Source organism: Mytilus californianus, unplaced genomic scaffold, assembly GCF_021869535.1.
Source record: "Mytilus californianus isolate M0D057914Y unplaced genomic scaffold, xbMytCali1.0.p SCAF_15, whole genome shotgun sequence".
NCBI lineage: Eukaryota > Metazoa > Mollusca > Bivalvia > Mytilida > Mytilidae > Mytilus > Mytilus californianus.
In genome coordinates this window covers 4,064,595-4,208,773 of record NW_026262637.1, presented here as the reverse complement: position 1 = coordinate 4,208,773, position 144,179 = coordinate 4,064,595, and the positions used below count along the sequence as shown (strand labels likewise).

General features: G+C 32.7%; 1 protein-coding gene across 1 annotated transcript; it reads left to right on the top strand.

Moving 5' to 3' along the window:
• Nucleotides 1-58,313: 58,313 nt before the first annotated feature.
• Nucleotides 58,314-133,610, top strand: LOC127725944 (uncharacterized). Its single transcript, XM_052233248.1, has 14 exons — nt 58,314-59,007; nt 62,688-62,837; nt 63,542-63,778; nt 64,571-64,756; nt 65,867-66,085; nt 97,003-97,155; nt 97,568-97,804; nt 99,579-99,764; nt 100,225-100,431; nt 101,332-101,445; nt 102,669-102,692; nt 125,341-125,421; nt 130,508-130,625; nt 133,532-133,610. Exons 1-14 carry the CDS (start codon nt 58,371-58,373, stop codon nt 133,608-133,610), a joined length of 2,628 nt encoding a protein of 875 aa, XP_052089208.1. The 5' UTR covers nt 58,314-58,370.
• The last annotated feature ends 10,569 nt before the right edge of the window (nt 133,611-144,179 follow it).

Here is a 144,179-nt window from a genome sequence, read left to right as displayed (position 1 = left end):
TACAAATAGTAAATAGTCTAATTCGGTAGGTCATATTCGTGAAAAGGGAAGGGTATCGTAGTTACGACATAAGGAACATATCCGATATCATCTGTGAAACGGTTATTCTATAACGGTCAGCCAACTCGTGATGGCGTCCGTAAAATTTACGAAGGGATGATTTCAACTTCACCATTTGGAACTCTTGGTTTAATAGCTTCCTTGTAAGCAGCAATCCTCTATCAAAGAAATCATGATAGAAAATACAAGCCCGGGAATATCGTATCAATTGGGAGATATATACTCCGTATGCAGGCGCTGCTGGAATGTTGCTACATAGAAATGGAAGTTCACAATTGGGAAGCTGAAATCATCTCTTTTGTCGTAAAGTTTTGTTTTCAACCGACCCTCATTGCCAATTTCTAGATGTAAGTCAAGATATGAGGCAGACTTAACTGTATCTGTAGTATCCTTTATCTCTAGTTCAATGGGATAGATTCGTTCAACATAGTCACCAAATTTTGTATTATTTAGTGAGAGAACATAATCTATATAGCGGAACGTAAAGTTAAAGGATATTGCTAACTTCTTATCTTTCTTCCTAAGAAGTTCCTGTATGAAGTCAGCCTATAATAGACAGAGAGAAACTTTAAAACACATAAAAAAACAATTATAAGATATAGGAAAAAGTCAACATGGCTAAAATAGTCAGTCGACTTCTTATAGGAGTAGTTGCCCTTAAATGACAATTGCTATTAATGTTTGGTGTGAATGCCTATTATTTTGAAACTATAACGGATAGAGAGAAACCTTAAATAAAAAAAAAAGATTCACAAGAGAAGATCTACAGATTAGTTGAACTGCTGAAATCGTTGGTCAACCCTTCATAGGAGTTAGTGCCCTTAAAAGACAATTTTTGCCAATTTAGGGCGTTTTTGCCTATCATCTGGACAAATATAATAGATAGAATAAAACTTTTAAACGTACTTACGATCAGCAAGAAAAGATCTGCAAATATGTCAGCATCGATGAAAGATTCAGTTATCTTATTATAGAAGTTAGTTCCCCTAAATGACAATTTTTACCAATTGTTCCGTTTTTTTCCCATCTTTTTAAAAACAAAAATAGATTTATAGAAACTTTAAATAGCAAAAGTTATCAGCAAGACAAGATCTACAAATGTCAGTATAGTCTATGATATATAAGATTGTCAGATGTTTTTTCTACAGTAGTAATGTCGTAATTTTGTCAATGCCACCGAGTTAAAAGAAATATAGTCAAGAGAAGTGCTAGGTCTTTTCTTTTTCTAAATGCCGATACAGATATTGGCATATGACGAGAGATATATCTTCATTGCTGTTCCGTTAACATGGACATAGTGCTCACTATTGAGAATAAACTTATTGCATTTTCATTTTTGTAAACAAGGAGGTTTCAACTAAGCTTTATGGCAATTTTCGTTAAAGTTTGGTGAAGTCGTTATATAGAGAGAATACACTCAGAGAAAAGATCTTGTATCTAGTCTGACCTCGCCATATATTCATGTGCCTGTCGTAAATAAGGAAGCTCGTCGGTGGTTGTATTATGTGATCAGGTTTTTGTTATTTGGAAAATATCATTTTGATGGAAGTTTTCTGTTAAATGTATTCACATTTTCTTAATTTATGACGATTAATTAGCTTGATATATTGTATATAAACCTATTGTTTACCTATATGCTACCTTTTGTGTGTGGTTGTTGTGTTTTTGACGTATACCCTACATCTCCTTTAGGATATAAATCAGGATAGTCTGGAAGTGGAGGAGAGTTGAAGGGTTCTAAATAAATCATTTAAAAAATCGGCGTTATTTATTTATGTATAAGTCTATTTACGTGACCTTAAATGAAATTTGTATATTCAGACATCTTTTAACTCTGTTAGGAAATTGTAGCGATTACTGATTGACTGGCATTATTTACATTCTTAATTTTGAACTTATATAATCACGATTTCAAGCTCTTTGGGCAAAGGTTTATTTTACTTTTTTAGTAATATCGTGGCTGAAATAAGATGCTTTGCTGCAAACCAACTGGGTAGCTCAGAAAAATAGGTCTTAACAAGTTTGTTGGTTTTAGAGGTTGCAAAAAGCAAAACTATCAAATTCTTGATAATACTATTACGAGATTCATTTTTGCATAAACCTTTATGTCCCTTTGGTATCTTTCGCCTCTCGTTGATCGTCCGGGAAACCATAAATCTGACAGACAAATATCTTCTAAATGATGTTTTTTTATGAATTTATAATACAATTTGCTTCTCGAATTGAAGGAACTATAATAAAGTGACCTTTTCGTTCATTCCCCTATGTCACGACAATTACATATACTGTACAGATACTAAAATATAAATGTTTAATATATTTGTTGTACCATACACTATAATTAGACAGCAAATTGATGTGTAGTTAGAATGATGACATAAATCCATATTTCTCTGCTAAGCGTTACATTCCTTTCTTAACTATGCTAAGAATAAAGTGTTTACTTGATATATTTCAGACACAACATTTGGGGTTTCTATGAGCGTTTCTCCATGTTTAGAAGGAGCACATACCTGTCATGTCAACGCCAAGTATGTCTACTTTGACACAGCCGCCTGTTGCGAATGTATAACACCGTTCTACGGGAATGGAATTCGATGTTTGAAGACAGGTTAGTTAATTGACTAAGTGTAAAATAGTATAGCAAATCAAACATGCCATTTTTTATCTCCGCATTTAAAATTATTAAACTGTTGTCAGATCTAATTTGTGAACATCTAAAGTGTTTACAAAATTCCTAAATGACTGTTGTTTTCACCATGAACATTGTAAAAAGTAAAATAACAAAAATAACTTCAAGGAAAATTCAAAACGGAAAGTCCCTTATCAAATGGCAAAATCAAAAGCTCAAATCCATCATATTCCTGACTTGGTACAGGCATTTCCTTATGTAGAAAATTGTGGATTAAGTTGCTTAACTCTCTCAAGGTAAGCAATGCACAACTGATATGTAATTCATAATTTTATATAATATTTTTGAGATATCTTGAATAGAATTAACCTTTTTCAAATACTTTATCCACTTAATTTGAAGATCATGGTATTTTTTTGTGCATTTTTTAATCCAAGAGTAATGAGGAGAATTTGAAAAGAAATATCCTTATAAGCACTATGATTTTTATGCTACTGACTAACGATGAATTGAAACATTTTGTCTTTACATAAATAGGGAAAAGACTAATACTGAGAGGTAAAGTTAATGGTGTCTTGAACAACAAAGCCATAGAGAATGTGGACTTACTTATATGAGGATTAAACAAAACACTGTGAAAACAATGATGAAAATATTGCAGCCGATCGGTGACATCATTGGATGGATGTTTGCTGTTCCACAGGGGAAGAAGGCTAAAAAATGGCTTCATGATGACAGGTAAGTACACTATGAGATGTAGCTTACTTTATAGGAATACATTAAAATTTGAAATATCAGACTGTGATTGTCTGTATTGCAAAAGTAACACTGCACCTTCCAACAATGGAACAGAAGAAGATACTTTAATGTGCATATGCATTTATATTGGTTAACGTTTTTGTCACTTTACTCAATCGTTGCCTTTTTGTGCAATGTTCTAATGACTACTGTCTTTTTCATGTGAATGTGGTGCCTGCTATCATTTGATTTTATGACAATAGAAGCTGTGTTTGTATCTTCCAACCGTTTTTAGTTTGTTACCCGGATTTGTTGTTGCTTAATCGAATTATGACTATTAAACAGCGGTATACTACTGTTGCCTTTATTCATCAAAACGTTTTTAAAAAATCAAAGTTTGTGTAAAAATCAGGAACTGCAAACCGTTCAAAACCACCATTAGTTTAGATTTGGTACATGTTATTCAACCTTCAGTATTCATTTTAGAGCCTTGTGGACTTTGTCTAAACGTCGTTTTGTTTCTTGAGCAATCCCAGTTTCCCTAACCTATGTATTTATGTATACTATGTCTACCTTTAGATTTTTCGTTTTCATACTTTTACAGATATGAATGCATGTGCATCCGATCCATGTGTCAACGGAGGTAGCTGTACAGATGAAATGAGTGGATATAGATGTACATGTAAAATTCCGTTTATCGGAGTTAATTGTGAAATAGGTAAGAACTCTGTGTGTGTGTGTGTGTGTGTGTGTGTGTGTGTGTGATAATTCATGTTGCTGAATAATTTGATGTATAAATATATATAATAGATGAATACAATATCTGTTTTCAGTCGTGTATCACCAGATAGATCTGTCGTAGGGTTGTCACTTGTTTAGACGTACTTATATAACAGATGTTATATATTTTACATAATCTATTGACAATTTAACTAAAAGATATGAAAGTCGTACAATTATTTTATATGTATAGACATCTAGCTGTATTAGCATAATAAGAAAGAGCAATAAAATGTCACACAGAATATAACCTGCTAGAGATATAAGAATTATTTTACAATGGAGGGAGAATAAAAAATTAAGAATTCTATTCGACATTGCACAATGTTGTACGGAGTATACAAATTAATAACAATGACACTTGTACGGGCCAAACAACAAGTTCACCAATCGAACCTGGAAGACCATTGGAACCAGAGAGCAAATTATCTTTTCCAGAAAGTTGGTATATCCTGTTCCAAATTCAAAGCTGGAAGGATAGGGTTAGTCGCAAATTATCTGAAGGACGAACAACTTTGGATTGATATCGCTGAAAAATTATGCTTTACATACCTGATGATCAAGTAATTAATGATGACGACCTTAGTGTTATAAACTTAATATGATTGTTTTATTTCTGTGACAGTGGTTAAGTTCTTTCTAGGAGGTATTTGCAATGAAATTAATATATTTAGAGACGAATGAACTGTGGTTTGCATAATTAGAGATACTCTAATAGAAGATTTTAGGTAATTTTCATTACGACAATAACCCGACGATATAAAATATAAATGACATCACGGATATTATATCATGACTTTTTTAAAAGAGAAGCGGACGATACCAACAGGATATTCAAACTCATAAGTCGTAGAAAAACGGACAACACCTCGGCTAAAACCTGAAAACCGCCAAAGACACAAGACTTAGCAACACAAACATCACAAAACGGGAGTTATTTCAGGTGCTCCGAAATGACAGCCAATTCCACATGTGGCACATTGTTTAGTCATGCCCAGATAATTTTGAGCCAGTTGTTTTTTTTTTCGTGTGTTTTATTTGCCTACATTGTATCCAGTTAATTTCCCTTAAACTCTTTGGCCGATTTTCTTACTATTTTATCGTATTTAGAGTTTGTAAATCTCTTAAACCATTGCCGTGACGTAATCCTTTACTTTTACCGTGGATTCTTTTTCTAGAATCAACGCTTCCGAAATCGACACATCAAATGATATTGAATTGTTTCCTTTGTGTGCCACATTTCATTAAGTTTGAATTGGCTGATTTACTGATTTATGTTCACTAATGGAATTAATTTAAAAACTTACCTTTAGCTTTTGTAATTTTCCTAGCCTTCACTGGGAATCGAACCACTCCTTGACATCTGTAATGTGTGGCTTGACATCAGCACATCGATGAAACCTCTAGGCTATCAATAGGTTGCATTTTAGGTGTCTATTTCACATATATAAATGAACATATAATACACATCGGTACAACGGACACACATGGTGTGTACCTTTATATATACATAATAGACAATCGTATAGTATAAGTTTGTAGCCTTGAGGTTAAGATCCATGCGTTATAGAGTCAAGTCAAAAGTAGAGACTTGTTGGTTTAGGTTCGAATCTCTGTTTTCTCTTTGTTGTTCCAATTCTTTAGTTTTCCGATTCTTATTTTGTATGTTATTGTGGTTTGTTTTGTAATAAAAACGGGTTTTCCTGTTTATTTTTGGATTCTTATTGGCCAATTGACATATTTGAAAGAAAAAAAATATTACTTTCAATTTGACCATTTTTGTTTTATAAATATAGAATGATTTTATCTGTTTTACTACATTTCCTTACAAATGTTTATTTGCAAATACCTTTTCGGGTACATTGTGATGTGTCTAGAATTAGTTTTCTTCCTAGAAATTACGATAACATACTTATATATTTAAAAATAAGTTCGAATATGTATTATTTTGTAAATTACGGATAATATTCAGATGCATAATAATTTAAAATACCTGTACCAAGTCAGGAATATGACAGTTGTTATCTTTTCGTTTGATGTGTTTGAGATTTTGATTTTGCCCTTTGTTTAGGGACTTTCCTTTTTGAATTAAACTCGGAGTTCAGTATTTTTGTGATTTTACATTTTTAAGACAGACGTGTCATTTTATATTTGTATTTCTCTAACCAATTATATGTTAACTTTGATTTATTAATGCATCGTTGAACATTAAAACATTGTTATTATACTCACTTGCAATACCTTCTAATTAACATGATAAAGTAAAGGCTTTAATTTTGAAAAGACATCAACACAATAGTTTAAGTAATAGTTACAATGGATAAGCGTTGATTCATGAAAAACAAACCATTCGCCCTGTGGGCTCATGGTTTCTTTTTCACGAATCAACGCATATTCATTGTATCTATAATAAATAGTTTGTCGGCTTTAAATGAGCTCTGAGCAAGCTGGAATTTAAGATGATTTTGCATTTTTAATTTAATTTTTTTTTCAATTTTGATTGGATTAATTTCACTGTTGCTTTATGTGTTTGGTTGGTACAAATTACAAACAATACAAACGTTAACCTTATTTATTTAGCACAAAAGCAACAGAAAAACATATATGAAAGTGGTAATAGATCTTACTGAAATGTAGCATGGAGTAAATCAACTATTAAATATTCTATAAACAAACATATCATCAATTTATCGAGTATATTTAATGACTCTACCATTCAAAACTTTATACCTCACTATTTTGGTAACACAGAACCACCAATTATTTTGTACACATACAAAAAAAAACAAGCAGAAAACTAATTTTCAATTATACGTCAGTAAAATCAGACGTCAGTGTAGCCATATTATACGAGAAAAAAAAAGCCGTCTAAGTAGTTCATCTACAGTTTAACTATCCTGTCAACACTGAGGTTTGGAGTTCGAAACCTGCACGTGACAGGCGATTCCAACTCCGATTTTGACTATGATTACTATGATTACCATTTTTTTTTCTGCTGAAGGTCGTTGATTTTCTCCAAGCACTCTAGCTTCTACCACCAATGAAAAACGATTTCGAAAAGCGTGCTGAAAGTGGCGTTAAATACCAACAATCAATCATTCAATCACCTTATTTTGATCTAATAAGTTAAATTTAAGGAAAAACATAAAACGGAAGAACTTTTTTTCGCTGGTATTTCTATGGTTTCTATATAAACTTTTGTCTGAAATAAGGGAGATAATTTGCTACATCCGGTTCAGAAAATGCAGCTTCCAGTCTCAGATGATAGCTGATTCTTAAAATAAATGGTTTCTATATATTTTTGTTGGATATAAGGGAGATAATTGACAACTTCCGGTTTAGAAAATATCAATTCCGGCCTCATATGATAGCTGTTATTTCACTGATTCCAACAATATATGATTTCTATATACTTTTGTCTGTAATGAGGGATATAATTAGCCACTTAAGGTCTCACATAATAGGTATATAATTGCATATTTAAAAATAAATAGTTTCTAGAAACTTTTCAATGAAATAAGAGCAACAAAATGGCTGCTTCCGGTTTACATCGGGTCACTTCCGGTTAACGTTTTTCAAAGTCACATATCATCCAACATTTTGCAAAAAACACAATGGCTTTGTCATGTATCAAGTTGAAGTAATAATCAATTCACATTTTATTAAAACATTTCAGGGGCAATAACTCCCGTAAGATGTCTTTGGATTGTTTCAAACTAAATGTATCATATCTTCATCACAATAAATCAAATATTTTGCACTTATTCTTTTTATCTTCAATAGTGCATTATTCTCCCCAGGCCCTTAAAACACCACGCACGGACCCGCGGTCGTATAATTTCCGAGTGTGATCCTATCAGTTCTCGTACGGTCCTATATTTTTGTTTCATGGAGCTATTATTCTCGGTAAAATTGTGACTTGTTAAATCTTATCTGTGTGGTATAGAATAACATGTGAAATTTAACCAGCACATTGATAGTTACTTTGTTATACATCTTTAAAAGTGTCAAAGGAGATCATAAAACAAAGAAGAGTCAAAATTGAGAACTTTTGACCTGGACCTCAAATTCATTTTTCTGAACCAAGGACCTCAAATCAAAATACTTAAAGTCTCTATCACTTACCATTGATGCAATACATCACTATATCACTTAGTTACAGACGGGGAAATAACTGTCATATGGCGTCCTCGTATTGCTTTGGTCAAAATTGCACAAAATATCCTGAGGATATAACGAGAAATTTGGTAAAATAAATTTGTCGTTTTCCTTTACGGTTATTGAGAAGATGGGTGTTTGGGGAGATAAATGTAACTCTTAAAAAGAAAAGTATTCGGTTAAGCAGGTTCATTTTCAAAGGCGCATAAACTGTGCGACATCATTTTGGACATATGAGTTTGAATGTCCCTCTGGTATCTTTCGACCCTCTTTTTCTCATATGCCAAACATCAAAGCGACATCTTGCGAAACAAAATTTTCCACGCAAGAAATAAAAGTGGCGGAAGAAGAAAAACAAATCAGAAAAATCAGAAAAAAATCAATAGGTCTTTCTACAAAACAGTGGAAAGACCTTATAAAAACATTCCAAAATAAAATTATGCGATGAAAAGCTGGATATTTATGCCTTGCCTCTTTCCTTTATAAAGAGAGAATCGTGCTCACATGGTGTCAACTAGAATAATATCAAAAATATTTAAAACATTTGTAACATTTCAATAATGATATCCAAGAATACGGGATTGGTTGCAATGAAGAAATTGCTCTTCCTAAAATTACATATAACAAGGACAGGTACCGCCTGTTTACATCCAACTCACATGTTGGTTACTAAATTTAAAATGTATAGATTACTTTACTCAAAAAGAGTTTGAATTACAGGCAACAAATTATATTGCTTCACTGTAGCTATAGGTAGGCGTCAGTCGAGAAAAGATTTGTTCAGAGAAATTATTCCGACAGAATATATACATTCAGTTTACATTGCTGGTGAAGACATGTTCAAATTTCCGTAGGCAAAATGTGGAAGTATGTATCGTGTATAATTAACAAAAATGCATCTTATAGCTATTCTTTTAAAAACAGCTGTTTTTTTCGTATAGATTACCCCTCACAAATTAGTATATACTTTTAACATATTTTATTGTCATCACAAGAAAATTACTATTGATAAGACAAAGTTTCTAATTTACGAGGTTTTCTCAAATACATAATAATCATTACAGTAAACAATAAATGACATTTGACAATTGTCACAAATACATATAATATTTGAAAAGAAAAACAAATGACACAACATGGCACAACACGCGTGTGGTGAATGGGAACATGCTGTTTGTCTTAAAGAGTGCTGATTTAGACAATCGATTAGTTGAAATCATATACATGTGTACTGCTCTAAATGACATGCAGTTGATGTCAAACTCCACGTCAGAACATCAAAAGTGAATATTTTTAATGCTGAAATCGTCCAAGAGATTGTTCGTGGTTATTTTAATATATATTTCATAGTATTATGTTTTGTGTTAATTGAAAAAGGAAAATAGATATAACGGTGGCCAATTCTTTTACTTTTATTGGTAATTGTATCTTGAACGCACCCAGAAAAAAACAAACAATTGTCAGCTTTAATGTTTATAATAGGATACCTGAGATTCATGGTTCAAAGGTTAATGTCATTAAAAGAGACTCATAGCTATTGATTTTTTATTTATAACAAGATTTATAGAGTAAATATGATTCCTCTTTTTTTTTTCTTTGAAAATAGTGTTTTTCTATACCCTATCCAGACATTTGTGTTCGCAGCTAATGTTTCCTCTTAATTATCATAAAGGGACTACATGGTGTACAAAATTTATGTTTTAATCTTTAATGTACTTGTCGTGACATAAATGTATTTCTTTGATTTGTGTCTTGTTTGATTTCTTTGCCAGATTTATTTTATTGATATTGCTCCATGGTTTTGTTTCTCAATACACAATAGTTTGCAAAGATTTCTGCTCAAACCAGTGCTAGGGGGCCGTCTTATATTTACAATGAGGTGAGTTTTTGGCTCCATCTTGAAATCGTCACTGTGACTTTGAGATGAAGTATAGCAATAAAAATGCTGTCCCTTTGCTTTTCGTGTTTTATGCTGTGCACATACTGATTTAGTGTCATGGATGGATGGCCCATATCCTATCTTTTATATTGCAATAACATGGTAAACTTATCTGATGATAAGGACATTTTTATGTATATTGTTTGGCGATTGGTGCGTGTATATCAAGAGATGCCAACCCTTATAACTCATCTATAAGCTGTCTTCGATATCAAAAGGGGAAGGGTCCAAATATAAAAACCCGTCAAATTTTCATGTGTCTGCCCTAAGTTAGAACCCTAAATTTTTGGGATTTAAGAATAATAATTTTAAATTTAGCCATTCGACAAAATTGTTTTTGCTCGTTCGCTGATCTTTTTGACGTCATAAAAGATTAAACTAGCGATTATTATGTGTTACACGGAGTTATCAATGATCTCATGCGGGTTTGATTAGACATTACCAAGTTTGACAGACTTTGTGATGTTGATGAGCTTTAAAATGTTTTTAAATGTAGCTATATTTTTCAACAATATGTATGAACAATAACTTCAAAAATTGAATTACTAAAAATGGAAAAAAGCGGAAAAAGCTTTATACTTGCTAAATGGTCCATTTTGAGACTTATTAAGATTATGATGCTGTTATGTTGTTCATAAGTTGCTTTCTAGTTATTTTAGAATTATCTCCCCTGTTGGCAAAATCTGAAGGCGTTGGTTATGATGATAGAGTCCTTAACTGTAAGTAGCCAATCTTTATATAGAAGTAAAGCTTATAAACAGAATAGGCACAACAACAAAAAACAACATATAATACAGATAGTAATGAGTAGAAAGAACGTTTAACTATCATAAAAAAATAAAAAGTAGAAAATCAGTGGAGAATGTACAAACAAGACTAGATTTTTATCTTTTTTTGCTTCAAAAAAAGTTTTCAGATTCCAATCAGAATGCAAAATGCTTTTGCCAAAAGTTGTCTCACTTAAATAAAAGAATAAGTAGATTCTGGAAATAAAAATTGAATAATTTGAAAGTTATTCTTTTAAGGCACAATAAGTATGTTTAAATTGTTTCTGTGAATGTTATATGTGTGAATGCGATCACCACGATCAGCTTATAATATCAAAGAACAGACTATAACCATTAGATCCTCCTTTTTTCTGAATACGATGGACACAATAACAAATCATGTAAAAATAGGTCGCTAACACTCAGGAAATATAATGTGTATTAATGAAAACATGGAGTGTTGTCTCATTGGCACTCATACCACATCTTCTTATATCTATTTACACAGAAATGCCGAAATTCTGATATAAACATGAATCTATCAGTCCTTGTACTGATTTAGAAACATAAAACAGGCCAACAGCAGTAACTAAGGAAAAGTAATATTCAAAAAGGTACAGATGCCTCAAGTTCAGGAATAATCACAGCGCAATTATGGAGTGAAATTTGAATTGATGCAAACGACATTACTTAACCGATACTAAGAATTCAAAGATATCTAGAGGTCAAGATACTTCATACTGAACCTTCTTCAGAAAGTATTTTTCCTTTTATAGTTGTCGTGTTTCCCTCCAATTTAGTTTATAACCCGGGTTTGTTTTCTCTTAATCGATTAATGACTTTTGAACAGTTGCCTTTATTTACTGCTTATAATGCAACTATTGAACCAAGGGTCCGAAAAGTTAAAGTTATCCATGCAAAAGCCACCATTATTTGGCTCATCTATTTATAGTTTTCTGACGATTTCTGTCATTTTACCTTTTTGTAGATCTTATCTTAATGATCATTTTGCAATTTTCAGTTTTTCATTTTCATCAAAGTTTCAACAATATTACCGAAAAACCCTATAATATGTAATTATCGTCATTTAAGATCAAATATATCCTGTAAGGAATCTATGGATTTTGCTGTATCATAACGGTTTTTGAGATAATGGACAATCCTTGCATTTTACCCCTGTGTACTATTTTAGAAATGGCTGCCATTTGAGTTGGCTTCTGGGTTCATCGGACACAAATGTTAAACTGGATACTTTTACGGAAAATGGTAGCCAAGTTGGTGTCAACTGACTTGATGGTTTTAAAAGATAAGATTTGTAAAAAATTACAAAAGATGAGCCAAAACGCACACCTGAAAACGTAAAATAACAACACGTTTAAAAAGTCACACCGACAAAGTAAAAAGGATTGAATTAACCAAAATGCTCGCTGATAAAGACAATCTTTCTATTTTTGTGACTTGGAAAATTGTTGTAGATCGAGATGACATCCTTGAAAAATCATTTAAAAAAACATAGGTTCCGTGCTTGTTTTTGAGAACAATGAAGCTCAAAATGTGATTGTTGTAATATTTCAATGAAATTTTATAATAACTTAATTATTCAACTAGTGAGTTAGGCAATGACATAGCCGATTTGAATTTATTCAAACGACCTGATAAATATACATTAGGAAAAGTTACATGTAATCAGTACTGTTTCATTTTCGTATTGCATGCCAGAATATGTAAAATAGAGCCGACCTTTATTGAAATGTTTGACATTGTTTTTGTATTGTCATTTTTTGTAATAGTTTTATATGAGTTATCTGTCATTGTGCATTTTGAAATAGATACATGAATATAATGTGTTACCGTGCTTATTTTAGAGAAAATTCTAAAATTGTTCTTGAAATCGTGTTTCCTAAATTGTCGGCTCATATCTTGCGGGAATCACTTTCCAACGTTCGGAACAGCCCTACGACGTCTCCCAAATTCACAGTTAAGTTTAAAAAAGGAAATAAGTCTGACAATTACCCATACGTGTCCACAGTTTCATTGGAGAACGACAAACCATTTCTTATGTAACTCTTCAACGGGTACTGGGGCGATTAGCTTTATTTTTTTCAAATTCTCTGTTCTGTGATTTGATTACTTTTTTAAGACAGTTTAAAAGGCAGAATTTGTTTTAAAACCATAATTTAATCTAGTAACTTTAATTTTACTATAGTAATTTTACTATGAAGTATTTTCGTAATAGTAAAAGCTCAATGATAAGTTAATATTGATATTAAAAGACCTTCGAACAAGAAGGGATTAAAACAGCCCTTTTTGTGAAGAGGTCTTTTAATGTCAATATTAACTTAATCATTGAACTTTTACTGACTTACAAACCGTCAAAAACATAAGAAAGTACACACAAAAACACTTGCAGATTCCTAATTCCCCTGTATTGGACGAGCCTAAATATATTCAACTTAAACGATAGTTAAACAGTACTCAGACTGATATGGACAAATAACAGTTACCCAATTGCATGAAAACGGATCGATTAAATGGCATTACATCATTTAAATATTTATTAATTATAATTTTTTTTAGCATTAAAATAAGACTATAGGATAGTTTTATAAAATTCAAGGGTAAATTTATATTTTTGAATTCAAACTTTTCAATATAACGATTTTCTATTTTATAAATGAGGAAATCAAAACCCTATACAGACCTCATTTACAACTGACAATGAATGTTCTTCACCAAAACTTCTTGTTATAGATATTTGATGTTTTTAATCTGTCAGTAATCGTGAAATAGATTCGTAAAGACCAGACCAAAAACAGTAAGTAAACTCTTCCAACAATTAGCTATTTAAACAGCTTGTTTCACAACTTCTAATCGAACAGACCTAGATTCATTATGTTCTTCACAGTATTCAGGTAAATGTTCATTTTGGTTTTGTTTCTATAATTTTCCTACATACGTTACATGCAAATGCAAAAATAATAAGTGTTGTCTGATCAGTCCAATTAATTAATAAATCGTGTTTTGTATGTTTTTTTTTTAAAGAAAAACTATGCATGTAAACTCCAATGAATACAATCGAATTAAATAGCTTAAATGTAACATCTTTAGCATCAAATGGTTTTTTTATTAGTTGTTATTGGCTTTAAACTAGCTGTCAGTAACTGCGAGAACTCTCAGATCTGTACTTAGTGTCTTTTTGTTGTTGGGATGTACAAGTAACCGTCCACGTTCACTTTGTTTCTTCACGGTGGGTAAGGTTGTCCTGCGAGAGAACTTTCTGTGCTGGTGATTTGGTCCTGACTGGTGCTGGTGGGACCTGATTCTGTGCAGGTGGGTTTGTTTACATTGCATCAGAACGACAATAAAACAACCATTCTATTTTTTTAGTTTTTCACTAACGCGATAAACGTACCTCGCGAGGTATAATACAACGATTTTTTTATGCAAAAGTCGTGCAAATTGGCAAAACGAAATTGTATTGATGATGTGCTGGTGATTAGAAAAAATGTCCTGGTTCTGTGCACTTATATCCTGGTTCTGTGCTCTTTATATTGGAAGAAAAAGTGGCAAATATTCAAGATCATTGAGCCAGAAAATGTGTGTAATAGGTAGAACAGACACCAAGCATATATTTGGGGGGTAGAAGTTGTCATTATAATTAGAAGCTTAGGATGCTAATCTATCACTAATGATAAAATTATATATAATCGATAAAAATAGATAGTATATCCCCCGTCTTAATGCATGTTTATTAGTTCTCTACCGCCAAAGCCGAAGGGGACTCAAGGTTTGCCGTTCGTCCGTCAGTCTGTCTGTCTGTCTGTCTGTCTATCTGTTTCTGTCTGTCTGTCTGTCTGTCTGTCTGTCTGTCTGTCTGTCTGTCTTTCTGTCCGTCCGTTCGTCTGTTCGTCCGTTAGTCCGGCATATCAGTTTTCCACACTTTTTTCCGTCGTGCTTGAAGATATTGATTTTAAATCTTAAATAAGTTGAAAGTAAATAATTTGATGCAGATGATTGTGAACAAATTTTGATTACGTCAGATAATAATTTTACCCTGAAAACATTTTCCTAGCAACCCCACCTCACTGAAAAAAAGCTTACAAGTTTTTCTCTTGTATTGTTTCTATTTAATCATCTTGAAATCTCTTCATTTATTTATTTTATTTTACCAGCCTTAACAATGGAAGCACATTTTGAATGTACTAAGGTCCATTAGCTTCCACGTTGCCTGTCTCTGGATGCTAGTATTTTTTGTCAGAAATTGCAAGATTTCAGAGTAGTCTTTGTCGCATAGTAGATACAGAACCGCTGTAGGAATATTATCATCATGTTCGAGTCCCATATCATGTTGTTCACGATCTGTAGTTATGTCGGAAATGCCTGCAGACTGTAATTCCCGCCCTTGAAGTTTTGTTTCCAATGCTTCCTTGAATACGTTTATCGGCATATCAGTTCAGATTTCTTCATAGCAATTCTGGAAAATTCTGGAAAATTCCGCTTACATAAATTGATCCACGAGTAATCTTTGCATTATATGAGGTCTTATTCATAACTGACACTTCCAAATGCTTACACGCGTCATCAAATGTTCTTACGACACATGGCAGTTTGCCTACTTCTAAATATGGTCTTACCAAATCATTCGCTGCGAGTTTGCAAACTTTTTTCCATGTGTTTTTTTCCCTTTTTTGAAGCAGAGTTAACGATGAACCGTCTTTACCGTCGATCGCTAGTTTAATGAATTGTCCATCGAAAGCCTCAACTTAAACATTTATATTGTAAGACAACAATTCTCTTCTCAGATAGTCGAGCATATTCCTAACCGTGTCAACTTTCAGTGTTTTGAGCTGTATCCATGTGCAACAGGATATACATATGGTTTTTGTGGATCCAATGTTCTCTCAAGGTCGCTGCGCATAAAAACTATAATATCACTTGGTCTCTCTGTGTCTAGCTTAAAATGCTCCTTTATGAGACGCTCAGTTTCTTTAGCATATAGTTGTACCTCACGCAGATCAATGTTCGACCTGATTTGAAAGTTCATTGTATGAGAATAGTACATTCCAGAACTTATTTCATGATTTTTTGCATTGCATTGTCTGGCCTTTAATGACTTGAATTCCTTAAAAAACGAAACATTTTTCGACAAGAATGAAGTTATTTTCTCTTTAATTACCGTAGACTCTGTTCTCTTCTTCATAGGTCGTGTTTTATTAGAATGTCCTTATAAATCTTCTACTTCTCTCTCAATCATAAAAGACCATCAAATTTAACATAAAATGCTGTAATAGATTCCATCGACCAAGATACGACAAAGATTCTTTAACATGATATCCTAGAGTTTCATTTGAAGTACCCATTTGACAAAGTATTTGAGAAACATAGCATTCAGGTATTTTGTAATGCACATTTTGTAATGTAGTGCAATGTTGGTTTTCGTTGCACTTATTGCATATGCGTACTTTGACTGCTTCCAGTCCGAAAACCCCTCTTTTTCTGCTTTGTTCTTTAATTTAGTAAGCCCTTGCCAAGTAAGCACAGACGCATAATAACTGCATTGTTTCCAGAAGTTTAGTCTTCAGATCTTTACTGAAATGTTTATTTTCTCTGACGAAAACAAGAGTGTCAGTGCCTAATTCATACAATACTTGTGTTTTTTTCAACAATTCTTTAACAACTGCAATATCATGTTCCACATCGGCCTGTTTTTTTGTCTTTGTAGGTTTGTCTTCGTGTCCCCATAAATCGACTGAGGAAGACTCCAGGCCTCTACTTCCATTGATTTTCTTTAGGTCTACACACACTTTCCATGTCTTATCTCCGGCATGTTCGATTTTTGATATGAACTCAATCATACTGGTGATAACACCTGGATGGATTTTGTTTGGAACACCATTTGACAAAGGAATTAAATTTTTTTTACTCGAGACAGCAAAATTCAGCTTAGCAATTTCTGGTTTCAGATGACCTATCACGTCAATGTTATCTCTCACTAGTGTCTGATTGTCTACTCCTTTCATAAAAATCAAAAATTTGCTATGGAAAAGTCTAAACCCAAGTCTCCAGAAGTGTTTGCTTACGTCGTTATATCGCATAGATGCAACGTTTTTTTCAGAAAACCATTTAGCAACATCAAGAAAAAGAATGAAGGCTATATCATCCGATGGAAATTTTTCGTATAAAACTAGCTGGAGAAAAAGCTCAAAGTTTTCACTTTGGTTTTAAACATTTGGCATTTTGGCCAAAATATCAAATAAGTTGAAAGTATTTGTGATCCCATTCTTTCTTGTCCAGTATCGTTATTGAAATTGTACCTATCCTCGTTCTCGTTTTTGTCATTCACAGAATTGATACGTTTGAAAATCTTTATGTTAGATGTTTCAGCCGATATCCATATATGTTTTCCCTCTGCTTTAACGGCATTTGGTACCATAAAGTAATGCTTAGCTACTGATCCACATTTCCCATTAACTCCTTTGACCTTTTCTTCAATTGAGAGACATGCATCTCCATGGCATCCAATTGAATGGCCAATGGCTTCAAAAGCATACTGGTCTCGACATCACAGTAGTAGCATCCAAAGCCTTTATTTTCCATGCCTGCAAAATAATAAAATCTGTCTCACGAGTTGATCAAATTTATTGAAAAAATTGAATTAAAGAAGAGCAAAAAATCAATGTCGTTTGAAGTGTTGCTTTAAATGTATTTGGATACCTTTTAAACAGTTAGTAGGCAGCTTCCAATGTTAATTGAAATAAACATGTTAAAGGTATTTAATAGTTTTAATAAAATACTAGAATTAAAATTGCTTTCATCTGATATTGAACTAAAGATTTTGTCCTTAAAAGTAATATTTTGTTGCAATTATTTTAAAACGCTAATACTTCAATCAAAAGACATGTCCAAGGTTAAAATATGTGTCATAAATAAGTTATAGCACAAGTCTGTACAACAGACAGTCGATTAAGCAATGTTTGAATCATAATAATTTTAACATCTTGTGACAAATCACCAGCACGGTATCAGAACCTACCAGCACAATGTGAGGACCCACCAGCACAGAATCAGGACATAAATAATCTATAAAAATGGGCAATTTTAAGAGAGTGTTACAGTTTTTTACAAAATTATTATGCCAAGCAGTTCTGAGTAAAGTAAACGGACTTGTTTATCATACAGTAGTGTAGACTGCTAATGTTTTGGTTGCTTGCTTTTGAACCAATAAGAAACACATTTGAAACATCTTACCTATTTATTTTCATCTGTTATTCAATAAATCGTCAAAAATCATCATTTTCGTCTTTGTTTACATTTTTGAACGATCACCAGCAACGATCATGACCGAATTACCAGCACAGAACGTTCTCTCGCAGGACAACCTTACCCACCGTGGTTTTTTTTAGATGTATTTCTATTTGTGTCCATTTGATGAGTTAAGCCTTTTTCAACTGATTTTTATAGTTTGTTCATATGTTGTACTGTTAAACCACTGTCCCAGGTTAGGGGGAGGGTTTGGCGCCATCTAACTAGTTTAACCCCGCCACATTCTGTATGTACCTGTCCTTATTCAGTGGTTGTCATTTGTTGCTGTGTTACATATTTGTTTTTCGTTCATTATTTTGTACACAAATTAGGCCGTTAGCTATAGTTTTCTCGTTTGAATTGTTTAAAGACCTTTTACAGCTGACTATGTGGTATGGGCTTTGCTCATTTTTTTCAGGTCGTACGGTGACCTATAGTTGTTATTTCTGTGTCATTTGGTCTATTGTGGAGGTTGTCTCAGTGGCAATCATACCACATCTTTTTTTATATGCAGGTTTGAGTGGCTCGATCAAAACATGTATAGATGAGATATTTTTGCAAGGTTGATCGTCATTCTTAAATTGAAATACAATGTATTATATGAAAACATTCATTATTTTAGTCTTCCGTCATTCCCTTTTCACGTCTAAATGTAGCATATAAACAAACACCTTGAAAAAAAAAGTTGTACCTTTCTTAGTTTTATAATCGCCTGACAAAATCATATATCATAAATCGCAATAAAACCGTAGATAAGAACCATATTAAAATATTTTTTTTATAAGTATTCAGTTATTCAGTAAATTGCAAAACCATAAAAAAGTTTGCACTGCTATTTAGTGATTTAAATAGAAATTTTACATTATAGCATTTTACAAGATCTTGTCTTCGTGTACTATGTACATGGAATAATTTATGGAGTTGATTGATTGTTGTTTGATTTACGTCCAGTGGCAAATATTCCATGTATGTTCATGACGAGAACACATAAATTATTAATACAATAGGAAGGTCTTGCAATAGGAGGTCGACAGTGAGGCAGGACGTGAAAATTGGATTACCACTGGAAACTGAGGGTATATTGAATAAGCCATAAGGACAGAAATTAAGCCTTGCAACAGCTGGCCACATCCGGCCACATCCACACCCCTGAAATAATTGGTGCAAGAGTATCTAATTTGCAGAGATCTATTCTGAAGTCGGCCATCCATATTTACGTGTAGTTTCTAATATAATTTAACACATCTAAATAGGTTATTTTAGATACTTTTAGCTCGCTTTAGTAACTGTGAAATTTTTGTGAAACTGTATTTATTGTACATTAGTTTTTGGTATGTTATTCTGTACTACCGCTGTCATGGTTTGTTTCGTGGATGTGTTCGCCTCGAGAGCGGGAGGTCGTTGGTTCGAATCCAGACCGGGTCAAGCAAAGACGTTAACATTGGTATTTGCTGTTTCAAAGCTAAACTAGCGGCATTTAAGAGTAAGAGCACAGACTTGTCAGCTCGTAGTCAGAAATGTTTCCGGGTAGGGTGACTATTTTCCCTCCGAACTGATATCTTGTAAACTTACGCATAAAAAAAACCGACTCAGCGTGTCGGTCTAGTAAAAAGCAGGTTTAATACTCATATTATATTAACATGTAATCGTCCTGCATATTCATTTAATATGCCGCTGGACGTCATTCATTATCAGCATTTCTTTTACCGTTATACTATACAGTGAAGTATTTTTCTTCTACTGGTTTATATTACACATTCTTTAATTTCCACGTGCACCAATCGGAATAAAAAAAGGCAGGTGATATTTTTTAACCAAACACTTGTGCCTGTTGGGATATCTTTAACGGTAAATATTGTTAAATTAACTCCGTATTTTTAAGTCATGGGACGGTTTTGAGATTATTATTCTGTATACGCATTTTTCTATATCAAAAAAATGTATGTTGACTCTTAATATTTTGATTTGTCTGTGTCGTTGGGTTGCTGCCGCATTAATGTATACCTTTATCTCATTTTATTCAAAACCAAAGGATTGACTTGGGTATAGAAAAATTGACATCTCTTGACCTCTCCCGTCCGACAGTTAACACTTGCTAAAGGGGTGCGCCAGTTTGGCTGTTTGGATGTATAAATACGCAGCTCCGTCTGGTCGAAAAAGAAATGTCGTATTTTCGATACTTGGCGTAGTGAGAGTTTCACGCTATCTATATATTAAAAAACCATTTGAATAACTCTTTGAGGGGGGAATACGATCTGCGCACAAGTACATTAATTGAATCTGTAAACAACAACAGAGGTCGGCTAAGTTTTCAAATAATTCGCATGGCTGATTTTAACACATTGTTTGCGACTTTTGCTAAGGCAATCGTAGATGAAAAAAATTTAAATAACAAAACCGATCAGTAAGACTATATCAAAAAAATAAATGAAACGGTCAAAATAAGTATAATCCTTATATAAACTGTTGCCAACACTTTTTTTTTTATCCATTTTTGCTTTTATAACAACTATTATTACCAGATATAAAAAAAAACTTGAAACAGCAAGTTTTGTCACCTAGACGAGACTGCCGTCGTTGTACGCCTTAATATATGAGTTATTGTCACTCAAAGATTTTTTTCTGTTCTACTCCCCTCCTTCTAGTTTGTTTGGATAGGATACAATGTAACCCCTAATGTGGACTACGTTATTTAATGTTAAAAAAAAAGATTAAATGCAAAGAGAAAAATCAGGAAAGAAATGCTAAAATTTACGCTTATGAAATCAAATATGAATAAAAATCAATATATAAAAATTGGAAACTGCCTGAGATAATTATCAACTGAAGGCTAATGATTATTCATCACTAAATGGTGCTGATTAATTAATTGCCCCCTTTATGTCCAGTGGCAGATATGTCATGCATATTCACGACGAGATGTAAAGTGGATCAACCTGAAGCAAATGATAACAACTTTAGAGGGACACTTTCATTAGATAGAGCGTTGACTAGAGGTAAAACGTATGCCGTAATAGAATAAAGTTTAACCATGATAAAAATAGTAAGTTAAGCTATTACCCCCCTCCCACTTTTTTCCCACGGTAGACGAATGCCAAAAACAAATGACATGAATTTACAATCAATAACGGCCACTATAAGTATATGAGATATGGACTTATTTTGTAAATAAATTCCTATTGCAGCCAGCATTTCCCGGTTTCGGACATGATTGTTTTTCCACTCATATACTGTTTGATTATTGACCGGAGATATTAAATCAACCAAAAGCATTTTGATTCTCTGAAATTGTAAATTATGGCATTTCGTTGGCTGTTTCCCGATCCTATTTTGGACCTCCTGATTCTAAGAGGGCGTGTCTAATTAGTCATGCCCGATTAACTTTTAGTAAATTGAACCTCAACTTAAAGACCTACACCGGGTTAATAAGTTCGAGGTATAAATAAACAAAAGAGATCCTACCAGGTATCTTTGATCATTATTTTGCTTTGAATAACGATCAATAACAATGAAAAATGGGTAAGAGTTCCATATGGCTCCCCCACCATACTAAAAGAACACAATAATGTATTAGCTTATTCCGTGGGGGTGCCATATGGAACTCTTTCCGAAAAATGCACGAACAGGTTTGTAATATAGGAAAATATATTGTTGTAAACAAAGTAATAACAAAATATTGCGTTCTTGTGACATTGATTTCCATATACCAGGGAGCTAAATTGTAATTTAAAAAGTCTCATTCAAAAAAGGATTATAAAATGTGTGAAATAAATATAATATTTCAGGGTTAGGATTAATGCATTTGTGAAATGTTTATATTAACTTTTACATTGAACACCAACTTTAGGACATTTTCAAAGTGGAAATATCATCTATAGTGGAAGCTTATGGAAAAATTTTATAAATTGCAAAATTTGAAATAATGAACTGCCTGTTAAATTTGGACAACCATATATCTAACATGTCTAAGTATTTAATAGTAAATTAAAAGTCCTTGAAATACAATTCCAAATAAAACAACAAGAACAATAAATGAAATAAAATGTCTTTGATGTATGTTTACACAGTTTTGACTGCTGAATCCCAATTATTGTCACATTAACCTATTGTGTCTGTGGTTTCTCAATCAATTTGTTTTTATGGGCTTTTCATTTTTGAATTTACTTTTGAGTTCGGCATTTTGGTTATACCTTAAAAGTAAACCAAAATAAAAATTTTCAATTTCAATTACAATTACAAAATGAAACTCTAAAGGGAATAAGATGGGTAAGTAAAACAAAGATTTTTTTCTGCTACAAAAAGAAAAAGGCAAAAAAAAAAAGACTCAGAATTTCGATTATAGTTGCAAATAGAAATTAAAATATCGGAATTAAAAGCAGTAGAGAAAAGGGATTTAATTCCGCATGAGTTTTATTCAGCAGAAACAAAATTTGATATTAGTAAAATTATCAAGTTTTTTCCAAAATTTTGACACATATTTTTGTTTGGCATTTGGAGAAATTTGGCTAAAACCAAATTTATAGACAATAAAAATAAGGAGATATGGAATGATTGCCGATGCGACAACTATTAAACAATTTGAGTTATCATTGTATATTTGGACACGGTCTGAAAAGGTGTACATGAAATAAAATACAATACATAATACATTATACAAAATGCGAAATACGAGCAAGAATGATATACTTTAATAAACACAATATGTGAGAACAAATATACTATATAATGCAATTACATTCTAAGTGTTTCTGCTCATTTTAAAAATATCCCTAAGTTATTTAATTCTTTAATATTTTTGACAGATAACAACTTGATAAGTTTGTATGCAGATGGATTTCTCCCATGATACTTTTTATATACTGTTCTCGAATTTGACTATATTTTTGACATTCAAGTATGAAAGATACTTTCTTTGCATAAAATTGAGAATGGAAATGGGGAATATGTCAAAGAGACAACAACCCGACCAAAGTGCAGATAACAGCCGAAGGCCACCAATGGGTCTTCAACGCAGCGAGAAAAACCCGCACCCGGAGGTGGTCCTCAGCTGGCCCCTAAATAAAATTGTGTACTGGTTCAGTGAAAATGGACGTCACACTAAACTCCAAAACATATAAAGGAACTAAAATTTAAAAAAAACATACAAGACTAACAAAGGCCAGAGGCTCCTGACTTGGGACAGGCGTAAAAATGCGGCGGGGTTAAACATATTTTGTGAGATCTCAACCCTCCCCCTATACCTCTCATGCCAACAACTGGTTTTAGGATAAATGTGTTTATTTCCGATGCAAAGACCCTATGAGTGAATCAATATTAATACCAAAATATGCAATCCTTAATGACCTGATTGACAAGGGAACGTCACCATCTAAAAATGGATAATTAACAATAGGAAATGAAAAATCATCTCTTTTATCATTAATTTTGGTATCAAGCTTCCCGTTAAAGATATAGATATCAAGATCCAGGAAAGGTCAGTGTTCATTGTTAGTATTAGCTTTATTTAAAGTCAGTTCGGCAGGATAAATCTCTTTAGTGTACATACTGAAGTCGTCATTATTGAGAGCCTATATATATTCCAAATATCTAAAAGTGTTATTAAATTTTTGAATCAGATGTTGTTTCGATGGGTCTTTGCTGATTTTAGTCATAAATTGTAACTCATAACAATACAGAAACAGGTCCGCAATAAGTGGTGCACAGTTCGTTCCCATGGGAATTCCGATAACCTGACGATATACGGAATCTCCATAGCGAACAAAATTGTTATCTAGTAAAAATTCAAGGGCAGTTAAAGTATCAAAGCAAGTCCAGTTTACATAGTTCTTTTGTTTGTTGTTACTAAAAAATGACATAAAAGAGTTCGAACATAAATATTCGCATTCCGACTTTTTAAATGCCCATTTAATCAGGTGTGTGAATTTTTTCTTAATAAGATTATGAGACAAAGTGGTATATAGGGTAGAAAAATAAAAGCTTTGAACAGATTCAAAATCACCAATATAAGCATGCAATTTATCAAGTACTTCTAACGAATTTTTGACACTCCAAAAGTAATTAATTCCAATATTTTCAAAGGCCTTATTTGAACAATTTACTACCAGGATTTTGATTGTACCAAGTGTACTAGTAAGTAGAATAGATAGTTTAGTAGTGGAAAAATGGCTTGAAGACAAAATAAATCTATATTTGTAAGGAGTTTTGTGCAGCTTCGGAAGCCAGTACATAGATGGAACTTTCATTGTATTTGGTTCTGCTTGTAAAGAGGTAGCTTAAAGTTTATGTTTGTTACAGATGTCATTTTCCGAAAATGGAGTCAGTTGGAATGTTGGTGAATTCGTGATTTCCTTTTTTTTTGAACCTCAATGTAAAATTTACGTCAAACAATAATGATATTGTTAGCAGCCTTATCAGCCGGGACAACAACAAATTCCTTGGCGAGTTCTTTTAGCTTATGTTTGATACGTGAAATTGGGCTATTATTGTTGTTGTTTATAATATGATCATAAAGACCAAGATTGTTCTCAGTTTATAAACACATACAAATAAAATTGAGAATGGAAATGGGGAATGTGTCAAAGAGACAACAACCCGACCATAGAGCAAAGAACAGCCGACGGCCACCAATGGGTCTTCAATGCAGCGAGAAACTCCTGCACCCAGAGGCGTCCTTCAGCTGGCCCCTAAACAAATATGTTTACTAGTTCAGTGATAATGGACGTCATACTAAACTCCAAATTATACACAAGAAACTAAAATTAAAAATGATACAAGACTAACAAAGGCCAGAGGCTCCTGACTTGGGACAGGCGCAAAAATGCGGCGGGGTTAAACATGTTTTTTGATATCTCAACCCTCCCCCTATACCTCTAGCCAATGTAGAAAAAAAACCCAGTAAAACTCAGTTTAAGAGAAGTCCGAGTCCGATGTCAGAATAGGAAACAAAAGAAAATAAACAAAATGACAATAATACACAAATAACAACAAACTACTAGCAGTTACTGACATGCCAGCGCCAGACCTCAATTAAACTGATTGAAAGATTATGTCTTCATCATATGAATATCAGGCACAATCCCTCTTGTTAGGGGTTTAGTATTATACCATCATAAAATATATGAGAAGAACATAACCCGTGCCATGCCAACAACTGGTTTTAGAATAAATATGTTTAATTCCGATGCAAAGACCCTATAAGTGAATCAATATTAAAGCCAAAATATGCAATCTTTAATGACCTGACAACAGTATCGTAACTATATCCCTTCTTAATAAGTCTGTTTAAAGGTTTTGTTAGCTTTTGAGGTGAATACTGACATTTTTTTGCTTTGTAAAGTGTATATACATGTAAGTAGAACCAACTCCTTAAAGAATAAGAAAACAAGATCTTGAATTAGTTGTACTTATCAGAGAGCCTTACCTGATATCGAAGCTGGAAAGTCGCCATTCATTATTATAAAAGGAATGGTCTACTGATAATGTTGATGAGAAAATAGAGACCGTTTGAAGTTTTACCTGAAAATGAATTAGATGTGGTTTATCGAATTGCTGTGTCTTAAATTACAGAAAAGAGGTTATATGTTCAACTCATGATTCTCCTAATGCTGCTGATCACTTAAGGGTAGCCAAAATTCATGACAAATTATAAAAAATTTTTATTGGCATAACATTTTGTATACGGCTCTGTAATATCATTATTTGTTTTCAGTACCAGCACCCGTGTATGACAAGACATATTGGAATACATTGAAGATATATGGAAATGATCCGTCTTCAAGCACGAGTGACTATCCTGAAATGGTCTTAGGCAAATGTATTGTCAATTTAGATAAAAGAAAGATCAGTTTTTAACCTTAAAGATTGCTATGATTGCTCCTAACGTATCGGATTTAGGTCTAGACTCCCATTTGTATAGACAAATATTTTTTTTATATTTCGGATCTTGTTTATGTTTCCTGTGAAGCTTTCACAACTTAATATAGACTATTTAAACGCAATTTCTGTGGTTTCATTTATTTTCGTGTGTACCAATTTTTATGGACTGATGAAAAATTGCAGTTTCGGGGATATTTGATTTCGCCGTTTTCAAGAAGTCACCACACAAACTTTGAAGAAAAAAGTTTACCTATAGCAACGAAATCCACGACATGTACAGACCCTGTTAAAGCATTCGTTATTTTTTCTATTGTCTGAGAGTGCATTTGAGTTTAAAAGTAATGTAGAATTATTAATGATGATGAAATTCTTATAAGCATATTATTTTAACAACTGGAATTCTGATATTATTTACCTTAGAAACTACTTTTATACTTTTATTTGTACATTGTTTTTTGGTTACTCTGATATTGTAACAGAAATGTAATTTTAAAACAGAGAAATAAGATTTAACAATTGCAAAATAGTCAATTTGATATATGATTATGCCATACAACTAGATACAATAACGGTTTAATCAGTCGTGTGTCCAGTTACTTGTATATCATAATACTATATTGGTAGACCATACATGTATAATTTGTTTCCTCGTGCATTTTAGCAATAGTTCTGACATGTTTGCACAGTACATGAAAAATATAATAAAAAGTACTTTTATCTTAACTGATCCTTACTGAATATTTCTGGACGTGAGTCAAGATGTGAGTCAGACTTAACTGTTTCTGTGGTATTCTTTATTTCAAGTTCGACTAGATAACTGTGCTCAACATAGTCATCTAAGTTCTATATACATAAAGGAGAAAGTCGACAGGAAGAGGAGAACAGTTGATTCAAAGATCTCGTTTAAAAAAAAGTAAAATAACAAAAATACCGAACTCCGAGAAAAATTCAAAACGGAAAGTCCCTTTTCAAATGGCAAAATCAAAAGCTCAAACTCATCAAACAAATGGATAACAACTGCCTCTGCTGGTGGACTGATAGTCCCCGAGGGTATCACCAGCCCAGTAGCCAGTACTTCGGAACTGGCATGAAAATACGGATCTAGTGTTATTGAAATTTCCTGTTACAAAATGTTTGAAATTATTTAAAATTAAGGAATGTATCTCCCTCGTGCAAAGCTCTGATTCCCTGCCCGGCTTTGGCTATACTTTTTTGTCCTTTTTGGCTAATAGCTCTGAATTTTTTTAATAAGCTTTGGATTTTCAAATATTTTGACTTTGAGCATCACTGAAGAGACATTGATTGTCGAAATGCGCATCTGGTGCAGAAATATTTGTACCGTTTATGTTATTACTACCACTGGGTCGATGCCTCTGCTGGTGGACTGATTGTCCCCGAGGGTATCACCAGCCCAGTAGCCAGTACTTCGGTACTGGCATGAAAATACGGAACTAGTGTTATTGAAATTTCCTGTTACAAAATGTTTGAAATTATTTAAAATTAAGGAATGTATCTCCCTCGTGCAAAGCTCTGATTCCCTGCCCGGCTTTGGCTATACTTTTTTGTCCTTTTTGGCTAATAGCTCTTCATTTTTTTAATAAGCTTTGGATTTTCAAATATTTTGACTTTGAGCATCACTGAAGAGACATTGATTGTCGAAATGCGCATCTGGTGCAGAAAAATTGGTACCGTTTATGTTATTCCTGACTTGGTACAGGTATTTTCTTATGTAGAAAATGGTGGATTGAACCTGGTTTTATAGCTAGCTAAACCTCTCACTTGTATGACAGTTTAAGGGAGGGATAAAACCAGTCTGAGTTAATCAAAATTGTCTGAAACTGATATATCAGGAAGCTTAATTTCTTGATTGACAACTAATTTAAAACGTTTTGAGGAAATATTTTTTAATCAACAATCGGTTTTTCTTTTGGACAGGTGATTGTCTTAACGTCGTTTTGTTTCTTTAAGTAGTCTTGTTTTCCTTTACCCATGTGTATATTCCAAACTTAATTTTTTCTTCTTATTATTTGATACTTGACCTTTGTTGGAAGATACTATGTCGAGCTTTAGATCTTTTGTTTTCATATTTTTACAGCTATAAATGAATGTGCATCTGGTCCATGTGAACACGGAGGTAGCTGTACAGATAATGTGAATGGATATAAATGTACATGTGAAACCGGATATCGCGGATTTAGTTGTAAATACGGTAAGAAAATGTGTGTGTGTGTGCATGTGTGTGTGTGTGAGAGAGATGTTTAAGAATATTAGATACTCAAAATTGATCGATCAACCTTAAGACATGGAGGAGGAGTTTGCGTTTCTTTTTATTGAAACATAAGATAAAATAGAAAAAATAGTTTCCATGCATAGAAATTCAGCTGTGTCAGCATGTAACGCTCATGAAATAAAATACCCTATCCAATGAGTGACAATTATTGAACTGAGTAGACTGGTGTACGGACTAATAAAGGTACCCATACGATAAGCGAACACAGAAGACAGCTGATACGTTCTCCCATTTAACCTCGAAATACATCTAGCTGATTAAGAAGGGTAGTTATATTCCGTTCTGAATGTTATCACATTCATGTGCATGATTATTGAAAAACAAAAAAAATATAACATCTTGATTCACATCGTATTTGGAATCTATGGATGTCCATTTTTTGTGTTACATGTACATTACAATTTTCCGCTCTCTTCGTACCAGTTTGTGACTTTTTTACATTTATATATACCTTTTACAAATCACAAAATTTTCTTATTCTCTATAGGGACAGCCACGTAATTTGATGATGGGGGAGGGACTATAATATTCTATATACATATATGCAGTTATTTCCCTTTAGAACATTATGTCTTTCTTTTAAAGAAACAACCCAGACGATTACAAGTTTCAAAGAAATGTGCTTAAAAGCATGAAATAATGACCCATGAAAGATCTATTTTACCAGATTTCAATGCGCACTACAGTTTATTAAAATATGTAATTCATTTGACAGGAATCGTTTGTTGTTGCAAACTATGTTTTTACTGTACAATTTTTCATTTTTAATATTCTTTTACTGTTTAAGGCAGAAACAATCTTTTTCTCCATCTATTATATTATTTAAACACTAGTACCATAATACGTTTTAACGCACAGTTTAACTTTCGACACAAATAACGTGAAGTTTTGTTGATTTATTGCTACAATAAATGGACATTGATATTATGAAAATCATAAAAACAATGGTTTAGAAGATTTGCAAAGGAATTGAGACAAGATCTTGGTGGGTTACAAAGAGGGGTCGAATGTATTGAAATTGATGTACAATCTTCAGAGGTAGATAAGTTGGAGTCATTGTGGCACAGTCTAGAAACAGAAATGAGAAAATCTGTTATTGTTTGAAAACATGACCGAAAGTACAATGTGCTAGTGAACTGCAAAACCGTGATAAAAACATCTCGGGGTACCTCGTAACTTTATGATCAACTATAGTACTAGAAAATATAAAAACCTACATTTCTCCATTGGCAAATACACCCAGAATACAAGCTAGACATAATCCAGAACAAACAAAAGCCAAAACCTGATTTTATTTGTCAGATATGTGCATTAGGCTGATAAACAATTTTTATTATCTCATGCTTCTAATCTAGAAGGAAAAAATATCCGAAGGTTCGTTGGTTTGCCTCCATGCATGAAAGAAGCTCAAAAGGAACTTACCCAAATTTCCGTAAAGATTAGGTCAGATGAAGGACGTAAAACGCGTATTTGCCATTTAAAAGTCCCTCTAATCCTCGAAGCACACATACGTTCAAGAGATAAGTGCGTGGCAGGTTTGCAAGGAATTTGCTGTTGCTATCTTGCACAGAGCCTTCCTATATTTAGTCACATATTGTAACATTTGAATTGTTTACAAAAACTGCCATATATATTCGAAGTAAATATATGTATGTATGTGCTAGTTTTCGTTAACATTACTAATATATTCTGTTATCTCTGTGCGATAGATACAAGTTTAAATTGAACAGCCTTAACTCCTAGTAAATACATCACAAACACATCTTATAACTTCTGACTTCAATTTATAAATGAGTGAAAAATAATTCCAGGAATGAAGTAAATACTTCCATATTTGTGGTCAACTTACCATTTTACTATTTCGCAAACAAATTTGTATGAAGATATTTTAAGTTCTGAAACATACTTATCTTCATAATGTAACATCATCACACGACACAATGTTACTGCTTTATAGATACATAACGACGGAGAATAGTTTTTGTCTCTGGTTTGAACCCCGGGATGTATCTTTTTCTTTTTGCTTTGCTTTCGAGCTTTATTGTTATGGTATGTTTTAATTTACTTTCGGTAAAATTTGGTTTATACTGTTGTATTAAGCATTCTTCCTTTGCGATACGAAAAGCGTCATTGTAAATAAGTATTTGAAAACAACGGAAATATTCGAAAATATCCCTTTCCTCAACAGTCAATTTCTCACTGCATGGCGGTTTTTTTTACGGACGTATCTCGTAAACGTTGCTTATACATTAAAATATGATATCTTTCACTCATTCCAAAGATATATAGTTTAAGGTACTTTCTATGCAATGATAGATTTAGTCAGCCGCGTCCAGTATACTCAGAGTCACGTCCGGTGTCAAATAATAGGTAGCTTTCCACTGATTTCGAATATTTATGTTTTCTATACACTTTTTCTTGAAATGAGGGAAATGCATTACTGCTATTTCCGGTTTACAAATGTTACTTCTGCTTTCAACTGATACATTTCTTCTCACTGATTCCAAAAATATATAGTTTTAGATCCTTTTACATGAAATTCGTTTAAAAAATTGCTACTTCCAATGGACATAAAGTCACTTCCGATTTATCCTTTTCAAGGTCATATTTCTTCAAACCAATGCAAAAACCCCATGACATAATCATGTACCTATATGAAGCATGAGCAAAGACCAAATATAGTTTTTCAAATTAAGCTATGAACTTGACCTCAATTTCAAGTTCAGAAAGCATTGACTTCATATTAAAAGACCCAAGGTCTCTACCATATATGGTCAGTGAGTTATTTTACCATTCAGTTATTATTAAACATTAGATTGGGAAAAACTACCATTTAGTATCAACGTTCCCTTTCAATCAAAATATATGAAACGACATATCTAAAATTTAGTAAAAATATTTGGCGATATCTTAAACAGTTATTGAGAAGTATAGATAATAAGCAAAAGTCAAAATTAAGAACATGACCTTAACCTTTGAACGTTACTTCATTTTCTTTTTGGTAGATCAAGGACCTCAAATCAAAAGACCTTAGGTATCTATCACTTACAGTTCACCAGTTACAAACACACATCACATATATTAAATTCATAAAGGGAAATAATTCTCATATGGAGTCTCCGGATCGATTCCGTCAAAATTATTCACGACATAGAAAAGTGTTTGGTTAAATGATGTCAGTTTCAAAAGCGTACCCACTATTCAATACCATGAACCAAATATCTAATGAAACCAAAAACAGTAGCGCAAGTAAGAATTTGGCGGAAGAAAACAATAATTAGAATTATAATTCTAAACTAATTGTTCAGAGAACACTTTAAGGTCTTTCCACCATTGAATTTCTCTATCATTGATAAGAAGTCACTTCCGGTTTACTCTAAGATATTGGTTTTAGTCTTGTTATTGACTGCTCCATAGGCTTTTATAGTGTGTCTTTCTATGTTGTGATGTTACACTATTGTTTCAGATAAGGGTGAAGGTTTGATACCATTAAAACGTTTAAATCCGCTGCAATTGTTTGCACCTGTCCTAAGTCAGGGATCTGATGTTCAGTAGTTGTCGTTTGTTGATGTGGTTCATAAGTGTTTCTTGTTTCTTGTTTTTTATATAGATAAGACCGTTGGTTTGCCCGTTTGAATGGTTTTTCACTAGTAATTTTTGGGGTCCTTTATAGCTTGCTGTTCGGTGGGAGCCAAGGCTCCGTGTTGAAGACCGTACTTTGACCTATAATGGTTTACTTTTATAAATTTTGACTTGGATGGAGAGTTGTCTCATTGGCACTCATACCACATCTTCTTATATCTATAAACAGCTGATCTTTGAAATTTTTTTAAAATAAAATGCTACATAGAATTTTTTTTTCATGTGCATAGCATGTATGTACTTATGTGAAATTGTGATTTGATCGAAAAAAAAGTGGGTCATGCCACAAAGAATAAAAAATTATGTAACCCTGAAGTCAAAACTAATTTTTTTCTACTTTCTGTTTGCTGTTTTTACTAGGCCGCACCACTTCCAGTAAACATGATATTCTTCCACTTTCCTGAATTGATATCCCCGAAAAAAATTCAGAAAAAAATGGACTACTTTATTTCACTCCATGTTTTGACATGCACCGGAAACTGGAATTTAAATACAATAGATATAAGAAGATGTGGTATGAGTGCCAATGAGACAACTCTCCTCTTAAGTCACAATTTGTAAAAGTAAACTATTATAGGTCAAAGTACGGTCTTCAACACGGAGTCTTGGCTCACACCGAACAGCAAGCTATAAAGGGCCCCAAAAATGACTAGTGTAAAACCATTCAAACAGGAAAACCAACGGCCTAAGCTATATAAAAAAAAAAACGAGAAACGAGAAACACTTATGAACCACATCAACAAACGACAACCACTGAACATTAGGTTCCTGACTTAGGACAGGTGCAAACAAATGCATCGGGTTTAAACGTTTTAATTGGTACCAACCTTCACCCTTACCTGAAACAATAGTGCAATAACACAACATAGAAAGACACACTATAAAATATCAATCGAAATGGCTTAACTCAATCAAAAGACATATTAACAAAAAACAGGTGAACATACACTGAACGAATAAATTTGATCTATGACACAATGTAAGTTTAACAAGACTGGTACTTATTACTGACGTCAAATCATTGTTTTTTTTTTTTATTCCAAAAATATATGGTTCCTTTGTACTTTGTACGGTAAAAAACTATTAAAAGGGACAGTACTTTTTCGACCAAAATTTAAAAGTAACGACCTGTCGTAACGAACAATTTTGGTGAAAAAGATGTCATTACTTATAACGGTTTGTGAACAAAAGCGAAAAAAATCAAAAGTTAGAATTTAAATCATAACCTTGATCTTGCCCTTTGACCCTGACCTCAAATTTTCCTTTGTTCTCTATAACTAAAAGTTCTCGAGTAACATTTATATATCACTATGTCAAATACAGATAGGGGAAAAAACTCTGATATGGAGTCTCCGTATTTTGACTATCTTTGGTCAGAATCTCAGAGAACATCCTTAGGATATAAAGACCAACTTGGAATAATAAATTTGTCGATTTCTTTTACGGATGCGAAGGAGTTAACATATAAAAAATTATTACATAGGAAACAGTGGACAGTAACACCGGTTCAAGAGAGAGAAAGAGAGACAAAAGACACCAAAGGGACACTCAAACTCATAAGTCGAAAATAAACTGACAAGGCCAACTGCGAAAGCGTATTCAATGTAAGATCTAGAAATGTTGTTATAGACGATTGCAAGAATGATATTCTGAGGTTTAGCTCAACCAATCAAATTAAACCTATGGGTAAATATTTTTTGTATTTTTAAATTAGTGTATCATATATACTAAAGATATATCTTCTTGTATAGAATTTCACAATAACAATAAGGGGAAAATAATTTTTGGGAGACACAAATTAAGAATGTTTTGTTATTACATAACAGTATTTGAATTTGCTGTATAAACTTTGTAAATCATTTGAAATTAAGGAATTTGTCTCTCTCATGGACAGCTCCGATTCCTTGTCCGATGGTGGCAATACTTAAGGTGCGTTTCGATTTGATCAGCTCTTCAAAAAATGAAATCAACTAATTATCAATTTCATCAGAAACGTCAAGGCCGAATGTTTGAAAGCCAAGGTTGTATAAGAACCGAAACAGTTGAAGAGCTGTATGACCAAAAAGGACATTAAGAAATAGCCAAATCCATCTAAGGTCAACTTTGCCTGAGTGAGTTTAACGATTGCACTACGGTTTCTGTTTTCAAATATGTTGGCCTCGATCATCACTCAAAAGACATCATTTAGAGAAATGCGCATCTTATGCAGTAAAGTTGGTACCGTTTAATGTTATTACTGCCAGTTGGTCAATACCTGTGTGGGTGGACAGTTTTACCCGATGGTAACACCGGCCCAGTAGCTTATTTCTTCGGTACTTATATAGAAATACGGCTATTGCTATGTTGAAAGTTGCTATGGTATAATTTAGGAAATCGTTTGAAACAAAGGCATGTAGCTCTCTCGTGCATAGATCTGGTTCTTGACCGGGTTTGGCAATACAGCCTTAAAAAGGTTTTCCTTTTCACAGATTTTATTTCGTCATCATCTAAAATGTAATTGAAATATATCAGGAAAAAGACATCACATATCAATAGAACAAAAAAGCAAAACAAAAAAACTGAAACAAAACGACGGACGAGGCAAAAAATTTGTGGATACAAAATAATCATCCACAAAATTGTGACCACTGTCATCCAAACTGGTACAGGAGTCGTCTTGTTTGCATGGAGTAACTGCTACGTCATTAAAATTGTTATGTGATTCAATTTTCCATCTATGATCTGTATTTTTGAAAAAAACAAAATAACATTAAAACTATTCCTGGAAAACGAACTGCATTGCTAAATAAGAAGCCACAGTAGCATGGAATTAGCTTTCCACAATTGTCTATAAGATGAGGTTAGAAGAAAGACTCAAAACTCGTTATCGCTATTCAGGAGTCATTTTGATCCTCGAAACACGCATGAATTGAGGAGAACATTGGCTGTTTCTGAAGAATTTCGTTGTTGCTTACTTGTATAGATTTATAGATTTCCCTTTATTTGTCTTCGTGCTATTATCATGATTATATTTCTTTTAGGCGTATGACTTGGCCTTGACTTTGGGCGTTACTGGTGCATTTGGGTCCTGAGGTGCGATTCTGATGCAAGAGGATTTTACAGTGTTGTTTCTATTTTGTTCCCCTTGTATTTATATTTTATTTAATTTGTTATTTATTGAGAAAGTGTATACTATACGGTACGTACAATCAACTACAAAAACTTTTTTGTTAGCGTTTGAATCAAATTTACTATCAACTACATCAACCGTTTTGTTGGCGTCTTTTTAGATATATTTTAATGTTTGTTTGGATTTTTTAGTAAGTTGCGTTGAATGTCGGGTGTATGTTTACACAGTTTTTGCATCTGGATCCTTATTATTGTCATAAATAACCGATGTCTGTTTGGGATGCTCACCCAATTTTGTGAATATAACGGAACTACAAACAACTGTCATATAAGTAGGAGGTTTAGCTAGCTATAAATCCAGGTTTAATCCACTTTTTTCTTCTGAACATTACTGTACCAAGTCAGGAATATGACAGTTTTTTTTCACTCATTCCGTTGGTTGATAACGTTTTATTTGGTTAGTTTTCATTAGTTTAGTTTAAACATATTTTATTGTTCAGAAACTAAACAAATGGATTAGACACAGGTTTTACAACTAAGTAATGTCTTCTCCAAAAGTTAGTTTTTATTGACTTTACTCTTTTGCATTCACCATGTAATTTGGTATTTTTGTTATACATTTTTAGTCACATACTGTTATATGTATACTGTTACAGAAACTGCTATAATACACTTCTTGTATTTGGTTTTTTATTTCAGCAAAATACAATATAAAATGCTATATTTTTTGTACATATTTACTTTTTATATTCCTAGAGTATTTATTCTATTCTTAGTCATGCTAGATTACGAATATAGCTGTAAGAATATATATGTTTGTACACGTGCTTTTATGAGCTAGTACTCATAAATTCTATTGCTGAAAGCTTTTCGTCGATAATTGCTATATGTTGAAAGATCTGTCCGGTAGATTCAAGCCTACAGTTAACAACCTTAACTCTTAATAACCACATTACAAACACACGGGAAATCTCATTTATATTACGTCTGACTATTTGAAAAAATGAAAAACTAGTTCAGCAATAAAGAAGTTAGTAACAGATTTGTATTCAACATACAATTTCTGCCCTTATTTCGAAAATATTTAAGGATAACCATAATTGAAGTTCTGAACATACAATTAAGGATAACCATAATTGAAGTTCTGAAACATACATGCATTCAGAATGTAACATCTTCAGAAGCCGCAATGTTGTTACTCTTTCATAAATAAATGTCTAATATGGAAGCATAATTTTGCGCTTTGAGTTGAAGCTCATTATGTATCTATTCCTTATTGCTTTGATTTGCTTAAAATGCTTTATTGTTATGGCATTTTTTTTTATTGCATATATATATATGCATTAAGATGAAAATGCATTCTATTTTAGTTACCCATTTGATTTTCTTGTTGTTCTGTTTATTTTCTCCACTTGTTTTGTCATTGTAGTCCATTTTATACCTATAGGTTGCACTTTGTAAATACAGCTGTTTCACAAGCCACGCCTCTTTTGGGGAGATATATATAATTCATAGATATGTTAATTTGTTAACGTACTGGTTCCCAGATATGATCTCTGTGTTTCATCTCATAGAGACATAACTTGAGAATGTTACCAGTATAGAAAAAAAAAATGGTAGCGCCTAAAATTTAATTATTAGGAGGTCCAAAAGTGGAGGTAGGGGTAGTATAGAAATTTAGTATAAGTTTAAACTCTTAGAAGTTCGGGGCATATAAATGTTGAAAATATGCCGCACAGCACTATGTTTTGACCTTTGAATAAAATAGTAGTGCATATCAACTTTCCGTTCTGGGATATAATTTTTCACGAAATTTCCTAGTAAAAGTGGCACAGTTTTAGCCGCAAAGGAAGTTCCTATGGGAAATTGCATTGTCTATATTTACAGAATTGCAACCTTTTGTTAGAATGCAGGCATTTTGTATTGTCATAATATATGTCCCCACTTTGGTTATGAGACAGATGTAAAAAAGTATATAAAAAAAAAAAACGAACTCTTACATTGTCTAACGTAAATTAAAAAAAAGGGAAAAAGTCCATAAAAACTGACAAAATCAAAGGGTCAAATGTGTTACTTATTCCTTATTCCTTATTCGTTACCATTTCGTTACTCATTCCTTATTCCTTATTCGTTACCTATTCGTTACTTATTGTTATTTATCATTCGTTACCTATTCATTACTTATTCCTTATTCTTTATTCGTTACTTATTCGTTCCTTATTCCCTTTTAATATGTTGTCCGCTTTTAATGCTATCTTTTCTTTTCTTTTCTTAACTCTGGTGTAAGATATTGGTTCGAGGAGGTAAAAATACCCTGTTAGTGCGTATGTACCCGTTTCCGCGCTCTACTGATACACTGTTACTTATTCGTTCCTTATTCGCTTTTAATATGTTGTCCCCTTTGAATGCTTTTTTGATTTTTTTTTTATCTCTGATGTTATTTATTGGATCGTAGATGTGAAATTACCCTACACGCGTGTATGTACCCGTTTCTGCGCTCGACTTATACCCTGTTACTTATCCTTATTCCACAGTCTCTTTTAAATTGTTTCTTTTAAATTCTTTTTATGTCTCTGGTGGTAGTTCTTGTTTCGATGGGAAAAATAACCACATTAGCGTATATGTACCAGTTTCTGTGCTAGACTGATACCCTGTTACTTATTCGCTACTTATGCGTTCTTTTTTGCTAATCAATAGAGGTTTCCTGATTTGCTACCGTACTAACCGTAGTACGAACTGGGAGCAGTCATTGAAATTTTGAAAAGAATTCATATCTACCTTAATGTAAACGTTTGTTTTAGGTTGCACTTTGTTAATACAGCTGTTTCACAAGCCACGCCTCTTTTGGGGAGATATAAAATATTCATAGATATTTAATATTTTTTACGTTCTGGTTCCCAGATATGATCTCTATGTTTCATCTCATAGAGAAATAATTTGGGAATGTTACCAATATAAAAACAGATGGTAGCGGCGATAATTGAATTCTGACGGACACCCAAAGTGGAGGTAGGGATAGTACAGATTTTTAGTATAAGTTTTAACTCTTAGAAGTTCGGGGCATATAAATGTTGAAAATATGCCGCACAGCCCTATGTTTTGACCTTTGAATAAAATAGTAGTGCATATCAAGTTTCCGTTCTAGAATATAATTTTTTACGAAACTTCATAGTAAAGGGAGTTCCTATGGGAAATTGCATTGTCTATATTTACAGAAGTGCAACCTATATTTGGTGAAAAAAGAGAACATATAGAATTTCACCAAATCTGGTTTATCTCAGAGATTTTAATGAAATTAACTCAAACATAAAGTTTTATTAATATTTCATGAAGATTGAGAAAATCCTGGGCCTCAATTATGATAACTCAGCATAAACTCACAGTTTACAGAATGCATAGTGTACTCAAAGCCCTGAATGCAAAATAAATTCATAATATATGCATATTTGTAATTTAAAATGTTTAGAAGTGCTTAAATTTACTCTTCGCAGTCATTGAAACTCATAGATCCTTGATGAATATTGTTGGTGGGGTGTTTTTGTCCTGTCGATAACCCAAATGTAAGCTGAAACGCCTGAATTTGCTTTTTTGTGACCGCGGCAAAAAAATACAAGCTAGAAATACAAAAATACCTCAATAAAACTAACAATAGTGTGTTCTATCCTAAATATGTACTAAATATTCCATATTCACAGCAACAGCAGAATAATTTAGCAAATTTGAGGCCCCAGTGGCAAAAAACAGAGAAAAATGCCTACCCCTGGGTCATAAAACAGATAATTTAACCTGTAAATGCTATGATTTTATTATTTTAAAGGTTTTTTGTATAGATAAAAATAACTGTGCTTGGAAGTTATGCAAAAAACAGATGTTAGCAGTCAGTTCTATAAAACTTTTAGTGAATTCATACATCAGACTGGTAACTTCATACATACAACTTTTGCAAATATGGCTTTGTTTAAACACTTCTAGTTTATATATTAGTTTAATTATGTTAGATATATGGTTAGAGATGATATTGGTGTGACAAGATTTCTAAACTGACAATTTGAGGCAGAAATTGTGAACTTTTATTGCCAAATAGGCATACAATAAGATGTGGACTGGACACAGAGGCAGGATTGGATACTTTATATAATCTTGAATGTTGGAATGATTAACTACTTAACTTTACATTTATAGTATTCTGAAATGCTTTCAATTTGTTATTAGAATAATTTCAAACAGGTTCTAGCCTTGTCATTTCAGCAAACATGCACATAGGGAAAGCTGACAATAATTGAAGTCTTGTTTTCAAATTCTTTAAAAATTGAAACAGGAGTAGGGTATAAAATGTACTGTTAAAGAAATGTTAGAGTATATGCAGTGATTTCTTTTAGGCTATAATTCTGATAAATAGGTATTGTTGTGAGAAAACGTTTTCTATTTGAATAAATGTTTGTATAGGTTGCACTTTGTAAATACAGCTGTTTCACAAGCCACGCCTCTTTTGGGGAGATATATAATATTCATAGATATTTAATTTTGTTTACGTTCTGGTTCCCAGATATGATCTCTATGTTTCATCTCATAGAGAAATAACTTGGGAATGGTACCAAGATATTTGAATCTGCGTTTGACTTTCTTTCTATGAAACAATGTTAGACTAATTATTTCAATCTGTCTTGAAATTTCGGATTGGAGTTACTGGTATAAAAGGGAAAAGAGATGCTATTTTTTTATATCCACATTTGATTCACGCCGACCCTACAGTAGGTAGAATTACAGTATCTCTGAAGCTGCAATTTGATTGGTGACAAAATACATGAATGAAGAGTCTTTGTAACAACAAGTGCGAACACAGGACGGGTAACATGTAAAACAGGCATAATATCCAGAGGTAAAACTTCAGTTCGAAATACAAAATATAGTGGCATATGCAATTAGGTAAACAGAATGGTTACCCGGGCTGCTTGAAGCACACAGAAAAATACATCATTAAATAAAAAGTGTTGTACGTACAGTTACACAAATAACACAGAACCAATCGAGAAAATCGTGCGGTCGCAACAATGTCAAACGTTGTAAACAGTGGCTAAAATATTCACACAATATAGGCAGCATCATGCTTATCATATTGTTGAACCACGTTCAAACAACATACAGACCCCATCAGAGATATATTGTAAAAACACTTCACGATCAGAAACAATGTAGTAAATAGTGTGACCTCCATGGCCACATCCACACAAAATATTATACACTCGTACAATCACCGGACAAACTTGGTTAATAGTCTGGAAAAACATTGTTGATGCATTTGATAAAATTCAGATTTGAACTTTGTTTAGCTTTCAGTAACTGAGAGTAGTATTCTGTCGGTAATATGTGTCTTTGTTTATATTTGCTGGTTGTTTTGTTCTTAGTACCGGTCTGATGAGTCAAACCCATTCCAATTGATTTTTTAGAATGTGTTCTTATATTTTGCAGTTTCACAACTACATTTTTGTATTTCAGGTTAATGGCAGTATTGGCAGGCCAAAAACACGATTAACCACGCAACGCCTCAAAATGCCTGTAGCAAGTCAGATGTTTCTAATCCAGTGGTTGCCATATATTGCTGACTGCCATAATTCTCATTTGAGAATTATCTACGGTAACTTTCAATTTTGCATAATTTATATTTATTTACTTATTGCAGTGGATGTACAAAAAAAATGTGAAGGCACAAATGAGTCCTTATCCTTTTCACCCTGTAGGAAAGATACTCTGACAATGAGCACGATGTCGCCAACTGCAGCTAATAATAATATGATATAAATTTTGTTCTGGAACTAAAAGATTTAAAAGATTTATTAAATATTTGGATAACATTCAAACATCAAGTAGAAATATAGTGAGTACACTTACAATTATGCATACAGAGACGTGGATTGCATGTATTCTAAAAGATCTTTGGATTTTGCATACACAGTATGCAAAGTTCGTGCTATATTGCTTCAAAGCTATAACCGATATTGTCTTAAGCCGCATATGATTCTTAAATCTTATTTTGGAAAGTAGTTTTTGTTAGACAAACAAACTGCGCTCCTGTTTTGAGAAAGTGTGACAATTTCCGTGTCATTTTGTCTCTGGTGGAAAGTTGTCTCATTGGCAATCATACGACATCTTCTTTTATATATTGTATGACAAGCTGAGGACCGGTCTCGGTACTTTTGAAGTTCATTCGATTCCCTCAGTATTTACTGTTTCTTTACTTAATTTGTCTCTCCCCTAATGAATTAAAATATTTGAAGATCGGTAAACTACTGTCGCCTTCATTAAAAGAACATGTTTTTCCACACTGCGCCTTTATCTCATTTTAAAAGAACAAAAGGAAAAACGAAATTATGAACAGTTAAAACAGTCCTTGTTTACAGGAAACTTTTATGAAAACAAATTTGTGATGGTTTTTCTCATTCATGGTGTTCGTCAGTTTGCCATAAATACATTGTGTAGGTGCAGCCAAAAACCAGGAACTAGTATAGAATTAAGACAAATACGGTTGTGATAACTATAAAACCCGATATTCGTAGTTAAAATCAAATTTACGTAATGGTATGTTTATAATTACTATCATTAATGTATATTCTTCCATTTTGTCCGAGCATACATTAAAAAGTTGTAAACAAAGGAAATCATTTACTATACTGTTCTACATATCACCTAAGAAGTATAGATTTAAGGAACAGTAGTTTACCGATGTTTGAATCTCATAAATTTATAAAATAATAAATTCAAGTAAACGAACAATAACTGAGGTAATAACATGAGCTCCAAACGTAGTTAGACCGGGTTCGGCAATAGGATAAGCCACTTTTGCTATGTATTCATAATTTGCCTTGTCAAGATGTCATAATCGAAAATAGAACACCATAATACAACCGTACATCGATAAAATGTCTCAAAAACTTTCGAAAAAGCAATTTAAAAAAAATAAACATAGTCGTGCTCCACATCAAAAGTTAATTACAAAAAAATAGTATGTCATAGGTTCTCTAAATGATCAAGAAGACGATCATGTAAAGTAAATCACATCTGATGTTTGCCTCTGTAAAAATTGTAATGTTTAACAATGATGTAGTTGCTTAAGAGAGGCGACAGATACCGAAGGGACATTCACACTCATAATTCGAAAATAAACTGACAACGCCATGGCTAAAAAAAGAAAAAGACAAACAGACAAATAATAGTAAACAAAACACATCATTGAAAACTAAAGACTGAGCAGCACGAACCCCACTCAAAACTGGGTGCGATCTCAAGTGCTACGGAAGGGTAAGCAGATCCTGCTCCACATGTGGCACCCGTCGTGTTGCTCATATTGGTACAATCTTGTCTTTTTAGTATCGTACTTTCATTTGACAGGAAACGTCACTGAGGAAACACATATAACAAAAAGGGCACCTGAAAATGGTTCTCTCCAGAGGAGATCAGTGTTGATATGGAATATTGGTTGCTTTATTATGTCGGTGTTGTCTTTATCTGTTTGAAGATGGTTGATCAATAGAACACATATATAGTATCAGGAAGAAAAACATTTGCTTTAACTATATTTAATTTATTTTCGCCTCAAATAAATAAAATAGATAAAAGGTCCCAAAATTGATTGTATATCTTTGATTTTTAAAGAATTATGCTATAATGAATTGATTATGAAAATCAACAAGATGAATACTGTGGATTATATAATTTTTGTTTTCATTTTAATAATGTCCGTGGAGCATTCATTTATGGATTTTGGGGACAAATGACTATTCAGATATCCGTTGATGAATTATACATATTTCTATTTACTGGTGGATATATAAAATAATGAGAGGATGTCTGAATGCCAAAAAGACAGTTATAGATCACCGTACGACCTTCAAATATGAGCAATAACCATACCGCATAGTCAGATGTAAAGTTCCCACTTATGACGAACACAAAATAACAGAAATCAACCAACAATGTTTCTAATTCTTGCCATTGTGTTGTCTCTTGTTTTTATACAGTTTTTTGTTTTATATACCTTAGTATTATTGAGTACAATCCACAAAAAGAAATAATACTTGGACACTTTCCAGTTGGGGTCAAGTGCTGAGGGAGGGAAAAGTTTTAATAGGGACCATATTGGAATTATAATAGTTTATGAATAAAGGCACCAGTATTATACCGGTGTTCAAAAGTCTAAATCGAAAAGAGAAAACCATTTCGGGTTACAAACTAAAACCGATGGAAACACATCAATTATAAGAGGAAAACAAAGGAACAACAGGAACACTGAAGTTCAACAAAAATAAACGCCAACATACATAGAAACGAACTATTTTAATAACAACTGCCATATTCCTGACTTGGTACAGGAAATTTTAAGAAAATCCTTATTTTAAAACAAACAAATGAAAGTCATCATAATGATTTGCCTGATGGAATTGCACACAAAATCAATGAGAAACAAACAAACCGCATACTCGGCTTTAAAAGGCCCCGACATACAAAATATGAAGCAACTCAAGTGAGCAAACTAAAAGCCTAATTTATAACAAAACAATTTACGAAAAGCAAATATCATAGATATGGACCAAATACAACAATTGAACTACAGGCGCATGACTTGGGACAGGCACAAAGATATGGACCAAATAGAACAACTTAACTACAGGCGCATGATTTGAGACAGGCACAAAAAGAATGTGGCGGTATTAAACATGTTTGTTTAACTTTATTACTGGATATTTTATAAATGTATGTTGCTAATTATGTTATGGGTCATATCAACGGCAAAGCACTGAATACTATGAATATGATACCAACGGGAACTATTGCTAGTATATTAAAATAACACATAAAATTTAAAGCTTCCGAATCGTTTTTTTTTTCTGGATTCATACCAAGGAGCCGAATCATTGTTTCAATTAAATTGTTTTTTTATTCTTATTTAAAACAATAAATGCTCTTCAACTACGTATTTGAGTTCGTTCACGATTTGGTTGATTCTGATGACACTGCTCAAACAATGTAAAAAGAATTCAAAACACTAAGGTGTGTGCTTACCTATCTAAGGATGACCTAAGCCAAATAAGCCTCAACGTTTTTGAAAGTTTGGTTTACAATTCTGTCCGACTTCCTAATTAATTTTTGGTTTCTGGGTTGTTTTGATTCAAGTGCCATTGGTGAGTCTGGAGTAGACAATACGCGCGTCTGATTTTAGATATAAACCTAGCATCTTTGATAAGCTGTTAACAAATATACAAAAATGGAAAAATATTTTGTTTTAGAGGGGTGCAAAAGCTTTGATCATACGCATATGAATGTATTTTATGAAGCTCTGACTAGGGTATGCAAATTGCGCTTCGGCAGACTATTTTATATCACAATAAAACAAAACAAAACAATGAAACAATTATTTCCGATATATACACGAGCGATAATGTGAGTGTGAAATTTGTACACTTTACGTTCAAACTCCTCCACTTTTACTTAACATAGCAAACAAAACAAGGGGCCTCGGTGGTCAAGTGGTCTAAGTAGTTCTACTATTGTAGTCACTAGCCAGTCAACACTGAGGTTGTGAGTTCGAACCCCGCCGGTGCGGGTGCACTCGACTCAAATCTTAATTACCTAGGATTGTCAGTTTTCCTATCGAAGGTCTGTGGCTTCCTCCACCAATAAAAACTGGCCGCCACGAAATAGCCCAAAAGTGGCGCTTAAAAGTGGCGTTAAAACACCAACAATCAATCATAAAAAACATGCTGATAAAAATTTAGCAAAAAGGTTACTTTAATGGCTTGTTGTTCTTACTTATGTGTTCATACTCTAATATTATCAATAGCCTCTAACAAGTTTACTTTAATGGCTTGTTGTTCTTCCTTATGTGTTCATACTCTAATGTTATCAGTAGCCTCTAACATGGTTACTTTAATGGCTTGTTGTTCTTCCTTATGTGTTCATACTCTAATATTATCAGTAGCCTCTAACATGGTTACTTTAATGGCTTGTTGTTCTTCCTTATGTGTTCATACTCTAATATTATTAGAAGCCTCTAACATGGTAACTTTAATGGCTTGTTGTTCTTCCTTATGTGTTTAACTTTAATATTATCAGTAGCCTCTAACATGGTTACTTTAATGGCTTGTTGTTCTTCCTCATGTGTTCATACTCTAATATTATCAGTAGCCTCTAACATGGTTACTTAAATGGCTTGTTGTTCTTCCTTATGTGTTTAACTTTAATATTATCAGTAGCCTCTAACATGGTTACTTTAATGGCTTGTTGTTCTTCCTTATGTGTTTAACTTTTATATTATCAATAGCTTCTAACAAGTTTACTTTAATGGCTTGTTGTTCTTCCTTATGTGTTCATACTCTAATATTATCAGTAGCCTCTAAAACGGTTACTTTAATGGCTTGTTGTTCTTCCTTATGTGTTCATACTCTAATATTATCAGTAGCCTCTAACAAGTTTACTTTAATGGCTTGTTGTTCTTCCTTATGTGTTCATACTCTAATAATATCAGTAGCCTCTAGCATGGTTACTTTAATGGCTTGTTGTTCTTCCTTAGATGTTCATACTCTAATATTATCAGTAGCCTCTAACATGGTTACTTTAATGGCTTGTTGTTCTTCCTTATGTGTTCATACTCTTATATTATCAGTAGCCTCTAATATGGTAACTTTAATGGCTTGTTGTTCTGCCTTATGTATTTAACTCTAATATTATCAGTAGCCTCTAAAACGGTTACTTTAATGGCTTGTTGTTCTTCTTTATGTGTTTAACTTTAATATTATCAGTAGCCTCTAAAACGGTTACTTTAATGGTTAATTGTTCTTTCTAATGTGTTCATACTCTAATATTATCAGTAGCCTCTAACATGGTTACTTTAATGGCTTGTTGTTCTTCCTTATGTGTTCATACTCTAATATTATCAGTAGCCTCTAACATGGTTACTTTAATGGCTTGTTGTTCTTCCTTATGTGTTTAACTTTAATATTATCAGTAGCCTCTAACGTGGTTACTTTAATGGCTTGGTGTTCTTCCTTAGATGTTCATACTCTAATATAATCAGTAGCCCATAACATGGTTACTTTAATGGCTTGTTGTTCTTCCGTAGATGTTCATACTCTAATATTATCAGTAGCCTCTAACAAGTTTACTTTAATGGCTTGTTGTTCTTCCTTATGTGTTCATACTCTAATATTATCAGTAGCCTCTAACGTGGTTACTTTAATGGCTTGTTTTTCTTCCTTAGATGTTCATACTCTAATATTATCAGTAGCCTCTAACATGGTTACTTTAATGGCTTGTTGTTCTTCCTTATGTGTTCATACTCTAATATTATCAGTAGCCTCTAACAAGTTTACTTTAATGGCTTGTTGTTCTTCCTTATGTGTTCATACTCTAATATTATCAGTAGCCTCTAACGTGGTTACTTTAATGGCTTGTTGTTCTTCCTTAGATGTTCATACTCTAATATTATCAGTAGCCTCTAACATGGTTACTTTAATGGCTTGTTGTTCTTCCTTATGTGTTCATACTCTAATATTATCAGTAGCCTCTAACAAGTTTACTTTAATGGCTTGTTGTTCTTCCTTATGTGTTCATACTCTAATATTATCAGTAGCCTCTAACGTGGTTACTTTAATGGCTTGTTGTTCTTCCTTATGTGTTCATACTCTAATATTATCAGTAGCCTATAACATGGTTACTTTAATGGCTTGTTGTTCTTCCTTAGATGTTCCTACTCTAATATTATCAGTTGCCTCTAACAAGGTTACTTTAATGGCTTGTTGTTCTTCCGTAGATGTTCATACTCTAATATTATCAGTAGCCTCTAACAAGTTTACTTTAATGGCTTGTTGATCTTCCTTATGTGTTCATACTCTAATATTATCAGTAGCCTCTTACGTGGTTACTTTAATGGCTTGTTGTTCTTCCTTGGATGTTCATACTCTAATATTATCAGTAGCCTCTAACGTGGTTACTTTAATGGCTTGTTGTTCTTCCTTATGTGTTCATACTCTAATATTATCAGTAGCCTCTAACAAGTTTACTTTAATGGCTTGTTGTTCTTCCTTATGTGTTCATACTCTAATATTATCAGTAGCCTCTAACAAGTTTACTTTAATGGCTTGTTGTTCTTCCTTATGTGTTCATACTCTAATATTATCAGTAGCCTCTAACGTGGTTACTTTAATGGCTTGTTGTTCTTCCTTATGTGTTCATACTCTTATATTATCAGTAGCCTATAACATGGTTACTTTAATGGCTTGTTGTTCTTCCTTAGATGTTCCTACTCTAATATTATCAGTAGCCTCTAACAAGTTTACTTTAATGGCTTGTTGTTCTTCCTTATGTGTTCATACTCTAATATTATCAGTAGCCTCTAACGTGGTTACTTTAATGGCTTGTTGTTCTTCCGTAGATGTTTATACTCTAATATTATCAGTAGCCTCTAACATGGTTACTTTAATGGCTTGTTGTTCTTCCTTATGTGTTTAACTTTAATATTATCAGTAGCCTCTAACATGGTTACTTTAATGGCTTGTTGTTCTTCCTTGTGTGTTCATACTCTAATATTATCAGTAGCCTCTAACATGGTTACTTTAATGGCTTGTTGTTCTTCCTTATGTGTTCATACTCTAATATTTTCAGTAGCCTCTAACAAGTTTACTGTAATGGCTTGTTGTTCTTCCTTATGTGTTTAACTTTAATATTATCAGTAGCCTCTAACATGGTTACTTTAATGGCTTGTTGTTCTTCCTTATGTGTTCATACTCTAATATTATCAGTAGCCTCTAAAACGGTTACTTTAATGGCTTGTTGTTCTTCCTTATGTTTTCATACTCTAATATTATCAGTAGCCTCTAACATGGTTACTTTAATGGCTTGTTGTTCTTCCTTAGGTGTTCATACTCTAATATTATCAGTAGCCTCTAACGTGGTTACTTTAATGGCTTGTTGTTCTTCCTTATGTGTTCATACTCTAATATTATCAGTAGCCTATAACATGGTTACTTTAATGGCTTGTTGTTCTTCCTTAGATGTTCCTACTCTAATATTATCAGTAGCCTCTAACAAGTTTACTTTAATGGCTTGTTGTTCTTCCTTATGTGTTCATACTCTAATATAATCAGTAGCCTCTAACGTGGTTACTTTAATGGCTTGTTGTTCTTCCGTAGATGTTTATACTCTAATATTATCAGTAGCCTCTAACATGGTTACTTTAATGGCTTGTTGTTCTCCCTTATGTGTTTAACTTTAATATTATCAGTAGCCTCTAACATGGTTACTTTAATGGCTTGTTGTTCTTCCTTATGTGTTCATACTCTAATATTATCAGTAGCCTCTAACATGGTTACTTTAATGGCTTGTTGTTCTTCCTTATGTGTTCATACTCTAATATTTTCAGTAGCCTCTAACAAGTTTACTGTAATGGCTTGTTGTTCTTCCTTATGTGTTTAACTTTAATATTATCAGTAGCCTCTAACATGGTTACTTTAATGGCTTGTTGTTCTTCCTTATGTGTTCATACTCTAATATTATCAGTAGCCTCTAAAACGGTTACTTTAATGGCTTGTTGTTCTTCCTTATGTTTTCATACTCTAATATTATCAGTAGCCTCTAACATGGTTACTTTAATGGCTTGTTGTTCTTCCTTAGGTGTTCATACTCTAATATTATCAGTAGCCTCTAACATTGTTACTTTAATGGCTTGTTGTTCTTCCTTATGTGTTTAACTTTTATATTATCAATAGCCTCTAACAAGTTTACTTAAATGGCTTGTTGTTCTTCCTTATGTGTTCATACTCTAATATTATTAGTAGCCTCTAACATGGTTACTTTAATGGCTTGATCTTCTCCCTTATGTGTTTAACTTTAATATTATCAGTAGCCTCTAACATGGTTACTTTAATGGCTTGTTGTTCTTACTTATGTGTTCATACTCTAATATTATCAGTAGCCTCTAACATGGTTACTTTAATGGCTTGTTATTCTTTCTTATGTGTTCGTACTCTAATATTATCAGTAGCCTCTAACATGGTTACTTTAATGGCTTGTTGTTCTTCCTTGTGTGTTTAACTCTAATATCATCAGTAGCCTCTAACAAATCCAGAAAACTGCTCTGGACGCATTAAATAAATAACGTATTGTTTTCATTTTTTATAATGCTCTTTACTCAAAGGGCTAGATGGACCAGTAGACTTTACCTGTAAATTTTGCAAACACATCAAAAAAGCGCTTTCCCAAAGAAGGTTGTTTTAAAATAAAAACACTTGTTTGTGCTTATATATCCAAACATTTATTATATTTTGACTGTAAAGAATGATAGAGATCCAATAAACACTGAAAATATATGTTTTAAGTAACAACATGATTATTTTACGAAAAAAGCATTGACTGGCTTACTTTCCCTTTAGCTCAGATACTTAACTCATCATCGATACCAGTATTAAAATTTTGTAAGCCATACGCGCGTTTCGTCTACAAATTGAAAGACTCAGCAGTGCCGCTCGATTAAAAAAAAAAGTATATGCCAAAAAAAAAGTACGAAGTTAAAGAGCATTGAGGACAAAAAAATATAATAGTGCATCAGATGATCGTTATTATCCTGCCATTTGTTTCATCATATAATCCCCAAAACACGAGGAAATTTTCAACCATATTTTCCGAAACTTATCTGTTATAAATCAAGATGATGGTAACAAAATTGATAATACAAAAAACTCCAATTTGATGCTGTAAACGTAATTTCAGGATTGACCATGACAAATCGGAACTATCATAAAGCAATTGAATTGTTGAGAAATCGCTATGGCCAACCACACAAAATCATTATTGAGAGACTTTAACTATATTTTTATTTCATTTTGTGACGCAATTGATAAGAAAAAATTAATTATCTTTGTGACTTCGCGTTATTGTGATTTATTATATACTTAGTAGTAAATACATGTAAATTGTATTTGTAATATGGTCAACAGCAATCGTGCTGTATCAGCCATCCGTGATGATATCGATATCAGTCACGGTTGCAAAGGCTTTATCACACCTTTAATCTATAAGACGTCACGACTTCGATATCAGTCACTGTTGCAAAGGCTTTATCAAAACCCTAATCTTTATAACGTCATATCACACAAAAACATCTACTTGAGGTTTATAATAAAGTTTATATGATATGGCTTTTTCAATATCACACACCGTATCACCCCTCAACCAATAATTATATAATCCCTCGAGTAGAGCTCTTGGGATTATATTGGTATTTTGGATTGATACGGATGCGATATTGAAAAAGCCATAGGATATTCTCTTTGTAAGATTATGATTATATAATAGAAAGTTGAAATGGTTGACGTATTCATAACTATAACGCCTTAGTCAAGATTACGATCACGATTAACAATACACAACGCAACCCATTAATCTACAGACACGATTAGTCAAACGTGTGGGTCTTAAAACGCTGTTCTCATGTGGTTATCAAAGAATATATCTCCTAACTCCTTTCCGATTACAGATGTTTAAAAAGGTTATTTAGCACACGCATACGAAACGCATTTTCACAAATGTATTTTCGTGCATGTGCATACTGCGTTATTTTTATCAATTCTGCATACAATGAATAACAGATTTTACAGAAATTTGTGCTTTGTTGTACAATCAAATTTGTGGTTCAGCTATAGCAGCGATATCAAAGGGAACTAATACCCAACGAATAAAGATGAACTCACAGTATACACAGCTATATGACTGAGATACAAGTCGAATAATTAAATACGCCAGACAAGCTTTTTGTCTATATATAGGACTCATCAATCACGCTTAATTCATGGTGTTTCGAAAGATCTTTCTCATTTCACGAACAGTATTTAAAATTACAGAACGAAATATAAAGACAAAAATGTCACCCTTGCAAACACCCTTACAAACTATTCGATGCTTGACATGTGGCCGAAAAGACGTTTTTGATTATAAATTTGCACTGAAAACGTTCTTGTAAAGAGTGACATTACAATTATTTTTTGAAAGTTGTTATACAAAAACATCCAGAAGACCTCAAATATATGTACAAAAATCGCAAATATCTGTGATGGTCGTATACTGACGTTATCTCGGGTTGGATATAATTTCAAAACCAGAACTCAACAAAATATGTCATAGGCAAATAAAGGCAACAGTAGTATACCGAAGTTCATAAATCGATTGAGAAAAAAACAAATCCTGGTTACAAACTAAAACTGAGGGGAAAACATCAAATATAAGAGGAGAACTACGACACAACAGAAACACAACATTAAAAAGAAACACACCTTTCATAGGACCGGTAAAAAGCAGACCTGTCTAAATGTTTGGTCATGATCAGACCTTACCTTAGGACCGGGCAAAAGGAAACATGTCAACAGAGTTGAACCAGTCCTAAAAAAGAAGACTAAGATCTGGTCTGTCACAGATCGAGTTAACTTGATTGTCAACTCCAGGTATATTAAGTTAATTTAGAAATTATCAATGAGGGTCGGTTGAGAACATATATTTACGATAAAAGAGACGATGTCGGCTTCCAAATTGTGAAAGTTCCATTTCTATGTAGCAACATTCCAGCAATACCTGCATAGAGAGTCGATATCCTCCAGTTGATACGATATTCCAGGGCTTGCATTTCTTATCATGGTTTCCCTGTTACTACTCACAAGGAAGCTATTAAACCAAGAGTTCCGAATGGTGAAGTTGAAATCATTGTATTTTGTTTTTGCCATGACGTTGTAAGTTTATTTTCGACTTATGGGTTTGAATGTCCTTTGGTATGTTTCACTCTCTTTTAGAATGAGGCCAACATTTCTGCTTGTCCATGCTATTACTGCACTCATCTGTACTTCATCTGTAATGCGTATCTCTTCCTGTGCAAAGAAACACATTCCTGATTTTTTTTAGTTTTTCTTTCCCATCCAACGTTTCTTGTAAAAAGCAATGGTGAATTAAATATAAGGTTTTTTTCCTGATGTCGAATCATTGTTGTCTCAAATTACCAACAACCAACACCTCCTTTTATTCATATTGAATATCCATTTATTATTCCAACTGGTAATACAACGACAGTGTGTCTTTGTATTTAAATTTATTCTTCTGTCGTAGGATTATTAACTCAAATGAGGCCAAACCTACATCTTCCTTATAATATTGTAATATTGATCCCCCAGTGAATGTCTTTGTTTAATAGCACAATTACTGTGTAAGAGTATTTTTGTTATATTGTTAACTTGTCTTTCTGGTGTCAATTGAATAGTTTATTATTCGTTTTTGCCAGTTTCATAGTGATATAACCCATCATTGATTAAATGCGCAGTGATTTTTTTGGTTGTACTTTAAATGACAGTTGCCGTGCCCAGTAATGTTTTTCACAGCGTATACTGTTGTGTTGTGTCGTTAGCATGGTCTTCATAATTTGCATGACATGTGCTTCAGTCGTACCAAATTTTAAGCCTGGTATCTATGATGAGTTTAGATATAATACATACTTTTTAGGGGTGAGAGGAGGGCAATAGAAAAAAGCAGGATCTTACTGGCTCGACTCATGAAAAGGTCTGTAATTTTTTTGGAGAACACACACATACACACATGGATAATATTCTAGCAATTAAATGAAAGTTTTGTTTTATCTTGCCATCACCTAAACTATTCTGCATATAGACACGCTAATTCTTGTTAAGAGTTGAAGTTGCACTTTGAAATATTCTTTTGGTGTTAACTGGTTAATTAAGTCCTACTCAGAAATATTGATTGCAGATAATCTAGTATTGATAGTAATTCTTTCAGACAATTCACGAGTTTGGTGTGTTGTAAAAGTAAACAACAATCACTGAACAGTCTGAATATAAATTATACACAAAATTGACATATAAGCGAATATTCCTCACAGTACTGAATTTACCGCAGAGCATAAACCTGAAAATCAACTGAAAGACTAAATATGAGTTAATAATTTGTTTGTTCATTCTTTTTAGAGCAGTTGAAATATTCCGTGACTAACAGTGCCATCATCATCATCCTTTAATCAAAGATATGCTTCTCCACTTACACGAAAGTTTCACTCTACTTTCAGGAAATTAATTTGATAGTTATATTTCAAATCCAGATATTTCTATATTATGCATAACCCATTATATTCCAATACTTTACATTCATTTTTTTTTATAAATTAAATGGAATTTGCTATCATTGTCCTATCTAGAAATCATCGTGTATTATATATATTGAGTTCTATCGACACAGAAAACAGACGCCCAAAATATGGGTCTGCAATTTCCAAATCGCGGTACAAAAGTTAAATTGCATCTTCATCCATATAAAATTGAACGTATTCGTTACGTTACCAAAAGTAAGAATGCAGACCTGAAATGCATTCACATTTGAAGTTTACCCGATTTATATTCGTGTTGGTGGTTTTCTCGTTTATTTCTCTTAATTAAAATTTTAACAAGCAAATGTCTTAATCTATGTTTCTTTATATACCTTAATTTATAAGTATATAAGAACGACACAAAGGTGAACAAAGGTGATTAAATTTCTAAACAATTTCATGATGCCTATCAGTTAATAGTTTTCCTTTCATTATGAACAATTATTTGTTTTTGTTTCATTTTCCTTTCATTTGTTTCTGTGTTTTTTTTTTATTATTATTGATTTATTTATATGCATATGTATACTTAATTGTAACACAGTCAACCATGTTCGTCACAGTTTCATATGACTACTCGTCAAAATGTAATCTTAAAAATGAATTAATGAATTAGCGTAAATCAATCATATCTAAGGCGCAATTACTAAAGAAGTATTATACATAAACCAATAACACAAATAATTAATTAAAAAACAGTCAGTCTTATATCATTCTTTTGTGATCTGAACGTTTTTTTTTCTTTTGTAACAAATTATTTGGCCACCATTTTCCATTTTTCAGCTTTGTGTATTTTTTCGTTTTCGTGTTTTATTTCTCATATTGACTATTATTAAGTGACAAAACATTTGTCCCTTATTTCCAGTTTTTGTATTTTATACTTATCAACATTTATTAACAGTTTGTTGACGTTCAGATAAAGATTCTATCTGTTAAAATTTATAATACAAATTCTGTTTATATACTAGAACAAATGTCATTGTTATAATGATTGTCATTAATTATTGATACCTTTTCTATTTTCATAATTACCAATGTTTAATTTACTGGTAGTTTCAACAGTCTGGATGTTCATATTTGATTTCAGATTTGCTCTCCGATTCTATTACACCACTTCTGTCCTCGTTGATTACGTGTGGCCATCTCAGCGTCCTTGCAAATTGCACAGAGAAAAATAAGAATGTCCATATATAAGTGATGCATATGTGTCGGTCCATTACAAAATCGATAGGTTTGAATCAAGATAGGAATGACGCATTAAAATTTCGAATGCAGATTTGCACCCTTATTTCTCTTTCTGTATAAACCGCCATTTTTTTTTATTTTTTCAGATCACGTGGGGAAAACTGTGATTTTTGTTGTTGATGTGTTGTTTGACTGTTGTATCTAGGCTGATTCTTTGTTCTCGTTAGTTTATCTCATAGATATCTAGAGTGTGTTCATTTCACTCTTGCAAGACATTTTAGACTTTCTGAGCATAGTCATTTCAAGGCAATATATAACTACAGAAGTTCAAAAAAGCATGTCGACACCAACAAGTATAACGCCCAACCACCATATAATAAGTAATCAGTATACATGTTGCATAGCAAATTCTCAATAAGAAAAAAAGAACAGTAAAGAAATCATACCCCTCCTTGTTAAAGAAAAAGTAAAAATACTAGGTTAGAATAGTCAAAAAGATATGGGGCTGGCTACAGTCCTTTTGCCATTACTAATCACTCTTTCGTATTACATGTTGTTTTTTGTTCTTGGTCACATGTGATTCTTTTAACGACATTTATCAACGTCGTTGAATCTTATTGTTTTTTTATAACTCGAATGATGATCAGTTTTGCAGATTTCTCTTATATATCAATGACAATGGCAAGATTTAAAGAAAATATGCTATATACGATCATTGGACGACACAAAAAGCAAAAAGGAGTGAAAAATCCGACAAGTGTTTTTGGAATAATAACCTTTAGCAGGTAACCTCATGACCAAACATTTGAACAGCCTAACATATACATATTTGAGGACGAAAAATACGTAATATTTTTATCAAGCTAAACCGACAGTGCGAACTGTATCCATCGATATACAAGGTCTTCCAAAAAAAAATATTGACTTCGTGGCATTGACAGCCTATGATACTGGTATGGAATTTGTTTCTCTGATGATTTGAAGACGATACCTAAACAAGTTCATCCTTACTTTTCAAAGATTTCCAGAAAGTTGTGTTCTTTATATGTGATCAGGCATGGTCGCCTTTTGTATAACGTCACAATAGAAAATTCAGAAAAAATCAAGAAAATTTGACCTCATAATTGAAATTTCGACCAATTATTTAACCGATAACAGTAATTTCACATGTGAGGAGAATTTTGGTTTCACAATCGGTTGGGAAATGTAAATTTGGAAAAAAAAGAGAAACAAATATTCTTTGATAGTCACCAAACTTGGAATGGCAGCCGTAAAATTTTCGAAGGGATGATATGGTCTGATTTTTTCATAAGTTATCAGAAACTTTTCAATATGAAAAAAAATCCTCCTTTTCTGCAAGCTAAAATCCCACTAAACCCCCAAATAGTAATTACCTTGGGATGAAACATAACTAAGACGAAATGATTGTAAAGAAGGCAAACAAAAGGACGCCCTGTTAAAACTTGATAAATCCAACCTTGGTGTATTGGTATAACAATTAGTTTTGGGGATGGGCTTTCTATACTTATTTAGTAACCAACTCTGGTTGGGTTTTTTATCGACTCTTTCAATTGGGGAGAATTTCCCATTGAGACATGTATATCAAGTTCCTGTACACAACGTAACATAAAAATTATTTGGAAGGATAGTGTTTTTAAGACTATTGTAAAGGATGTTTGGTGCAAGGAAATAGTTTGAAAAAGTAATATCTGATACCACAGCTCTCAGCCACATATTTGTATATTCCCCCTTTTTAGTCAAATGAAGATAATATCGTGCTGTTTTCAAAATTATAATGAAAAGTATGGGTTATCGGCCTTTTGTCATGCTACAGGTTGTAGACAATTTATATATTTTGTTTAGATTCCACAGGAAAAGGGCGTATTGAGTATTTGATAAGAAAAAACTAAATGGCTGAATTTATGAAATAAATATGAGGAGATAGCCCTCGGAAAATAAATAGACAAAACGGGACAATTTTGTTTACTCATTTACGTTTTACCTTTTATGGTTATGGACTCCATTGGTGTTTGCACATATCCGGATTTATTTCTTGCATAAACAATATGTTTGTTTTAATACCTGCCTCGTGTGATTCTCCTAATATGATTAGTGGTTGTTCAGTAGGAAACATACTGACGATTTAATCTTTCATTCGCTGTATCATATTGCCTTCTTTTAATTGATAAATGCATTTTGAGACTTTTAACTAGTTTTCCGATATTTTGCACTATGTAATTGGGCATTCTTGACGCATCTTGTTTGTATTTTTTGTCCATTGATCGAGTTTAACAAGAGGAGTGTTGATATCTCAACCTCGTCTTATAGTCAAGTGCCTCGTAAGGAACATCATCGGTGGGGGTCCTATGTTATATACATTTTTAATTGGATAATTTGATGTGGATGGCAGATCTTTGAGAGTTTCTATCCATATAAAAATAAGAAGATGTGGACTTTTGACAATGAAAGATTAATCAATACAGACCAAAGGAAAAAGCTGTGAACAGGCTAACGCACGGCTTTTATCAATGGACAAAACCCATCCCTTCTAGTAAGCTATAAAAGGTCCCAGTTATTAATGTATTTATAATTTTCATTTACAAGGGACGATTAAGAACTTGACCTAAAATAGAGTGATATGTCTATTGTTCAAGACTGTAAAATGCCCTCTTAATAGTGAGATTAAGAACTTGACATATAGTATAGTGATATGTCTATTGTTAATGACTGTATAACACCCTCTTACTAGGTACGATTAAGAACTTAACATATAGTATAGTGATATGTCTATTCTTAATTTTTGTATAACGCCCTCTTACTAGGGACGTTTTAGAACTTGACATATGGTATAGTGATATGTCTATTGTTAATGACTTTATAACACCCTCTTACTAGGGACGATTAAGAACTTGACATATAGTATAGTAATATATCTATTGTTAAAGACTGTATAGTGCCCTCTTACTATGGACAATTAAGAACTTGACATATAGTATAGTAATGTGTCTAATCTTTATTTTTGTATAACGACCTCTTACTAAGGACGTTTTAGAACTTTACATATAGTATAGTGATATGTCTATTCTTAATTTTTGTATAACGCCCTCTTACTAGGGACGTTTTAGAACTTGACATATGTTATAGTGATATGTCTATTCTTAAGTTTTGTATAACGCCCTCTTACTAGGAACGTTTTAGAACTTGACATATGGTGTAGTGATATGTCTATTGTTATAGACTGTATAATGCCTCTTACTCGCTTTTGGTTATTGTTCGCCTTTGATTGCTGTCGTATTCACGAATCTGTTAAATCTCAATTTAATATTCATATCAACTATATTCACCCAAGGAGTCTTTAATCGGTGTAAAGAATCAAATAGACAATTATATGATTTGGTAGATTTCTAAGAAATATGTAAAATAAAAACCACACATAGCTATCTCTGAGTTTTCAACATTTAACTTCAAACGGTGATATTTGTATTGCACCTACAATAATAAACTAAGTTGCTCTTTATTATCAATTATAATATAAATGTCATTTTCAATAAGGAATTATTATTCATGTTGTACCATTATATCCTGCTTGATTAATTTTACAAAACAGATAAATAGAAATGCTAACTTTTCAAACAATATAAATGTTAGTGCGCACTACAACAGATACAAGTGTGTGTCTCTTCTGGTAGAATCATTTCCAACGAAATGCTACAAAAATGAAAGGGTTTCTTTTAAAGTTGTACAGTATTTTTATGTTGATTCTACAAACAATTGGCTTCATTTTACCATACCAGACCGAATTTCATAGTATAAAAGATGTTTGCATCAATGATATATTCAGCTTTGATTTTATGACTCGTAGGAGCAGTGCCCTGTTAGTGCACTTAGAGTCCGACAATAGCAAACAACATCAATTTACTGTAACTATTGAAGATGGTGATTTGGTATTCACTTATCGTGTCAATAGTAAAACAAGATCTTCTATACTACCCTATGACACAGAAAGGGTCAAGAAGTGGAACGACAACCGCTGGCATAAGTTGATAGTAGAACGGATTTTAGATGAAGGAACGTATCTTTCAGTAACAGTACTTTTAAATGAACAGATTCATAGGTTTGATTCTGTAATGGAAGTGAAGGGGCATGTTCTGGGATCAAATGATGTTTACTTTGGTAAAACCCCTTATGCTGATGTTAAAAATGTCATTTACATGAACTGTTTTTGTGAAAAAATGCATTTGAAAATCGGAGAAGACAGAAAAGAAGTCGACAAATGTTGCCAAGAGATTAATAGGAAAAACAGAGAGACTCAAACATGCGGTAGATTTCGCGGAAAGATCAAATGCAGAAATCGTAAGTATTTAATTATGTCTTTGAATATATATAGTAAAACTCAAAGGCCAATATTTCAAAGCGCATTTGTTTTTAATCCGCAGTACTATTCGTCAGCAATACAAAAACGTACAAAAATTAAACGTATCGCCATCTTCATCAAACACAGATATCCTTTCTTTAAACAATTATTATGCAGTTGTTTTCTTCAGAAAAAGCTTGTACAAAATCAGGAATATGACAGTTGTTTTCCATTCGTTCCGTTAGTTGATCAAGTTTAACTTTTGATTTTGTCACTTTTTATGGACTTCCCCCTTTTTGAATTTTTATTGGAGCTCGGTATTTTCGTTAATGCATTTATACATAATATAGTATAGAATTTCGAATGTACGAAAAGTATAATAATTTGAGGGATTTGTCAAATTTAATAAGGTCTTAATCATTTATATTGATAAGAATTAGTATTCAAAACCTTGAAAGAGAAATAAAAAAATGCGTCTAGAAAATAGTCACAGAACTGTCTTAGAGACGCTATTTGGGTCGTCTAGCAGGTACAAACATAAATACCATATACAATATATAGAAGCTATATTTAAAAAGCAAATCAGCACTCAGCAGCGTGTCTTTTAGAACTAGGCTGCACAGAAATCACATGGATGGCACGTGAACGATCATGAATACTGTAAATTCAGAAATTATTGCGTTCATTTATTATTGCGATTTACATAGAATAGAAAAAAATGCGAGATTAATTATTGCGATTTCAAGAAAATCTGCATACAGATATATGTATCAGATACAGAATGCGAGTTGTTATTATTGCGATGATCACCAAGTCGCATTATTCGCATTAATACAAACCTCGCATTAATTTCTGAATTTACAGTAGTTCAGAGTGTTCCTCAACTATAATAGACAGATAGAAACTTTAAAACACAAAAAAATTATAATAATACTTTATTTCCGTAAGCAAATACAGACTATTGAATTTACACAATATGCATATCCAACAGAAAATATACAGCATAATACACAAATTATACAAATCAATGCAATAATTTAGTGGGGTAGGACATATAGACATACATGTATTCAACTAACAAAAAACATTTGAATAATTAACAATTACGAGCCTTTTCTAAATATAAATAGTTTTCCAGGTTGTTTAGCTCTTTGACATTTCTCACAGATCACAGTTGCACTAATTTAAAAGTCGATGGTCTCTCATAGTAACAACTCTTTATATATATTTATTTCTGATATCGTTATATTTATCACATTCTAAATGAAAAATGATACTCATCTTCAATAGCGTTTGTATTAGCCGTACAAGATATAAAAATAAGTAAATATGGCTGAAAGAGTGCGTCGACTCCTTGTATTGAGTAGTTTCCCTTATATGACAATTGTTATTTATGTTTGGTGTGAATGCCCATTATTTTAAAATAAAACAGATAGAAAGAAACTTTAAAAAGAAAAAAATTGATTCACAAGACAAGATCTACAAATAGGTCAAATTGTTGAAAAGGTTGATCAACCCTTTATTTATAGGAGTTAGTGCCCTTAAAAGGACAATTTGTGCCAATTTAGGCGTTTTGCCTATTATCTTAAAAACTATAATAGATAAATATAAACTTTTAAAAGTACAAATGATCAGCAAGACAAGATCTGCAAATATGTCAGCATAGATAAATGAGTCAGTTGTCTTCTTATAGGAGTTAGAGCCCTTAAATAACAATTTTACTAATTTTTTAAAAACAATAATGGATTTATAGAAACTTAAAATAGCAAAAGTCATCAGCAAGACAAAATCTAAAAATGTCAGCATAGTCTAGGATATATGAAATTGTCAGTTGTTTTTCTACACGAGTAATGGATCTTGAATGACGCTTTTTGCCGTTTTCTGTGTTTTGACAAAAATCTTTAGAAGAGAAACTATAAAGAGAGAACCTGTGCACAAAGAAAATGATCAGCAATAAAAGAGATCTACCATGAGAGAGAGTGTCCATTGCCGAAGATGTATAGTTCTAGGTGAACGACACAGGATCTACAGAGTCTCTAGTTTGTTGTAAAAGTTATCTCGACCGAAGATGTTATGTCTTTTTTGCTATAGCCTCGTTTGATGAAATTTATAATACGCTCCTGTAATCGTTTATTCGAGTTATCTTTTATTTATTGGACAAATTTGCAGAATTATAAAGGAAAGTTTCAATTACAGTGTTCTTGTTTAGGATGATAGCCCGATGAACATATACTGTATGTCTATGTACTTGCAATACAAAATCAGTTAACATGGTAAAATTCTTTAATTGGGAGACAAAGCTTTTATAAGTATATGTTATTTAGGGAATGACGATGAGTTGATGGCATGGTCAATAATATTATTATATCGTTTTCACTTCAACATCGTCAATGCCACCGAGCCAAAAGAAATATATTCAACAGAACTGTTGGGTCTTTGCCTTTTTTAAATGCCCCTATAGATATTGGCATATGACGGAAGATATATCTTCATTGCTATTCCGTCAACATGGAAATAGTGCTCACTATTGAACATAAACCTATTATTGTTTTTAAACGAAGAGAACTTCCATTAATCTTTATGACAATCTTCATTACAGCTTGAGGAAGTCGGTATATATAGAGAATACGGTCAGAGAAAAAACTTGAAACTAGTCTGACCCCGCCATATATATACATGTACCTGTCGTAAATAAGGAAGCTCGTCGGTGGTTGTATAATGTGGTAATTTTTGGTGAAAGTTTTCTGTTAAATTTATTCACATATTCTTAATTTAGTACGATTAAAAGCTTGATATATTGTATATAAACCTATTGTTGAAGACTGTATGCTATCTTTTGTGTGTGGTTGTTGTGTTTTTCGAGGTATACCCTTCATCTCCTTTAGTATACAAATCAGGATAGTGGACAGTGGAGGAGAATTGAAGGGTCCTAAATAAATCATTCAAATATCAGGCGGTATTTATTTATGTATAATTCTATTTACGTGTGACCTTAAATGAAATCTTTAAATTCAGACATCTTTTATCTCGGTTAAGAGTTTGTAGTGTTCGGCATTATTTACATTTTTTTATGTTGAACTTATAGGAAAGCCAAAACTTCGAGACGTATTATGGTATACCGTTGTCAGTACTGGTATTCGTATATAATCTCGCTTGCAAGCTCTTTGGACAACGTTTTTTTTTTTAATTATTTTTAGTGATATGTTGGCTGAAATAAGATGCTTTCCTTCAGACCGACTCAGGTCAGAGAAATAGGTCTAAAAAGGTTTGCTGGTTTTAGGGGTTGCAAAAAGCAAAAGTATCAAATTCATGATAATACTATTACGAGATTCATTTTTGCATAACCTTTTATTCCTCTGGAAAACCAGAAATCTGACAGACAAATAACTTTTGAACGATGTTCTATGAATTTATAACACGTTTTGATTTTCGAATTTAAGAGACTATAATAAAGTGGCGTTTTTGTTCATTCCCCTATGTCATGACAATTACATATAATGTACAGATAATAAAACATAAATGTATAATATAGTCATTGTACCATATACTGCAATTTGACAGCAAATGCATGTGTTGTTAAAAGTATGACATAAATGCTGTAATCACTTTTTTCCCTGCTAAGCGTTACATTCCTTTCTAAACTATTCTAAGTACAAAGTGTGTCCTTGATATATTTCAGACACAACATCTGGGGTTTCTAAGACTGTTGTTGCATGTTTAAGAGCAGATACCTGTCATGTCAACGCCAAGTATGTGTACTTTGACACAGGCGCCTGTTGCAAATGTAAAACGCCGTTCTACGGGAATGGAATTCGATGTTTGAAAACAGGTTAGTGAATTGATTAAGTGTAAAATAGTATAGCAAATCAAACATGATATTTTCTATCTCCGTATTTAAAATTGTTTAACTATTGTCAGATCTAGTTTGTGAACATTTAATTGTTTACAAAATTCCTAAATGACTGTTGTTTCAACAATGAATATTGTAAAAAGTAAAATAACAAAAATGCCGAACTTCAAAGAAAATTCAAAACGGAAAGTCCCTTATCAAATGGCAAAATAAAAAGCTCAAACCCATCAAACGAATGTAAACAAACTGTCATATTCCTGACTTGGTACAGGCATTTCCTTATGTAGAAAATGGTGGTAGTTGTTATCTATTCGTTTGATGTGTTTGAGCTTTTGATTTTGCCATTTGATTTGGGACTTTTCGTTTTGAATTTTCCTCGGAGTTCGATATTTTTGTTATTTTACTTTTTAAGTTGCTTAACTCTCTTAAGGTAAGCACTGCACAACTGATATGTAATTCATAATTTTGTGTAATATTTTTACGGTTACTTGAATATAATTAACCTTTTTCAAGTATTTGTCTGTCCACTAATTTTGAAAATCATGGTATTTTTGTTGTCTTTTTAATCCAAGAGAAGTGACGAGAATTGAAACTAATATATTCCTATTAGCAGTAAGATTACTTTGCTACGTCAATCTTCGTGACAAAAGATGAAATAAAATCTTTTGTCTTCACATGAACAGGAAAAAGATTAATACTGAGAGGTAAAGTTAATGGTGTATTAAACAACAAAGCCATAGTGAATATGGACTTACTTTCTCACGTATATACAACCAATGGACGAATAGAAACACATATAGGAAGTAGACAAAACACTGTGAGAACAATGATGAACATATTGCAGCCAATCGGTGACATCATTGGATGGCTGTTTGCTGTTCCACAGGAGAAGAAGGCTAAAAATGGCTTCATGATGACAGGTGTGTACACTATGAGATGTAGTATTCATTTTAGAGGAATATATTTAAGTTCGGAATATCAGACTATATTAGGGACGTTACTTTTTGAATTTTCCTCGGAGTTCAGTATTTTTGTGATTTTACTTTTGTCTGTAGTGTAAAGGTAACACTGCGCATTCGAACACTGCAACAGAACAAAGTACTGTGTTGGGCATATGCATTTATATTGGTTAACGTTTTAGTTACTTTACTCAATAGCCGCCTTTCTGTGCAATGTTCTAATGCCTACTGTCTTTTTTATTTGAATTAAGTTCTGGCTTTCATTTGATTTACGTCAATGAATGGCTCTTTTAGTATCTACCAACCGTTTTCATCGAATATGTAATTTTTGTTATTATGAGTAAGATTAGTTCATAGATATTTTTCAAACAGACACATGACACTAGTACAAGACCAAATTATAAAAATATAAGCGCCAATTTTCAGGATGCAAGCTTTATTAAATATTGCATTTCTCGTATGTCAATCATATGAAAATGAAAATGTACCTTGTTAAACTTAAAATACAAATTTCAAATTTTGACAGCCACTTTCCACCCAAATACCTATGTCGCATAATATAAAGCGAGCGTTCAATCAACAATGTAATTGTCCCTATATTGTGGTATTATGATAAGAGAGGTTTTATATTATTCAAAATATGTATAGAATTATATGCACGTTCATATTTTCGCAACTGAGATATATCAGTCGATAAATAAAAGTAAGACAAAATAAACAAAACAATGTATGATGAACCAATTTTCTGTTTAGGTGGAGAACTGAACAGAACTGCTTTAATAAAGTATGCAAGCGGCGAGATAGTCTTAATTAGACAAGAATTCTTTACCTTTTCGTCAGAGTTCATAGTTCAGACACTTGTACATGGGACAGTCCCGGATTATCTGGAAAGTATATCATTTGATGAGTTCACGGAACAGTTCACAAGCGTTTCCAGAGGTATTCTAATTTAACTGAAAATATATGCCAAATGTATTAAATTGTATAATTTTTATAAACTTTTGTGTTGCCCATACATACATATTTATTGTAAATAACGAAAATCTTAAATTACTACATAACTATCGAGACAACAGATAAGAAAAGTCGAAATCAAACAAGCCTTCTATATCATAGTAAATTGACAATATAATTTACAGTCTCCCTTTCATTTCCATCGTAAAGCGTAAAAGATTTTTTATTGATTAGACATCAGTCATTAAAATAATGTACAATTCTTAAGTTTTTAAAACTATTCAGTATAAATACATACATTGTAACATACAATACACCAGAAAAACACCTACCAATCAGTATTGAAATCAAAACAAAAATCCAAAATATTATGGAACAAAGCAAAGCTAGCAAGACAGGAAGACATATATATGAACGGGGAAAAAAATATCATATGACTTTTTCAATATCACACCTGTATCAACCCGAGAAACCAATATTATTCCAAGAGCTCTGCTCGAGGGATTATATTGGTTGAGGGTTGATACGGTGTGTGATATTGAAAAAGCCATATCATATACACTTCATTATATACACTTTCCTCAAATACAACTAATCTCTCTTATGTATTTATTCATGACAAATGACGAAATACATATAAAGGGTAGATAAAAGCAACAGAAGTATACCGCTGTTCAAAAGTCATAAATCGATTGAGAGAAAACAAATCCGGGTTAAAAAGAGAAAGCTTTTGTAACTGTTACTGTTATTGATTATGTGACGTCATACAGATCAGGGGTGTGATAAAGCCTTTGCAATCGTGACTGATATCGATATCATCACGGATGGCTGATACAGCACGATTGTCATCAACTGTATTAATACATTCTACCTGTATTTACTACTTAGTATATAATAAAGACTTTTATACAATATGATCAAATGCAATACATTTGTTTTATACCAAGAAAGAAATACTCGTATTTTTTTTTTATTGTTGTTGTGTCTTTCTCTTAGCGGGAATCAGTGACGACAAGGAATTATGTAATGTTAATTTTGGTGAAGATCTCTAGAAGCATGATATAGTTCTTATAATTTTTGACTCTTATTTCATAGGCGTTATTAAATCGTGTTCAACAAGAAAATATTCAATGAATGGGTTCGCATCCAGATTTACAATGGACCAGACTATCACGTTTAATGAATGCCAACACAGTCCATTCAGACAAAGTTTCAACAGTATGAGACAGTTTGTTACCAGAAATTCAGTTATGAATGATAGAATTAGTGATTTTTTCCGATTTTCATCGACCAATCTAATCGGAGCTCTTGGTGGTAAATTTTATTATGCATTATAAAAAGACTATACTAGGGCAAAAATGCCACACATGTGTAACTCATGTACCTAAAAACGCATGTGTCACAGGTGTGTCACATGCGTAATACACATGTTTCTTGCCACGCATGGGAATCATGCGTGGTACACATGCGTTCACTTGCGCAACACACGCATGTGAATCGCATGTGTCATAAAAACACCTGTGTCACGCATGTCTTGGAAAATGCATGTGACACATGCGATATTTGACACATGTATAGTAAAACGCGTGTGTAACGCATGTGTTACACAGGCAAATTTTGTTCACGTGAATTTCACGTGAATCTCATTTTACGTGAAATTCACGTTAAATGTTTCACGTGAATTTATTTCATGTGAGTTTCACGTTAAATTTTTCACATGAAAAAATATTAATTGTGTCCAAGTTGAAAAAAAAATTGACCCAAACTTAAAACTTGTGTTAACGGCTAATACCTTGTATTACATGTATCATATATTCCATTGAAAATCTTAATTTACTTTAAAAAAAATCATTTTTCACGTGAAATTCACGTGAATATTTCATGTTAAATTCACGTGAAAATGTTCATGTTAAATTCGCATGAAAAATTTCATGCTAAATTCACGTGAACAATTTCACATTAAATTAACATGAATCAAAGTTCATGTGAAAAATTTATATTTAATTTTATCTGAATTAAACATGGAATTCATAAAAGAAATTTAACATTCTTGAGTTGAATTTTTGTAACATGAGATACAAATTCGACTGAATTTTACACATATCCATATTTATTCCATTTTCACATATAATCATCAAATGATTAATATTTATCTTTTTATTTCGCATGAATTATCTCCCTTGATAGTGGATCAGATGCAACTACATAAAATTGTTGGTATTGAATTACATTTTCTATTACTGTTTCTATTTATCTCTAGTAGAGTAATAAGTTTGTATATATATATGCGTATCTTTGATTTCAAATTCCTAGATACCTAGATTATGTTGATGGACTAATATTGATTTATCAGTAATATTTCTATTATCATTAATTAGTAAATTTAATTACTTTCACACATTTTATGTTTTCTTTATTTTTGTACTCTTATAAAATATGGGAGGTAACTCCAGCTTATGAAATAGATTACTGTTACTGTAATAGATCCTTAACTACTTTCCATAATTGCAAAGAAAAAAATGGATAATGAATATCATTTACTTCTAAATCTGAGTTATCTCCCTTTTTTTCTGTGCATTAAACTTTTCCTCAAACTTATAAGTCAAGTAAAACTGTGAGCTTTGAATCACACATAAGTTTAACATTAGGACATATTAAAAAAAAAGTAAGTATGCAGAAAAGAATTTTATACTATGCCAAATTTTGTCAATAAATGTAAACTTGAATGCTTATCAAAGTTTATTGGAAGTGCAGTATAAAACTGCTATGCTTTCAGAAATATGAAAAATGTTTGATTTAACATGCAGTACAAAAGTGGTAAAAGTTAACAACTCCCTCATCCTAAAAACAGGAAGAAAAAAGAAAATATCTTCTCTCGGGGATTGCATGTGTATCAACTGAATAGCCATTTATTTGTTGGTACACTTTACAATATTTCATAATGCTTTTTATAATGTACAAGATTTCTCAATTTTTCCTTTTGAGTTGATGAGTTGTCAGGGTTTGTCAATCAATGGGGAAAAATTAAACTAGATAGCTATATCTTTATCTAATTTTATAGTTTTAGTATTAAGTATTTTTCAAGTAGTTTATTTAGGATTGTCCTTAACTCTGAAACAGGTTAAAGTAAAATTCTGATTGTCACCATAATAATTGGTATTTTATCCAATCAGCGTAGGAAAATAAGGCAAAGTAAATAAAGTTGCAATAATTGTCAGATATGGGTCCAGGATCCTGAAAAAGAGTGAGAAGACTTGTAAAAAGTCTTTCTCTCTCTAAATATATATATATATATATACCATCTTTTCCGCAAGTTTATTGTTTTCTGTTTGGTATTAAATTAGTATAATTAAGATCCATTGTGTTACATCTGTGATCCGTTAATTTGGCAATCGCCATGGCAGTCAGCAGGGTTAAAGAACATCCGTTGTTCGACCTGCTAGTCAAATGCGTTTTGTTAAAATATACTTTTTCACTTTTTTGGTCTTTTGGAAAATGTTGTTTGTGCTGTAATTAGACCCCTGTACAAAGAAATTTGTTTTGCATGCACATGTATAAAAATTGCGGTTTTTATCCAACGCAATCATAGGTTTGAACGTTGTTTTCAATTTAGACTTGTTTATATTTTTTCGTTTGGGCTTGTATTATATTTGCCTTCGGGTTTATATGATCCGTTCATCCTATTTCGACTCTTCAAAATTCAGGAGTCAATCCCAAATTGAGGTAAATTATATGGCCTTCCAAATACCGTTTCGATTCCTAACATCACTGAAGAGACATTAATTGTCGAAATCCGGATATGGTGTACAAATTTTTGCACCTCATGTTTGCGGTATACCATCTTTTCCGCAAGTTTATTGTTTTCTGTTTGGTATTAAATTAGTATAATTAAGATCCATTGTGTTACATCTGTGATCCGTTAATTTGGCAATCGCCATGGCAGTCAGCAGGGTTTAAGAACATCCGTTGTTCGACCTGCTAGTCAAATGCGTTTTGTTAAAATATACTTTTTCACTTTTTTGGTCTTTTGGAAAATGTTGTTTGTGCTGTATTTAGACCCCTGTACAAAGAAATTTGTTTTGCATGCACACGTATAAAAATTGCGGTTTTTATCCAACGCAATCATAGGTTTGAACGTTGTTTTCAATTTAGACTTGTTTATATTTTTTCGTTTGGGCTTGCATTATATTTGCTTTCGGGTTTATATGATCCGTTCATCCTATTTCGACTCTTCAAAATTCAGGAGTCAATCCCAAATTGAGGTAAATTATATGGCCTTCCAAATACCGTTTCGATTCCTTACATCACTGAAGAGACATTAATTGTCGAAATCCGGATATGGTGTACAAATTTTTGCACCTCATGTTTGCGGTATACCATCTTTTCCGCAAGTTTATTGTTTTCTGTTTGGTATTAAATTAGTATAATTAAGATCCATTGTGTTACATCTGTGATCCGTTAATTTGGCAATCGCCATGGCAGTCAGCAGGGTTTAAGAACATCCGTTGTTCGACCTGCTAGTCAAATGCGTTTTGTTAAAATATACTTTTTCACTTTTTTGGTCTTTTGGAAAATGTTGTTTGTGCTGTAATTAGACCCCTGTACAAAGAAATTTGTTTTGCATGCACATATATAAAAATTGCGGTTTTTATCCAACGCAATCATAGGTTTGAACGTTGTTTTCAATTTAGACTTGTTTATATTTTTTCGTTTGGGCTTGTATTATATTTGCCTTCGGGTTTATATGATCCGTTCATCCTATTTCGACTCTTCAAAATTCAGGAGTCAATCCCAAATTGAGGTAAATTATATGGCCTTCCAAATACCGTTTCGATTCCTAACATCACTGAAGAGACATTAATTGTCGAAATCCGGATATGGTGTACAAATTTTTGCACCTCATGTTTGCGGTATACCATCTTTTCCGCAAGTTTATTGTTTTCTGTTTGGTATTAAATTAGTATAATTAAGATCCATTGTGTTACATCTGTGATCCGTTAATTTGGCAATCGCCATGGCAGTCAGCAGGGTTTAAGAACATCCGTTGTTCGACCTGCTAGTCAAATGCGTTTTGTTAAAATATACTTTTTCACTTTTTTGGTCTTTTGGAAAATGTTGTTTGTGCTGTATTTAGACCCCTGTACAAAGAAATTTGTTTTGCATGCCCACGTATAAAAATTGCGGTTTTTATCCAACGCAATCATAGGTTTGAACGTTGTTTTCAATTTAGACTTGTTTATATTTTTTCGTTTGGGCTTGTATTATATTTGCCTTCGGGTTTATATGATCCGTTCATCCTATTTCGACTCTTCAAAATTCAGGAGTCAATCCCAAATTGAGGTAAATTATATGGCCTTCCAAATACCGTTTCGATTCCCTACATCACTGAAGAGACATTAATTGTCGAAATCCGGATATGGTGTACAAATTTTTGCACCCCATGTTTGCGGTATACCATCTTTTCCGCAAGTTTATTGTTTTCTGTTTGGTATTAAATTAGTATTATTAAGATCCATTGTGTTACATCTGTGATCCGTTAATTTGGCAATCGCCATGGCAGTCAGCAGGGTTTAAGAACATCCGTTGTTCGACCTGCTAGTCAAATGCGTTTTGTTAAAATATACTTTTTCACTTTTTTGGTCTTTTGGAAAATGTTGTTTGTGCTGTATTTAGACCCCTGTACAAAGAAATTTGTTTTCCATGCACATGTATAAAAATTGCGGTTTTTATCCAACGCAATCATAGGTTTGAACGTTGTTTTCAATTTAGACTTGTTTATATTTTTTTGTTTGGGCTTGTATTATATTTGCCTTCGGGTTTATATGATCCGTTCATCCTATTTCGACTCTTCAAAATTCAGGAGTCAATCCCAAATTGAGGTAAATTATATGGCTTCCAAATACCGTTTCGATTCCTAACATCACTGAAGAGACATTAATTGTCGAAATCCGGATATGGTGTACAAATGTTTGCACCTCATGTTTGCGGTATACCATCTTTTCCGCAAGTTTATTGTTTTCTGTTTGGTATTAAATTAGTATAATTAAGATCCATTGTGTTACATCTGTGATCCGTTAATTTGGCAATCGCCATGGCAGTCAGTAGGGTTTAAGAACATCCGTTGTTCGACCTGCTAGTCAAATGCGTTTTGTTAAAATATACTTTTTCACTTTTATGGTCTTTTGGAAAATGTTGTTTGTGCTGTATTTAGACCCCTGTACAAAGAAATTTGTTTTCCATGCACATGTAAAAAAATTGCGGTTTTTATCCAACGCAATCATAGGTTTGAACGTTGTTTTCAATTTAGACTTGTTTATATTTTTTTGTTCGGGCTTGTATTATATTTGCCTTCGGGTTTATATGATCCGTTCATCCTATTTCGACTCTTCAAAATTCAGGAGTCAATCCCAAATTGAGGTAAATTATATGGCTTCCAAATACCGTTTCGATTCCTAACATCACTGAAGAGACATTTATTGTCGAAATCCGGATATGGTGTACAAATGTTTGCACCTCATGTTTGCGGTATACCATCTTTTCCGCAAGTTTATTGTTTTCTGTTTGGTATTAAATTAGTATAATTAAGATCCATTGTGTTACATCTGTGATCCGTTAATTTGGCAATCGCCATGGCAGTCAGTAGGGTTTAAGAACATCCGTTGTTCGACCTGCTAGTCAAATGCGTTTTGTTAAAATATACTTTTTCACTTTTTTGGTCTTTTGGAAAATGTTGTTTGTGCTGTATTTAGACCCCTGTACAAAGAAATTTGTTTTGCATGCACACGTATAAAAATTGCGGTTTTTATCCAACGCAATCATAGGTTTGAACGTTGTTTTCAATTTAGACTTGTTTATATTTTTTCGTTTGGGCTTGTATTATATTTGCCTTCGGGTTTATATGATCCGTTCATCCTATTTCGACTCTTCAAAATTCAGGAGTCAATCCCAAATTGAGGTAAATTATATGGCCTTCCAATTACCGTTTCGATTCCTAACATCACTGAAGAGACATTAATTGTCGAAATCCGGATATGGTGTACAAATGTTTGCACCTCATGTTTGCGGTATACCATCTTTTCCGCAAGTTTATTGTTTTCTGTTTGGTATTAAATTAGTATAATTAGGATCCATTGTGTTACATCTGTGATCCGTTAATTTGGCAATCGCCATGGCAGTCAGCAGGGTATAAGAACATCCGTTGTTCGACCTGCTAGTCAAATGCGTTTTGTTAAAATATACTTTTTCACTTTTTTGGTCTTTTGGAAAATGTTGTTTGTGCTGTATTTAGACCCCTCTACAAAGAAATTTGTTTTGCATGCACACGTATAAAAATTGCGGTTTTTATCCAACGCAATCATAGGTTTGAACGTTGTTTTCAATTTAGACTTGTTTATATTTTTGCGTTTGGGCTTGTATTATATTTGCCTTCGGGTTTATATGATCCGTTCATCCTATTTCGACTCTTCAAAATTCAGGAGTCAATCCCAAATTGAGGTAAATTATATGGCCTTCCAAATACCGTTTCGATTCCTAACATCACTGAAGAGACATTAATTGTCGAAATCCGGATATAGTGTACAAATTTTTGCACCTCATGTTTGCGGTATACCATCTTTTCCGCAAGTTTATTGTTTTCTGTTTGGTATTAAATTATTATAATTAGGATCCATTGTGTTACATCTGTGATCCGTTAATTTGGCAATCGCCATGGCAGTCAGCAGTGTTTAAGAACATCCGTTGTTCGACCTGCTAGTCAAATGCGTTTTGTTAAAATATACTTTTTCACTTTTTTGGTCTTTTGGAAAATGTTGTATGTGCTGTATTTAGACCCCTCTACAAAGAAATTTGTTTTGCATGCACACGTATAAAAATTGCAGTTTTTATCCAACGCAATCATAGGTTTGAACGTTGTTTTCAATTTAGACTTGTTTATATTTTTGCGTTTAGGCTTGTATTATATTTGCCTTCGGGTTTATATGATCCGTTCATCCTATTTCGACTCTTCAAAATTCAGGAGTCAATCCCAAATTGAGGTAAATTATATGGCCTTCCAAATACCGTTTCGATTCCTTACATCACTGAAGAGACATTAATTGTCGAAATCCGGATATGGTGTACAAATTTTTGCACCTCATGTTTGCGGTATACCATCTTTTCCGCAAGTTTATTGTTTTCTGTTTGGTATTAAATTAGTATAATTAAGATCCATTGTGTTACATCTGTGATCCGTTAATTTGGCAATCGCCATGGCAGTCAGCAGGGTTTAAGAACATCCGTTGTTCGACCTGCTAGTCAAATGCGTTTTGTTAAAATATACTTTTTCACTTTTTTGGTCTTTTGGAAAATGTTGTTTGTGCTGTATTTAGACCCCTGTACAAAGAAATTTGTTTTGCATGCACATGTATAAAAATTGCGGTTTTTATCCAACGCAATCATAGGTTTGAACGTTGTTTTCAATTTAGACTTGTTTATATTTTTTCGTTTGGGCTTGTATTATATTTGCCTTCGGGTTTATATGATCCGTTCATCCTATTTCGACTCTTCAAAATTCAGGAGTCAATCCCAAATTGAGGTAAATTATATGGCCTTCCAAATACCGTTTCGATTCATTACATGACTGAAGAGACATTAATTGTCGAAATCCGGATATGGTGTACAAATTTTTGCACCTCATGTTTGCGGTATACCATCTTTTCCGCAAGTTTATTGTTTTCTGTTTGGTATTAAATTAGTATAATTAGGATCCATTGTGTTACATCTGTGATCCGTTAATTTGGCAATCGCCATGGCAGTCAGCAGGGTTTAAGAACATCCGTTGTTCGACCTGCTAGTCAAATGCGTTTTGTTAAAATATACTTTTTCACTTTTATGGTCTTTTGGAAAATGTTGTTTGTGCTGTATTTAGACCCCTCTACAAAGAAATTTGTTTTGCATGCACACGTATAAAAATTGCGGTTTTTATCCAACGCAATTATAGGTTTGAACGTTGTTTTCAATTTAGACTTGTTTATATTTTTGCGTTTGGGCTTGTATTATATTTGCCTTCGGGTTTATATGATCCGTTCATCCTATTTCGACTCTTCAAAATTCAGGAGTCAATCCCAAATTGAGGTAAATTATATGGCCTTCCAAATACCGTTTCGATTCCTTACATCACTGAAGAGACATTAATTGTCGAAATCCGGATATGGTGTACAAATTTTTGCACCTCATGTTTGCGGTATACCATCTTTTCCGCAAATTTATTGTTTTCTGTTTGGTATTAAATTAGTATAATTAAGATCCATTGTGTTACATCTGTGATCCGTTAATTTGGCAATCGCCATGGCAGTCAGCAGGGTTTAAGAACATCCGTTGTTCGACCTGCTAGTCAAATGCGTTTTGTTAAAATATACTTTTTCACTTTTTTGGTCTTTTGGAAAATGTTGTTTGTGCTGTATTTAGACCCCTGTACAAAGAAATTTGTTTTGCATGCACATGTATACAAATTGCGGTTTTTATCCAACGCAATCATAGGTTTGAACGTTGTTTTCAATTTAGACTTGTTTATATTTTTTCGTTTGGGCTTGTATTATATTTGCCTTCGGGTTTATATGATCCGTTCATCCTATTTCGACTCTTCAAAATTCAGGAGTCAATCCCAAATTGAGGTAAATTATATGGCCTTCCAAATACCGTTTCGATTCCTTACATGACTGAAGAGACATTAATTGTCGAAATCCGGATATGGTGTACAAATTTTTGCACCTCATGTTTGCGGTATACCATCTTTTCCGCAAGTTTATTGTTTTCTGTTTGGTATTAAATTAGTATAATTAGGATCCATTGTGTTACATCTGTGATCCGTTAATTTGGCAATCGCCATGGCAGTCAGCAGGGTTTAAGAACATCCGTTGTTCGACCTGCTAGTCAAATGCGTTTTGTTAAAATATCCTTTTTCACTTTTATGGTCTTTTGGAAAATGTTGTTTGTGCTGTATTTAGACCCCTCTACAAAGAAATTAGTTTTGCATGCACACGTATAAAAATTGCGGTTTTTATCCAACGCAATCATAGGTTTGAACGTTGTTTTCAATTTAGACTTGTTTATATTTTTGCGTTTGGGCTTGTATTATATTTGCCTTCGGGTTTATATGATCCGTTCATCCTATTTCGATTCTTCAAAATTCAGGAGTCAATCCCAAATTGAGGTAAATTATATGGCCTTCCAAATACCGTTTCGATTCCTAACATCACTGAAGAGACATTAATTGTCGAAATCCGGATATGGTGTACAAATTTTTGCACCTCATGTTTGCGGTATACCATCTTTTCCGCAAGTTTATTGTTTTCTGTTTGGTATTAAATTAGTATAATTAAGATCCATTGTGTTACATCTGTGATCCGTTAATTTGGCAATCGCCATGGCAGTCAGCAGGGTTTAAGAACATCCGTTGTTCGACCTGCAAGTCAAATGCGTTTTGTTAAAATATACTTTTTCACTTTTTTGGTCTTTTGGAAAATGTTGTTTGTGCTGTATTTAGACCCCTGTACAAAGAAATTTGTTTTGCATGCACACGTATAAAAATTGCAGTTTTTATCCAACGCAATCATAGGTTTGAACGTTGTTTTCAATTTAGACTTGTTTATATTTTTTCGTTTGGGCTTGTATTATATTTGCCTTCGGGTTTATATGATCCGTTCATCCTATTTCGACTCTTCAAAATTCAGGAGTCAATCCCAAATTGAGGTAAATTATATTGCCTTCCAAATACCGTTTCGATTCCTTACATCACTGAAGAGACATTAATTGTCGAAATCCGGATATGGTGTACAAATTTTTGCACCTCATGTTTGCGGTATACCATCTTTTCCGCAAGTTTATTGTTTTCTGTTTGGTATTAAATTAGTATAATTAAGATCCATTGTGTTACATCTGTGATCCGTTAATTTGGCAATCGCCATGGCAGTCAGCAGGGTTTAAGAACATCCGTTGTTCGACCTGCTAGTCAAATGCGTTTTGTTAAAATATACTTTTTCACTTTTATGGTCTTTTGGAAAATGTTGTTTGTGCTGTATTTAGACCCCTGTACAAAGAAATTTGTTTTGCATGCACACGTATAAAAATTGCGGTTTTTATCCAACGCAATCATAGGTTTGAACGTTGTTATCAATTTAGACTTGTTTATATTTTTTCGTTTGAGCTTGTATTATATTTGCCTTCGGGTTTATATGATCCGTTCATCCTATTTCGACTCTTCAAAATTCAGGAGTCAATCCCAAATTGAGGTAAATTATATGGCCTTCCAAATACCGTTTCGATTCCTTACATCACTGAAGAGACATTAATTGTCGAAATCCGGATATGGTGTACAAATTTTTGCACCTCATGTTTGCGGTATACCATCTTTTCCGCAAGTTTATTGTTTTCTGTTTGGTATTAAATTAGTATAATTAAGATCCATTGTGTTACATCTGTGATCCGTTAATTTGGCAATCGCCATGGCAGTCAGCAGGGTTTAAGAACATCCGTTGTTCGACCTGCTAGTCAAATGCGTTTTGTTAAAATATACTTTTTCACTTTTTTGGTCTTTTGGAAAATGTTGTTTGTGCTGTAATTAGACCCCTGTACAAAGAAATTTGTTTTGCATGCACATGTATAAAAATTGCGGTTTTTATCCAACGCAATCATAGGTTTGAACGTTGTTTTCAATTTAGACTTGTTTATATTTTTTCGTTTGGGCTTGTATTATATTTGCCTTCGGGTTTATATGATCCGTTCATCCTATTTCGACGAATCAAAATTCAGGAGTCAATCCCAAATTGAGGTAAATTATATGGCTTCCAAATACCGTTTCGATTCCTTACATCACTGAAGAGACATTAATTGTCGAAATCCGGATATGGTGTACAAATTTTTGCACCTCATGTTTGCGGTATACCATCTTTTCCGCAAGTTTATTGTTTTCTGTTTGGTATTAAATTAGTATAATTAAGATCCATTGTGTTACATCTGTGATCCGTTAATTTGGCAATCGCCATGGCAGTCAGCAGGGTTTAAGAACATCCGTTGTTCGACCTGCTAGTCAAATGCGTTTTGTTAAAATATACTTTTTCACTTTTTTGGTCTTTTAGAAAATGTTGTTTGTGCTGTATTTAGACCCCTGTACAAAGAAATTTGTTTTCCATGCACCCGTATAAAAATTGCGGTTTTTATCCAACGCAATCATAGGTTTGAACGTTGTTTTCAATTTAGACTTGTTTATATTTTTTCGTTTGGGCTTGTATTATATTTGCCTTCGGGTTTATATGATCCGTTCATCCTATTTCGACTCTTCAAAATTCAGGAGTCAATCCCAAATTGAGGTAAATTATATGGCCTTCCAAATACCGTTTCGATTCCCTACATCACTGAAGAGACATTAATTGTCGAAATCCGGATATGGTGTACAAATTTTTGCACCCCATGTTTGCGGTATACCATCTTTTCCGCAAGTTTATTGTTTTCTGTTTGGTATTAAATTAGTATAATTAAGATCCATTGTGTTACATCTGTGATCCGGTAATTTGGCAATCGCCATGGCAGTCAGCAGGGTTTAAGAACATCCGTTGTTCGACCTGCTAGTCAAATGCGTTTTGTTAAAATATACTTTTTCACTTTTTTGGTCTTTTGGAAAATGTTGTTTGTGCTGTATTTAGACCCTTCTACAAAGAAATTTGTTTTGCATGCACACGTATAAAAATTGCGGTTTTTATCCAACGCAATCATAGGTTTGAACGTTGTTTTCAATTTAGACTTGTTTATATTTTTTCGTTTGGGCTTGTATTATATTTGCCTTCGGGTTTATATGATCCGTTCATCCTATTTCGACTCTTCAAAATTCAGGAGTCAATCCCAAATTGAGGTAAATTATATGGCTTTCCAAATACCGTTTCGATTCCTTACATCACTGAAGAGACATTAATTGTCGAAATCCGGATATGGTGTACAAATTTTTGCACCTCATGTTTGCGGTATACCATCTTTTCCGCAAGTTTATTGTTTTCTGTTTGGTATTAAATTAGTATAATTAAGATCCATTGTGTTACATCTGTGATCCGTTAATTTGGCAATCGCCATGGCAGTCAGCAGGGTTTAAGAACATCCGTTGTTCGACCTGCTAGTCAAATGCGTTTTGTTAAAATATACTTTTTCACTTGTTTGGTCTTTTGGAAAATGTTGTTTGTGCTGTATTTAGACTCTTCTACAAAGAAATTTGTTTTGCATGCACACGTATAAAAATTGCGGTTTTTATCCAACGCAATCATAGGTTTGAACGTTGTTTTCAATTTAGACTTGTTTATATTTTTGCGTTTGGGCTTGTATTATATTTGCCTTCGGGTTTATATGATCCGTTCATCCTATTTCGACTCTTCAAAATTCAGGAGTCAATCCCAAATTGAGGTAAATTATATGGCCTTCCAAATACCGTTTCGATTCCTAACATCACTGAAGAGACATTAATTGTCGAAATCCGGATATGGTGTACAAATTTTTGCACCTCATGTTTGCGGTATACCATCTTTTCCGCAAGTTTATTGTTTTCTGTTTGGTATTAAATTAGTATAATTAAGATCCATTGTGTTACATCTGTGATCCGTTAATTTGGCAATCGCCATGGCAGTCAGCAGGGTTTAAGAACATCCGTTGTTCGACCTGCTAGTCAAATGCGTTTTGTTAAAATATACTTTTTCACTTTTTTGGTCTTTTGGAAAATGTTGTTTGTGCTGTATTTAGACCCCTGTACAAAGAAATTTGTTTTGCATGCACACGTATAAAAATTGCGGTTTTTATCCAACGCAATCATAGGTTTGAACGTTGTTTTCAATTTAGACTTGTTTATATTTTTTCGTTTGGGCTTGTATTATATTTGCCTTCGGGTTTATATGATCCGTTCATCCTATTTCGACTCTTCAAAATTCAGGAGTCAATCCCAAATTGAGGTAAATTATATGGCCTTCCAAATACCGTTTCGGTTCCTAACATCACTGAAGAGACATTAATTGTCGAAATCCGGATATGGTGTACAAATTTTTGCACCTCATGTTTGCGGTATACCATCTTTTCCGCAAGTTTATTGTTTTCTGTTTGGTATTAAATTAGTATAATTAAGATCCATTGTGTTACATCTGTGATCCGTTAATTTGGCAATCGCCATGGCAGTCAGCAGGGTTTAAGAACATCCGTTGTTCGACCTGCTAGTCAAATGCGTTTTGTTAAAATATACTTTTTCACTTTTTTGGTCTTTTGGAAAATGTTGTTTGTGCTGTATTTAGACCCCTGTACAAAGAAATTTGTTTTGCATGCACACGTATAAAAATTGCGGTTTTTATCCAACGCAATCATAGGTTTGAACGTTGTTTTCAATTTAGACTTGTTTATATTTTTGCGTTTGGGCTTGTATTATATTTGCCTTCGGGTTTATATGATCCGTTCATCCTATTTCGACTCTTTAAAATTCAGGAGTCAATCCCAAATTGAGGTAAATTATATGGCCTTCCAAATACCGTTTCGATTCCTTACATCACGGAAGAGACATTAATTGTCGAAATCCGGATATGGTGTACAAATTTTTGCACCTCATGTTTGCGGTATACCATCTTTTCCGCAAGTTTATTGTTTTCTGTTTGGTATTAAATTAGTATAATTAAGATCCATTGTGTTACATCTGTGATCCGTTAATTTGGCAATCGCCATGGCAGTCAGCAGGGTTTAAGAACATCCGTTGTTCGACCTGCTAGTCAAATGCGTTTTGTTAAAATATACTTTTTCACTTTTTTGGTCTTTTGGAAAATGTTGTTTGTGCTGTATTTAGACCCTTCTACAAAGAAATTTGTTTTGCATGCACACGTATAAAAATTGCGGTTTTTATCCAACGCAATCATAGGTTTGAACGTTGTTTTCAATTTAGACTTGTTTATATTTTTTCGTTTGGGCTTGTATTATATTTGCCTTCGGGTTTATATGATCCGTTCATCCTATTTCGACTCTTCAAAATTCAGGAGTCAATCCCAAATTGAGGTAAATTATATGGCTTTCCAAATACCGTTTCGATTCCTTACATCACTGAAGAGACATTAATTGTCGAAATCCGGATATGGTGTACAAATTTTTGCACCTCATGTTTGCGGTATACCATCTTTTCCGCAAGTTTATTGTTTTCTGTTTGGTATTAAATTAGTATAATTAAGATCCATTGTGTTACATCTGTGATCCGTTAATTTGGCAATCGCCATGGCAGTCAGCAGGGTTTAAGAACATCCGTTGTTCGACCTGCTAGTCAAATGCGTTTTGTTAAAATATACTTTTTCACTTGTTTGGTCTTTTGGAAAATGTTGTTTGTGCTGTATTTAGACTCTTCTACAAAGAAATTTGTTTTGCATGCACACGTATAAAAATTGCGGTTTTTATCCAACGCAATCATAGGTTTGAACGTTGTTTTCAATTTAGACTTGTTTATATTTTTGCGTTTGGGCTTGTATTATATTTGCCTTCGGGTTTATATGATCCGTTCATCCTATTTCGACTCTTCAAAATTCAGGAGTCAATCCCAAATTGAGGTAAATTATATGGCCTTCCAAATACCGTTTCGATTCCTAACATCACTGAAGAGACATTAATTGTCGAAATCCGGATATGGTGTACAAATTTTTGCACCTCATGTTTGCGGTATACCATCTTTTCCGCAAGTTTATTGTTTTCTGTTTGGTATTAAATTAGTATAATTAAGATCCATTGTGTTACATCTGTGATCCGTTAATTTGGCAATCGCCATGGCAGTCAGCAGGGTTTAAGAACATCCGTTGTTCGACCTGCTAGTCAAATGCGTTTTGTTAAAATATACTTTTTCACTTTTTTGGTCTTTTGGAAAATGTTGTTTGTGCTGTATTTAGACCCCTGTACAAAGAAATTTGTTTTGCATGCACACGTATAAAAATTGCGGTTTTTATCCAACGCAATCATAGGTTTGAACGTTGTTTTCAATTTAGACTTGTTTATATTTTTTCGTTTGGGCTTGTATTATATTTGCCTTCGGGTTTATATGATCCGTTCATCCTATTTCGACTCTTCAAAATTCAGGAGTCAATCCCAAATTGAGGTAAATTATATGGCCTTCCAAATACCGTTTCGGTTCCTAACATCACTGAAGAGACATTAATTGTCGAAATCCGGATATGGTGTACAAATTTTTGCACCTCATGTTTGCGGTATACCATCTTTTCCGCAAGTTTATTGTTTTCTGTTTGGTATTAAATTAGTATAATTAAGATCCATTGTGTTACATCTGTGATCCGTTAATTTGGCAATCGCCATGGCAGTCAGCAGGGTTTAAGAACATCCGTTGTTCGACCTGCTAGTCAAATGCGTTTTGTTAAAATATACTTTTTCACTTTTTTGGTCTTTTGGAAAATGTTGTTTGTGCTGTATTTAGACCCCTGTACAAAGAAATTTGTTTTGCATGCACACGTATAAAAATTGCGGTTTTTATCCAACGCAATCATAGGTTTGAACGTTGTTTTCAATTTAGACTTGTTTATATTTTTTCGTTTGGGCTTGTATTATATTTGCCTTCGGGTTTATATGATCCGTTCATCCTATTTCGACTCTTCAAAATTCAGAAGTCAATCCCAAATTGAGGTAAATTATATGGCCTTCCAAATACCGTTTCGGTTCCTAACATCACTGAAGAGACATTAATTGTCGAAATCCGGATATGGTGTACAAATTTTTGCACCTGATGTTTGCGGTATACCATCTTTTCCGCAAGTTTATTGTTTTCTGTTTGGTATTAAATTAGTATAATTAAGATCCATTGTGTTACATCTGTGATCCGTTAATTTGGCAATCGCCATGGCAGTCAGCAGGGTTTAAGAACATCCGTTGTTCGACCTGCTAGTCAAATGCGTTTTGTTAAAATATACTTTTTCACTTTTTTGGTCTTTTGGAAAATGTTGTTTGTGCTGTATTTAGACCCCTGTACAAAGAAATTTGTTTTGCATGCACACGTATAAAAATTGCGGTTTTTATCCAACGCAATCATAGGTTTGAACGTTGTTTTCAATTTAGACTTGTTTATATTTTTGCGTTTGGGCTTGTATTATATTTGCCTTCGGGTTTATATGATCCGTTCATCCTATTTCGACTCTTCAAAATTCAGGAGTCAATCCCAAATTGAGGTAAATTATATGGCCTTCCAAATACCGTTTCGATTCCTAACATCACTGAAGAGACATTAATTGTCGAAATCCGGATATGGTGTACAAATTTTTGCACCTCATGTTTGCGTTTTACCATCTTTTCCGCAAGTTTATTGTTTTCTGTTTGGTATTAAATTAGTATAATTAAGATCCATTGTGTTACATCTGTGATCCGTTAATTTGGCAATCGCCATGGCAGTCAGCAGGGTTTAAGAACATCCGTTGTTCGACCTGCTAGTCAAATGCGTTTTGTTAAAATATACTTTTTCACTTTTTTTGGTCTTTTGGAAAATGTTGTTTGTGCTGTATTTAGACACCTGTACAAAGAAATTTGTTTTGCATGCACATGTATAAAAATTGCGGTTTTTATCCAACGCAATCATAGGTTTGAACGTTGTTTTCAATTTAGACTTGTTTATATTTTTTCGTTTGGGCTTGTATTATATTTGCCTTCGGGTTTATATGATCCGTTCATCCTATTTCGACTCTTCAAAATTCAGGAGTCAATCCGAAATTGAGGTAAATTATTATGGCCTTCCAAATACCGTTTCGATTCCTAACATCACTGAAGAGACATTAATTGTCGAAATCCGGATATGGTGTACAAATTTTTGCACCTCATGTTTGCGGTATACCATCTTTTCCGCAAGTTTATTGTTTTCTGTTTGGTATTAAATTAGTATAATTAAGATCCATTGTGTTACATCTGTGATCCGTTAATTTGGCAATCGCCATGGCAGTCAGCAGGGTTTAAGAACATCCGTTGTTCGACCTGCTAGTCAAATGCGTTTTGTTAAAATATACTTTTTCACTTTTTTGGTCTTTTGGAAAATGTTGTTTGTGCTGTATTTAGACCCCTGTACAAAGAAATTTGTTTTGCATGCACACGTATAAAAATTGCGGTTTTTATCCAACGCAATCATAGGTTTGAACGTTGTTTTCAATTTAGACTTGTTTATATTTTTTCGTTTGGGCTTGTATTATATTTGCCTTCGGGTTTATATGATCCGTTCATCCTATTTCGACTCTTCAAAATTCAGGAGTCAATCCCAAATTGAGGTAAATTATATGGCCTTCCAAATACCGTTTCGGTTCCTAACATCACTGAAGAGACATTAATTGTCGAAATCCGGATATGGTGTACAAATTTTTGCACCTCATGTTTGCGGTATACCATCTTTTCCGCAAGTTTATTGTTTTCTGTTTGGTATTAAATTAGTATAATTAAGATCCATTGTGTTACATCTGTGATCCGTTAATTTGGCAATCGCCATGGCAGTCAGCAGGGTTTAAGAACATCCGTTGTTCGACCTGCTAGTCAAATGCGTTTTGTTAAAATATACTTTTTCACTTTTTTGGTCTTTTGGAAAATGTTGTTTGTGCTGTATTTAGACCCCTGTACAAAGAAATTTGTTTTGCATGCACACGTATAAAAATTGCGGTTTTTATCCAACGCAATCATAGGTTTGAACGTTGTTTTCAATTTAGACTTGTTTATATTTTTTCGTTTGGGCTTGTATTATATTTGCCTTCGGGTTTATATGATCCGTTCATCCTATTTCGATTCTTCAAAATTCAGAAGTCAATCCCAAATTGAGGTAAATTATATGGCCTTCCAAATACCGTTTCGGTTCCTAACATCACTGAAGAGACATTAATTGTCGAAATCCGGATATGGTGTACAAATTTTTGCACCTGATGTTTGCGGTATACCATCTTTTCCGCAAGTTTATTGTTTTCTGTTTGGTATTAAATTAGTATAATTAAGATCCATTGTGTTACATCTGTGATCCGTTAATTTGGCAATCGCCATGGCAGTCAGCAGGGTTTAAGAACATCCGTTGTTCGACCTGCTAGTCAAATGCGTTTTGTTAAAATATGCTTTTTCACTTTTTTGGTCTTTTGGAAAATGTTGTTTGTGCTGTATTTAGACCCCTGTACAAAGAAATTTGTTTTGCATGCACACGTATAAAAATTGCGGTTTTTATCCAACGCAATCATAGGTTTGAACGTTGTTTTCAATTTAGACTTGTTTATATTTTTTCGTTTGGGCTTGTATTATATTTGCCTTCGGGTTTATATGATCCGTTCATCCTATTTCGATTCTTCAAAATTCAGAAGTCAATCCCAAATTGAGGTAAATTATATGGCCTTCCAAATACCGTTTCGGTTCCTAACATCACTGAAGAGACATTAATTGTCGAAATCCGGATATGGTGTACAAATTTTTGCACCTGATGTTTGCGGTATACCATCTTTTCCGCAAGTTTATTGTTTTCTGTTTGGTATTAAATTAGTATAATTAAGATCCATTGTGTTACATCTGTGATCCGTTAATTTGGCAATCGCCATGGCAGTCAGCAGGGTTTAAGAACATCCGTTGTTCGACCTGCTAGTCAAATGCGTTTTGTTAAAATATACTTTTTCACTTTTTTGGTCTTTTGGAAAATGTTGTTTGTGCTGTATTTAGACCCCTGTACAAAGAAATTTGTTTTGCATGCACACGTATAAAAATTGCAGTTTTTATCCAACGCAATCATAGGTTTGAACGTTGTTTTCAATTTAGACTTGTTTATATTTTTTCGTTTGGGCTTGTATTATATTTGCCTTCGGGTTTATATGATCCGTTCATCCTATTTCGACTCTTCAAAATTCAGGAGTCAATCCCAAATTGAGGTACATTATATGGCCTTCCAAATACCGTTTCGATTCATTACATCACTGAAGAGACATTAATTGTCGAAATCCGGATATGGTGTACAAATTTTTGCACCTCATGTTTGCGGTATACCGTCTTTTCCGCAAGTTTATTGTTTTCTGTTTGGTATTACATTAGTATAATTAAGATCCATTGTGTTACATCTGTGATCCGTTAATTTTGCAATCGCCATGGCAGTCAGCAGGGTTTAAGAACATCCGTTGTTCGACCTGCTAGTCAAATGCGTTTTGTTAAAATATACTTTTTCACTTTTTTGGTCTTTTGGAAAATGTTGTTTGTGCTGTATTTAGACCCCTCTACAAAGAAATTTGTTTTGCATGCACACGTATAAAAATTGCGGTTTTTATCCAACGCAATCATAGGTTTGAACGTTGTTTTCAATTTAGACTTGTTTATATTTTTTCGTTTGGGCTTGTATTATATTTGCCTTCGGGTTGATATGATCCGTTCATCCTATTTCGACTCTTCAAAATTCAGGAGTCAATCCCAAATTGAGGTAAATTATATGGCCTTCCAAATACCGTTTCGATTCCTTACATCACTGAAGAGACATTAATTGTCGAACTCCGGATATGGTGTACAAATTTTTGCACCTCATGTTTGCGGTATACCATCTTTTCCGCAAGTTTATTGTTTTCTGTTTGGTATTAAATTAGTATAATTAAGATCCATTGTGTTACATCTGTGATCCGTTAATTTGGCAATCGCCATGGCAGTCAGCAGGGTTTAAGAACATCCGTTGTTCGACCTGCTAGTCAAATGCGTTTTGTTAAAATATACTTTTTCACTTTTTTTGGTCTTTTGGAAAATTCTGTTTGTGCTGTATTTAGACACCTGTACAAAGAAATTTGTTTTGCATGCACATGTATAAAAATTGCGGTTTTTATCCAACGCAATCATAGGTTTGAACGTTGTTTTCAATTTAGACTTGTTTATATTTTTTCGTTTGGGCTTGTATTATATTTGCCTTCGGGTTTATATGATCCGTTCATCCTATTTCGACTCTTCAAAATTCAGGAGTCAATCCGAAATTGAGGTAAATTATTATGGCCTTCCAAATACCGTTTCGATTCCTAACATCACTGAAGAGACATTAATTGTCGAAATCCGGATATGGTGTACAAATTTTTGCACCTCATGTTTGCGGTATACCATCTTTTCCGCAAGTTTATTGTTTTCTGTTTGGTATTAAATTAGTATAATTAAGATCCATTGTGTTACATCTGTGATCCGTTAATTTGGCAATCGCCATGGCAGTCAGCAGGGTTTAAGAACATCCGTTGTTCGACCTGCTAGTCAAATGCGTTTTGTTAAAATATACTTTTTCACTTTTTTGGTCTTTTGGAAAATGTTGTTTGTGCTGTATTTAGACCCCTGTACAAAGAAATTTGTTTTGCATGCCCACGTATAAAAATTGCGGTTTTTATCCAACGCAATCATAGGTTTGAACGTTGTTTTCAATTTAGACTTGTTTATATTTTTTCGTTTGGGCTTGTATTATATTTGCCTTCGGGTTTATATGATCCGTTCATCCTATTTCGACTCTTCAAAATTCAGGAGTCAATCCCAAATTGAGGTAAATTATATGGCCTTCCAAATACCGTTTCGATTCCTAACATCACTGAAGAGACATTAATTGTCGAAATCCGGATATGGTGTACAAATTTTTGCACCTCATGTTTGCGGTATACCATCTTTTCCGCAAGTTTATTGTTTTCTGTTTGGTATTAAATTAGTATAATTAAGATCCATTGTGTTACATCTGTGATCCGTTAATTTGGCAATCGCCATGGCAGTTAGCAGGGTTTAAGAACATCCGTTGTTCGACCTGCTAGTCAAATGCGTTTTGTTAAAATATTTCTTTTTCACTGTTTTTGGTCTTTTGGAAAATGTTGTTTGTGCTGTATTTAGACACCTGTACAAAGAAATTTGTTTTGCATGCACATGTATAAAAATTGCGGTTTTTATCCAACGCAATCATAGGTTTGAACGTTGTTTTCAATTTAGACTTGTTTATATTTTTTCGTTTGGGCTTGTATTATATTTGCCTTCGGGTTTATATGATCCGTTCATCCTATTTCGACTCTTCAAAATTCAGGAGTCAATCCCAAATTGAGGTAAATTATATGGCCTTCCAAATACCGTTTCGGTTCCTAACATCACTGAAGAGACATTAATTGTCGAAATCCGGATATGGTGTACAAATTTTTGCACCTCATGTTTGCGGTATACCATCTTTTCCGCAAGTTTATTGTTTTCTGTTTGGTATTAAATTAGTATAATTAAGATCCATTGTGTTACATCTGTGATCCGTTAATTTTGCAATCGCCATGGCAGTCAGCAGGGTTTAAGAACATCCGTTGTTCGACCTGCTAGTCAAATACGTTTTGTTAAAATATACTTTTTCACTTTTTTGGTCTTTTGGAAAATGTTGTTTGTGCTGTATTTAGACCCCTCTACAAAGAAATTTGTTTTGCATGCACACGTATAAAAATTACGGTTTCTATCCAACGCAATCATAGGTTTGAACGTTGTTTTCAATTTAGACTTGTTTATATTTTTTCGATTGGGCTTGTATTATATTTGCTTTCGGGTTTATATGATCCGTTCATCCTATTTCGACTCTTCAAAATTCAGGAGTCAATCCCAAATTGAGGTAAATTATATGGCCTTCTAAATACTGTTTCGATTCCTAACATCACTGAAGAGACATTAATTGTCGAAATCCGGATATGGTGTATAAATGTTAGCACCTCATGTTTGCGGTATACCATCTTTTCCGCAAGTTTATTGTTTTCTGTTTGGTATTAAATTAGTATAATTAAGATCCATTGTGTTACATCTGTGATCCGTTAATTTTGCAATCGCCATGGCAGTCAGCAGGGTTTAAGAACATCCGTTGTTCGACCTGCTAGTCAAATGCGTTTTGTTAAAATATACTTTTTCACTTTTTTGGTCTTTTGGAAAATGTTGTTTGTGCTGTATTTAGGCCCCTGTACAAAAAAATTTGTTTTGCATGCACACGTATAAAAATTGCGGTTTTTATCCAACGCAATCATAGGTTTGAACGTTGTTTTCAATTTAGACTTGTTTATATGTTTTCGTTTGGGCTTGTATTATATTTGCCTTCGGGTTTATATGATCCGTTCATCCTATTTCGACTCTTCAAAATTCAGGAGTCAATCCCAAATTGAGGTAAATTATATGGCCTTCCAAATACCGTTTCGATTCCTAACATCACTGAAGAGACATTAATTGTCGAAATCCGGATATGGTGTACAAATTTTTGCACCTAATGTTTGCGGTATACCATCTTTTCCGCAAGTTTATTGTTTTCTGTTTGGTATTAAATTAGTATAATTAAGATCCATTGTGTTACATCTGTGATCCGTTAATTTGGCAATCGCCATGGCAGTCAGCAGGGTTTAAGAACATCCGTTGTTCGACCTGCTAGTCAAATGCGTTTTGTTAAAATATACTTTTTCACTTTTCTGGTCTTTTGGAAAATGTTGTTTGTGCTGTATTTAGACCCCTCTACAAAGAAATTTGTTTTGCATGCACACGTATAAAAATTGCGGTTTTTATCCAACGCAATCATAGGTTTGAACGTTGTTTTCAATTTAGACTTGTTTATATTTTTCGTTTGGGCTTGTATTATATTTGCCTTCGGGTTTATATGATCCGTTCATCCTATTTCGACTCTTCAAAATTCAGGAGTCAATCCCAAATTGAGGTAAATTATATGGCCTTCCAAATACCGTTTCGATTCCTAACATCACTGAAGAGACATTAATTGTCGAAATCCGGATATGGTGTACAAATTTTTGCACCTCATGTTTGCGGTATACCGTGTTTTCCGCAAGTTTATTGTTTTCTGTTTGGTATTACATTAGTATAATTAAGATCCATTGTGTTACATCTGTGATCCGTTAATTTGGCAATCGCCATGGCAGTCAGCAGGGTTTACGAACATCCGTTGTTCGACCTGCTAGTCAAATGCGTTTTGTTAAAATATACTTTTTCACTTTTTTGGTCTTTTGGAAAATGTTGTTTGTGCTGTATTTAGACCCCTGTACAAAGAAATTTGTTTTGCATGCACACGTATAAAAATTGCGGTTTTTATCCAACGCAATCATAGGTTTGAACGTTGTTTTCAATTTAGACTTGTGTATATATATATATATATATATATATATATATATAAGTCTAGAGATTTGCACAACGATACTAATATATGATGGTATTATACGAAGATGTTGTTAATAAATCGTGTTGACAAATATTTCGGCTTAACAAATAGCCTTCTTCGGTGTCAATTATTTTAACAATACTGAGTATTGTTAAAATTATTGACACCGAAGAAGGCTATTTGTTAAGCCGAAATATTTGTCAACACGATTTATTAACAACATCTTCGTATAATACCATCTTATATTAGTATCGTTGTGCAAATCTCTAGACTTATATAATTTTTTTCCTTATCTGCACAGTATCGTCTATTCTAGACGATCCGGTACATAGTAAATTTGCTGGTTGGTCCTTTTTATAGACTTCTATATATATATATATATATATATAGATATATATATAATTCCTAAAGGGGGTAGGGGATGTGGTGAATCATCCCCCTTCCCCCATAAAATCTTCTTCTGATTTGAACAATTAAAAGTTTAATGTTTAAACATTTATTTAATTAATATTTTCATTGGTATTTCTTTTAATATATACATTTTGTATATGTGCTTAACAGTAACTTGACATCGAGATCTATACAAGAAAACAATTTGGTTTATAATCTTTGAAATTGATAGATGGATCAATTGCACTAAACACATTTTAAAACTACACTCCAGCACTCCTGTATTCTCAAATTATTTGTTAATTTAGAGGGAAAGAATGTTTCAATTTACAACTTTGATAGACCTGTTATTATTTATTAAAAAAAAATTTACATTCTTAAAACCAGGAAATTTACACCTAACTAAAAAAAAGCTGTATGATTTTCAAATATTTTTAATTATCTTTTAAAATCTATCGATAATAAATACATTTTAGGTCATACATAGTGTCCCAGACAGATGCATTAGTGTGCTATGTATGTTATTGAAAATTATTGATTGACATTAATATATTACCAGAGACATATATACTAAATATGTCTCTGATATTACTAAGCTGTAATAAATGTGAGGGTATGATTGCCAACTAGACAAGTCTGATAATTGGATTAAACATGTATATTCTTCAACTAAATGAAATCACATCATTGAAATTATTCAATTAACAATATAGTTATTATATTTAAATATATCAAATAGTTTTAAGGGTTAAACTTGAAGCTCCACTTGGAGGTGCTCCTATGTAAAGGATGCTTTTAAACAAAAGAATTCGTTATTTGTCCATTTATATGTCTTACTTAGTCCGGACTTTAAGCAGCAAATATCATTTCTAAAACTGAATTGAGTCAGTACATTCGAAAAGTTGATTATGCTAAGAAACATTAGATGATCTATTGAATTCAATGGGGAAACCAGCATTCATCGTGAAGATATCCGGGAACCTCGCGTCCGGAGTCGGTTTTTAAAACGCTTGAAAGATTCAGATCAATGACGCAATTTGAAGACGCCGACAGCCGCTTGTTTCAAGGAGCTATGAACGCATAAATACTCGAGGAAATAATACAGGTAACTCAAATAAATGGTTTAATATTGCAGAAATAAAAAATAAATGGTTTAATATTGCAGAAATAAACAGAAATATTTAGTAAGAATGGTTTTCAACTTTTGACCTGAACAGTTGTCTGAGTTGACAGGTTGGAGACAATCACAGTTTTAAAACTCCGTTTAGGATGAAATAGGATAAACACTCATTAGACACATTAAAATGTATACTCAAATGTTGATACAAAACAAGAAACTCAAGGAAATATTCCATCTTCGTCATGGTTTGAAACAATAATGACTTTTTATGTATAAATTACTGTTGCTAAATGTCAACCAAGGCCGAACTGGCTCTCTTGTTTCCATGTACTTGAAAGTGAACACATCAAATGAGAATTAAGTTTTATACCTTGCTTAAACATTTTGAAAATTTCTATGAAAACGTAGTCAAATGTCAAAATAATTGTAGTGCCTAGTTAGTCCAAATAATTATGTCTGTTAAATCATGACATCTTGAAAGGCTATTTTAATTTTTTTCTGTGACGCCTTCCTACGAAAAAAAATGCAAATAGCCTTTAAGACGTTATAATTATTTGGACTAGTGTCTAAACGTCTTGACTTATTAAATTATACCCCAACATCATAACAAGGGTTTTCAAAAATACAAATTTAAATGTTGGGGGCATACATGTACATTTGTTGTACTTTACTACTGTCTGTCCATCATTATTTTAGCCCTCATGTCCAAGAGTAACTGTTGCAAAATCCCCATGGTGATTTAATATCTTTTTATAAACAACACTGCAGAGTGCAGACCCCTGCATATCATGCGGATTTATGTTTTGATTGATAGTGTTTTGCTCGCTTATTGGTCAGTGGCAAATAGTTCATGTATTTCCCATCAAAAAGTTACTAGAACTAGAATTGTTAAAAGAACCTTACAACACAGACAAAATTCATCTTTTATTTCTCATTTGAATGTTTCAAAATCAATATTAATCAAAATCTTATTCATCATACAAGAGAGGGACGAAAGATACCAGAGGGACAGTCAAACTCATAGATCGAAAACAAACCGACAACGCCATGGCCAAAAATAAAAAGATAAACAGACAAACAATAGTACAGATGACACAACATAGAAAACCAAAGACTAAGCAACACGAACCCCACCAAAAACTGGGGGTGATCTCAGGTGCTCCGGAAGGGTAAGCAGATTCTGCTCCACATTTGGCACCCGTCGTGTTACTTATGTTATTACAAATCCGGTAAATAGTCTAATTCGGTAAGTCACATTTGTGAAAAGGGAGGGTATTGTAGTTACGACATAAGGAACATATCCGATATCATCTGTGAAACGGTTATTCCATAACGGTCAACCAACTCGTGATGGCGTTAGTAAAATTTACGAAGGGATGACTTCAACTTTACCATTTAGAACTCTTGGTTTAATAGCTTCCTTGTGAGCAGCAATCCTCTATCAAGGAAGTCATGATAGGAAACACAAGCCCGGGAATATCGTATCAAATGGGAGATATATACTCCGTATGCAGGCGCTGCTGGAATGTTGCTACAGAGAAATGGAAAGTTCCCAATTGGGAAGCTGAACTCATCTCTTTTGTCGTAAAGTTTTGTTTTCAACCGACCCTCATTGTCAATTTCTAGATGTAAGTCAAGATATGACGCAGACTTAGCAGTATCTATAGTATCCTTTATCTCTAGTTCGATGGGATAGATTCGTTCAACATAGTCCAAATTTTGTATTATTTAGTGAGAGAACATCATCTATATAGCGGAACGTAGAGTTAAAGGATATTGCTAACTTCTTATTTTTCTTCCTAAGAAATTCCTGTATGAAGTCAGTCTCATAATAATACAGAAACAAGTCGGCAAGAAGAGGGGCACAATGGGTTCCCATTGGAATTCCGACAGTCTGTTGAAAAACACGTCTTCCAAACGTAACAAATATGTTGTCAATCAAGAAATCAAGCATCTTGATAATGTCAGTTTCAGAGTATTTTTTGTATGAATCCGAGTGATTCTTTACGAATTAGGTTTTATCCCTCCCCAAGACAAGATACTTGTATCTACGTTCGCCATTCTTTTTAATGAAACAAAGTAATACCAACTCTTTCAATTTTTCTTTTAGTTTGGAATGGGGAATACTTGTGTAAAGTGTAGAAAAGTCAAACGTTTTAATACTATTGCAAGATGAGAGAGTCTTAGATTGTATGTACTCTAAAAGATCTTTGGAATTTTTTAGTATACACATCTGATTCACGCCACCTCTAGAATAGGCAGTTTCACAATAACTTTGGAGCCCGGCTTTGATTGCTGATAAAATAGATGTTAATGATTTAGAAAAAGGTTTCGTGGAGCACTTGGAAGACCAAGCAATATACCGTTGTTTGTAAGGACACTTATGTAATTTAGGTATCCAATACAGTGATGGAAGATCCAGTTCTTCATCTTTGGTTGAAATTCCAAAGGAACATAGAACAGACCTATAATTATCCAGGATTTCCTCTTTGGTAAGTGTCGTGAGGGTATATGTTGAGTTTCCAAGTGAATTGTCAATACCTAATTCATTTATCAAGCAGTCTATGTAATGATATTTACACACAAAAACGATGTTGTTTGGGGCTTTATCTGCGGGGACAACAACATATTTGTCATGGAGGTAGGACAAGTGTCTTGCAACATTTGGGTGTTTGAAAATTGACGTAGCGTGGGTATTGATATGCCCATTTAGTTTCTTAATTCGGATTTGTATCAACGACCTCACAGCCTTGATCCATTCGGAAAGAGTATCTACGTCTTCTTTCTTGCGTTTAGCCCATTGCCTGGCATAATCCTCGACTGAATCCATCAGTATTTTGAAGTTGTATTTCCAATTGATGGATTTAGGCTCACAATATTTCGGACTTTTGGATAACAAATTTCGCAGGGAAGTGTTATTGACAATGTTGAGGTCTCCGGTAATAACGTGGCCAGCTGGATTATATGTGAATTGGGAACTAGCACAGGTGCAATCAGGAGGTTTAGACTTGAAGTCGTCAATGTTGAGATCCTGCAAAACGTGTTTGTAATTGAAAATTTTAGTTGCAATTGGTTTGGTATAGGTATAAGAAATTATTGGTACAGACTGATCTTTAAAATAAGGTGGTATTTTCGACTGAACTAATTTATGATGAAGGATATTGCCTCAGTTGACGTCGAAACCTTTGTTGGCAAAGGAAAGTTTAAGAAAAGATCTTTTCTCTTTTTCATCTTTTCAAATGCGAACTGGTTTGAAAAGTCTGTGACTTGCAATATCCGAAATGATAGCTGTAAGTTTGTATTGGTTTGAATGAGGGTTTGTAACAGTGGTTTCCAAACATAAATTAAACAGAGAATGAAGTTTTGAAAGGGGTAATGAATACAGTTTCGTGCGAATGTGATGAATGCCTGACGGCTTTTGTATAAATGGCAGCAAGTCATTAATAGAGACATCATGCAAAGTAGGTGATGTATATTGACGATGACCATGACTGCGTCTACGTCGAGGAGTAGAGTTAAAAATATTCATTACATTCACCGAGCTACAGGAAGGACTAGATAAAATACCTATACCATCAATTTTGATTATTGATTATTGATCATTATTCAATATACCGCATATATATATGTAAGTTTGGTAAATCATTGGAGATTAAATTAATGTTATCATTTTTGCTTGATTGGTAAGCTAACATTTGATGTATGTTTTACAAAAAATATATGCTGTTTTTTTTATTACAGCAACTGTATTCCAGGAGTCTGATGGCTGAAGGATAAGTGCAAATGTATGAAGGAAGCCTTGGGTACAAAAAACATGAAAAAGCAATTATAGCAATTACATGCAGAAGAGAACTCTTAAACGTTACTAACAGACATGTAGTCATGATATGGGAGTGGTGTATTCAAGAAATCTAAAATACCAGGAATTAAATATCGTGTATATTTGATCAACCACCAGTACTTTCAAAATATAATACAATTCAAATTCAAATTATTGTGTCAACATGACAGTTACGGTCTAAAAATGGAAAATGCATGTTTTAAAATGAATTTTATATAAATATTTGAAATAACAAGAATTTTTAGCTTATTGTGCAGCCAAACATTGAGATCTTTTAATGGTATATGCCTGTTGTTTGTCAACATTTGTTTTCTTTTTGCCTTAATCTTAAGATCGGTGTTAAAATGAAAAACTGAAATACATATATGAAATAAGAAGGAAACGGTTGTAAATAACAGCAAGACTTTCAATATTGTATATCAAATATATTTCACAGAACTTTCTATTTCAGTTTATTAATACAATGAGATATGAGGTATAAATCAATCAGACAGCTACACAACAACAAAAACACCTGAAAGGCATTAAGGTTCTAACATACAGTCCTCAACAATAAACAGGTGTCTAAACAATATGTCATGATCTATTGAATTGACCAGAGTCTATTAACGTTTTGAATAGATCAAACAATACCAATCAAAAAGCTGCTATGAACACCAAATTCTCTAAATATTTATTTTTTATTAAGATGAGACTTGAGACAACCACTGAAAAGGTTCCTGGCTTGAAACGGGTACATGAGTATGTGCCAGGGTGAACTACTTTTTTTTCAAAACTTTCATAAGAAAAATTGACATCTTTTGCAAGTAAGACTTTTTCCATAATGTGATTGGATTATCTCATGACTGATGAACACAAAATGACTTATACGTACATATTAAAAATGAAATATACATCAGTGCATACATATTCTATAAATGAATCACCAATCCATACATCACTTTTAAAAAAGTATTGAGACTCGAACACAACAAAAAAAGTTCTAGGAGTGAACTAAGGTGACCTGGATATTTGCTTGCCTTCTTTGTTTTATTGCATCTTATCTCTTGCATTGGAGATATTGTGAGTTGTGAGTTGAAAGATAAATATTATTTGTATTGTTTAGGACCAAGAAATTTTAGATACAAGAAAGTAAAATATAATGGAAGTATGAACACATGGTAAAGACCAAGAAGAATATTTATATATATCAAAATAGAATGTGTACTAGATTGGCGTTAACTTATCTAAAATATGCTCAAATACTGTGAAATGTGTGTGATTGAAGCTCAATTCACCTTAATTTCATTTAAAAAATATTAACATGAAAGCTCGATTCACGTTAGTTTCACGTGAAAAATTTAACGTGAATTTCACGTGAAAGCTTGATTCCCATTAATTTTATGTGAAATTTCATGTGAATCAGCATTTCACGTAAGTTTCATGTATAAGCTCGTTTAAGGTGAATCTCACGTGAAATTTACGTGAACAAAATTTGCCTGTGTCGTAAACACATGTATAATGCATGTATTACGCATGTGTTAGAAAACGCACGTAATTCACATGTGAAACGCATGATCACATGTGCGTATCATGCGTATCACATGCGTGGCATGAAACGTCGATTTCACATGCGTGTGACACACATGTGAAACGCATGTGTCACGCATGCACACATGTGTGGAGTTTTTGCCAGTGTATACACAAATTTAAAAAAAGCTGTTGAGAGTTTCTCCAAAGAACTTCACAATTAAATGAGTAAAATTTTGGAATAAAAGTGTCTATGGGATATAATTTCTTTTCGTTTCTATATTGATCTACTGAATTCTGTTACGGACATTCGACAATTTGTAAAAAATATTTCTGTTTTACTTAGATAAAGCATCACAATTGCAGTTATCACTTTCTTCCTTTTATTTCTATTCATTGAGAACATGTCGATTGTTTGAAATAGACAAATGTAAATAGCAGATTTTAGCATGAAAAGTTAAAAATGCATTATTGAACGAAATGATGAAACATGTAGAAAAATATAAATATATTTTACTCATCAACTCAGTAAGGAGATCGTCGGCACAAATATAACATACCTGTCTATTATAAAGAAAACAACACTTTATACATTTGTTGCGTCCGAAGCGCTTATTAATTCAGTGGAAATTGGGTCTACCACTTTATAGAGGGAAAACGGTTACTTCTTTACTTACTCAGTTTTGTATTTTCATTTGTATATTTTAAATGGATTAACAAGTTAGATTTTATCGTATGTAAACTGCTGTTGTCTTTTATTTGTATAGCACATCTTGTAGAAAAGTAAATAGTTTGTCTCATACTTAAGTTAAATAAAATTACCTCAAAATGTGGCGTTTTTGGTAGTTTTTGTAAGGAGGTATTCAATGCAAGTTATTATACAAGAGCTACGAACAATGCTTAATATAAAAAACAAAAATAATTCTGAAATCTACAAGTTACAGTAACTGTCCTCTGAAGGATGTTCTTTCATAAATTCAAAATACTATTAAATGTTCGAATTGAAGGGACAACAATAAATTGATTCTATCATTCCTTCCTCTATATCATGTCGTTACAGAAAAGCACAAGGTAACCAAATATGAATATCTTATATGGGCGTTGTACCATAACTAAAATTTGATTGGAAATGATGGTGTCTATTTAAGTATGTTATAATAGCTGTAATCGATAGTTTTTCCTGATTAAGTGTTAAATCCGATTCTAAACTATAATAAAGAATAAAGAGTATACTTGACATGTTTCAGATACCACAGTTGAGCCTAGAATGGATTCTAGTACATGCTTAGAAGGGGTACCTATTTGTCATGCCAGTGCCGAATATGTCTACTTTAACACTGGTGTTTGTTGTGAATGCAGAGCACCATTCTACGGGAATGGAATTCGATGCTTCAAAATAAGTAAGTGTGTTTAAAATGGTTAAAAAGTCATGTCATTTCTTTATTTGAACATTAAATATTAAATAGTTGTTAGATCGTATTTTATGTACATCTAAAGTTTTTACGAAGTTTTTAATTCAATTATCATATTTATGATTATTTATGTGAATGAGAGTTATTTGCACCATGAAAATTCTACAGTTTTGTCAGCACTGCGTAACTAATAGATATACAGAACAATATCTTGTTTATATTTTATTTGGTTTCTTTTTTTCAAATATTTTTCCTTTTATTTTGCATGTCATGGTGTTTGATAACATGTTTTAATCGTGAGTAATAGGAAACTTAAACGTAACTAAACGACCACAGTTATGATGCTACGTCAGGATACATGACTTAATGTGTAATTAACTTTTTGTCTTTTCACAAATAGAGAATAGACTAATACTCAGAGGAAAAGTTAGTGGAGAGTTAAACAAACAAGCCATGGAAGATTTGGAATTACTTGCTTTTGTATCTGTAACAACTGGATTTATAGAAACACATTTACAAAGTTCGCAAAAAAACTTGGAAAAGATGATGATAGCCATGCAATCTATTGGTGACATCATTGGATGGGTGTTTGCTGTTCCACGGGATAAAGAGGCAAAAAATGGCTTCATTGTGACAGGTATGCGGTTTTATTTTATCGGAATACATAATAATTCGTCATATCAGAATGTGTTTGTTTGTCTATAGTGCAATGGCAAGACATAGCAACTGTCATTGGATTAGAAACTATTGACTTGGATATGCATATAATAGATATAAGAAGATGTGGTATGAGTGCCAATGAGACAACTCTCCATCCAAGTCACAATTTGTAAAAAGTAAACCATTATAGGTCAAAGTACGGCTTCAACACGGAACATTGGCTCACACCGAACAGCAAGCTATAAAGGGCCCAAAAATGACTAGTGCAAAAATAATTTAAACAGGAAAACCAAAGGTCTAATCTATATAAAAAACGAGAAACACTTATGAACCACATCATCAAACGATAACCACTGTACAACAGGTTCCTTCTTATATATAAGTTCATTTTTGGTTCAAGTTTCTTTGCTCAATCGTTTTTTCTTCTTCTGTGAAATGTTCAAATGACTACAGTTTTGTTTTACATTGATGGGTGTCACTTTCTGTATCTCCCATCTATTTTATCCAAGATCCTTTTTTCAAAGGAAATTTGTTCATTTCTTATGAGAGATAGGTTATTAGATATTTTAAACTGAGATATCACAGAAAAGTTTAAGAGAAGATCAGAGCCAATTTAGAGTTTTCAAGCTTTCCTAGATAATGCGTTTTGTTTTAATGTGTAACATATAGATACATGTATTTGAATGTTATTTAGTTTAGTTTAAGATTCAAAACAAACTCGTAATGTAAACAGTTCCCCTCCAACGCCCCCCCCCCCCCCCCCTTCCAAAAAAAAATAATAATAACATACCAGATTAAACGAATAAAAGAGGCTAAAGATAACAGAGGAAAAATCAAAATTCAAAAGTCAACGAGAGACCCACAAAACATGAAAAAACAAAGGAAAAACGACAGAGACTCTAGCAACAGTCTACAAAACACAACATCAAAAACTAAATACTGCGCAACACGAACCCCACAAAACACCGGTGGGATAGTTTTTCCCCCATAAGGGTTAGCAGTTATTGAGGATTCTAATGCAATTCGTTTGTAACGATAATTTTCATTGGACGTTGACAAATATTTTGAAGGGTTAGATTCCACGTTCTACCAGTCTGTAACTAAGAAAGCCACCATTTTGAATTCCGATTTTTTTTTGGTATGTAATTTTCTCACAAAATAAACAAGAAAGTCACATATTGAGCCTCTTTTTGTCAACATTGAAACCATTCTGAAGCGTACGAAAAGTATAAATACGTATAGTGATTATGTTTGAAATCGTGAGTATACATATGACGTCACATGGTTTAGACGATAAAGACGATGCAACAGTTTCGCGGACTTTTTCATTTATGTCATTTTAAGCCAAAATATTTATTAAATGGAATTTATTTTAATATGCTGCATTAGAATGGAGATAACTGTATGGTATTTTAAGCTTGGCCTTTTTAAAACTTGATTTTACTGTCGCAAATATCCGTTTACCTAGCTCCGCTACGCGTCGCTAGGTAAACTCAATCTGCGACAGTGAAATCTACGTTTGACGAAGGCCAAGCTTAAAATACAGTACAGTTATCTCCTAAATGATGAGTGTTTAGGGTACAAAAAAGGAAAGAGAAGTCAAATGTTGTTATAATATTACAAGAGGAATGTACTCAGATTGCATGTGCTTTAACAGATCTTTGGAATTTGGTAATATAGGTATATTATACACAAAATACAAGCAAGAACAAATACATTATGATAAATTGAGAACCAAGTTATTGTTTTAGGTGGAGAACTGAACAGAACAGCTTTAATCAAGTACCAGAGTGGCGAGACTGTGTTAATTACACAACAGTTCTCTACCGTTTCGTCAGAGTTTAAAGTTCAGACATTTATAAATGGAACAGTTCCAGATCCAGTGGATAGTATAATATTTAATGACTTGACTGAACAGTACAAACCCGTTTCCAGAGGTACTATACTTTACCTGATAATATAATTGTGATAAAATTTACACATACATTAATGGTATACACAAGAAATTTACAAATATTTCATAACATTCGAGACCACAGATAAGAAATGTTGACATCAAGCAAACCTTCTATCTAAGAGTGAGTTGACTTTACAATGACAATAAAGTTAAAAATGGGAATAAAACAATCAAACTCTAGATGACTATTAAAAATCAACAACACAAAACAAATCCAACGAGACAGCAAACATATATATGAACTGAGAAAAATTCAGGCTAAAGCTTTTTGGACAATATGATAGAATGCAATGAATTTATTTAAATATACGAATGGAATAATCGTATTGCTTTTTTTATAATGCTTCCTTTGTCAGTGATAACAAGTGATTATTCCACATTAATATTGGTGAATATTAGTCTATATAGTTATTATTATTTTGTATTCTCTTATTTCATAGGCGTTATAAAGTCATGTTCTACAAGAAAATTTGAAACAAATGGCTTCACATTCAATTTTACAATTGACCAGACTATAACTTTTAATGAATGCCAACACAGTCCATTTAGACACAGCTTGAGTTTTCTGCGACATGTTGCTACCAGAAATCTTGTTATAAATGATAGAAAGAATGATGTTCTCCGATTTTCCTCGACCAATCAAATCTGTGAGATATAATTTCAATTATTTTCTATATTGATCTACACAATTCTACCACGAACACTTGACAATATGTAAAAAGCTTTCAATTTTGTTAGTATTATGTATCACAAATAAATTGTTTTTATTTTTTCTATTTATTAAGAAACTTTTAACTGTTTGAAATCGATAAAAGAAATTTGCATTTTTTTTTCAACTAGATAAAAATTGCATTTTTGGACGACTTAATGTTATATATTTAGGTCGTTTTTGGTTTGAGCATTACTTATAAAGGCATAACTAAAAGCGTTTTGGACACACTAACATTAATTCTTCTAAACATAACTACAGGATTAAGGCAAATAACAAACTTCATTGACTATTTTTGTTTTAAGCCAAGTTGTGACAAGTAAAATTCGGCTTATCTTATGATTTTTCTGGACAAAAATCTACATAGATAAATGTCAATGGTTTCATAAAAAGAAGTCACTCAAATGGAATATCGTATCTCCGGGTAGATATATTCTCCATATGCAAGCGCTGCTGGAATGTTGCTTCAAAAAAATGGAAAGTTTATAATCGGCAAGGTTACATCATCTCTTTTGTCGAAAAGCTTTGATCTTATCTGACCCTTATTGTCAATTTCTAGATGTAAGTCAAGATATGAGTCAGACTTATATTTCAAATTTTTCATGTCGGTTCTTTAATAGCCGACCATACGGTTAGGGTTTTTCTCATTGTTGAAGGCCGTACGGTTGCCTATAATTGCTTACATCCACTTCATTTGAACTTTGGTGGATAGTTGTCTCATTGACAATCATACCACATCTCCTTATATCCCTAACATGATTTTTTTCTTATTTGATACTTGACCTTTGTCGTAAGATACAATTATTATTTAGATCTTTTGTTTTCATATTTTATACAGATATAAATGAATGTGCATCTGGTCCATGTAAAAACGGAGGTACCTGTACAGATACTGTGAATGGATATAAATGTACATGTTTTTCCAGATATGAAGGAGTTAATTGTGGAGAAAGTAAGCAAAGTGTGTGTGTGTGTGTGTGTATGTGATGTTTTTGAATGACATGTTTATAACATAATTATAAATATTAGATACTCTATGTATTGAAACATAAGAGAAATTTGTAAAATTAGTTTCTTTGTATATAAATTCAGCTATGTTAGCAAATAACACTCATGCATTAAAATACCCTGTCACACAGAAAATAGCTTATAGGAGATATAAGACTTATTCAACGATTGACGGAGAACAAAAGAAATGCGATTGACAATTAATGCACTTAGTAGACTGTTGTATGGACTAATAAAAAATAAGAATACGATAAGCGAAAACAGAAAACAGTGAAAATAATTAAGTTCTCTGTAGGAAGTCTTTGCAGAAGAATTAATATCTTTTCATATATACCTATATGGAGTTATTTCCTTTTAGAACGATAGGTCTTTCGTCTGAAGTAACAACCCAAATAATACCAAGTTTAGATAAAATGTGCTGCAAAGCACAAATTAATTATTCGTGTAAGATCATTATTTACCCCGATTTAAAGTTTGTTAAAAATATTTAATTCATTTGATAGTAATCATGTGTTGTTGCAAATTTGATCTTTACTATGCAATTTACATTCCTTTCTATTGTTTTAAAGGTTTAAGGCAAAAGCACCCCTTCCAAACTATTTATTAGACTGAAACACTAGTACCAAAAAACGTATTTAACATACAGTTTTATCTTAGACACACCTCATGTGAAGTTCTTCTAACTTATTGCTGCAATTAAGGGCCATTCTGTAAGAAATATTTAATAGTGCAAAACTGTTCATAACACTTTTAAAATTGGAAAAATCTAATCATATTCATTTGCAGGATAATAAAAAACAAAACAAAATATAACATCCTAATTCACATCGTATTTGGAATCTATGGATGTCTGTGTTTTGTGTTACATGTACATTATCAGATTTATGCATAAGGCTGATAAACAAATTTTCTTATCTTATACTTCTTATCTAGAAGGAAAAATTATCCGAAGGTTCGTTGGTTTGCATGAAAGAAGCTCAGAAGGAACTTGCCAAAATTGCCTTAAAGATTAGGTCAGATGAAAGACGTTAACTCACTCTGATCATCGAAATAAACATAAGTTCAAGAGATAAGTACGTGGCAGGTTCGCAAGTAATTTGCTGTTGCTAACTTGTACAGGGCCTACCTATATTTAGTCACATACTGTAACACATAAATTGTTTACAGAAAAGGTCATATATAATTATGGTGGTAAGTATATGTATGTTCATAGATGTGTTTTTATGTGTTAGCTTTCGTTATTTTTACTTAGCATAGATAATACCTAAATGTTGTAAGATAACTTGGTCTCTGTGCGATAGATACAAGCCTACAATGATCAGCCTTAAGCCCTTTACTCTTAATAAACACACCACATGTTGTAAGATAACTTGGTCTCTGTGCGATAGATACAAGCCTACAATGATCAGCCTTAAGCCCTTTACTCTGAATAAACACATCACAAACACGTCTCAGTTATATGACTTCTGAATTCAACATCTAAAGAAAACGAAAAATCATTTGATGAATGAAGTTAATACTTCGATATTTGTTGTCAACTAACCATTTTACTATTTCGTATGAAGATATTTTAAGTTCTTAAAGATACCTATCTTCATAATGTAAAATCTTCACATGACACAATTTGAGTGTTTCATAGATACAACTGAGAATAGGTTTTGCCTTTGGTTTAAACCCCGGGGTGTATCTATTTCTTCTTGCTTTGCATTGCTTTGCTTTCGAGATTTATTGTTATGGAACCTGTTGTTCAGTGGTTGTCGTTTGTTGATGTGGTTCATAAGTGTTTCTCGTTTCTCGTTTTTTATAAAGATTAGACCGGTGGTTTTCCTAATTGAATTGTTTTACATTGGTCATTTTTGGGCCTTTTATAGCTTGCTGTTTGATGTGAGCCAAGGCTCCGTTTTGAAAGCTGTACTTTGACCTATAATTGTTTACTTTGCACACATTTTGACTTGGATGGAGAGTTGTCTCATTGACAATTATACCACATCTTCTTATTTCTATGGTATGTTTTAAATGGCATATGTGTATATAAAGAACACTTTTGTATTGGTCTTTTGTTGGGCAATGTATGACAAATATATGTTGAAAAACCTCGCCCGTAATTATAAATTATGTAATTCATTGACCGCTCCCGACATGTGTAACTTCAAAGCATATTTTAGCGGCAATCGATGTCTTTCAAAATTACTGCACTTTTCTTGTATCCCTGGTGCTTTCGACTGGAGAACCGTCGTACACAAGCACCGCACAAGTTAGCACTCCGAGACGGGTGGGGAGCAAGAAGGTGAACTTTGGTTTATGTTTATCAATAGTACCGCTTAAGTCGACGCTAGGGGCCGTCTTGACCTTGTTGTAGGGTATGAATGATTCGTTCATTGTTGAAGACCCTACATCAACTGTCAAGATGAAGAACAGGAATAAAATAAAAGCCCTGTTCATTGATAATTTTTTTATTTTTTCTATGTATTGTGTGCGATTTTGTCCCATGTACATTTACTCCATATCCTTTTATTTTCTATTGATTCTAGAGTTTGTCTCTAGTGCTGTGTGGAGGCAATAGAACGTTTCCCCGTGCTTGAGGTGCTTGAGGTGTATGCTCTTATAATATTTACAGTTATGGTGTGCTTGTTCATGTGAGAATTTCCCATACTAATACACCGTCAAAATTTCATGTTTGGCTATTTAATATTTTCTTAATTTCTTCAAAATACTGGTCTGGTCATCTGTTTTGTATATTGCCCTTTTATACCATTTTAAACTGCTAGGTTTTCTTACGTTTATTTCGATGCGCCCCGTGCTGTCTATCATTTGTTGTTTAGTTTTATATGTATTGTCTATCATTTGTTGTTTGTAATGTATTGGTCTATTGTCGGGCAATGTATGACAAATATATGTTGAAAAACCTCGCCCGTAATTATAAATTATGTAATTCATTGACCGCTCCCGACACGTGTAACTTCAAAGCATATTTTAGCGGCGATCGATGTCTTTCAAAATTACTGCACTTTTTTTGTATCCCTGGTGCTTTTGACTGGAGAACCGTCGTACACAAGCATCGAACAAGTTGGCACTCCGAGACGGGTGGGGAGCAAGAAGATGAACTGTTGTTTATGTTTATCAATAGTACCGATTAAGACGACGCTAGGGGCCGTCTTGACCTTGTTGTAGTGTATGAATGATTCGTTCATTGTTGAAGACCCTATACAGTCCTTGGATGGTGTAAACTTCCCACTCACACCATACACCATTACACCATTCACCATACACCATTACACCATACACCTTCTGCCATTACACCATGCACGTTACACCTTTGCACCATACACCTTACACATTACACCATACACCATTCCCCATTCTATCTACACGATCCGAAATTACCCATAATGCAATTAAATTTCAAAGAAAGCGTGCGACTACAAAATTATTTATTTGATTTAAAAAACGAATTTTGATCACAATATTGTAAATTAATGTATAAAATTTAAATCTCCGTGGTCATGCCTATGATGGTTATATAAACAATACAGATTAAATATATATACATGTATTTGTAAATAAAGTACGCATAAAACTTTTCTTGTAATGCAAATTTATCCGCGATCTGCCTATCTATAAATTAAAAACGATATTGGTTACAATGCTATTATTATCGGTTTTAACATGTATCGTAAATCTTATAAACTTGGTTTTCAGATAAAATCGACAAACAATGCCAAAAATGAATACTTCAGGATGACTGGTACATGTACAACATGTACAACAAAATTATTTTAAGCATCAACCAAAACTGACCATATTTGCACTTATAATTATCAAATTGAGAATGGAAATGGGGAGTGTGTCAATCTGTTAATATATATAGGGTTAAAAAATTTGGAAATATTTTTGCCCTCCTTTTATTAAAAATATTGTCTCGCTACAAAATTTCAGTAATTTTGATACCTCAGGCTGACTCATATAACAAAATTATTTAACTCATCAACCAAAACTGACCATAATATTTTCACTTTATTATAAAGATCTATATAGCCGCATAGTAAATCAGCAATATTTTGATGTCAGGGTGGATTGTATAATACAAATGACAGCAACATTGCAAAACAACATGTACAATGACAAAAATTTGTCCCCATCAATCTAGATTGCCAGCATGTCCTCTTTTTATTCAATATATTGTCTCGCAACAAAATTTCAGTAGTTTTGATACCTCAGGTTGACTCGTATAACAAAATTATTTTAACGCATCAACAAAAACTGACCATATTTGCACTTTATTATGTATATCTATAAAGCCACATAGTAAATCAGCAATATCTTGTTGTCAGGATGGATTGTATAACACAAATGACAGCAACAGTGCAATACAATGACAACAAAAATTTGTCCTGATCAATCTAGATAGCCAGCATGACCTCTTTTATTCAAAATATTGTCTCACAAGAAAATTTCAGTAGTTTTGATACCTCAGGCTGACTCGTATAACAAAATTATTTTAAAGCATCAACCAAAACTGACCATATTTGCACTTTATCATGTAAATCTATATAGCCGCATAGTAAATCAGCAATATTTTGATGTCAGAATGGATTGTATAATACAAATGACAGCAACATTGCAATACAATGACGACAAAAAATATACCCATCAATTTAGATAGCCAGCATGTCCTCTTTTAATTCAAAATATTGTCTTGTAAGAAAATTTCAGTAGTTTTGATACTTCAGGCTGACTTGTATAACAAAATTATTTTAAAGCATCAACCAAAACTGACCATATTTGCACTTTTAATCTTATGTATATCTATATAGCCACATAGTAAAGCAGCTATATTTTATTGTCAGAATGGGTTGCATTATACAAATGACAGCAACATTGCAACACAATGACAACAAAAATTATCCCCATCAATTAAGATTGCCAGCATGTCCTCTTTTTATTCAAAATATTGTCTCGCAACAAAATTTCAGTAATTTTGATACCTAAGGCTGACTAGTATAACAAAATTATTTAAACGCATCAACAAAAACTGACCATATTTGCACATTATTATGTATATCTATATAGCCACATAGTAAATCAGCAATATTTTGATGTCAGGATGGATTGTATAATACAAATGACAGCAACATTGCAATACAATGACAACAAAAATTTATTCCCATCAATCTAGATAGCCAGCATGTCCTTTTTTTATTCAAAATATTGTCACGCAACAAAATTTCAGTAGTTTTGATACCTCAGGCTGACTCATATAACAAAACTATTTTAAAGTATCAACCAAAACTGACCATATTTGCACTTTATTATGTAAATCTATATAGCCGCATAGTAAATCAGCAATATTTTGATGTCAGGATGGATTGTATAATACAAATGACAGCAACATTGCAATACAATGACAACAAAAATTTGTCCCCATCAATCTAGATAGCCAGCATGTCCTCTTTTTATTCAAAATATTGTCTCGTAAGAAAATTTCAGTAGTTTTGATACCTCAGGCTGACTTGTATAACAAAATTATTTTACAGCATCAACCAAAACTGACCATATTTGCACTTTTAATATTATGTATATCTATATAGCCACATAGTAAAGCAGCTATATTTTATTGTCAGAATGGATTGTATAATAAAAATGACAGCAACATTGCAACACAATGACATCAAAAATTATCCCCATCAATTTAGATTGCCAGCATGTCCTCTTTTTATTCAAAATATTGTCTCGCAACAAAATTTCAGTAATTTTGATACCTAAGGCTGACTAGTATAACAAAATTATTGAAACGCATCAACCAAAACTGACCATATTTGCACATTATTATTTATATCTATATAGCCACATAGTAAATCAGCAATATTTTGATGTCAGGATGGATTGTATAATACAAATGACAGCAACATTGCAATACAATGACAACAAAAATTTATTCCCATCAATCTAGATAGCCAGCATGTCCTCTTTTTTATTTAAAATATTGTCACGCAACAAAATTTCAGTAGTTTAGATACCTCAGGCTGACTCGTATAACAAAATTATTTAAACAAATCAACCAAAACTGACCATATTTGCACTTTATTATGTAAATCTATATAGCCGCATAGTAAATCAGCAATATTTTGATGTCAGGATGGATTGTATAATACAAATGACAGCAACATTGCAATACAATGACAACAAAAATTTGTCCCCATCAATCTAGATAGCCAGCATGTCCTCTTTTTATTCAAAATATTGTCTCGTAAGAAAATATCAGTAATTTTGATACCTAAGGCTGACTAGTATAACAAAATTATTGAAACGCATCAACAAAAACTGACCATATTTGCACTTTATTATGTATATCTATATAGCCACATAGTAAATCAGCAATATTTTGATGTCAGGATGGATTGTATAATACAAATGACAGCAAAATTGCAATACAATGACAACAAAAATTTATTCCCATCAATCTAGATAGCCAGCATGTCCTCTTTTTATTCAAAATATTGTCACGCAACAAAATTTCAGTAGTTTTGATACCTCAGGCTGACTCGTATAACAAAATTATTTAAACAAATCAACCAAAACTGACCATATTTGCATTTTATTATGTAAATCTATATAGCCGCATAGTAAATCAGCAATATTTTGTTGTCAGAATGGATTGCATAATACAAATGACAGCAACATTGCAACACAATGACAACAAAAATTTGTCCCCATCAATCTAGATTGCCAGCATGTCCTCTTTTTATTCCAAATATTGTGTCGCAAGAAAATTTCAGTAGTTTTGATACCTCAGGCTGACTCATATAACAAAACTATTTTAAAGTATCAACCAAAACTGACCATATTTGCACTTTATTATGTAAATCTATATAGCCGCATAGTAAATCAGCAATATTTTGATGTCAGGATGGATTGTATAATACAAATGACAGCAACATTGCAATACAATGACAACAAAAATTTGTCCCCATCAATCTAGATAGCCAGCATGTCCTCTTTTTATTCAAAATATTGTCTCGTAAGAAAATTTCAGTAGTTTTGATACCTCAGGCTGACTTGTATAACAAAATTATTTTACAGCATCAACCAAAACTGACCATATTTGCACTTTTAATATTATGTATATCTATATAGCCACATAGTAAAGCAGCTATATTTTATTGTCAGAATGGATTGTATAATAAAAATGACAGCAACATTGCAACACAATGACATCAAAAATTATCCCCATCAATTTAGATTGCCAGCATGTCCTCTTTTTATTCAAAATATTGTCTCGCAACAAAATTTCAGTAATTTTGATACCTAAGGCTGACTAGTATAACAAAATTATTGAAACGCATCAACCAAAACTGACCATATTTGCACATTATTATTTATATCTATATAGCCACATAGTAAATCAGCAATATTTTGATGTCAGGATGGATTGTATAATACAAATGACAGCAACATTGCAATACAATGACAACAAAAATTTATTCCCATCAATCTAGATAGCCAGCATGTCCTCTTTTTTATTTAAAATATTGTCACGCAACAAAATTTCAGTAGTTTAGATACCTCAGGCTGACTCGTATAACAAAATTATTTAAACAAATCAACCAAAACTGACCATATTTGCACTTTATTATGTAAATCTATATAGCCGCATAGTAAATCAGCAATATTTTGATGTCAGGATGGATTGTATAATACAAATGACAGCAACATTGCAATACAATGACAACAAAAATTTGTCCCCATCAATCTAGATAGCCAGCATGTCCTCTTTTTATTCAAAATATTGTCTCGTAAGAAAATATCAGTAATTTTGATACCTAAGGCTGACTAGTATAACAAAATTATTGAAACGCATCAACAAAAACTGACCATATTTGCACTTTATTATGTATATCTATATAGCCACATAGTAAATCAGCAATATTTTGATGTCAGGATGGATTGTATAATACAAATGACAGCAAAATTGCAATACAATGACAACAAAAATTTATTCCCATCAATCTAGATAGCCAGCATGTCCTCTTTTTATTCAAAATATTGTCACGCAACAAAATTTCAGTAGTTTTGATACCTCAGGCTGACTCGTATAACAAAATTATTTAAACAAATCAACCAAAACTGACCATATTTGCATTTTATTATGTAAATCTATATAGCCGCATAGTAAATCAGCAATATTTTGTTGTCAGAATGGATTGCATAATACAAATGACAGCAACATTGCAACACAATGACAACAAAAATTTGTCCCCATCAATCTAGATTGCCAGCATGTCCTCTTTTTATTCCAAATATTGTGTCGCAAGAAAATTTCAGTAGTTTTGATACCTCAGGCTGACTCATATAACAAAACTATTTTAAAGTATCAACCAAAACTGACCATATTTGCACTTTTAATATTATGTATATCTATATAGCCACATAGTAAAGCAGCTATATTTTATTGTCAGAATGGATTGTATAATACAAATGACAGCAACATTGCAACACAATGACAACAAAAATTATCCCCATCAATTTAGATTGCCAGCATGTCCTCTTTTTATTCAAAATATTGTCTCGCAACAAAATTTCAGTAATTTTATTACCTAAGGCTGACTAGTATAACAAATTTATTTAAACGCATCAACAAAAACTGACCATATTTGCACATTATTATGTATATCTATATAGCCACATAGTAAATCAGCAATATTTTGATGTCAGGATGGATTGTATAATACAAATGACAGCAACATTGCAATACAATGACAACAACAATTTGTTCCCATCAATCTAGATAGCCAGCATGTCCTCTTTTTATTCAAAATATTGTCTCGCAACAAAATTTCAGTAGTTTTGATACCTCAGGCTGACTCGTATAACAAAATTATTTAAACGAATCAACCAAAACTGACCATATTTGCACTTTATTATGTAAATCTATATAGCCGCATAGTAAACAACAATATTTTGATGTCAGAATGGATTGCATTATACAAATTAAATGACAGCAACATTGCAACACAATGACAACAAAAATTTGTCCCCATCTATCTAAATAGCCAGCATGTCCTCTTTTTATTCAAAATATTGTCTCGCATGAAAATTTTAGTAGTTTTGATACCTCAGGCTGACTTGTATAACAAAATTATTTTAAAGCATCAGCCAAAACTGATCATATTAGCACTTTATTATGTCATGTATGTAAATCTATATAGCCGCATAGTAAATCAGCATATAGCCGCAAAGTAAATCAGCAATATTTTGATGTGAGGATGGATTGTATAATACAAATGACAGCAACATTGCAATACAATGACAACAAAAATTTGTCCCCATCAATCTAGATAGCCAGCATGTCCTCTTTTTATTAAAAATATTGTCTCGCAAGAAAATTTCAGTAGTTTTGATACCTCAGGCTGACTCGTATAACAAAACTATTTTAAAGTATCAAACAAAACTGACCATATTTGCACTTTATTATGTAAATCTATATAGCGGCAGCCGCATAGTAAATCAGCAATATTTTGATGTCAGGATGGATTGTATAATACAAATGACAGCAATATTGCAATACAATGATAACAAAATCTTGTCCGCTTTAATTTAAAGTGCCAGCATTTCATCTCTGTATTCGTTATATAAAACTGTCACTAAAGTCAGTATCAGTATCTGTATTTCCCACTTCCATGACTTCTGAATATGCACGGGTACATCACAGATTCCTTTTGGGCTATTGTGTGATGGGTTGGTCTGCGCATAAATTAGTCGTGCTTGCTGAGGTGTGATGATTTAAACTCAGTAGTTCAGGATGGTTTGTATAATAAAACTATTCCACCTCATCATCCAACAGTGTGACTGCCATGACAGATTTCATTTGTACTTTATAATGAAAAGTATGAGAAGTTCTCTTCTAGGAAAAGTATACTGTTAGTATATTATGTCGGTTGGTTGATTTTGTTGGTGGCTAAATATCAAGTGGCAAATATTTCATTCCGTTTCACATAAGTATATTTTTGGCAGTGTCTGCGCGTACCCGCATGCGGGTACGAATAGTCAAATTGCCATTCATAGGCTACGCGTACCCACATCCGGTTTTATAATAAAATGCCATCGGATCGTGAATGAAACGTGAAATATATACGGAAATTATCGATAATATGGGGATTTCGTGTAGAACGAGTGAAGAGTATGAAAAATAATATTTACAAATTGTATTTATTAGATAATGATACATAATAAACATTGCAAATTAAATGCACACTGATGGAAAATGATACTGTACAGTCCCTGTAAAAGAAAAACATGATAAAAGTTAATACTATTATAAAATGTAAACGCAAATTTAAAGAATAAAATTTTACTGATTTTGAAAAATACCCATATGAGATTTAATATTAATCTTTTAGTAAACTGTTAAACAGAAACTGAAATTTTAAAATATCTTAAACGACTAAAATTAAAGCTTGGGTGTCTAGGAAGATGGTCAAATAAACATTTATTGATCTCATGATTTATGAGAACTGTGTGATTCCCTCACAATCAGGTTTTGTCCATCTTTAGTTACGCCAAGTTTAAAGTGGAAAGGACATTCCATTTGGAAAGTACTGAAAGTAGACATATCCTTAATATCATGAACGGTTTACAATAGAAAAACTAGAAGTATTCGACATAAAAAAAAATAAACTTGACTAATGGATGAAACGCGGCAAATTCGATTTAAAACTACAATTTAAAACAAATACCTTGTATTAGGTGTTTTTCCTGTCGAACTTGTTTGGAATTTTTTGCCACCTTGAATACAGGAAAAATTTATTCTGTTAAACTTTAATTCCTCTTTAATTTTTGTGTTTCCAGTTCTTATTTTCTCTGCAGCTGCAATTGACTCCGAGTTTCTTTTATACAATTGTATAAAATTAATCGACTGATAGTTCTGAACAAATTGTTCCAATTCATGATAACTTTGAAATGTCTTCCCCACATGTATATCACTCTCTTCCATTTTAATGATATTTATTAACTGAGAAAAACTGTTCACTAACCTATATATAGATATTTATAAAGATTCTGAGTAGTTTTAATCAATTTATTCACTAATTGCGACACATTCCGTATATATTTCACGTTTCATTCCCGATCCGATGGCATTTTATTATAAAACCGGATGTGGGTACGCGTAGCCTATGAATGGCAATTTGACTATTCGTACCCGCATGCGGGTACGCGCAGACACTGCCTATATTTTTCGGACGTTCAAGATATCATTTATAATCCGTAAAGACAAATCTAACGAAATTGACGAGATTGTTCATAATTATACAACACCTTATGTGCAATAACACTGTTCAATTTTCCTTTGAACATTTTTTAAATCCAAGGCAAACATAGGTGAATGACGATAAGATATTTATAAAGAGACTGTCAAAAGTGGGGAACGAAGCAACTTTAAAAATGATGTTGATAACCCGTGATATAAAAATACTGTTTCGATGCGTGGATAACCTTTCTATCCGCCTTCTAGTTTAAATAAAATCCTTTCTTTTATGATAACTGCATGTGATCACAAGTGTGTAATTTTAAAGCCATTGTTTAATGTAAATAAGAATATGAAAAAAAAAGATTTTTTAATATGTGTATATTAAATATATATGACATAGAGTCTAACGAGTAAAGTAATTTGCTTTACTGGGAAAAAAGAACAATAGGATTATTATTATTGTTTATGTTTACAATCCGAAAAATTAAAATAAAATGAACTTCGGTTTCAACCAATGAAATGTCGTACACCATTCATTCACACCATTCCGATCGCACGTTACACAATCACACCATTCCTCATACACCATTACACCATTCCCCTTACACCATACACCATAGCACCATACACCTTCTACCATTGCACCATATGCCATACACCATTACACCATACACGTTATTTTGGGAAGTTTACACCATCCAAGGGCTGTATCAACTGTCAAGATGAAGAACAGGAATAAAAGCCCTGTTCATTGATAATTTTTTAAATTTTTTCTATGTATTGTGTGCGATTTTGTCCCATGTACATTTACTTCCTATCCTTTTATTTTCTATCTTACTAGTAATTTCGGTTTAATTTAGGTTATACTGTTGTATAAAGCGTTCTTCCATTGCGATTCGAGAAAAAAAGCGTCATTCTCAATACGTATTTGAAAACAACGGAAATATTCGAAAAGATTCCTTTCCCCAACAGTCTTTTTTTTTTCACTTCATGGCGTTTTTCGTACGGACGTATTTTGTAAATGTTGCTTATACATTTTTACACGTTTTGTCCAATGTAGTTTTCTTTATAGGTTGGACAATTCAAGAAGCCTACAACAAAATATAACCCAAATTTAACCGAAAATGAAAGTACACCGTTGTCATATAACTATGACGTTCAAAACGTCACACATAATAATAGTTACTACGTTGTTGCATAGCAGTGTTCGGGGAGATATCTCTTACCATACAAAGTGTCAGTATCCAGATTGTATAAAGTTTCTGTATCATATACCAAATATCTAAGCGACATCCTGGGAAACCAAAAAAACATTGCAAGATATAAGAGTGGCGGGAAAAAATAAAATAAATAAAATGAAGAGAACAATTGAAGGTCTTTCAATCGCACACAGTTTGCTTGAAAATATTATATTACTGTAATTGCAAAGATATATAGTTTATCGTACTTTTTTTATGCAACGAGGGGTTAACTCATCTGCTACTGGTATACTCAGAGTCACTCCCATTGTCAAATAATATGTAACTCTCCACTGATTCTGAATATTTAAGGTTTCTATACACTTTTGCTTGAAATAAGGGAAATACGTTGCTGCTTCTTCCGGTTTTGAAATGTTACTTCAGGTTTCAAATGCTACGTTACTTCTCACTGATTTCATAGATAAAGGTCGACATCTAGTTCTTTAAATTAAGCTTTGAGCTTGCCCTTAATTTCAAGTTTAGAAAGCATGGACTTCATATTAAAAGACCCTAGGTCTCTACCATATATGGAGAGTTATTTTACCATTCAGTTAATATTAAACCTTAGATTGGGAAAAGCTGCCATTTGATATCAACGTTCCCTTTCAACCAAAATATATGAAACGACATATATAAAATTTAGTAAAAATATTTTGGCGATATCTTAAACTGTTATGGAGAAGTATCGATAATCAGCAAGAGTCAAAATTTAGAACATGACTTTTGACATTTTTGTTTTAGTGGATCAATTACCTCAATTCAAAAGACCTTGGGTATCTATCACTTATAGTTCACCAATTACAAATAAACACATCACTTATATCAAATTCATAAAGTGAAAAATAATTTTCATATGGAGTCTCCGGATCGTTTCCGTCATCAATTATTCACGACATCCTGAGAAAAGAATTGTATCGATATTTTTAACGGTTGGAGTAGTGATCACACGAAAAGAAGTGCTTTGGAAGATAGTTCTAACAATGAAAAGTGTTTGGTGTGTCTGTTTCAAAAGCGTACACACTATTCGATACCATGTTCCAAATATCTAATGAACAAAAAGGTAGCGCAAGTAAGAATTTGGCGGAAGAAAACAATAATTAGAATTATAATTCTAAACCAATTGTCCAGAGAACACTTGAAAGTCTTTCCACCATTGAATTTTTCAAACATTAATAAGAAGTCACTTCTGGTATACTCAAAGATACTACTGAAGTCAAATCATTGGTTTTTTTTTCATTCCAAAAATATATATGGTTCCTTTGTACTTTTGCCTGAAATAAGGGAGAAGATTTGCTACATCCGGTTTAGAACAGGTCACTTCAGGTCTCAGAAGACAGTTATATTCACACTGATTCAAAAAATATATGGTTTCGATGTACTTTTGCCGGGAATAATAGGGATCATTTGCTACCTACGGTTTACATAAGGTGATGTCCGGTCTCAAAGGAAAGGTTAATGCACACAAAGAAAATGCCGAAAATATATGGTACTTTTATATGAAAGAAGTGCAATAAATGCTTCTTATGGTTTATTAAAGGTCACTTCCGGTTGACATTTTGAAAGGTAATAATTCTCAAACCGAATGCAAAAATCCATTTTTGGCTTTATAATGTACCAGTATGAAGTTATTGCAAAAGTCAAAATCCAGAATGTCAAGTGTTCATTTGACCTTGACCTCAATATCAAGGCCTTAAATGAATGATCTCAAACTTTGTACAGTTCATGAGTTATATCTCCATACAACTAAATTTAAACTTTTCAGGGTAGAAAACTATTAAAATTGACGGTACTCTTTCGACCAAAATTTAAAAGTTACGACATGTTGTAACAAACAATTTTGGTAAAAAAGATGTCATTATTTATTACGGTTTGTGAACAAAAGCGAAAAAAATCAAAAGTAAGAATTTATATCATGATCTGGATCTTGACCTTTGACCCTGACCTCAAATTCCCTTTGGTCCCCATAACTAAAAATTCACGAGTAACATTTATATATCACTATGTCAAATACAGAAAGGGGAAATAACATATGGAGTCTCCGTATTTTGACTATCTTTGCCTTAGGATATAAGGATCAACTTGGAATAATAAATTTGTCGATTTCTTTAACGGTTGCGAAGGAACTAACATATAACAAAATTCGTGCATAGGAAACAATGGACAGAAACACTGCGAAAGCATATTCAATTTTAGATATATTGTGTCAAAATCGTTTTAATATATTGCGAAAAAAGTAGACCTCCTTTTAAACAAATGCATGATTGATTTGATTGGTTGATTGACTGATTATACACATTGGACCGGGACTCCAAGAAGATGCTAAAGTTTTATTGAGAGCGTAAATTCCCTGTTTATACACATGGACCCGGGCCTCTAGGAACATGCAAAATCGGAATTAAGACTCTAGATAACCTGTTTATACACATGGAACTGGGACTCGTTGAACAAGCGAAAAAGGAATTGAGAGCCTAGATCACCATGTTTAAACACATGGGACCGGTCGTCTAGGAGCAAGCAGAAAAGTAAAGGCAGGGCATAGATCACTATCTTTTTTCTGTTCCATGCAACATGTTTATTTCAATTGAAATTATGATATTTCTAGGAACATGAAAAGATTTAAACATCCCTCCAAAAATATCCTTGCATCTTCCTTTATAAATTTCGTTTGCATTTAATTCGATCTTGTATTTAAAGGAAATTTGAAATGACCTACAAGGTTATATATATTTATATACTGTAAATTCAGAAATTATTGCGAGGTTCTTATTAATGCGAATAATGCGACTGGGTGAGTATCGCAATAATAAGAACTCGCATTCTGATAACTAAAATATAGACCTGTATGCACTTTTTTTTCTAAATCGCAATAATAAAACTCGCATTTTTGTCCATTCTTGAAAAATCGCAAAAATAAATTCACGCAATAATTTCTGAATTTACAGTATACATAACTAATCTAAATATCAGCACAACAATATTAAATCTGCAAATTTGCGGAAGCAAATTTTTGTTTTTCCCTCGCGGGGATTCGAACTCATGCTATTGGGATATCGAGACAACACCGCCTGCACTATGTCCATCGCTCTAGACCACTCGGCCACCTAGACTGAACTAATAATTCAGCTTTCGGTGGCCTAGTGTTACCTTTCCTCGTCAGTAGAATCTAGAGTTGTAACACAGTACATGATATATTAGGCATGCAGGTGGAATTGATTGCAGATTAGCTAAATATCTATCGCAAAGGATCTTATGATACAGTCACAGAAATAATTATTTTGATAAGTACATCTAAACAAGTGCCAACTCTACGACTGATCCATTCATTGGATCAGCAGTGAAGGTGATACACGGCTGAAAACACATTTTATATAAATATCAGCACAACAATGTTAAATCTGCAAATTTGCGGAAGCAATTTTTTTGTCTTTCCCTCGCAGGGATTCGAACTCACGCTATTGGGCTATCGAGACAACACAGCCTGCACTGTGTCCATCGCTGTAGACCACTCGGCCACCTAGACTGAACTAATAATTCAGCTTTCGGTGGCCTAGTGTTAATTTTCCTCGTCAGTAAAATCTAGATTTGTAACACAGTACATGATATATTAGGCATGAAGATGGAATCGATTGCAGATTAGCTGAATATCTATCGTAAAGTACGTCTAAACAAGTGACAACTCTACGACAGATCCATCCATTCGATCACAAGTGAAGGTGATACACGGCTGAAAATACATTTTATATTCATAACTAGTCCAAATATCAGCACAACAATGTTAAATCTGCAAATTTGCGGAAGCAAATTTTTGTTCTTTCCTCGCCGGGATTCGAACTCATGCTATTGGGATATCGAGAAATGAAGTTATTGCAAATTTTAAACGTAACGAATATTTGTTTATGCTAGATGCTTCAATTCGTTCTCTGTCGATACTTTCTTCGTAAACTAAATGTTTACATTGGATCATTTACTATTGATTGTCGTAAGAGTTATTTTGTGAAACTTGGACAAGTTTCTATATTCTTACTGTATTAACTGTAATACCCAAAAGTTTGATGGTTTGATCAAACTGTGTGGTTCCGTAGTTAAACAAACACCATTGATATGAACAACTTTCGGTATCTGTGTAGAATAAATAATATAAACTTTTATTTTGTTAATCTAATAGTGTATTTGCAAAGACAAATCTCTCGCGAATCCTAGATTTATAGATACTCACTAACTTTATATTTGCTATTTGGATTAACCCTTCATTGAAACGGATGACAACACCAGATTAAGAATAAAGATCACGAATTTCAAGCTGATGCCTAGTGGTGCTAACAATAACAGAAAGCTTTTCTCTTGATACAAATTAATCTTGAATAATTACATTACATGTATGTTTTACGTGATCCTTAAGTTTAATTGGCTAACAACAATCGCGCGTTAAAAATTTCAAAAATTAAACTTTATCTCAAAATGAATTGTAACCTACGTGAATACACGTGCTTCCACAAAAAAGTGCACAGGTAAATAAACTGACAACGCCATGGCTTAAAAAGAAAAAGACCACAGAAAAACAATAGTATGCAAAACACAACATAGAAAGCTAAAGACTGAGCAATACGAACCCAACCAAAAACTGAGGGTGATCTCATGTGCTCCGGAAGGGTAAGCTGATCCTTTTCCACATGTGGCACCCGTCGTGTTGCACATGTTATAAATAGAAGAAAAACTTGACAAAACTTGTTCATGGTCTTATTAGCATAAACATGTAACTATAAGAAATGAGTGCTACTTTTGTAATTTTATTGGTGTGTAAAGGTGTTGATCGTGCACACATTTTTGAGAATGAATCTCCATATGCTTCGGTCAACACTTTAACATCCAAATAAAATTTAAAAAAGAAGCAATTTGTTTTCAATACATTGATATGATAATACTGAATAAAAACACCATTAAAGCTAATTTTAATTCAATTGTAAAAAAGAAACGAATGACAATTTCGTGAACTAATGAGTGATTTCCAAAGGACAAAGAGTGAAACAGATAAATTTTGTTTCATTTTTAAATTGCCGTCCGAAGTTTACAATGATAAGAGAGAGTATACAATTGTAAAATCAGAGCATTCCTTAAATTCATATTAATTTTGTTAAACAGTCGCATACTGTGGATTCATTATTATTCGTTGGATACCAATTTTCGTGGATTTCGTGGTAACACGGCAACCACGAATTCAAATGTCCAACGAATTAAAAATTTTGAATAGGAATTTATGCAGAATTTGGAAAAACAACGAAATCAAATATCCAAGAAAATTGGTACCCACGAAAAAAAATGAAGACATAGTATTTACGTGTATTATTTCATGAGCTTTTCCACGTTTTATCAATTATTAGCCGAAAGCTTCCTATGCGGTATGAGTTTTGACCATTGTTACAGTCTGTACGTTGACGTATGGTTGATAATAATGCCATGTCTACGCAAACGTTATTTGGTCTCTTGTGGAATTGGCAGCCACCTGTGCAAATCACGTCTTCTTCTTATTTTATGGCACTAAAAACATAGTTAAAATTGCTAAGCCTGTCTTCTTTTACATATTTTGTTTAGACATTTTTTTGTATGTTTGTTGAAAACAATATGTATATCTCTTACTTATTTAATGATAAATGTACTCAGGGAATGCATGTACATCAATGCTCAGGGGTTGTTTTCTTTTGTCTTTTTTCCTTTTCTTTCTCTCACATGAGTGATAATTACATATACTGTAGCTTTCTTAAGCTAGAAAAAAATACCAACCGGAGAGCATATCATGACTTTGTTGTCCTTTATATCAAATGGTTCCACAGGGAAATACTTCTGGGGGGGGGGGGGGGGGGGGGGGGGCAATTTAAGGGGTTTATTTCTTTCCAAAATACCCTTTTTCACTTATTAAATTTTTGTATGCTTTAGATTCGTTGTGTTTAGGTTGAACTTGTCAGTGTCAGGGAATAGTGATAAGAAAAAAAATGTTTTTTCATGTTTCACAACTTGAATATATTTATGAATTTGATGTATTGATTACACTTGTCTTCATATCTTTAAGTGACATTTATTATTTATTTAAGTAATTGATTTATGTGATTACATATAAACATGTATATATGCAACTTAGTTTTAGATTTTTAGTTCTATGGCAGTTACTTTAGGAGCTTTTAATTGCAGGGGACTGTCAGAAGATGTAAAATGTAGAGATATTTTTGATAGATGTAATAAAAAATATGATCAAACTATTGATTGTGATACACATTGCTCAATAGAAAGAGAAAATAAATGAAGAATGAATGGGGTACCAAGCGTATTTTTGCTCGTTTACCGGGTAAAGCAGGCCTAGGGAAATTGCTATACTTCCGAATAATAAATTCAAAGTTATTGTTCATAAAGAATACAAACATAAAGAGGGAAACAACTATCTAATCTAAGATATGACCATTCATGAGTATCGAGTATCTTTAGCTGTTATATATGGCCCAAATAATGAAAATCCAGATTTTTCTCATAAGTTCAGGACATAATTTCAAATATTCAAAATTCTTCAATCATTATGACGGGGGACTGGAATGTGGTTTAAGATTATGAAATTGATACACTTAATTATAAAACAGAAAATAATATAAAAGCGTACACAAAATTAATAAAAATAAAGAATTCGTTGGACTTAGTGGATGTTTGGAGAGCAAATAACTTAGACAAGAAAATATTTACCTGGAGAGGCACTGAATATAAACAAAGTCGACTAGACTATTTTTTGATATCCACTGATTTTGAATCCCTAGTAAATAAATCTGATAAAGATATTAGCTACCGTTCTGACCATTCTTCTGTTTCTCTCTGTTTAAAATTTGTTAACCAAGAAAGGGGGAGGGGTAATTGGAAATCCAATAATAGGTTTCTACATGATACTTATTATGTGGCTGGGATTAAAAAGTGTATATCAAACACTGTTAATCAATATAATCTATCAAAAACAGATACTGGGGAAGAAACAGAATTATCTGTAGACCCCCATTATTTTTTGGAGCTATTGGAATGTACAGTGAGAGGAAAAACTATCTCTTATACTTCATATTTAAAAACGAAAAGTCAAAGGGAAGAATCTGAACTTCAACAACCATTAAACATTTTACAAAATAGATATGACCTACACCAGAACAGGAACTAAAAACTGAAATTCAAAACATAGAGGATAGTTTAAAAACTTTAAGAGAAAAACAAATAAATGTTATAATTGCAAGAGCAAAAGCAGAAGGAGAAAAATGTACAAACTACTTTTGTAATTAAGAAAAAGGGCATTATTCCTAAAGTTATCAATGAAAATGGGGACGAAATCTTTGATACATTCGAAATATTTGAAGAACAGAGAAAATGCTATAAAACTTTGTACTCATCTAAAAATGCTTTTGTAAAATGGAACATGAAAACATTTTTTTTCAACAAAAATAACTCTTTTATCAAGTCTTTGTCAGAAGAACAAATGTTAGAAGCTGAAGGAAAATTAACAATTCAAGAATGTCTGATTGCTTAAAAAGAAAATGAACAATAATAAATCACCAGAAGGGGATGGGTACACAGCAGAGTTTTATAATTTTTATCTGGAATGACCTTAAGTTCTATTTACTAAATTACTTTAACTATAGCTTTGAAGAAGGCTCTTTGTCCATTTCTCAAAGACAAGGCATTGTTACATGCATCCCAAAAGAGGGGAAATCTAAGTTTTATTTAAAAAACTGGCGACCTATCACCCTTCTAAATGTTGATATGAAAAGATGTTCCGCATCTATTGCAAATAGAATAAAACCTTTACTCAAACATGTTGTAAGTGAAACACAGTTAGGATTTATTAAAGTTAGATACATTGGGGAATGTATCATACTTATTTTTGACTTAAAAGAAAGAACTGAAGAAGAAAATATACCTTGACTTTTACTCCTTTTAGATTTTGAAAAAGCATTTGATACTCTTGAATGGTCATTTATAAAAAAAACACTTGAATTCTTATGCTTTGGTCCTGATTTCAGTAATTGGGTAAAATCTTTATATTTCAATATCGAAAGTTGTATTATAAATAATGGTCGTTGTTCTAGTTTCGGTCAAGGGGATTCTTTATCCCCTTAACTTTTTAGCTCACCTCTCTTAAAAGGAAATGTGAGCTTTTGACATCACTTGACGTCCGTCCTCGTCCATCGTCGTCGTCCGTCGTCGTCGTCCGTCCGGTGTCAACTATTTCAAACATCTTCTACTCTGAAACTACTGAACCAATTTCAACCAAACATTAGCTGAATGATCCTTGTGGTATCTACTGTAAAGTTTTATTTTCTGTTTCGTCAAAAAACATGGCCGCCATGGATTAAAATAAAACATAGGGGTAAAATGCAGTTTTTGGCTTATATCTTAAAAACTAAAGCATTTAGAGCAAATCTGACATGGGGTAAAAGTGTTCATTAGGTCAAGAACTACCTGCCCCGTTTTCAGACGAATCAGACAACAGATGTTTGGGTTATTGACCCTAAATTGATAATTTTGATGAAATTTTGCAGTTTTTGGTTATCATCTTGAATATTATCATAGATAAAGATAATCTGTAAGCAATAAAAATGTTAAGCAAAGTAAGATCTACAAATAAGTCAAATGATCAAAATTGTCAATTGGCCCCTGAAGGAGTTTTGACTCTTTAAAGGTAATTTTACAAAATTTGTTCATCATGTTTGTTACTTTCAAAAATCTTCTCTGAAACTATTGAATCAAATTCAGCCAAAACTTTAAATAAAAAACTACAGGTGAACGATTCAGGCTCTTGATAGCCTCTTGTTATACTGGCTTTAGAATTGATGAGTGCAGCAATGAAAAACAACCCAGACATTAATGATATTAAGATAGACAACTCTGAGTATTCGCTTAGTCAGTATGCAGATGACTCAACCTTAACTTTAGATGATGATGAAAAGTCGTTAGAACAGTCCCTATATATTTTAGAAAAGTTCTCCGAGTGTTCGGGATTACGAGCAAACTAGAAAAAAACAGAAGCCATATGGATTGGCTCAAAAGCACATTCAAAAGAAATATTTCTTGAAGGAGAAAGATTAAACTGGAATCAGACAGGGAAATTTAAACTTTTAGGTATAAACTGTGATCTTTTTGCTGTCGACAAGACTGCATATAAATTTGAAGAGAAAATTGAAAAGATAAAGGCATTATTAAATACTTGGATTTACCAAGATATTTCATACCTACGAATATCACAATCAATAGCATTGCCTATTCTCATTCAGTCATTAACAATTTTGTCAAATCCCTCTTTTGAAAATGTTAAGAAATTGAAAATATTTTTTTAAAGTTTCTATGGAATGTTAACCCAGATAAAATCAACAGAAATGTTCTAATTGGAATATATGATACTGGTGGACTAAAGACGCCTCATATCGGATCCTTCTGTTATGCGCTGAAAATGACATGGATCCATATTATTAGACTCTTTCAATCTTTGTCCTTGAAAAATTCTTTTCAATGATAAATATAGAAAATGTGGTACAGATAAAACATTGGTGATGAACAAGGATAGAAGTAAACAAATTTCAGTATATTTTAATAGGTTTTGGAAGGACATCCTTCTAAATTGGGCTAAACTGAGAAATGCACCCCATGACCAAAATGACTTCATGAGCTTGCCTATTTGGGTTAATACACTTTTAAAAATTGAAAAAAAAACAAATTTTTATGAAAAATGGTGTTAGACAGGAATATATTGTGTCAATGATTTACTGAATGAGAACAATGAATTTCTCTCTTTTCACCTATCTAAAGAAACATATGATATTGAAACACATTTTCTTTAATTCTATGGTATATATATCATATGATCCCAAGTAGTTGGAAGGACCACATCAAAAACTGTGAAAAGAAAATCAACATTACTTGCGATAATTTCGACTATTTAAAACCAGATCAGAAATCATGCCCATATTTTTTTATATTTTTGTTTGTCTATTTATCATGAAAACCCCACAAAATTACAAAACAAATGGAAAGAAATATGGAAATAGATCACTGAGATCTTCTCTATATGCATCCTTTCAAGTGAACTTTAAGAAATAAATTGATCATTTTTCAATTCAAAATTCTGCACAGAATTTTAAGCACACATGATCTGCTATATAAGAGTGTAAACTTAAAGAAACACACCTATGTAGTTTTTGCAATGAAACAAAAGAGACAATAGAACATATTTTTGGGAATGTTACATTGTCAAAAGTTTTTGACTTAAAATCAGATTGCAATTATGAGCTTCTGATATCAAAACAAAACATCCTCTTGGGATCAGATATTATAGATAGCTCTGGAATTTTTTTCATTGTTCTCATGAAGTACTGTATTTGTTCTTGTAGATTGAACTCACTGTTACCTTGTGTTAAATATTGCACTTAAGAAATTGAAAAAAAAATATTACATTCTTGAAAAATTATCTTCCACCTTTCACAATTCTCCTGCAATAGATCAAAAATAGACAAAAAATGGCAACCATTTCAACAATTAATTTCATGATACAAGAAAGAGAACTCATACTTAACTTTAAAAAAAATGTATAACACAACTGGATGCACATCACAATTGGACAGTGGTTAGTGAGCATCCTATATATAGATATGTAATCTTGACTTAAATATGTGTTACTTTGTTATGATAATTGGAGTTTGGATAATTTTTTATAAGATTACGAGTCTTTGATAGAAAAATATACTTAAGTAAAAAATAATGTAATTTTTCTCCACTTTTAGAGAAAATAACAACAAAATATGTCACTATATGTTTTTAATGAGTACATGTAAAAATATGTTGTGCCAATAATAATTTATTCTATTAATTTCAATTTAATCATATATGAATATAAGTTAATGTTTTTTTTCTTTCGTTTTTTTTTGGGAGGGTGGGAATGAGTGTTCATATATAGTATAAGCGCTGACACTGACAGGTCATGATTTTTAAACATATATTGTATCCTTTTTCAATAGAAATGCATATAATTATTATATGAGATTAGGAAATACAAAATAAAGAATTATAAACAAAAATTATTTCTAAGCCTGTCTTGTAAATATTTTGTTCAGACATTTTTTGTTTTTGTTTGTTGAAAACAATATGTATATCAAGAAGCTTACTTATTTGTACGGTCATAAGAATAAAATCAAACATTTTCATCTTTAATGCCTAGATTACTTTTTAAGTTGATTTTTCAACTTTCTGATTCAATGTCTTAACGTTGCATTGTTGCACTTGATAATCCCTTTGAATTTTATTTTATATGTACTAAAATCTAACCATGATCTACTGATTTTTAAAATAGGCACGCTAAATAGCTATAAATTAGAAGGTAGTGGAGTAAATGATGGAGGTGGTAGCAGGGGCAATACATATAGAACATTTTGTAAGTACTAAATAGAATTAAAAATATATGTAGCTCTGTAAGCAAAAAACATTTAAAGGGGCATAAGGTACGAGATATGAGAAAAAATAAAATATGATTTTATTTTGTTCAATCATTAATGAAAGTAAAACCGTGAAATAATAATTCGCTTTTAGCAGCCAGTTTGGTTCAATTTTGTCATCATAAGCTATGAAACATCGCTGATAAATTATTCACTTGCAAGTGAAAAATTCGACCTCATTAAATCCGCACTCATTTGACCTTCTATTCAACCCTTAGCTAAGGATGGGTTAAGCATAAACTAGGCGTGTTCAGCTTTTGAAAGGAACAAAATAAGATTGGAATGGAAATGGTGACTGTGTCAAAGAGACAACAATTCGACCAAAAAGCAGAAAACAGCCGAAGGCCACCAATAGGTCTTCAACACAGCGAGAAAATCCCGCACCCGGAGGCGGGCTTCAGCTGGCCCCTAAACAAAATGTGTACTACAATGTATTTCAGTAAAAATGGACGTCACACTAAACTCCGAAACATATAAATGAACTGTAATTTAAAAAAAAAACATCCAAAGGCCAGTCTTGTATGTTTTTTTTTTTTTATTATAGTTCATTTTATATGCTTCGGAGTTTAGTGTAACATCCTGACTTGGGACAGGCGCAAACATCAACCTCAACCCCCCCCCCCCCCCCCCCTTTCCTTCCTTAAGCCAATGTAAAATGAACAAACACACGATAATACACATCGTGAAACTCAGCTTAAAAGAAGTCGGATGTCTGAAAAGGTAACAGAAGAAACTAAGCAAAATAACAATAATACATAAATCTACAAAGAAATACTAGCAGTTACTGACATACCAGCTCCAGACCTCGATTAAACTGATTGAACGATTATGTTTTTATTATATGGAATCAAGCACAATCCCTCCCGTTAGGGGTTTAGTATCATATCATCATAAAAAAAATATGAGAATGACATAACCCGTATCATGCCAACTGGTTTTAGAATTGATGTGTTTATTTCCAAAGTAAAGACCCTATGAGTGAATCAATATTAATTCCAAAATATGCCATATCTATTGTCCTGACAACAGTATCGTAACTATATCCCATCTGTATAAGTCTGTTTAAAGGTTTGGTTTGCTTCAGAGGTGAATGACGACATGTTTGTACTTTGTATAGAATATTACCATAAAAGATTGGATGTGAAATACCTGAACGTATACAATGTCTGCATGTTGATTTATTTTACGAATGACGCCCTTTACAGATGATAAAATTTAGTAAATGTTTTGACTAGTTTGTGATATCGAAAACCCTGATGTAATAATTTTTCAGGAATACAGAGATTTCTTTAGTTAAAATCAAATACGTTGTTACAAGACCCTATGAGTGAATCAGTATTAATTCCAAAATATGCCATATCTATTGTCCTGACAACAGTATCGTAACTATATCCCATCTGTATAAGTCTGTTTAAAGGTTTGGTTTGCTTCAGAGGTGAATGACGACATGTTTGTACTTTGTATAGAATATTACCATAAAAGATTGGATGTGAAATACCTGAACGTATACAATGTCTGCATGTTGATTTATTTTACGAATGACGTCCTTGTACAGATGATAAAATTTAGTAAATGTTTTGACTAGTTTGTGATATCGAAAACCCTGATGTAATAATTTTTCAGGAATACAGAGATTCTTTTAGTTTAAATCAAATACGTTGTTACACACACAAGCGAATCGAACAAGTTGAGATAAATAAACACTATACGATGTGACAAGTGAACGTCACCATGTAAAAATGGATAATTAACAATTAAAAAATCCTCTCTTTTATCGTAAATTTTGGTATTAAGCTTCCCGTTAAAGATATAGATATCAAGATCCAGGAAAGACCGTGTTCATTGTTAGTTTTAGCTTTATTTAAAGTCAGTTCAGCAGAATAAATCTCTCAAGTGTTTATACTGAAGTCGTCATTATTGAGAGCCAAAATATCATCCAAGTATCTAAAAGTCTTATCAAATTGTTGTATCAGATGTTGTCTCGATGGGTCTTTGCTGATTTTAGTAATAACTTGTAAATCATAACAATACAGAAACAGGTCCGCAATAAGTGGTACACAGTTAGTCCCCATTGGAAATCCGATAACTTGACGATATACGGAATCTCAATAGCGAACAAAAATGTAATCTAGTAAAAATTCAAGTACAGTTAACATATCATAGCAGGTCCAATTGACATAGTTCTTTTGTTTGTCAACATTGAAAATGAAACAAAGGTAGACTCTTTTGGTTGACTGATGATTCGACCCACAAAAACTCATTCTTATACAGGTAGAAACTATGATTAACATATTTGTTTAAACTTTTATATGAAATCAAACAGACCAAGAAAAATCCAATTGCACGTCTTCGATATATTATATCTATAGTTATATTTATACCGTGTTATATGACCGCCGGCAGTCTTCGGAGGTCACATCTAAGGTTAGTTAAATGGCAACTAGACTAAAACACATAAAATGCTAATACATATTTTTGAGTCCATGTATCGTAAACTATATATTTAAGACTTCTTATAATTTAAATATTCGTCTTTGTATGTTATAAATCAAATATGTCAAATCGGGGAAAATAAATTTGACAGCTAATGCTCCTTTAAGAAATAAAAAGCATATTACCCGAACAATATATGGTTAGAGATACCACTCCAACGTACTTTGAAAAAGAGAGAATTAAACATCTGTGGATGATACACGAACGAGAAAGCTTAAAAGTAACAAGCATGTGTACTTAAGAGTAACAAGAAGGGTGTAGATGTACTTAACAGACTATAAAAAATCCAAATGATTATATATAAAGGTAACAGTAGTATACCGCTGTTCAAAAGTCATAAATCGATTGAGAGAAAACAAATCCGGGTAACAAACTAAAACCGAGGGAAACACATCAACTATAAGAGGAAAACAACGGAACAACAGAAACACTAAAATGCAACAAAAACAAACGCCAACATACATTGGTCAAGCCTTATATTTCCCAGCGTCTAGAAGAGTAATGAATAATTGAAAACAAAGAAAGCTTACGAGATCCGAATGTCTTCCATCAACACCACATGCCAAATTAATATTAAAAAACATGACAACAATAGTTGATATTCATTTCATGTTGCAGTGTTGGGTAATTTTTAGATTTTCAAGATATATACTCTTTTTAATGTCGTCCAGTACGAAATACTGTATACATATACTTGTATTTATTGTATTATATGAGAATCAAATGTAGTACTCATAATACAATGAGAAAAGCATCAGATTAGATTGATCACACTGGTTTAAATAAATAACATTATATATTCCAAAAGACAAGTCTAACCCAAGAGTTGGTAAATTATTCTTTTTAAATTTGGATATTGTATTATTATATGACCTTCATCATTACTTTATTTATACAGGTTATCTAACACACCAGAATACGTCTGTCATACACTTATCCATCCATGAATTACCCTTAACCAGGAAATTTACCTTTATCCATTACCCTTAACCAAGAAATAAAACTTTTCCAAAATATTTTTCAACGAAGCAAAATATTTTATGATAGGTCTTTTGTAGGAATGTATATAAAAGTAATACATATTTTTGGATGAGTAGCATTATGATAATTGGGATGAAATGCACAAATATTGATTTAATCCTTATTTGTAAAGGGAGAATTAATTAAAAAAAAAATGATTTAATGTAAAGGTAGATAACTGTTACGTATTACTCTTTAACGGAAACATATGTTGTACTTTTATAAAAGTGACACCTAACATCTACGCATTCCAACATCCATCCGAATTCCGATTGCAAAACAATCTTATTCGGAAGAATCCGTATGCATACTATTAGTATTTTATTGTAATTATATTACAAAATAATGATGTAATGATGCTAGTATTACTAGACTTGCAATTGCTTAACATCAATCCGACACTAATTTAGTGTTTCGGCGGCTTTTGTATTATATGCTAATAATAAATGTATAACATTTATGAATGGGTTTAAGCATTATAGGCCCGCCATCATCAGGGATTCAACTATCAATTTATTTTAATTTTGTCGATGTCAATAGAACGGCTATATTTGTTTGTCTATTATAGGTTTGTTCGAAATATTTCTTTGCAAACCACATCCTGTTTTAGTAGTTCCAATCTAAGACTTTTCATCTCAAGAAATAATTTTCTTGATGTTAATATTTTTAAAGGAACTCGGTTTTGTAATGAAAACATCGTAGATGTGAAAACACACTTTAAACCAACAAAGTCTTTCCTTTATCTACATCGTAAAAGCTGTCACAGTCGACACGTGTTTGCAAGTTTCATCAAGGGCGAAGTTATCAGATACATTAGAACAACAAATAATGCTGATGATTTACAACACATTTTGTTACAGTTCAGATTGAACTTAATAAAAAGAGGATATGAGGAGATTGAAATCGAACAGTACATAAATGAGGCATTATCATGTGATAGATCTGATTTAATCAGAAAAAGGTCAAAAAACACACAAAGGAAATTCCTTTAGTATTGGCAACGAAATTCAATCCATGCATTCACAAATTAAAACAATGCATAAGTAAACATTGGGATCTACTAAAACAGGATGCGGTTTGCAAAGAAATATTTTCAAGCAAACCAATAATAGCTTATAAAAGGCACAAAAATATAGCTGATCTATTGACATCGACAAAATTAAAATAAATTGATAGGTGAATCCCTACAATGCTTAAACCCAATCATAAATGTAATACATTTATCATTAGCATATAATACAAAAACCGCCGAAACACTAAATTAGTGTAGGATTGATGTTAAGCAATTGCAAGTCTAGTAATACTTGCATCATTAGATCATTATTTTGTAATATAATTACAATAAAATACTAAGTGTATGTATACGGAGTCCTCCGAATAAGATTTTTTTGCTATCGGAATTCGGATTGATGTTGGAATGCGTGGATGTTAGGTGTCACTTTTATACAAACGTCGCCTGTATTTATATCCTACTTTTTACATTAATCTATCTTTTTTAAAATATGATTTCAGTACCAAAACAAGTTTATTATGAACACCTGTGGAAGATTAGTGGAAACCATCAGTCTTCAACTACTGTGACCACAACGACTTTAAGCACGACGTACTCTCCAGAAATTTTTTGGGGAAAGTTTATTTTAGTTTTATTTCAAAATGTATATAATTATGCAATACTATTAATCAGTTTATACTTCCCAACTGATTTGTAAGAAACTGATTAGTCTCATGCAATTGACACGATCATCTTGCTGACTTTCTGATGAACTAGTATCCTTGATTAGTTCAAATCATCTTAAATACAAAGCTTATAATATTAAACGCCGGACGCACGTTTCTTCTTAACAAAATACCGTCAGTGACGCTCGAATCAGAATACCGTAAGGGCAAAATCAAAATGAAGTGAACAATGTTTGACAACGAAACAACGAGAAAAAAAATCAGAACAATGTCTAATCAATAATTGGAGCAAATCAATTAAATTAAACCGCCGCGCAAACGCCATCAAGTATATGATAGGGTCGCAATACGAACAAACTTCACAATGAAGAAAATTGTTATCGCAACTTGTACTGAACAGACTATAAAAAAAGTCAAATGATTATAAATTGGTCTAGCCTTTTATTTACCAGCGCCTAGAGGAGTTATGAATAATTAAAAATATGGAAACAAAGAAAGTTTAACAGTTCCGAAGGTCTTCCATCAACACCACATGACAAATTAATATTAAAAAACATGACAGCAATAGTTGATATTCATTTCATGTTGCGATGTTGTGAAATTTTTAAAATCTCCAGATGTGTACTCTTTCTAATATCGACCAGTAAGAAATACTGTAAACATATACTTGTATATATTGTATTATATGAGAATCGATTGTAGTACTCACAATACAATGAGAAAAGCATTAGATTAGATCGATCACACTAATTAAAAAAAATAACATTATGTATACCAAAAATACAAGTCCAACCAAAGAGTTGGTACATTATTCTTGTCAATATTAGGATATTGTATTATTATATGACCTTTATCGTTACGTTATTTATACAGGTTATCGAACACACCAGAATATGTCGCCTGTATTTATATCCTATTTTTTACATTTATCTATCTTTTTCAATATGATTTCAGTACCAAAACAAATTTATTATGCACTCCCGTTGAAGTATAAAGGAAATCATCAGTCTTCAACTGCTGTGACCACAACGACTTTAAGCACGGCGTACTCTCCAGAAATATCTTCAGGCAAAGTTTATTTCAGTTTTATTTCAAAATGTATATATGCAATACTATTAATCGATTTATACTTCTTACTGATTTGTAAGAAACTGATTAGTCTCATGTAATTGACACAATCATCTTGCTGACTTACTGATTAACTACAATGTAGTATCCTTGATTAGTTCAAATCATCTTAAATACAAAGCTAATAATGTTAAACGCCGGACCCACTTAACAAAAGACCGTCAGTGACGCTCGAATCAGAATACCGTAAGGGCAAAATCAAAATGAAGTTAAAAATCACTTCCGAAAGGTTTTGTAAAATACAGCTAAGGTTATCTTTTCCTGGGAATAAAAATCAAAAACATGATGTCAACACGGAAAGTCGGGTTGTGTTAAACGCGGTGAACAATGTTTGACAACGAGACAACAAGAAAAAAATCAGAACAATGTCCGATAAATAATTGAAGCAAATCAATTAAGTTAAACCGCCGCGCAGACGCCATCAAGTATATGATAGGGTCGCAATACGAACAAACTTCACACTGAAGAAAATTGTTATCGCAACTTGTACTGAACAGACTATAAAATAAGTCAAATGATTATAAAATAGGTCTAGCCTTATATTTACCAGCGTCTAGAGGAGTTATGAATATTTAAAAATACGGAAACAAAGAAAGCTTAACAGATCCGAAGGTCTTCCATCAACACCACATGCCAAATTAATATTAAAAAACATGACAGCAATAGTCGAGATTTATTTCATGTTGCGGTGTCGGGTAATTTTAAAAATCTCCAGATGTAAACTCTTTCTTATATCGACCAGTAAGAAATACTGTAAACATATACTTGTATATATTGTATTATATGAGAATCGATTGTAGTACTCACAATACAATGAAAAAAGTATTAGATTAGATCGATCACACTTTTTCCAAAAAAATTACATTATATATACCAAAAATACAAGTCCAACCCAAGAGTTGGTACATTATTTTTGTCAATATTAGAATATTGTATTATTATATGACCTTTATTATTACGTTATTTATACCAGGTTATCTAACACACCAGAATATGTCGCCTGTATTTATATCCTATTTTTTACATTTATCTATCTTTTTCAATATGATTTCAGTACCAAAACCAATTTATTATGCACTCCCGTTGAAGTATAAAGGAAATCATCAGTCTTCAACTGCTGTGACCACAACGACTTTAAGCACGGCGTACTCTCCAGAAATATCTTCAGGCAAAGTTTATTTCAGTTTTATTTCAAAATGTATATATGCAATACTATTAATCGGTTTATACTTCCCACTGATTTGTAAGAACATGATTAGTCTTAATTAAAAGACATGATCATCTTGCTAGTATCCTTGATCAGTTTTACAAAAAGTAAAAAGCATCTAATGGTTGGTGTCATTTAATATTAATATACATACACCAATAAAAGATGTGGTTTGGTTTATTTACAAAACAATAAACGAAAAACAAAAAAGAACGACAACTACTGAACTACAGGCCCTTGATTGGCACACACAGAATGTATTGATTTGCAAGAGAGCAACCTTTTCCTTTATATGAAAATCAGCATAACATCATAATATACGTCCAAGAATAGTATCTCTTGAATTTTAATGTTATTTGTGGAGAAAGGAATTTTAAATTTCAGATGTTGTATTGTATTTTTGTATTTTTGTTTTTGGTTGGGCTGAGATCATTGTTTGGAATCTTAAATTTAAGGTTATCATTCTTGTCGAGTTATCATAGCTAATTTCACTTTAGTAAATCTTTAAATACAATTAATTGTAGGCAAATTGTCATAAATGAAGGGTTTAATTATTACCTAAGACCTGGTAATTTTACATTCTTGTTTGCCAATGGAAAATAAGTCACTATAAGAAAGAGGTTGTTTTTGTTATTTGTGGGTTGGAGGATAAAATATCGTCCGTCTGTATATCTATTTTTACACAAAGTCAAACATAGTCTCGGGAATAGTGCGGACAATTCCGAAACAAAAAAGGAAGAAAAAAGAATAAACATTTTCACAAGTTATTACATTATGGCTACAAAAGTTACAGTAAAAAAATTTTGGTCAAACAGTATCAAAGAATTTCGCAGGTACTGAAAGCCAGATCCAATTACTTTATTTTATGCAAGATAATAAAACACACTTTATTTGTGCGTAAGCGCTGCTTTATGTTTCTAAAAGTCTGATATCGGAACATCATGGAACTACAAATAAACGTGACCTTCTTTAACTTCCATATTTGACTCTGCCCATCCAACTTTTAATCAATCTGATCATTTTATATGTTCTATGTGAGTTCGCATAAACTAAAACTACTTGATTATCAATCATTACATTGCATTGCCTCTCCGTAGACATGAACAAGACTACTGATCTCGGAATTTTAAAACGAGAAAAGATAGATACCAACGAGACATTCAAACTCATAAGTAAAAAACAAAAACTGACAGCTCCATTGCTTAAAAAGAAAAAGACAAACAATAGTTAACAAAGCACAAAACACAACATAGAAAAAAAAAGACTGAGCAACACAAACCCCGCCGAAAACTGGTGGTGATATCAGGTGCTGCGGGAGGCTAGGCAGATTCTTCTCCACATATGGCACCCGTCATGATGCTCATGTAAGCACAAACCCGGGGATAAATCTAATTTGATAGGTCATATTCGGGGAAAGGGGACCAAATTGTAGTAACGACAATTGTAACATACGTGTCGTCATCTATGAAACATATATTCTATAAGGATGAACGAACTCGTGATGGCGTCCGTAAAATGTACGAAGGGATGATGTCACTTTCGCCACTTGGAACTCTAGGCTTAATAACTTTTTGTAAGCCAAAACCCTCAATCAAGGAAATCGTGAAATAAATACAAACCCTGGAATATCGTTTTAACTGGGAGATATATACTCTGTATGCAGGCGCTTCTGGAATGTTGCTACAAGGAAATTGAAAGTTCACAATTGGGAAGCTGAAATCATCCCTTTTGTCGTAAAAAAACTGGGACAACCAATGTTTAACCTTTTCTAGATTGATGTGAAAGGTATTCTTTCTAACCGCTGCAGAAGCTTGGTGAATTTGTAAATATTCCAATTCTGGACGCAACCTTGACCCTTGTCATTATATGTCCCGAGCTTCTCATGATAGTTTTATTAATAACCTTGTACCCTTTATACTGAAGTCGTTTTGTATTGATCTGGTACACACCTACCTGTAACTTGGTTGAAGCCTCATTTAAAAATAGAACCATATATTTGTAAAAAAAAAAAAATTGGAATATTTTCAAATTTTTTATATCTTAATCTTGTTGTTAGATTTTTCGTTTACTGGAAGTATTGAGTTTATTGAAATCTGAAGCATAATAACTAACACATGCATAATGAACTGATTGATAAATATACACTTGATGAAAAAATTATACGATTCATTACTCCCAAGGATGAGAAAAAGTAGTGCCAATATTCATAAATTTCGGGATAGAGTTAAGCATAACTTATTTGAAATCAGTTGTTGGCATAAAGTTATATTACATTTATCATGAGACTGTATGTAGCGTATCATTATGACCCTGGTGAGACCTTGACTTTTGACCTTAAATTTCCTTAACCGTTATATTACCTTTTTTATACTTTGACATAGACATTGATATCTAGTACTTCAGTATATTGTCTTATGACACTGTATTGTGTACAATTAAAGACACCCTATGACCTTAACTTTTGACTACAAAGGTCAAATTATTGATTTTAAGTATAAATTTTGTCATACTAATCATGAATCCAGAATGGTATTTGCTTTTAATTGCAAGCCTTTTCATTGTGCCTAAGGAAATGCCCCATCGGTCATGCCTATCCACTCATATTATTGGTAGTTAACTATCATATAATGGTATGTAAAACATCGACCCTAAACAAATATCTATGTAGCATATTCATATCATCGTCCGAAATATGAGAGTACTATTGGCTGCTGGACGTTAGTCGTCAATTCAAATCATCTTAAATACCAAGCTTATAATGTTGAACGCCGAACGCACGTTTCATCTTTACAAAAAACCGTCAGTGACGCTCAAATCAGAATACCGTAAAGGTAAAATCAAATATAAAGTTAATAAGCAATTCCGAAAGGTTTTGTAAAATAAAGCTACGGTAATCTGTTCCTGGGGATAAAAATTAATAACTTCATGTCAACACGGAATTTTAGGTTGTCTTCAACGCTGTGAACAATATTTGACAACACGAAAAAAAAATCTGAACAATGTCCGATAAATAATTTGAGCAAAACAATTAAGTTAAGGTGGCTGGGGTGTCTTCCTCCATCTTGGATTTTGAAGTAGCAGATAACAATTGGTCTAGATCTTTAATGAAATTTGCAAATTTTGAGAGTAGTATGTAATTCATGTGTAAGACTTTTCATGTTAGTATAGAAAATTATGTGTTTTATCATATTTACGGCTGTATTTTCTCAACAAACACAATATTTTTGTTTGATTCATTGTTTTTCAACTATTCCACATAAAGGGAGATAACTTAGACAGTAGGGGAGATAATTCTGATAAAGTATTTTTTATAATAGAAAGTGAATTTGTCTATTTTAATGTGTAGCAGGAAAACATGTCCGGTGACCCCATTTTTTCTTTTTCTTATCTGAAAGCATGTTATAAGAGCTATCTCCTCACATTTTATCTTAAAATTCTATGGTATAGTTTTCTTTTTATCACACAAAATTGGATTTTCCATGCATAATCTATACAAAATCTGACAATTTTGCACAATCTGTACAGTGAAAAAAAGTACGGTAACCCATACTTTTTATTTTATTTTGGAAAAAAGCATCATAAAAACTACATTTTGACAAATTATTAAAAGAAGAAATCTATGGATTTAATTTAAGACCCCCCCCCCCCCCCCCCCCCCCCCCCCAATCCACCTTTAATCGCCACACAGACGATCAAGTATACTATATGGTCGCAATACGAACAAAGCTCACATTTACAACAGGAATAATCAATAACACTATCTAGCAGATAATGTGAGCACAACACCTACAAAAATATACCATTAAGTAAGTAATGTGATAAACGAACATTCAAAACAAACACAGAGAAAAAAAAAACATACAACTACATACGCTTATATATGTTGCTGGTGTGGATCTAATAAGACACGATTCCTACTACACCCACACACATGAAAAGGATACCGACAAGTTTATTGTAGTATAATTTCACGTAAACATCGTTTACGTCATTAATTTACGACCTGGCAACGTTATTTTTATCTTTTCGTTCCATGACTTTTTCGTTCAGTAAGTTTTTAAATATTTCGAAATTCAACAACTAGGCATTCATTGTAGATGACATTAGTCATACTAATCGCGATTTAGAGGATTTATTTGGATTCAATGCTTTTTACTTCATGATTAAAATGGTCTTCTCATTATTTTGATTTAAATGACATTGATGAAATCATATGTATTCGAAACTTGGGTCTGGCGTACTATTTTTATTTTTCTAGTTTTTTATTTTATTAAAAGGACATGTTTTACGTTGTATTATTGCACTTGATGTTTCTTTGATTTTAAATGTATTTCAATCTATACATCTCTACTGATTTTAGAAGCAGGGATGCCAGGAAAGATGGGAGGTTCTGGTGTAGATAGTGGCAGGGACAATAACAATATAATATTATGTAGGTACTTAAAATAGCTATGAATATCGGAACGAAAGTAAACTATGAAAGAATCAAACAAACAACAAATGAAAAAATAAAATCAATAAGAAAAAAACAAGACAGCAATTGTTGAGATATATTTTATGTTGAGGGGATAGATACTAGTAATTTTAAAATCTCAACACGCTAACACTTTTGAAAATCAACAAAGAAGAATAAGATATATATGTAAGAAAGTGTACTTAAATAAGAGCAAAAAAAAAAAAACACAGGTAGAGCTAAAACGATAATAAATATAACAATATCAAGAGAAAGGCTTAAAATACCAAAAGACATTTAGACTCATAAGTCAAAAAAAAACTGATAACACAATGGTAAAACACTAAAAGGGCATAAGACAAACAACAGTATACAAAACACAACAAAGAAAACTAAAGACTGAGCGACATGAACCCCACTAAAGATCGGGGTGATCTAAGGTGCCTAGGAAGGGTAGTCAGATCCTGTCCACATGTTGCACCAGTCATGTTGCTCATTTGAGTACAAACCCGGTTATGAGCTAATTCAGTAGGTAATATTCAGGGAAAAGAAGGCGTTATTTTGTTTAAGACAACTGAAACATGTTTGTCGTTATCTGTGAAACATATATTCTATAACGGTCGATCAACTCGTGATGGCGTCCGTAAAATTTTCGAAGAGACAATTTTAACTTCACCAAGCGATGTTTGCAGATACTGAAAGCAACCTTTTGGAAAATTCTGTGATTGGGTGAAGTCATATTTTACAATAAACCAGTATATTTCTTTATTGGCAATTTGCACATTTTCACTGTGAACTTAATGGCTTATATTTTTAAGATCATGGACTGGACTCCATTCATACAACCGAATAACTTTTCAAACCTTTTTATACGCGTAAAAGAAGATTTATTTACTTTTTTTTCCATTTTACTTCATTTTCTCAACCAAAAATAACATGCAGTTAAGACAAATTGCCGATAAAAAGAATATGGGCATTTTTTTTTTTTTTTAGATATTGCCCTAAACAGCTCGCACTGGCGTGCTCGCTTGATATTCTTGCTAATAAAGTCAGTATCAAAAACGAAAATGCCATTATGTTATATGTAATATACAATTTTTGATATCATAATCCATGCTGGTAAATGTTTTCGTATAACGTGTATTGAAATCTGAAACATTACTGCTAACGAACAGGATGAAAAATATACAATAGATAAAAATGCCAATGGTTCATTCTAATGCAATTTGCTTGTAACGATAATTTTGATTGGACGTTGACAAATAACTAGAAGGGTTAGATTCTACTTTCTTTCAGTCTGTAACTAAGAAAGCCACCATATTGAACTCCGATTTTCTTTTGGTATATAATTTCTCAACAAATAAACAACAAAGTCACATTTTGAGCCTCAAAATCTTGTCAACATTGAAAGAATTCAGAAGCATACGAAAAGTATAAAAACGTCTAGTGTTTATGTTTGACATCTGCAGTATACATATGACGTCACATTGTTAAGACGATAAAGACGATGCAACAGTTTCGCGGACTTTTTCATTTATGACATTTTTAAGCCAAAATATTTAATAAATGGAATTTATTTTAATATGTGGCATTAAAATGGAGATAACTGTGTTGTATATTAAGCTTGGCCTTCGTAGAACATAGATTTTACAGTCGAAATTGAGTTTTCCTAGCGACGCATAGCTAAGACAGGAAAAAATAAGAAGAGAAAAAGTAGCGCAAAGTTTTACAAAATTTTGCATAGAGTTAGTTTTAATTCATTTTAAAGTCTTTTTTTATGAAAACGCTGATTTTTACTTTCGATCCTGGATTTATATATCAGTTTAAAATTTCAAAAGGGAAAAAAGGAAAATATTAAGACACCATCCAGAAAATGTCATCTAACAGTGTGTATATTAATGCGTAATTATTAACAAAATCAGTCCTTTTTTCCCCAGGCCATTTAGTGAATAATCGTTGGTGTATTTGTATTCTTTTTACCCTATACCCGCATTATTGATTTAAACTGCGATAACCTCCTGATTTCATTACGAACATAGCACAAGTCATCATTTTGTTCATTATAAGTACACCTATGATTTAGGAGCTATTTGACTTAATTAAAGTAATCGTTCCCACTTTTTTTCAATTTCAACTACAAGCTCAAATGAAGGTGTATTTGGAGGTATTTAAAACACTTTAGGTGACCAATCGTTTCAGTCTTCATTATATATATATATATATATTATATAACAAGTCTAAAAGGGTACAACATCACCAAAAAATAATAATAATATGAACAAATCTTAAATATTTCGGATAACAGATATCCTTCATCAGTATGATTATGATGTAAAATGAATTATGTCAATCTATTCTGATTGAACTATAACAATCTTGAAATTTATACAATAAAACAGTTGAAACCGAACACAAAGACGCTAGTACAATTCTAAAATTCAAAAAATGATGTAGGTTATATAGCTATTTACAACAGAGACTGTAAAGATATGCTTCTAATCCGATAAAAATAGTAATGTATGATATGAACTGGTACAATTCTGAAATTTCAAAGGTGACGACAGTTCAGATGTTACAACAACGATTGCGTGGAAATACATTCCCAAGAAACAGCACAGACCGATGTAAGCTGGTATATTATTTCAAATTTGACAACGGTAGAGTAATTACAACAGAGGCTGCGTATTTAAACATCCCAAATAAATATCAGTTTGATAATAATTAAAAAAAATAATAATAAATGTTGACTGAGGTTAAATAATTGAACGTGACTGCTTACTTGTACATCCCTCCCAAATGAATAAAATCCTGTAATTTAAACTGGTATAATTAAAAAATTCCTTAAAACTGTAAGAGTCCAGTACGGAAGCCTGAATTACTGGAAACAAGTGATGGTAGGATAATGAGTGACTCATTCTATTTTTTTTCATTAATGCCCTCTGGGGAAACTGTTTATAGCTTTCTTATCCAAAATCTTGCCCGAGCAAGTCTGTCTGTCCTTGACCAACCCTCGTTGTGGTCTATGATTGTGATGGTAAGGTATTTGAGATCAGCTTGGGCGTGCCCAGGCGATCTCAAATGACGACTTACGGGGAGGTCTGGCTTGCAGGTGTAGTCACTTCGATGACCATTCATGCGTTTGTTGAATGGCTGTTCTGTCTCGCCAACATACTGCATGCCACATCGACACTGAAGAAGGTATACAACATTATGGGTTTTGCAAGTTACATTGCAAAATATAGTGTACACAGACCCAGTGGAGTGGCAAGTAAATGTTTGAGTATTCAGTATTTGTTGGCAAGTCAGACATCGTCTGTTACCACACGAGTTGCACCATCCTGGTTTCCGAAAAGCTAAGACAGGAGGTTTGGTAAAGATCTTGGATAATTTTGGGTGCTTAGATAGCGATGAAGGATATCTGTTATCCGAAATATTTAACATTTGTTCATTTTATTATTATTTTTTGGTGATGTTATACCCTTTTAGACTTGTTATATATTATATTTTGTAGTGTACTGTATCATAATTATATGATTCATCGCCCCGTAAGATTTATCGTTGGCTATTATTCAGTCATTATATATATATATTATATATATATATATATAGTTCGAATCCCTGTGAGGGAAGAACAAAAATTTGCTTCCGAAATATTGCAGATTTAACATTGAAATTTAGAGTAGTTATGTATATATATATGTTAAATCTGTAATGTATTATATGAAAATCTTTTGTATTAATCAAAATACAGCGCGAAAAGCATATTGTTCCTATTAAAATTGGATAGCGTATTATTATATGACATTAATCAGTACGTTATTTATATCAGAAAGTAAAAAAAATAGTGAACTCCGAGGAAAATTCAAAACGGAAAGTCCCTAATCATATGGCAAAATCAAAAGCTCAAACACATCAAACGAATGGGAAACAACTGTCATATTCCTGACTTGGTACAGGCATTTTCTTATGTAGAAAATGGTGGATGAAACCTGGTTTTATAGCTAGCTAAACCTCTCACTTGTATAACAGTCGCATAAAATTCCATTATATTGACAACGATATGTGAACAAAACAAACAGACATAATAGGTAAAAATGTCAAAAATAGGGGTACAGAAGTCAACATTGTGTTATAATCTTAATCACTATAAAAACAAACAAATATGTAACAGAGAAGCACAAAAAGGCATATAGACAAAGTACAGTAGCAAAAATGAAAGACAAGAATACAAAAATTTACAATAGCACAATAACACAATGACGGGATGTATAACTACAGTGCCACGAATATCAGGTTATCTAACATTCCCGAATACATCACCTATATTTATAGCACACGTTTTGTTTAATATAATTTCAGTACCAACACCAGATTATAATGCACGTCCATCGGTGAAAAATGGAAACCATCAGTCTTCAACTACTGTGGTCACGACTTCAACCACGAACAACTCTCCAGAAATATATTCAGGCAAAGTTTACTTCAGTTTTATTTCGAAATGAATTTGTGCAATAACATTAATCTATTTATACTTTCAAATAATTCATAAGACACAGACGAGTCTTCTGTAAACGACATGCGCATCTGGCTAACTATCTTATAAACTATAATCCTTGACCAGTTTTACAGAAACAAAACTAAAAAATCATCCTATATTTTGCGTCATATAGTATCAAATACAGAATATATCTATACCAATAAAAGATAGGGTGTGACTGCCATTGAGACAGCTATCAAATATTGACGTAAATTTAAACAACTAAAGGTCATCTTACGGTCTTCAAAAATGAGCAAAATCCATTTCGTATAGTAAGCAATAGATGTAAAACAATTAAATCGAGATAACTAACGCTATTATGTTATGTTATGTACACTACAATATTTGAAAAACCATAAAATGATAGACAGTAACAAAGACAACCACTGAACTACATGCTCATGACTTTTGACAGGCGCACACAGAATGTAGTGGGGTTGAAAGAGAACAACCCTTTGCCTTATCTGGACAATGGTATAACATCACAACAAACGCTCAAGAATGTGTTCATTTGTATGTTAAGGCTTTAAGTGGAGTTCGGAATTTTTAGTGTCAGTTATTGTATTTGTTGTATATTATTAATTTTTTATTGGGAGACATTTTTTTATATTTGTATGTATAAGACGGATTATCACACGAGATTTCAACTAAATAAATATCTAAATACTTTAAATAATTGTAGTCAAACTATAAGAAATGAAGGGTTACAAAAATTACTTTATTATACCCCTGTCCTTGCAATCGAACATTCTTGTTTGCCAATGAAAAATAGGTCACTTGAATAAAGAATTTTATTTAGATTTTTAGTGGTTTAGTGGATTCTCATACACAGTTAAAAATAGTCTCGGGAAAAGTGCGATTTCGAAAAAAAAAGGATGAGAAATGAAAAAAAAAATAAACAATCTCACAAGTTATGGCTTTATGGCTACAGTAAAATCGATCTAGGAAATAAAGTATCGAAGAATTTCGCGTTTCTGAAAACAAACTCAAATTACTTTATTATGTTGATATGCAAGAAAAAATTTACACTTTATTCTTTCTTATTCGCCGCTTGACTTTTCAATAAATCTTATTCTGCAACATAACGAAACTATATATATATAGATATACGCGACCTAGTGCAATTTCCATATTTGACATTGGCAATCAATATTTCAATCCATCTGATCATTGAATATTTGTGCATAAGTTAAACCACTTGATCACCAATCATTACATTGTATTACCTTTCTGTAGATATGAACACAACTACTGTCTCAAGATTTAAAAACTGTGGCAACCTATGGTTGTAAGTTTAAAATCGGTGGGAAGGTATTCTTTATAGACGCGACAGTAGCTTGGTATATATTTTATTTTCAACTCCGCTTTTTGGCAAAAAAACAACCTTGACCATTGTCATTATCTGTCCCCAGATCTTCACGATATGTTTATTAATGACATTGTACCTTTTAGACTTAAGTCGATTAGTATTCATCACATCCACATGAAATTACATTCATCACCTCATCCGAAACATTATTCTCTGTACCATTTATATATTAGAACCTTTTTGTTTGCTATGATATTTTCGGTGTCTGTTCGACTCATTAGTTTTGATTCTCCCTTTTGTATCATGCACCTCTTTTTTTTAATTCCTTTTCAAATTAATACGACCTTAAAACCAATATATCGGATATTCGCAATCACATATTTTTTAAACTTTTCTGAATTGGAGAAGATATAAGCGGGCTTTATGGCTACAGTAAAATCGATCTAGGAAATAAAGTATCGAAGAATTTCGCGTTTCTGAAAACAAACTTAAATTACTTTATTATGTTGATATGCAAGAAAAAATCTACACTTTATTCTTTCTTATTCGCCGCTTGACTTTTCAATAAATCTTATTCTGCAACATAACGAAACTATATATATATAGATATACGCGACCTAGTGAAATTTCCATATTTGACATTGGCAATCAATATTTCAATCCATCTGATCATTGAATATTTGTGCATAAGTTAAACCACTTGATCACCAATCATTACATTGTATTACCTCTCTGTAGATATGAACACAACTACTGTCTCGAGATTTAAAAACTGTGGCAACCTATGGTTGTAAGTTTAAAATTGGTGGGAAGGTATTCTTTATAGACGCTACAGTAGCTTGGTATATATTTTATTTTCAACTCCGCTTTTTG

What these genes read in the sequence shown, in the direction of transcription:
- LOC127725944 (XM_052233248.1), top strand. Translation starts at nt 58,371, where the DNA reads ATGAAAGGGTTTCTTTTAAAGTTGTACAGTATTTTTATGTTGATTCTA. An exon ending in AGGAGTTAATTGTGGAGAAA is followed by an intron (nt 101,446 to 102,668) that starts GTAAGCAAAGTG and finishes AATTGTTTACAG; the next exon opens with AAAAGGTCATATATAATTAT. An exon ending in CCAGAAATTTTTTGGGGAAA is followed by an intron (nt 130,626 to 133,531) that starts GTTTATTTTAGT and finishes AATTAATTGTAG; the next exon opens with GCAAATTGTCATAAATGAAG.